General features: G+C 63.9%; 13 protein-coding genes across 15 annotated transcripts in view; 4 read left to right on the top strand and 9 right to left on the bottom strand.

The window, feature by feature from the left end:
• PCGF1 (polycomb group ring finger 1) overlaps window positions 1–697 on the bottom strand; it is a 2,961-nt gene extending 2,264 nt beyond the window's left edge. Inside the window, exon 1 of the mRNA XM_082281645.1 lies at window positions 591–697. Coding sequence (XP_082137771.1) covers window positions 591–686 — 96 coding nt within the window. The 5' untranslated portion in view covers window positions 687–697. The remainder of the gene's footprint in view (window positions 1–590) is intronic.
• A 7,286-nt stretch (window positions 698–7,983) lies between these two features.
• TLX2 (T cell leukemia homeobox 2) lies at window positions 7,984–11,668 on the top strand (the record flags this gene model as incomplete). The annotated part of the gene is made up of 3 exons (XM_082282011.1): window positions 7,984–8,365; window positions 10,805–11,042; window positions 11,452–11,668. 3 exons carry the CDS (start codon window positions 7,984–7,986, stop codon window positions 11,666–11,668), a joined length of 837 nt encoding a protein of 278 aa, XP_082138137.1.
• Window positions 11,669–15,127: 3,459 nt separating this feature from the next.
• Window positions 15,128–16,619, bottom strand: LOC309573247 (interleukin-12 subunit beta-like; the record flags this gene model as incomplete). The annotated part of the gene is made up of 5 exons (XM_082282010.1): window positions 15,128–15,268; window positions 15,515–15,663; window positions 15,763–15,944; window positions 16,028–16,136; window positions 16,334–16,619. The coding sequence occupies 5 exons, from the start codon at window positions 16,617–16,619 to the stop codon at window positions 15,128–15,130; spliced, it is 867 nt and encodes a 288-aa protein (XP_082138136.1).
• A 1,910-nt stretch (window positions 16,620–18,529) lies between these two features.
• DQX1 (DEAQ-box RNA dependent ATPase 1) lies at window positions 18,530–24,885 on the bottom strand. 2 transcript variants are annotated; one of them, XM_082282414.1, is made up of 12 exons: window positions 24,855–24,885; window positions 23,963–24,695; window positions 22,635–22,828; window positions 22,066–22,441; window positions 21,598–21,834; window positions 21,296–21,395; window positions 21,003–21,158; window positions 20,644–20,835; window positions 20,427–20,552; window positions 19,431–19,621; window positions 19,158–19,348; window positions 18,530–19,079 (listed from the first exon to the last, which is right to left on the bottom strand). In XM_082282414.1, exons 2-12 carry the CDS (start codon window positions 24,242–24,244, stop codon window positions 18,896–18,898), a joined length of 2,229 nt encoding a protein of 742 aa, XP_082138540.1. In that variant the 5' UTR covers window positions 24,245–24,695; window positions 24,855–24,885; the 3' UTR covers window positions 18,530–18,895. The 2 variants fall into 2 exon arrangements, with proteins under 2 accessions (XP_082138540.1, XP_082138541.1); XM_082282415.1 differs by having other exon boundaries at window positions 23,963–24,260; window positions 24,855–24,874.
• A 2,110-nt stretch (window positions 24,886–26,995) lies between these two features.
• LOC309573246 (dedicator of cytokinesis protein 2-like) lies at window positions 26,996–71,501 on the top strand (the record flags this gene model as incomplete). Its single annotated transcript, XM_082282009.1, has 53 exons — window positions 26,996–27,035; window positions 28,580–28,663; window positions 28,774–28,814; window positions 29,068–29,123; window positions 29,224–29,320; window positions 29,410–29,558; window positions 29,992–30,127; window positions 30,246–30,400; window positions 30,799–30,880; window positions 31,760–31,895; window positions 32,153–32,228; window positions 32,392–32,471; window positions 32,642–32,767; window positions 32,853–32,977; window positions 33,615–33,713; window positions 34,117–34,189; window positions 34,284–34,387; window positions 36,320–36,509; window positions 37,392–37,489; window positions 37,621–37,710; window positions 38,005–38,105; window positions 38,273–38,407; window positions 41,382–41,493; window positions 42,105–42,175; window positions 42,581–42,687; window positions 42,862–42,989; window positions 43,493–43,543; window positions 44,234–44,329; window positions 63,158–63,256; window positions 63,373–63,467; window positions 63,737–63,815; window positions 63,933–64,033; window positions 64,184–64,242; window positions 64,404–64,552; window positions 64,716–64,801; window positions 65,284–65,440; window positions 65,802–65,842; window positions 66,017–66,107; window positions 66,191–66,310; window positions 66,867–66,956; window positions 67,078–67,182; window positions 67,682–67,823; window positions 68,005–68,086; window positions 68,180–68,264; window positions 68,490–68,576; window positions 68,782–68,958; window positions 69,084–69,167; window positions 69,255–69,392; window positions 69,721–69,815; window positions 70,233–70,383; window positions 70,635–70,743; window positions 71,129–71,262; window positions 71,335–71,501. The coding sequence occupies 53 exons, from the start codon at window positions 26,996–26,998 to the stop codon at window positions 71,422–71,424; spliced, it is 5,484 nt and encodes a 1,827-aa protein (XP_082138135.1). The 3' UTR covers window positions 71,425–71,501.
• LOC309572982 (uncharacterized protein) lies at window positions 46,396–53,121 on the bottom strand (the record flags this gene model as incomplete). The annotated part of the gene is made up of 3 exons (XM_082281569.1): window positions 46,396–46,624; window positions 49,153–49,227; window positions 51,590–53,121. The coding sequence occupies 3 exons, from the start codon at window positions 53,119–53,121 to the stop codon at window positions 46,396–46,398; spliced, it is 1,836 nt and encodes a 611-aa protein (XP_082137695.1).
• An 813-nt stretch (window positions 71,502–72,314) lies between the features above and the next one.
• On the bottom strand, window positions 72,315–74,369 carry LOC309573312 (BCL2/adenovirus E1B 19 kDa protein-interacting protein 3-like). Of its 2 annotated transcripts, none has more exons than XM_082282149.1 (6): window positions 74,176–74,369; window positions 73,479–73,608; window positions 73,250–73,379; window positions 73,081–73,175; window positions 72,844–72,993; window positions 72,315–72,630 (listed from the first exon to the last, which is right to left on the bottom strand). In XM_082282149.1, exons 1-6 carry the CDS (start codon window positions 74,261–74,263, stop codon window positions 72,582–72,584), a joined length of 642 nt encoding a protein of 213 aa, XP_082138275.1. In that variant the 5' UTR covers window positions 74,264–74,369; the 3' UTR covers window positions 72,315–72,581. The 2 variants fall into 2 exon arrangements, with proteins under 2 accessions (XP_082138275.1, XP_082138276.1); XM_082282150.1 differs by having other exon boundaries at window positions 72,844–72,965.
• Window positions 74,370–74,589: 220 nt separating this feature from the next.
• AUP1 (AUP1 lipid droplet regulating VLDL assembly factor) lies at window positions 74,590–82,870 on the bottom strand. The gene is made up of 12 exons (XM_082281715.1): window positions 82,749–82,870; window positions 82,323–82,460; window positions 81,736–81,886; window positions 80,378–80,565; window positions 80,151–80,223; window positions 77,989–78,062; window positions 77,143–77,209; window positions 76,508–76,613; window positions 76,225–76,371; window positions 75,928–76,088; window positions 75,685–75,773; window positions 74,590–74,860 (listed from the first exon to the last, which is right to left on the bottom strand). The coding sequence occupies exons 1-12, from the start codon at window positions 82,796–82,798 to the stop codon at window positions 74,812–74,814; spliced, it is 1,293 nt and encodes a 430-aa protein (XP_082137841.1). The 5' UTR covers window positions 82,799–82,870; the 3' UTR covers window positions 74,590–74,811.
• A 359-nt stretch (window positions 82,871–83,229) lies between these two features.
• HTRA2 (HtrA serine peptidase 2) lies at window positions 83,230–88,852 on the top strand. The gene is made up of 8 exons (XM_082281516.1): window positions 83,230–83,595; window positions 84,474–84,678; window positions 84,769–84,963; window positions 85,096–85,128; window positions 85,545–85,653; window positions 86,064–86,133; window positions 88,174–88,269; window positions 88,510–88,852. The coding sequence occupies exons 1-8, from the start codon at window positions 83,240–83,242 to the stop codon at window positions 88,673–88,675; spliced, it is 1,230 nt and encodes a 409-aa protein (XP_082137642.1). The 5' UTR covers window positions 83,230–83,239; the 3' UTR covers window positions 88,676–88,852.
• Window positions 88,853–90,435: 1,583 nt separating this feature from the next.
• On the bottom strand, window positions 90,436–106,408 carry LOXL3 (lysyl oxidase like 3). Its single transcript, XM_082281492.1, has 16 exons — window positions 106,336–106,408; window positions 100,182–100,503; window positions 99,673–99,836; window positions 99,089–99,300; window positions 98,583–98,636; window positions 96,142–96,201; window positions 95,658–95,877; window positions 95,271–95,451; window positions 94,827–94,981; window positions 93,903–94,076; window positions 93,179–93,341; window positions 92,557–92,800; window positions 91,900–92,015; window positions 91,672–91,808; window positions 91,201–91,312; window positions 90,436–91,050 (listed from the first exon to the last, which is right to left on the bottom strand). The coding sequence occupies exons 2-16, from the start codon at window positions 100,489–100,491 to the stop codon at window positions 90,977–90,979; spliced, it is 2,376 nt and encodes a 791-aa protein (XP_082137618.1). The 5' UTR covers window positions 100,492–100,503; window positions 106,336–106,408; the 3' UTR covers window positions 90,436–90,976.
• A 1,343-nt stretch (window positions 106,409–107,751) lies between these two features.
• Window positions 107,752–118,913, bottom strand: LOC309572962 (protein O-GlcNAcase-like; the record flags this gene model as incomplete). Its single annotated transcript, XM_082281528.1, has 17 exons — window positions 107,752–107,888; window positions 108,188–108,359; window positions 108,440–108,632; window positions 109,015–109,106; window positions 109,921–110,025; window positions 110,237–110,322; window positions 110,966–111,022; window positions 111,325–111,499; window positions 111,583–112,799; window positions 113,287–113,415; window positions 113,517–113,801; window positions 114,077–114,175; window positions 114,456–114,627; window positions 115,084–115,214; window positions 115,751–115,835; window positions 117,016–117,071; window positions 118,874–118,913. The coding sequence occupies 17 exons, from the start codon at window positions 118,911–118,913 to the stop codon at window positions 107,752–107,754; spliced, it is 3,231 nt and encodes a 1,076-aa protein (XP_082137654.1).
• Window positions 118,914–121,758: 2,845 nt separating this feature from the next.
• On the top strand, window positions 121,759–127,805 carry DOK1 (docking protein 1; the record flags this gene model as incomplete). The annotated part of the gene is made up of 5 exons (XM_082282646.1): window positions 121,759–121,821; window positions 121,995–122,288; window positions 124,529–124,637; window positions 124,770–124,942; window positions 126,525–127,805. 5 exons carry the CDS (start codon window positions 121,759–121,761, stop codon window positions 127,647–127,649), a joined length of 1,764 nt encoding a protein of 587 aa, XP_082138772.1. The 3' UTR covers window positions 127,650–127,805.
• Window positions 127,806–130,175: 2,370 nt separating this feature from the next.
• Window positions 130,176–133,155, bottom strand: part of M1AP (meiosis 1 associated protein) — a gene marked incomplete at both ends in the record, with an annotated part of 12,162 nt that continues 9,182 nt past the window's right edge. Inside the window, 5 exons of the mRNA XM_082282007.1 lie at window positions 130,176–130,316; window positions 130,499–130,654; window positions 131,186–131,392; window positions 131,916–132,057; window positions 132,638–132,788. Of these exons, the coding sequence (XP_082138133.1) occupies window positions 130,176–130,316; window positions 130,499–130,654; window positions 131,186–131,392; window positions 131,916–132,057; window positions 132,638–132,788 (797 nt within the window). The remainder of the gene's footprint in view (window positions 130,317–130,498; window positions 130,655–131,185; window positions 131,393–131,915; window positions 132,058–132,637; window positions 132,789–133,155) is intronic.

The following is a 133,155-nucleotide window of genomic DNA, read 5'->3' as shown; positions in this document are numbered from 1 at the left end:
GCTTTAATATGCCAGAAAACGGGATTCTGAGGGGCTGCCCCCCTTGTCTTGCCATAATATGCCAGAAAACGGGATTCTGTAGGGATGGCCCCCTGACTTCCATTATTACACCAGAAAATGGGATTTTGAGAGGTTAGCCTCACTGTCTTACTTTAATATGCCAGAAAATGGGATTTTTGGGGGACTATGCCTCCTGTCTTCCATTATTCTGCCACAAGACAGGATTTTGGGGTGCTGCACCCCCTGTCTTGCCTTAACATGCCAGAAAACAGGATGTTCTGGGGCTGACCCCCCTGTATTCCCTTATTGCACCAGAAAACGAGATTTGTGGAGGGCTAGATACCCTGGTTTGCCTTATTAGGTCAGAAAATGGGATTTCGGGGGGCCGGGGACACCCCCAATCCGGTCCCAGCCCCGACCCCTGACCACGCCCCCTTCCACTGGCCCCGCCTCCCCGCACCGCCCCTCGGTCTCACAGCGCCCCCCAGCGGCGCCGCCGCGGCACCTCCCTTCCCCGCCCGAGCTGGCCCCCGGTGTCGCCACCACCGCCTCCTCCCGGTGCCTCCCGCCCTCCCGGTACGGCCGCTTGCCTCGTTCCGCAGCGGGTCCATCTTGTAGACGGCCTGGAGCTGGTTCCGCAGCCGCATGGCGATGGCCATCGGGCCCCCCTGAGGAGGCGACGCCATCTTAGAGCCGCCTCCGCCTGTGGCCTCGCGCACTTCCGGGTTCGGGGCGGGGCCGCGGCGAGCAGCGGGACTACAACTCCTAGCGTGCCCCGCGCGTTGCGAGTCGAGGCGGGCAGCGCAAGCTCGGCCGTGTGCTGACCCTTCACCACGACCCACAGGGAGAGACCCAGGATTCCGGGACCCCCCCGACCTCGTCCGTGACCGGGGGACCCGCCGGGAGCCGCCGCCACCGGACCCGCTGTGTTTAGGGGAGGGTGTTCCCGGCACTGACCAATAGCGAGAGGGCATGCTTTTGACGGACAGCAGCGGCCGCCAATCAGAGAGGGCGCTACGTGCGCGTGGTGCTGCGGAAGGCCGCCAGAGGGCAGCAGAGCAACGCGGGGGAATGGGAGGGGCGGGGAGGGGGGCCAAGGGGGAGTGCGGGGGGGAGGGGGGCACGGGAGGGAACCGGGGGGACGGGAGGGGTCAGGGCGGGTCTGAGGGGGTCTGAGGGGGTCTGGGGGCTGCGAGGGGGCACTAGGGGGGCGGGGAGTCTGAGTGGGGCGCGGGGTCCGTGCGGGGGGCTTAGGGAGTAATGGTGGGTTAGAGGGGCCCGTGGGGTGTGCAAGGTCTTTGGGGGCTCCGAGGTCTTTGGGGGTCTCGGAGGATTCGGGAGGGGACACGGGGGTGTCCCGACTGGGGCACAGGGTGAACTGCGGCGGCGAGTGCCGGGCTGGGCTGAGGGATGCAGTGGCACAGGCAGCGGTGGGGTACCGGGGTGCTGGCAGCGTTGGGGTGCCGAGGTGCAGGAGGAGCTGCAGTACCCGGGTGCTGCAGGATTGGGGATGGCACTGGCAGTTCGGGGTGCCGGGGCACTTTGGGGTGCCAGGGTGCTCGCAGTTCGGGGTTCAGGCAGGGTTGGGGTGCTGCGGTGTTCCTGGGATACCGTCGTGCTGACAGTTTGGGGTGTCGGGGTGCTGTTGGTGCTGACGTTTGGGGTGTCCGGTGCTGGGGCGCTGGCAGGGTTAAAGTGCTGGCAGTTCGGGGTGTGGGGTGCTGGAGTGCTGGCAGGTTGGGGTGCCGAGGTGCCGATAGTTTGGGGTGCCAGCGGAGCAGCCCACGGCCCCACCCAGTGCAGCCGGAGCCGCGCTAATGAAGGTTTGGCTCAGGGGAAGCAGCGGCCGCGCTAATGCGGAGCCGAGACAGGTTCCCCACGGCCCCTCACAGCCTTCCACGGCCCCTCACGGGCTGTGCACCCCCCGGACTCCAGACCGGACGGCGGAGAAAGCTGCTGCCTGCCATGGAGTGGGAGCGGGCAGAGGACCACGGCGGGACCCCCGAGCAGGAGCTGGCACCCACCACCCTAGCGTGGAGCTCCTGGCACACAGCCGCGCTGCCAGCCCTGCTCCGGCACCGGCTCTGCACCGGCCGCCACGGCCAGGGACAGTGCGTGTTTGGGGTTCCTGGATGCACCTCGGTCATGATCTCGGTCCTGATCCGGGTCCAGGTTCTGGTCCCGGTCCCGGATACGGATCGGAGCACTTATGCCTCCCCGTCACCTCAGCTGCCTCAGTGTGCCCAGTCCAATCGCGCTGTCCCTCCTGCCCTAAGCCTGGCCCCGTGCGACACCAGCCGAGCCGCGGTGACCCCGGTGCTAGCCCCCCGTCCCGGGCCGCGCACGGTGTGTGGCCGGGCCCCGAGACCCCCGGGACCCCACCGGGAGCAGCACGAGCCCCTCCCGGTGCCGGTACGCCGGCGGGCAGAGGCTCCGGACCAGCCCCCGCCCCGTCGCCCGCCCACCCCCTGCCCGCGCCTCCGGGGAGGCGAGAGCGCGGCGGGGGCCGGTGACCCCCGGCTGGGGAGGGTCTGGTCTCATCTGTACCTGCCAGGAGCCATCCGGGGAGGGGCGGGGGCCTGTGGGGGTCACAGCGGGGCCAGCGCGGCCCCGCGGAGGGGCAGCATCGCTTTCTGCCGCCGCCGTGAGGAGAATCGGCACCGGCACCGCACCCGGCACCGATACCGCGAGCCCCGGCCGGGCGAGGAGCGGGGTCTGTGGGTGGCTCCGGCACGGGCCCCGCGGGACCGAGGGCAGAGTCCCGGGGCTGGGGTCCCGGCAGCCGGTACTCCCGGAGCCGCCCCCGCCAGCCGGGCACGCGCGAGGCCGCGGATCCATCTCGGCGTTAATAATTGATGGCGGGAGCCGCCGGGGCTGCGCGGGGCTGCGGGGCCGAGGCTTTTAGCTCAGCCCTGCTCAGATATTCAGCTCCATTTCCGCGGCAGGGCCAGGGCGGCTCCTTCTGGGAAGTGCTGCCGGGCGCTTTCCCGGCCGGACTCCTCGTTGGGGCTGAGCGAGGCTGGGCTGAGGCTGGACACACTCATGACCGCAGTGGGCAGCGTTACGGCCCTCCCCCCCTCCCCCCCCCCGTCCGGTCTGTCCCACTGCACCGTGGCCGGAGCTGAGATCCTGTCCTGGCATCCCCATGGCCAGAGCTGCTGTCCTGGCCCCACATCGGCCCCACATGCCGGTTTTTGGCCCTGTTAGGCGCTCTCTGGGGGCAGTGTGACTCTGGAAGGGGTGTCTGCCAGCAGGTGCCAAGGTGGGCAAGGGGCTGTGATGTTGTGGGCATGGGTCCACCAGGGTGGTGGGCAAGGTGGGCAGGGGTCCCTGTCAGGTGAATAGGGGTCCCCCAAGGAAGGCAGGGGACCCCCAGGGCAGAGAGGGTTCCCTGGCAGGGTGGGCAGGGGTCCCTTTCAGAGCGGGCAGGGGTCTCCCGGGGGGGAGTAGGGGTCCTCAAAGGATGGGCAGGGGTCCCCCATTAGTCCCTCTGAGGTGGGCAGGGGTCCCTATAGGGCAGCGGGGGCTGGGCACTCATGGACTGAGCTCCTGCCTAATGCACCGAGTACATCTGCAGAATCCAATTAACCTTCGATAACGAGGCCCTGAGCGACGTGGCTGTCAGCGGCTACCAGCCACCGGCACACTGTGGCCCCCCGACGGGTCACCAGCCCACCAGGACGGGCAGCACAGCCCCCCCCCCCCCCCCCAGCAGCCCCTGGCTGGTGTCAGACTCTGGGGACGTGGGGATGGACACCCTGAGGGCACTCGGTGTGGGAGAGGGTACTGGTGTGTCCAGCCATGTGTCCCGTGGCTCCTGGGCACTGGCTCACTGACCAGTCCTGCAGCCCAAGGGGTGGGAGCTGTGCGTGCCCCCCACTCCCACAGCAGCCCCCCGCTCCATCCCCCTCCCCACTGCCCTCACCCCACCGCAGGCCTGGGGGCTCAGCTCCCGCCCCGCTGGCATCGGAGCTGGCCATGGCGGCTTCCCTCCCCGCAGGGCTCCCCGGGACCCCCCCCTCGCCAGGGAGGTGCAACCACGTCACCGCTGCTGCCCCCCCAGCCCAGACTGTGTCCCCCAGCCCCTCTGACCCTGCTCCCAGACTACGGAGCTGGGGCCACGGGGTGGGTTTGACGGGGGTGGCCCGTGCTACATCCCCAGACCGGACCCCCAGCACCCACTGTCCCCCGCCCCAGGGGCTGCAGCCTGGGTGTGCCCGGGGCGAGCAGCCCCCCAGCAGCCGGGAGTTGGCGTCACCGTGCCACCGCCCCCGCACTCATGTGGCACCCGGCTCCTCCCCGAGGACACCGCGCAGACGCCGAGGGCCACCGTGACGTCCGAGCGGGCGACTCGGCCGTCGGGTCCCCGGGAGCCCACGGGGGCCCTCCGCGGCCACAGTAACCCCATCCCAACTCCATACTGGCCCCATCCTGGCTCCATCCCGACTCCATCCCATCCCCACTCTGGCCCCATCCATCCTCATGCCAGCCCTCCCGGCGTGTCAGCCGGGTCGGGGTGGGCACCGCGCCCACCGGCTGCTGCCGCCTCACCCCGCGCACCCCGTCCGGGTGCCGGCGCCCGCGGCGGGCGGGCGGCGGGGGGCACCGGGAGTGTTTCATGCGGTTAAGAAGTGTCTGATTGAGGCAGGAGGCGCCAGCAGCTCCCCCGGGAGCCGCAAGCCAAGGACTGGAGGACCAAATGCAGGCTAAAGTAATCCAATCTGGGCTGGTTCATCTAATTAGCCCAGAATTAACCCAGCAGCCAGAGAGGAGCTGACTGTCCCTCCAGTTTGCCAGCGGGTTTGGGGGGAAGCGGGAGGAAGAAGGGGACGTCCAGCGGTAATGAGATTACGGGGGGGAGCGGGCGGGAGCGGGTGCGCGGCAGCCTCTGGCCGGTGGGAACGTGGGGCCCTGCCAGGTCCCCTCCGCGCCATCGCCGTGATTGCCGGGGCACCGGGGCGGCCGCCGGCGGCACCGGGGACAGGCAGGGACCCGTCCTAGCGACCCCCGCCCCAGCAGCAGCTCCCGAGCCCGCGGCGTCCCCGTGGGGGACGAGGGCACCGGCACGGCCGGCACCGGGGACGTGGCACCACGAAGCCGCGCAGCTGCACCGGCAGCCCCAGGGCAAAGGTGGGGGACGGGGCAAGGAGCCCCAGCAGCTTCGGGCAGCACTCCCGTGGTGGGGCGGGCAGGGGCCAGACCCCACAGACCCCATAGACCCCATGTGCGACCCCCTGCTCCCAGCACGGCTGTGCCGAGGGGCAGAGGGGCATGGAGGGCACGGGGCACGGAGATGCTGGTTCAGCTCTGGCGGTGGCAGGGCCTGGCGCTGCGCTGGCTGAAGGCTGATTCCCTCCTACAAGTGGGCAAATGCTCCTTTTTCTGCCACATCCCCTCCAGCTGTCACTGCCACCCATGAGAACCGCCAGGCCCAGCCCCTTGGGGTGGGAGGAGGCACACACCGAGGACACGGGGGTCCCTGCTGTGGCCGACAAACGAGGAAGGGTTTGTACTGGCACACTGGGGGGTCCCGGGCGCAGGGACCCTGCCTGGTCCTCGCAGTGACTCAGGGGACCCTGGGGCAGGCACAGGGACACGGAGTCCTTCCCGGTGGCCCAAGGGTCACTGTGAAGACAGAGCCAACCGCACAAGGTGGTGACAGTGAGGGGCCCTTGGCCAGCGGGGTCCATGGGAGGGGGACACCCTGCACCCACAACCAGGGTGGGAAGGGGCTCATGACTCTTTGAGCACCCTCAGGTCTTCCCTGCGCCCTCCCAGGGCAACCCTGGCCGTGGTGCTGGAGGGTGCAGGGCAGGGGGGCTGCTCCGGCCGGGGGTGCCGCCTGCAGACCCCCGTGGGCATGGGGCGGGCCCTGGCGCAAGCAGGCGCCGGGTGAGCCCGCATTGCCCCCGGCCCCGTCACAGCCCCCCAATCCATCTCCCGGCCCGGCAGATTCCAGCCCCTGGGCACGGCAACATCTGCCTCCTGCTCCGGGTTCAATTAACCTGCTGCCGCCTCCTCCTCCGGCACCGGCCATTTCCTCCCGCCGCCACTGTCACCGCCACTGCCGCCACTGTCACCGCTGTCACTGCCACCGCCACCACCATGGCTGCACCCCACGGGGTCACAGCGGGTCCTTTTGCCGCAGCAGGCCCGGAGCCGGTGGCTCTTTCCGGGTGGAAAAGCCGCAGCGGGAGCGCTGGGATTTGTCCCGGCACCTGCCGGGCTGCGAGCAGGAAACACCAGAAAGCCACGGCGCCTGCAGGGCAGGGTCCTGGTGTTGTGTCCCCCTTCCCTTCTGGGCACACGAGGCTCCGTCGGTGCCCTTGGTGTGGAAGGGGGCAGCTCGGCCGTGCCCGGTGCCGTGGTGGGACGCGGGCACGGCCGAGGGTGGCACAAGCGTGTGCCCGTGCAGCCCTGGCGCCCGCGGCCCCACACCCCGGCAGAGCTGCGGCTGCAGGGACGGGCACCCCACACTGCGGCGAGCCTGGGACCACCCGGTGCCCCCCGGTGCCTGCGGTGCCCCTGGGATGTGAGGTGCCCCGGGGTGTGCGGTGCCCCCGGTGCCCCGGGGCGTGCCGCGCTCCCGGTGCGGCAGCTGCAGCCCCCGGTGCCGCCGTGATTTACAGGCGCAGGCCCCGGTAATGTCATTTGCCCCAGACCGGTGGCGCCAGGGTGCCCGGGAAGCCGCCCCCGCCCCGCCAGCCCCTGTCCCGGGGCCGTGACCCGCCCGGGAGCCGCCGGGAACCCACCCGCGGGGCGGCCGAGTCGCTGTCGCGATAGTCGTCGGAAGACCCGGCCCAGCCCGTGCCGCTCTCCGCTGCCGTTACCGCCCGCCGACGGAGCCGGGCTGGGCTCTGTGACCGGGCTCTGTGACCAGGAAAGGCGGGGCGGGGAACCGGGGTCCATCCCAGGGAACTGCGGGTCGGGAATCGGGGTCTATCTCCGGGAATGGCGGGGCCAGGGGTGTCGGACTCCATCGCCCTGAACAGTCTGGTCCGTGGAAAATGGGGTCCATGCTACCGGGAACGGCAGGTCCCAGGGAACGGGGATTCATGGCCCGGGAACTGAAGGTCGGCGTGGGGGTCGGTGCCCCTGGAAAGGCGGTTTCTTGGGAACCGAGGTCCCTGCTACCGGCAACGGCGGCTCGAGGAGATCGGGATCCGTGTCCCGGGATGGGTCCGTGTTCTGGGAACGGCGGGTCGGAACACCCCCTGGGACCCCGCACCGGGCGCGTCGGCTCCGGGGCCGCCAGATCCATTCACTCCCGTATGGACGGGCTCGGCGGGAACCGGGCTGCTGTGCGAACCCTGCGCAGCCCAAGAGCCGGTCCGTGCGCCCCGCGATAACGGCGCTGGGGCAGGGGCCGCTTCGTGCGCCCCGGGAGGGGCGGCTGGAAGCGCCGACGGGGCTGCAGACGGAGCGGGGACGCGGAAAGGCGCCGCGCTGCTGCCCGGTGCGGCCGCGGCTCCGGTGGACCGTGGGGGGCGGGGGGTGCGGCGGACGCCCCGGCGGGGCGAACGGGTACGGAGCACGTCGGTGCACGGGGGGCGTCCGGGGACCGTGCGGGGCGCAGGCGCTCGGGACCCGACGGGCCCGTCCGCTCGTCCCGGAGCCGGGGCGGGGGCCCGGAGCGGCGGGGCGGGGGGGTCCCGGGGCGGGGGCGGGGCCCCGGGATGTCAATCACGGGGCGCGGCCGCCAATCAGGGCGCAGGCGGTGGGAGTTCGGCCGGTCCGGATGGAGCGGGGCAGAAAAGCGCGTCCCGCCAGGGCCCGCAGCCCACCCGCGCTCCCGCCCCGGGGCCGCCAGCGGCTGCGAGCCATGCCCCGCACCCGGCACCTGCTCCGCACCTTGCTCCGGGCCCGCATCCGCACCTTGCACCGCATCCTGACCCGCACCGGGCGCTCCGCGCTCGTCCCCGCCACCGCCCCCCGCCGCCCCCCGGCCATGCCCGCGCCCCGCCGGCTCTGAGCGCGGCCGGGATGGAGCGGGAGGGCGGCGGCCCGGGGCCCCCCGCGCCCCACGAGCCCATCAGCTTCGGCATCGACCAGATCCTGGGCGGCCCGGAGCCCACGGGGCCGCACCGGCCGGCGGCAGAACCCGACTACGGGCTCTACGGCAGCGGGTACGGCCCCGCCGGTCCACTCGGCTCCTACAACCTCAACATGAGCATGAACGTGAGCGTGAACGTGACCCCCGCGCCCGCCGCGCCGCCCGCCGGAGTCATCCGCGTCCCGGCGCACCGGCCCGCGCCCGCCCCGCCGCCCGCCGCCCCCGCCGCGCCGCCGCCGGGGCCCGCGCTGCCGGGGCTCACCTTCCCCTGGATGGAGACCACGCGCCGCATCGCCAAAGACCGGCTCTCAGGTGAGCGGGCGGGACGGCTACCGGCGGCTACCGGCGGCTACTGGCGGCTCCAGGGACTCACACGGCACCGGCGGCTCCCGGGGTTCCGTCGGGGCGGTGCGGTGCGGTGCGGTGCGGCGGGCGCGGCGCGGGTCGGAGCGGACGCGGGGACCGGACTGGGATGGCGACCGTGCGCTCCACAGGTTCCCACAGCGCCCGGTCCTCGCCCGCCGCCGTCGGGGCCCGCGAAAGCGGCTCGGGGTAGACGCGGCCACCGGAGGCTCCACCGCGGCACCGGACAGAGTCCGGCAGCTCCGGGTGGAGCCTGAGGGGTCCCACCAGGCTCCGGTCTCGTGCTCCACTCCGTGTCTGGTCCCTTCCCCGGTTCGGAGGCGCCGGGTGGTGACCCTGTCCCACTGTAACCGGGAACTGCTGGAGGCTGTGGAGAGCCGGGGTGTGGGGTGGGTGCTCTGTGGGGTGCGGAGTGACGGCTCCCTTGGAACGCAGGGAAGGGTGGGGGGCTCTGCGGGGTGTGAGATGTGGTGTGGGGGCTCTGTGGGGACAGGATTGCACGGTGGGGGACTCACCGTGGGACTGCAGGACAAAGCCTGTCCATGCACGGAGCAGATGCCCCAGCCTTGTGAACCCCGGACGATGGGCGCGGTGGTGGGGGGCATCTGTGGGGTGTCTGGGCATGGGATCCCAGATCTGAACGTGCAGGGATCAGTGTGGAACACTCAATGCCGGTGCTGCGGGAGAGGCCAGGGCGGCCCTGTGGCGATGCAGGTGTTGGGGAGGCGGCGAGGGGCTGTGGTGCTGCCGGTGGGGCTGCCGCTGCGTGCTGTGGTGGGGGTTTAGCACCAGTGCTGGGGCGAGGGTGCTGGTTGCTGCACCCCCGAGCTGCAGGAGCGGGTGCTGAGGTTGGGGTCCCGGGCACTGGGGCCGTGTGTGGGTGCCGGAGACCCCCGGCCTGGCTCGGCTCTGCTCCCGCCCAAGATGGCGGCACTGCCACGTCCACAGTGTGTGGCCACACGCGGGGACAAGGCTGGAGGCCGTGCGGGGCTGGGGGCCGAGTGCCGGCCGTGTGGGCGATGGGGCGGTGTGGGGTGGGAGGCTGGGGGCTGTGGTGGTCCCGCCCGGGCGCCAGCAGAACCGTGTTCGCCTCCCGGCCCACCCCGCCATCGCAGCGGTGACGAAGCACCGTCCCCGCGCAGGGGTGGCGGGTGACGTCCTCGTCTCCTGCCTGGCGCCAGCGTTGGGTGGACGGGGCGGCCCCTCCCCGGCACGGGGTCTCCCAGCCGCAGCCATCACTCAGCACCGCTGGCCTTGGGGTGGGCTGCGGGCAGGAGGCATCTGGTCCCGGCGAGGGGCCGCCCCGTGTGGGGAGGGGGCGCGGGGGCCTCCATCCCCCCGACTGCATGGCTCCACCTGCGCCAACCGTGTCTGCCCCCGCCGGCGGCCAGGTGGCCTCCTGGGTGCGGGTGGGAGGGAGGGTCTGTGGGCGCCAGGGGGTCCCTGGGCTGCTGTGGGGCTGTGCCCCACATCCCTGTGCCATGGGGGCCTGGGGCACCATGGCCACCCATGGTCGCGGCCATGTGCAGCCCTGCCCATGCGGTGCTGGCCCTGGTGACGGCTGTGGTGCCATGGGGATATGGGGCCATGGGGTCATGGCTTGGCCAAGGCCGCTGCCAGAGCAGGAGGGGTGCAGGCGTTGGGGGCTGACCCCGCCAAGCCTTCTGTTTCCTCCATGCTCTTCACTACTCTGATGCTCCCTGAAGCTCTGGCAGCTTCTGGGGCTGGGATGTGGCACGTTGGCCTCACCGGGGCTGGCTCACACCTCAGCTGGGCAGGGACAGCCCCTTCCCCGGCCCCTGGCACTCGGGCAGCTGCTAGTGACCAGCTCAGGCACTGCTGGCACATGGAAAGAGACACTGTCTGCCTCCCAACAGCTTCTGCGGTCCCATCCCCTCTCTGGCAGGGCTGGGCGGCCCCTGCAGTGCCGCGACGGCTCCTCGGGGGCTGCGGCAGGGCTCGGTGTGAGGGGAGGGTGGTTTTGTGCGGTCGGAGCCTGATGGTTCCGCATCAGTCCTGTGACGGGGCCAGCCCATTCACCCCGACATTCCAGTGCCGACTGCTGGGCTGGGGAGGGATCGTGCCGTGGGGTAGGAAAGGGGAAGGATCCTCCCTCCTGCCGTGTCTTGAGCTGCCCCCGGGTCCCTGAGCTGGGGGAGTGGGTGGGGACGAAACTGGGTGTCCCCCTCCCCTCCTCTCCCAGGCAGCACTGGTGGCTCCCCTGGAGCTCCAAGTCCCCGTGGCCTCCCCAGAGCTCCTCATGCCAACGTGCCCCCCTTGAGCTCCCCATCCCCATGGCCCCAAGCCCCCTGACATCCCCCCAGGGTCCTGCTCTGCTGTGCTTTGCTGGGGTCCCCCTGAGCCCACATCACCCCGCTCTCCCCGCAGCCGCGCTGTCGCCCTTCGCGGCGACACGGCGCATCGGGCACCCGTACCAGAACCGGACGCCGCCCAAGCGCAAGAAGCCGCGGACATCCTTCTCCCGGGTGCAGATCTGCGAGCTGGAGAAGCGCTTTCACCGGCAGAAGTACCTGGCCTCGGCCGAGCGTGCCACCCTGGCCAAGGCGCTCAAAATGACGGACGCCCAGGTCAAGACCTGGTTCCAGAACCGCCGCACCAAGTGGAGGTAACGAGGATGGCCCGGGGGTAGCCGCCTCAACCATGACCCCCCCATCCCTCTGACAGCGCCAATCCCCTCATCTCTCTGTCAGCCACCCCAATATCCCTCTGGAAGCCAGCCCAGTATCCCTCTGGCAGCCCCAAACCCCACATCCTTCCAGCAGCTGCCCTGTGCTGCACCCAAGCCCCACATTCTGGGAGAGGATGGGACTGGGATGGACCAGGAATGGATGGGATGGGCTGCCCATCACCGTGGCACCCCCTGTGCCCGGCTGGGTGAGGTCTGCTGGTGTTGTGGGATGTGCCACAGTGGCACATGGCAGTAGTAAGGAGATGAGGGACAGGGCTGGGGGGCAGTGGCCCACTGGCACGTGGCAGTGCCAGCTGCGGTCCGTGCCAACGGTGGGTGTCTGCAGGCGTCAGACGGCGGAGGAGCGCGAGGCGGAGAGGCAGCAGGCCAACCGGCTGATGCTGCACCTGCAGCAGGAGGCTTTCCAGAAGAGCCTGGCGCAGCCGCTGCCGCAGGACCCGCTCTGCATGCACAACTCCTCGCTCTACGCCCTGCAGAACCTCCAGCCCTGGGCCGAGGACAACAAGGTGACGTCGGTCTCGGGGGTGGCCTCTGTGGTGTGAGGGCCCTGGGTGCTGCTGATGTGCCTGGAGGTGGCAGTGGGAGCCCGGTGGGCTCTGAGTCTGGACCATGGCAGGGAAGGGGCTGCAGCTTCCTGGGAGCCCCCCACTGGCAGCCCCCTCCCTGCTGTGGACAGCCCCCCAGGACCACCCAGGAGGGAGGCTGAGCCCCTGTGGTTGGACTCAAAGCTTCACCAAATCTCACCTGGAGCACTGCTGTGGGCAGCCCCCTGCCTGGACCCCCAGGAGCCCGGGGATGGACCCCCACACCCTATGGACCTCTGCAGCCCCCTGCCTGACCCCCAGGAGCCCAGGGCTGGGCCCCTGCACCCCACAGATGTCTGTAGCCCCCTGCCCAGACCTGTGGGAGTCAAGGGCTGGGCCTCTACACCCCATGGACACCTGCAGCCCCCTGCCCGGAACCCCTGGGAGGGGGCCAGGAGTGGGCCCCCACACCTGGCAGGGTTCTGCAGCTCCCCCACCAGCAGCTCCGTGGGTCAGGCTGGCTCCCCTTGGACCCCACAGCCCCCAGCCCACCTGGAGCAGGGCATGGCTTCGACCTCCCATTCCTGGTGCTGGAAACCCCCCACCCTCACAGCGGGGTCTGCACCACCCGCACCACTTGCCTTATCCCGGTCGGAGTTTGCCACCTCCGGCTTCCATCTGTGCCCTCCGGGCTGGATGAAGGACCATGCCACCCCAGCCCCCCAGTGGTGGGACAGACTGATGGCCTGGGCCCCCGGCCCCCCACCCACTGGTCTGTCAGCTCCCTGGGCCTGGACGTGCCCCCGCAGCCCCCTGCCATGGACTCGGGGTGCCCCCATGCCGACAGATTGCACCAGTCCCCGACTCCCTGCGGGACTGCCATCACCTCCCGTGGCCTGAGCCTTGGTGTGACCCACAGGACACTCGTGGGGTGCAGAGGGGCTGAATTCCCCTCCTTCTGGGAAATCGCTGCACCCCCTCCCCAGTGACCCCCTAAGTGGGGGTTCCCCCCGCCAGGACCATCCAGCCCGACTCCAGCCTCTGTTGATGATGATGGAGGGAATGAAGGGGGAAGGGGTGTAACAGCGATGACCTTGACCCTGAACTCGACCTTGGCCCCCACCCCGCCGCTATCCACCATGCTGCAGCCCCTCACCCCACTTTTGGGGGACAGGCTTCTGCCGGCTCCCCCTCTCCGTTGCTACCGGGAGGAGTCGGACACCCGGTACCGGCGGGATTGGCTGCGGTTCCGTGACGCGGAGGGGTGGAACCGCATTACCACCGGGATGAGCGCGGCCGAGGGCCGGCCCCGGTGCCGGTGGGGCGGCGGCGGCGAGGCGGTGCTCCGTGCCCGTGCTGAGGCCGCCGGTTACCGGAGGCTGCTGCGAGCCCGCGCCGCCGAGGTGGAGGCGTTGCGGGGGGCGGTGGGCGCGTTACACCGGCAGCTGGAGGGGCTGCGGGACCGGCGGAGCGGGGAGCTGGCCAAGTACCAGGTGCGGGATAGGGGGGGCCGGGGGGCGCCTGGGGGTTGGGAGGGAGCAGGGATGGGGGCTGGGATGTGAGGAGGGGGGGTGGATGTTTGGAGGGAGGGGCGGTGCTGGAGCTGGATGCCCGGAGGGATGGGGAGAAGGGGGGGAGGGGAATGGGGAGGGGCGGGGGTCAGGGGTCCGGATGGGGCTGGGGGGCCCCGGGAGGGAGCGGGAGCGGGCGCGGGATGGGATGGGATGGGGGAGTTCAGGTGGGACTGGGATGTGGGGTTTGTGTGGGGCGGGGGACCGGGTGTCCCTGTGGGTGGGTGTCGGTGCGGGGTTGGGGATCCCGCGGGTCCGTGTGGGGCGGGGATCTGCCCGGGGATCCGTGCGGGGCGGGGGGCGGTGCGGAGTTCCAGGGGTCCGTGCGAGCGGAGGTCGGGCCAGGGATGCCGGGACTCCGTGTAGGTGGGGTTCGGGGCGGGGGTCGGACCGGGGGTCTGTGGGCGGGGGGGGGTCCGAGCGGGGCTCCCTGTGGGGAGGATGTCGGGCCGGGGGTCCCTGTGTGCGGGGGCCCTGCCGGGGATCCCGGGGGTCGCCCCGCGGCCCCGCCGCTGCTGACGGCCCGGCTCAGGAGCGGGTGGCGGAGCTGGAGCGGGAGATCGGGGCGGCGGAGGCGGAGATGGCCCGGTGCCTGCGGGAGTACCCGGCTCTGCTGCGGCTGCGGATGGCGCTGGAGGCGGAGATCGCCGCGTACCGGTACGCGAGGGGGGCGCGGGGGGCGCGGGAGGCGAGGGGCTTAGCCCGGCCCTTCTTTTCCAGGGAGATGCTGGAGAGCGAGGAGCTGCGCCTGGGCGGCCTGGCCCCGCCGTGACCCGACCCCTGGAGTCCCGGTCCCATCACTGGACCCCGGCCCTACCGTTACCACTGGACCCCCGGTCCCGGGACCGGATCTCCAGCCCCACCACCGGACCCCGGTTCCTCCGCCGGACCCCAGACCCCCGACTCCTGCGCCCCGGGCCATGGCTCCCTGGCACCCTCTGGACCTCTCTGGACTCACGGAACCCCGGTCCTTCTGTCCCCGCGTTCCACGGGTCCCCCGGACTTCTGCGTGCCCGCCTGCCCCGGGACCCCCGGGAGGGCAGCGCCCGTGGGGACACACACTCACCAGCCTCTCCGGGGTGGGGGTCCCGGACCAGACCCGTGCGGAAGCACCTCAATAAAGCCCCGTGGCATCACCCGGAGCCGGCCCGTCTCGGGGGGGAAGGGGGGGGCGGGGAGCACCCCTGGCTGTGCTCCAGGGGTCTGTGGTGGGGCAGGGGCGTGGGGGGCTCCGTGGGAAGGGGGCTCATGGAGGGGTGTGGGTTCTCTCCTGCGTGGTGCAGCCCCTCACCCCCGAGCTGGGCACGCCACGGGGACAGAGAGGGGGGAACTTTGTGGGGTACAGCCACAATTTCAGTGGGAGCTGAGCCCCCCAGTGGTGGCAATTGGTCCCGGATCCCACCCCCCACTGTGACCGGCGCTCTTGGGGTCAGGATGGGATCCTGCTCCCTGGGATGTGGGGACAGGCGGTTGCCCCCAAGACTTGCTCGCTGGGTGCTGCCCCTGTGTCTGGGGACGTTGTCACACCACAGTCCCCAGAAAGGAGGCGGAGCTGGGAGGGTTTTTCGAGGATTAGGGAAGTCCAGTGAACCCGTGTGTAGCTGGGCAGGGCTGTGGGGACCCTCTATCCCGCCTGTCCCCGAGCTGGGCTGGAGCACGGGTGGAGCCTGTCCCAGCCATGCAGATGGACCCTACAGCCGAGTCTTGTGCCAGCTGGGAGCCCCTCGGGGAGCTGTGGGTGCCCAGCACCTCCCTTCCCACACAGACACTGACCAGGGTTTGTGGTAGCAAAGCTGATCCCAGCGTTTTAATAGGGGGAAAAAAAGCCTTTTTTGAGCTGTAAAGGGAGGGGGGTTCTGGGGAAAGGAGGTGCCCGTTTGTAGGGTCAGCACCCTCGAAGCCTGTGTTACTGGGGTGCACTGAGGTCCATCCAGGCGCTCCAGGGGCTCCAGGCTGGGGGAGTGTAGGGGTCCCGGCAGCTGATGCGCACCCGCCGCGCATCCGCCTGCACCGGCGTCTCCTCTGCACCCTCCATGAACTGCTCAACCTGCAAAGGGGGGAGGGCACGGTCTAGGGAGACCCTCGGGGAGGGGGGCACCAGCAGCCCCTGACCTGGGCAGCACTGGGGAGAGCAGGGGTGACAATTCACCATCCCAAGAAGGGAAGCAGTGGAGTGAGGAGGGGGCTGTGGCTGAGCATCTTCCCAGGCACAGGGAAGAGTCAGGGATGGGGCAGGGTGGGCACAGGGCAGGGTGGGGACATGGGGTAGCCTGTGCAGGGAGTCTGCTGTTACCTGGGTGCCGTTGTGGAGCTCATACTGCAGATGGTAGAGCAGCGCGAAGTAGGACTTGGGGAGCGGCCAGGAGGCGGGCGGGGCCCAGGCCAGGTGGAGCTGCTCCCCCCGCTGCTGCAGGGTCAGCTCCTGGGGTGGGTCAGGACGCACTGTGGGCAGAGGGGGCTCAGAACAGGGGCTGAGACCCTCCCTGGAGCCCCCAGTACCTCTTGGGCACCCCCACCCTGCTGCTCCTGCCCTGAGCTCACCAATGTCACGGAGGAAGAAGTGCCTGGAGAGGTTGAAGTAGGAGGTGTCCGAGAGCCCCTCCAGGTGCAGCTGGAGCGGGTGCAGCTCCTCTCCGAAGGGGCAGAACAAAGGGTCTGCCAGACTGGTGTTGAACTGGCCATGGCTACTGGCCACTGGCATCCATGGCCCCACGGAGCCGTTGCTGTGGGGAGGGAGGTGTGAGCAGGTCTTAGGGGCAGGTGGCCGTGCAGCTGGGGTAGGTTTGGGGGGTCCTGGGGCACCCACCTGCGTGTGAGACGGGCACGGAAGACAGCAGAGGGGGGCCCGGGCCAGGAGCAGTGGAAGGAGCCGTTGTAGGACTCAGCCTGGCAGGACATGTTGATCTCCTCCTCGCCTGAGGGGGCCGAGGGGTGACTGGTCAGGGTCTGCATGGGGCTGGGAGTGGTGCCCCCTCCCTGCATGGCACTGGTGAGGCTCCCCCTGGCCACACAGCCCTGCCTGGTGCAGCCCTACAGGTTGGGCATGAACATCTCCTGGTGCTCAGCCCTCCACCCCATCACCCCTGGCTGCCCCAGCCATGCCCCTCCGTACCAGTGCCGCTGACCACCACGTAGGTGGTGTCCAGCAGGACAGAGCCAGCCCAGCAGCTGTAGTTGCCCGTGGCTGGTAGGTCCAAGCCGAGGATGGTGAGGCTCTGGCCCTCGGGCACCAGTTCGGCCATGGGCTCCTGGTCTCCATTTAGTGTCCAGTAGATGTGCTGCTCTGAAGTGTCACATCGTAGCACCACGTCCTGGTTCAGCTTCCCCACCTGGACTGGAGGTGAGAGGCAGAGCCTGTGGTCAGACACGGGCTGTGGTGGGGGCAGATTGTCCCCCATACCCCCATGGGGCTGGGTGGCCCTCGGCCTCACAACCATCCTGTCCCACAGTCCTCACCCTGCTCCTGCACTCCACGTCCATCCCCGCACTCCCTCACCCCATACCCACCCCACATCACCCTCATGCCCATCCTCCCCAATCTCCCAGCAGAGCTGTCCCAACATGTATCAGAGGGATGTGGGTTTGGGATGCCTCCCACTCCCTCCAGTTCCTCTGCAGTCCCTGCAGCTCCCCCAGCTGGGGGGGTCCCCCCTCCAAGGCCTCCCCTGTGCCCCGGGGGCAGCACTCACACTTTGGGGGGAAGGCAGTCAGGGGTTCCGCAGGCACGAGGCACAGCACCAGTACCACCAGCACCAGCATCTGGAAGGGGAAGGGGAGGGGAAGGGCAGTCCCAGCTGGACATAACCCAGGAGAGGGGCACAGCCAGTGGGGCCAGCCAGGGCAGAGCCCCCAGCTCTGGGAGCAGCACCCCTGAAGCAGAATCCCCCCTGAGACCCCCCAGCCCTCCCGGTCTGTGCCTACCTCTGGCGTGTCACTCCTGCAGGCTCAGAAGGGCCGGGGGCTGTGGTCTTATATGGGCTGGACTCCATGGGGCCGCCCCAAGGTGCAGCCACAGCAGCATCACAGTTCTCAGAACAGGAGAATGAGATCCACGCTCAGTCCACCACCGCCCCCCCCCACCCCCACTCACCCAGCCCTGGGACTCACCGCTGGTACTTCCCAGGACAGGGGGCACTGGACACCCCTGCCCTGCCCTCGAATGCCAGAGGATGGGTCACCATGGGAACAGCCGGGCAAGGGACAGTGCTGGGCACCTGGGATGGTGTCAAGGTTCTGGGTGGTCCCAGCTCTCCCCTGCTGAGCTCTGGCACCACCTGAGGGTCTGCACATCACCGTGTGCTGCACAGAGCCCCCGCAGTGCCCTGCTACAGGGTGGGGGAGACCAGCGAGGTCTCTCAGCACCTGTCCTGGGGGTCTGGAGAGGGGCAGCTCAGGGCTGGGCCCCTCTGGATGGGCTGCAGTGGGTCCCCGAGGAGAGGGGAGGGTTTCCACAGAGGCTCGGGGTGATGCCCCGCGTTGTCTCACCCCTTCCCTCCCCTCCTCGGGCCACTGCATGTCCCATGGGATGCTGTGCAGAGATGAGGACCTAGGGACAGAGATCATCATGGTCACCAGCTGTCCCTTTGCCACCCCACCGATGTCAGCCCATGCTGCGGACACACAGCAGATCCCGCCCCAGCAGGGGAGTGCTGTACCCTTTCACGTACTTTCTGGAGTTTCTAGAAAGCAAAGGGGAAGTAGGGTCTGTGGGAGGCTGGGGGAGCCCAGTCCTCACCTTTTGAGGCCATAAGGGGGCAGTGGGACATCCGGGCCCCTCCCTGAGCAGAACGAAGCCTCTGTGTGGGCTGCGAGGAGGGGAGGGAGAGCCAGGACCCCCAGGCTTCCAGGCAGCAGCTCAGCCCTTGGCTGTAGCACTGCAGGGAACCCCGACGGGGGTGGGAGGGATGGGGCACCTTGCCCGGGGGCACACCCATGTCCTGTCCTGTCTGGGGGAAGCAGACGCTGATGGCAGGTTCTGGGCGCCCCTCGCCAACCACAGCTTCCCCTTGGCTTCTGCAGAAGAGCCACAACCACAGAGGGGAAGCCCTGATGCAAAGGCCAGGGATCCCAGCCTGGCACCCGAAACAAGGGTGGGAGGGCAGTGAGGCCTCATAGACAGAAACCACCCTTGGAAAACAGGAGGAGTAGGGATAGAGCCCACCCTGGCTGGACCCCTCTGTGGCGATGTCCCTCGGCAGGATGGACCCCACCCTGGCTGGACCCCTCTGTGACGATGTCCCTCGGCAGGATGGACCCCACCCCTCGCTGCAGTCATGGACACAAAGCCAGGAGTAAAGGTCACAAAACTTTATACAGGAGGGACCCCTGCATGGCCCCTCGGCCCGGGGTGCAGGGGGAGTGGGACAGGCGATGCCTCCAGCCCTGCAGCAACCCCAGGAAAGACGGGGTGAAGGAGCCCAGTGGGGAGGGCCCACACAACTTCCCCGGCCGGGGCCAGCACTCCCCAATCCACGCTCTGAGGTGCGGGGGTTGTCCCACAGCCGCTGGCCCACGACTGACCGCAGCGCAGCGCTGAGGCAGTGCCCGCGCCTCCCTGGGACCTGGGACAGCCCCTGCAGCCGCACAGCCTCCCTGGGGCCTCCCCGTGGCTCCCCTGTCCCCAGGGTCACGGCCAAGCCCAGGCAGCCCCGCCGCGGGGCTCCGGTGCTCCGGCTCACTGCAGGACGCACACGTCCCCCTGCTCATCCTCGCGTCCGGCCGCCTCTGCCAGCGACTCCGGCTCTGCCGGCACGTCCTCTGCCGCCACCACCACCTTCTCCCGCAGCTCCATCAGCAGGTCCCGGCCCTCGCTGGGTGGCAGGTTGCTCAGGTAGTACTGGGGGGCCAACTCCACCAGCCTGTGGGGACAGCGGGGGGTCAGCCAGCTACAGGGAGCCCCTGTAAGGACCTGTCCTTCCCCGTCCCCAAGCCCTCACATTTGGGGCTGGATCTCCGAGACCACGCGCAGGCAGTTGTCCTGAGAGATGGTGAACTCGTGGTAGAGCACCCAGGGGGGCAGGCGGCGCGGGGGTGGCCGCAGCAGGTACCCGCAGGCGGGGGCCAGGTGGGCCACGTGCTTGTGCGTCAGCATCACGTAATTGCCGGAGCCGTCGATATCTCGGGCGACCTGGGAGCGACCAGGAGGGAGTGGGGTGGTTGGCACACCCCCTCCAGCTCCCCCATAACTCCCCGCAGCCTCCTGGGCCCACCTTGAGGAAGTACCCGGAGATGAGGGCCCGCTGGATGTTGAGGGCGTTGGCGTCGGAGCCGAAGGCGGGTGGCGAGACCGGGAGCTCGATGCGGCGCATGACCTCGAGCAGCTCGGCGCGCACGGTGCCCGCCAGGCGCAGAGCCTCGGCGCACACCCCGTGCTTCCGGCACCAGCCCTCGTCCCCGGCGTCTGCAGGAGGGACAACGGCGTCAGCACCACAGGGATGGCACAGCGAGGGCAGTGATGTGGGGACAGGGATGGGATAGTGGGGTCAGCGATGTGGGGACAGGGATGGGATAGTGGGGTCAGTGCCATGGGGCAGGGATGGGATAGCGGGGTCAGCGATGTGGGGACAAGGATGGGATAGTGGGGTCAGTGACATGGGAATGAGGATGGCACAGGGGGGGTCACTGACATGGGGAAGGGACAGGGGGGTCACCGACATGGGGATGGGAATGGCACAGTGGGGTCAATGGTATGGGGACAGAGATGGGACAGTGGAGTCACGGACGTGGGCACAGAGATAGGACAGTGGGATTAGTGACATGGGGACAGGGGTGGGACAGTAGGGTCAGTGACGTGGGCAGGGGACAGCGGGATTGGTGATGTGGGGATGGGGTAGCAGAGTGGGGTCAGTGATGTGGGGACAGGACAGTGGTGCTATGGGGATGGGGACAGGTGAGCAGAGACCCTGCTGGGTTGGGGGCTTGGAGGGCACAGAAGCACTGCTGCTCCCCCTGTCTCTGACCCCTTCACACAGTGGTGACAGGGATCGAGCAGAGGGCACAGCCCCCAAGCTAGAGCTGGGACCCCCCAGAACCTCCCCCAGCCAGGCTGGGCACTGGGATGGGGTCAGTAATGTAGCTCCAGGGCAGGGGACACATGAGGGGGTCTGGGACACTGGGAGGAGCAGGGGATACAGGAGACACACAGGAGTCTGTGGGATGCCCACAGGGCTGCAAGCCCCCCACCCCCAGCCCCCGCCCATGCTCACGCTGCTGGAAGGCATTGAAGATGTTGATGAGGGTGAAGTGGTCCCCACTGGGGTGCAGCAGCGCCCGCCGGCGCAGTGCCACGGCCTCCTCCAGGTGCGCGGACAGGGGCACGAAGCAGGGGGATGCTGGGGGTGGGCAGTGGGGGTCACTGTGTGCCCCCAGCACCTCCCTGGCAGTGCTGGCTCCTGAGGGCCCCCCAAGCCCCCCACACGGTACCTGTGAGCATGGCAGCCAGGCTGACCATCTCCTCCACGCAGTCGAACTCGCAGGAGGCGATGAGGGCCTTGGCCAGCTGCGGGTCCAGTGGGAACTCCGACATGATGATCCCCACCTCTGACAGATTCCCATCGTCATCCAGGGCTGCCAGGTAGTCCAGGTCCTCCAGCGCTTGCATCAGCGACTCAGGGGCTGGGGTGGGACATCAGGCAGCTTCGCCCACCCTGTCCTGCACCTGCCAGGCCTGCAGTCCCTCTCCAGAGACCACCCAGGCCACAGTGATGGCCACAGATATGGCTGCCCCGTCGTGTCCCTCTGCTCCAGCCCCTCACACCACGCCTGGCCCCAATGGGCTCTACCTGGGCGGTCAAGGAAGTCACACTGGCCCATGTCGGCGATGTCCAGGCGCTTCAGCAGCAGCACGAGGCGGCTCAGGCTGGTCTCGCTGACGTGGGGCGCGGGGCTGGGGGGCAGGCGCTGCTCAAAGGCCTCCGAGTACAGGCGCAGGCAGGTGCCTGCAGGAGAGGGGCCGTGAGCTGGGACAGGGCAATGGCACAGGCAGGTGGGGACAGGTGCTGGGCCAGTGGCTGCCGGTGGTCCTGGTGGGGTGGCACAACAGCCCCGAGGGGGGACACTGCAGCACAGGTCTCACCTGGGGGGCTGCCGGCTGCTCGCTGCATGCGTGACTCGGCCTGGCTCCGGCTGATGGGCCGCAGCACCTGGGACTCAGCACGGATGCGAGGGTTGTACACCTACGGGAGGCTGTGAGGGGGACGCCGCAGGGGACCCCTGCCATTCCCCAAGGCCCCTCACCTGCCAGCGCAAGGCCACCGCTGCCACCTCCCCCGGGGCAGACCCCTCCTCCCAGCCTGGAACACCACAGCAGGGAGGATCCCACAGCCCACTGCACCCCGGAGCAGAGCCAGACCCCCACCCGTGCCCTGTCCCACTCACGCTGCGCAGCTCCAGCCCTGAGTCGACGACGAAGCGCACGGTGGCCAGCGAGAAGGACGAGTCCCCGAGCCAGTGGGTGACAATGACGCGCCGCTCCCGGCTCTCCTCGGGTGTCTCGTAGAGTCGCTGCGTGGCCCGGCCCACGCCGGGGTGCAGCGGCAGCACCAGCAGCGGGCCTAGCGCCGGGCTCAGTGCCACGGCCTCCGTCTGGATGGCAGCGCAGCACTCGGAGATCTCCTGGACAAGGAGAGGGGGCACAGGTGACACCCACTGACACCCGCAGTGTCCCCATCCCCAGCTCAGGGTGCTGCGCCGTGCTCCGTGCCCACCTCCCAGCGCCCACGGCCCCTCTGCAAAGGAGCCGCAGCTCCCCCAGTTTAACCCCAGCTGCCCCTGCCATCCTCAGCGCTCCCCAGTGAGAGGAGGGACACCCCAAACCTCCCCTGTCCTGTTCCCCCCTCAGCCCACCTGCTCGCTGGCCAGGAAGATGAGGACGTGGCCGGGCTCCTGGCGCCGGTGGATGTCCAGCACGGCCTGGCAAGCGGCGGCCACGTGCCCGTGGGCCGATGGCTCCCGGTAGAGCAGCTGTGGCGGGGAGCTGTGCCCCGGGACCCGCACCACGGGCGGGTCCCCGCAGAAGGTGCGCAGCCGCGGCTCCAGGGCAGGCGAGGTGACCACCACGAGCCGCAGGGCCGGGCGCTGGCGCAGCACGTCCTTGAGCAGCCCCAGCAGCGCGTCCGTGGGCACCGTGCGCTCCTGCGCCTCGTCCAGCACCACCACCCCGTACTGCCGCAGCAGCGGGTCCGACGTCATCTCCCGCAGCAGCATCTCATCTGAGCAGAACCTGCCACGGCCCCACCCCATCAGCACGGACCCCTGGCTGGGGGGAACGCCTCGCACCCTCCCCACAGCAGCCCCCTCCCCACAGCAGCCTGCGCCGCTTTCCAGCGAGGCCAGGCTGGATTAAGGGATTACGCGGAGCTCAGTGGGATTAGGGCGCTGTGCTCCCGGCGTGGGCCCCGCCGTCCCTCCCGTACCTGAGGATGGTGTCGGCGGTGCAGCAGTCCTCGTGGGGCACACAGTAGCCCACCTCGTGGCCCAGGTTCAGGTCCATCTCGTCGGCCACGCGCAACGAGAGGCTGAGGGCGGCCAGGCTGTGGGGCTGGGTGCAGGCCACCAGCCCGTGGGTGAACTGCATGGACAGGGCGTACTCGGCGCACCACTGCGGGATCTGTGGGACAGGGCGTGGGTCAGCGTGGCCCCAGGACTGTCCCCTCCCCGCTGCACCCCTCCAAAGGGAACAGGGACCTTCCTCAGGGATCTGGCTGCAGGATCTCTGGGGCCAGGGGCTGTTCAGAGGCACTCACAGCCCAAGCAGGATCTTCCCTCGCCACTCCTGTCACCTTGGAGCCCCACAGACTGTAACAGGAGCTCCACAGCCCCACACCTGCAGCTTCCTGCCCCGCTACGGGACACCACGGCCCTGATCTCACATTAGGGACACAGGACAATGGCCTGGGAAACCCCAGAGAGAGACAGGGAAGGGATCACCAGGGAGCAGCTGCTGGCCAAGTGCCTGGCCAGGTGGTGTGGGACAGTGCCAAGGCCACATGGATGGCCCTTGGGCACCAGGGACCTGAGTCCTGCTCCCTCCTGTCACCTCTAAGCCCCCCACAAGTGGTGCCTGTGTCTCAGCGCCCCAGGGCCCTGCAGGGACTGAAGGCAGGGTGCTGCACCCAAAAACGCCAGCCCTGGGGCCCGCACAGGGGCTTTATTCCCCAAATCCGGCAGCGCCAGCCAAGCCCAGAAACTCAGCAGGTCACACCCAGGGAGGCGATTTGGTTGAGCACCTCGAACCCAAGGCCAACACCCCGACAGCCTGCGGTGGGTGACCCAGCCCAATCCGGCCCCGCAGCAGCCACAGCTGTGCCGCCGCTTGCCGCAATCCCTTCCCCGGTCAAAGTCTGCCAGGTGCCGTTCCCGAGTGTCACCAGCAACTGCGTCCAACTCCCCAGGGCGGCCGGGAGGGCTCTGGCACCCCAGCCCTGCCACTGCCCCTGCATCAGGCCCAGCTCCGGGAGCGGCCGTTCTCCCCTCCCTCTGCCACCTCCCGTGCCAGCCGCTCCCGTGGCACCGCTTCCCGACTCGTGCTGCGGCTTCGCCCGGAGCCCAGTGCCGGCCCTGGCACGTCCCCGTGCCCGCCCTTCCCGGTGCCCGCCCACCCCGCCGGGCTCAGTGCAGCGTTCCCGGGGGGCCCGGCACCCCCTCCGTGTGTGTCGCACGGCTCAGGCGCTGCCGTGGGGTCCGGGAGGATCCACATGCAGCCCCCGGTAAAGCCGGGCATTCCAGCTACCCTTGCCCTCACCTGCGTGCTCTTGCCGGTGCCGGGGGGTCCGGACACCAGGACGATGCCGCTGTTGCCCTCCAGGTGCTCCATGAAGCTGTACTTGGTGGTCCAGACCGGCAGCTCCCGGCGCTGTCGCAGCAGCTCGTAGTAGCGGGAGGAGAAGGGCAGCCCATCGTAGGGGTTCACCTCCAGGTCGCCGTCGCAGTCCAGGGACGGGTCTTCATCCTCCTCCTCCTCCTCCAGCGCGGAGCCGGGGCCGCTGGGCCCGGGCAGGGGGCCCGGGGCCCCGGAGCCGGCCATGGCGGGGACACCGGAGCTGCGAGGGCGGGCGGGGGTGGAGCGGGACCGGCGCTGACCCACCCTCGCCTACGTCCCGGGAAGGAGCCCGGTGCAGCCCAGTGCCACGTCCCGTCCCGCGGGGTGCGGGGACCCGCGGGTACCAGGGACGGGCGCGGGATGCGGGCGGAGGGGCACGGACAGGTGTGGAGGGGTGACACGGCCGGGAACACCAGGAACTGAGCCGCCGTATGGGGGACCGGGAGAACGGGCAGGGAACCGGCGGGCGGGCAGGGAACCGGAGAAAGGGGATGGATCACCGGGAGAGCCCCGCAGGATCGAGCGGAGTGCGGGGACCGGACAGCGCTGTGCGTGCGGACCGGACCGAGGCGGGGTACAGGGGTTGCGGGGCAGGGCGGACACCTCGGGAGGGCAGGTCCCGAACGGGATGGGCCGGACCGGGTCGGCGGAACACCTGTACAGGACGGTCCGGACCGGGCACCTGAGCACCGGCACCGGGCCGGACCTCAGCGGAGCGGGAGGGTCGGGGGCGGGTCAGGGGCGGGTCCCCCGCAGCCTCCCGGGCCGCTGGCCCGGTTCCGGCCCCGGTTCCGGTTCCGGTCCCGCCGCTCACCTGCGCGCGCCACCGCGGGCCCTGCCTGGGGACACCGCCACGTGACCCGCGTCCCGTCACGTGCCCCGCCCGCGGCAGCCAATCAGCGCCCGCGCCGGGCGGGGCCCGGATGTGGCGGCGGGACGGGAGCGGACGGTCCCCGCCGGGACTCCCCGGCACCCCCGGCAGCGCTCCCGGCTCCGACCGCAGCCCCGCCCCGCCCCATGGTCTCCGCTGCCAGCTCCGGTGTGCGGCTCCGAGCCGGGCGTGGCTGCAGTCCGAGCCCGCCCGCAGCCCCTATCGGGACGGGGCTTCCCGGTACCGGACATCTCGGTGTTGGTGCGGGGCATCCTGTACTGGATCTGGGCATCCCGGTGCGGGGCCGGGAGTACCGGAGCCGTGCATCCTGTACCGGCGCATCCCGTAGCAGTGCCGGGCATCCCCATGCGGGACATCCTGTACTGCTCTCGGGTGTACCGGAGCCGGGCATCCCGTAACGGTGTCGGTCCTTCCGTACCGGAGCATCTCGTAATGGTGCTGGTCATACTGGTGCTGGGCATCCTGCTGCCGGAGCGGCGCACCCCGTACCAGCACTGGGCGTACCGTGGCCGGACATCCCGATGCCGGACATCCCGATGCCGGACATCCCGTACCGGCGCCCCGCACACGAAGCAGCACCCTCGGCCGCGGCGGCTCCCGGCGGGACCGGCAGGTGGAGCTCCCTGACCGGCGAACGGTCCCGGCGGCCCGGGCCGGCCAGAGCTCCCGCCGGCGCCATGGGACAGAGCCGCGCACCGGGCAGCGCTGGCCGGCGGCCGAACGGTGTGTGCTGGCCCCGGGACTGCGGGAATCAGGAACCGGGAGCCTAGGAGGCTGCGGGAAGTGCCACGCCTGCGGCTCCTGCTCTCCGAGAGCCCCGGCAGTTCCCGCACGCCGGTGCCCGTGCCACATTTCCTTCTGTTCACCCCCGGTGCTGCCAGCCCCGGCGCGGGCGGGTCCGTGCAGTGGCGGGGATCTGGCGGCACATCCTGAGCTTTGCCGTGCGTTGTGGCGGCTCCGGCGGCTCCTGCAGCTCCGGCCGGTCCCGCCCTCGCACCTCGCACCTCGCACCTCGTACCGGTGCCGCGGCAGGATCGCTTTATGCCCGGCTTTGGCTGATCCCAAACCCACCCGGTTTCCCTCTCTTCCGGGGCTCTTCGTGCCCCATGGCTCTTCTCAGGGCCGGCTTTTGGTCAGGGGTCTGTCCTGGGGCTGACCCGTGGGGCAGGGGGGCTACACCCAGGGGTGACCCCAGAGCAGGCTCAGGTTGCAGGGGATTTGGGGACATGCAAGGGGGTGGGGGTGCAGGGAAGGAGGCGGGTGCTGGCTCCAAGGGGCTGATGGAGAGAGACATGGTTCAATCTGTGGGAGCAGCAGTGCAGTGGCAGCAGGACTTGGGAGGGTCAGAGGGTCCCAGGCAGTGTGGCTATGAAGGAGTGTGGGCCTGGCCAAGCCTCCATCCCTGTGGAGCTACCAGTGCCGGACAGCCGAGTGTGGCCAGCAGGAGGAAGGAAGTGTCTGGTGCTGAGCCGTTGCTCCCAGTGCCGTGGTTGCAGAGGGCTGGACGGGGCACGGAGCCAGCGCTGGCACAGCTGGGCCTGGGGCACCAAGGGACAGGGATGGAGATGTGGACAAGCCAGACCCAGCCACGATGGCAGAAGCCTCATCCCGGTGGTGCCGGTTGGGAGCTCACGGCTGGCACAGGCACACGGCTCCGCGTGGCTCCTCGTGCCATGGCGTGTCTGGAGCTGCACTCACTCCATGATCCCATGTCCAGCCCCATGTCCTGCTGGCTGCGGGCTCTGGCCGTGGTGCTCAGCCAGGGAGGTCACCGTGCCACCACATGACCCACTCCAGTGACCAGAACCATCTTGCCAGTGACCCCTGAGCCCAGACTCTTGGATGGGTGGTGTGGGGGTCCCAGGGGCTCCATCCCCACCGCGCTGCCCTGGTGTGTGGCGGTGCAGGATGGTGGGGTGGGACCCCTGTGCTCAGATCGCGCTGAGGAAGCGGAGGTTTCACAAGCTGGGGGTACACGTGACACGGCGAGTGCAGCAGGAGGAACCACCAGTGGCCCTGCAGCGCCCCGGTCCCCGCGGCACGGCTCCGGTGCCCCGGTGGCCATGGCGCCCTGGCTGCCCATCAAGGACAAGTATGGCGTGGGTGAGTGGGGGCTGCGGGCGCTGGGCCCTGTGGAGGCTCCCGCTCTCCTGGAGGGGCGCAGGGCTGGCGGGATGGGGTGTTCAGGGTGTGGCGACACTCATGGTACCCCCGGCTGTGGTGGTGGCAGGTGATGGCAGCTGGGTGATGGCAGCAATGATGCCGGGCTGGTGCCATTGTGAGGTGATGCGAGGAGGGGGCCAGGTCCCCCCGGTGCTGGGTGGGCTGGTGGGTGCAGGAACAAACAGGGGGGTAGTGGCGACTGCAGGGCTGGTGACAGAAGGCTCAGGGAAAGGCACCAAGCAGGACAGGTGCCAGGAGGCTCCGGAGCTGGTGCTGGTGTGGGTGGGAAGCGCTGGGGCACAGCACTGGGGTGGAGGCTTGGCTTCCCTCCAGGCTGTGGGTCTGGGCTCAGCCCGGCTGCTGAGGCTCTGGGGGAGCCTTGAGACACCCCAATAATTTGCCTCGGGTTCCAGCTGGGGCTTTGCAGCTGTCTCGGTGTTGGGGATGGCAAAGCCCTGGGCACCCCCATTCCTTGCAGCACCCCCAGCTTGGGCTCCCTGTGCCCTGTACCAGCCGTGGGCACCCCCACTCCCTGCAGCACCACCAGCTTGTGCTGGCTCTGGCAGCCCTGTGCCTCTTCCCGTTTCTTGCGGGGCCGTTTCCTGCACCCTTCCCTTGCACTGTCTGCAGTGCTGGAGCAAGGGCTGAGCTTCTGCAGGGTCTTGGGGAGCACCTGAGTGAGGGCTGAGCTACTGCTGGTCCCAGCTGGCTCAGGGTCCTCGTGGGGAGTGCAGAGTGATGGGAAGGGTCCCGTGGGACCTCGGGGCTCCCAGTGCCCCAAGGTGTGAGGGTCAGCATGAGGGGTCCCGACGAGCCATGAGGGTCTGGGGGTGCTGCAGTATGAACTGGCCCTGGCTGGGACTCAAGGGTGGGCACAGGTGGGGTCCTAGCAGGGACCCCCGTATGCAGGGATACTGTCCCCCAGTCTGGGGACCAAACCAGGGCTGCCTGCCCCAGAGCTGTCCCTGGGGCCAGAAATAGCGACAGGGACAACCACAGTGCTGCTGGGCAGGAAGTGGCTGGCCACCGGAGAGCTCCTGTCCCCACCGCCCCCCTCCCCTGCCACCAGCTCCACTGTCCGCAGACAGACCTGTCCCTGAGCCACCAGCCCTGGACAGGGGCTCTGCTGGCACTTGCCTCCCCACACTTGCTTGTGCCAGGACTGGGACCATCGGCACCCAGGGTGTGGGTGGCAGGCACAAGGGTCCCATAGGAGACCCCTGAGGGCTGGGGAGGGAGCTGGTGGCTTCTGTTGTGCCCCCAGCCCTGTGCAGGCTGTGCCGTGTCTCTTCTGGGGTGTGGGGTCGAGGTGCTTGGGGGTCTCACACTGTTTGTGGGGCTGGGAGTCTGCCCCATCTCTTGGGGCTGAATGGGGCCTGCTGGGGTGCTGTGGGGGGCTGGCTGTGGGGTGCAGGTGCACAGGGCCTGGGGCCTGGTGAGGGGCTCTGGGCAGGGATCCCATCTCCCAGCTCCTCTCCCCACAGCCGTGTGGAACTTCCCGCGCACCAAGGAGCATCACCTCCCGCTGCAGATTGGGGAGATGGTGCGCATCCTGCAGGCCTCCGAGGGTAAGGGGGACCCCCGGGTGCACCCCAACATGGGTTCCTGCACCCTCCTTTGTCCCTGCAGTGGGGGCAAGGACCCCCAGCCTGGCTGATGATGTCCCCTCCTCTCGCAGGCTGGTACTGTGGGTACTCGCTCCGGAACAGGGCTGCCCAGGTAGGTGAGGGGATGCCGGGGTCCTGGAGGCAGGAGGGGCACTGCTGGTGGCTTTCCCTGTCCCTGCTGGGTGTCTGGGGGGGGGCACAGGGGGGCATGGACAGCGGCTTGCTTTGTCCCTGGGAGGATGTTTGGGTTCAGGGGTGCAGGGGGCATGGCAGGCTGGGCACCCTGTGGCATTGGGAGCCCCCAGCCGTGCCCCCCCGAGGGACGTCTCCCAGCCCGGGGGTGCTGATGACTCTGGCTCTCCCAGGGCATCTTCCCGGCCTCGCTGATCCGGCTCAAGGGCGTCGTGGTGGAGCAGCAGGGGTAGGTCCGGGGCACGGGCAGGGGTGGTGGGCTCCACCTTCTGCCCTGTGCGGGGTCCCTGTGGAGCCGGGGTCTCCAGGGGTCCCTGTGCCTCCCCCAGGACAGAGGAGAGCGTGGTGCCCGCCGAGATGCCCATGGTGCAGGAGATCACCACCACGCTGCGGGAGTGGGCCACCATCTGGAAGCAGCTCTATGTGGTGAGGGTCGGGGGTCTGGGGGTCCGGGGGATCTGGAAGCACGGTGGGGGATACCTGGTGACCCCAGTGACCCTCTGGTGCTGCCACAGGCCGGGCAGACGGAGCGGTACGGGCAGGTGAAGAGGATGATGCAGGAGCTGATGGAGCAGCGCTCGCAGCTGCTCTCGGGGACGCTGCCCAAGGACCAGCTCCTGCGGCTCAGGAAGGAGGTGACCGGCAAGATGGACTACGGCAACAAGTGAGGGCGGGGATGGGGCACAAGGACCCCAAATCCGCCCCTGGCACAGGCTGTGCAGTGCTCAGGGATGCTCCCTGCCAGCCTGTCTGGGTGTGCCTGTGTCCCCATCATCCCAGCTGCGTGTCCCTGGGGCACCCTGTGTCCCTGCTGTTCTGGCTGGCTGTCCCTGTGTCCCCATCATCCCAGCTGGCTGTCCCGTGATGGCTGGGGACAGTAAATGTGCCACCAGGTGCACAAGCCACTTGGCCAAGGGCTATGGGCGACGAGCCGTGGCTGGGACAGGAGTGTCCCTGGTGCTGCCCGGCTCCTGTCCGCTTTCCCAGTCGGATCTGTCCTGCCCCCTCAGACCCTGTGCAAGGACAAGTGAGTCCTGGCGGGACACACAGACCCGTGCTCCCCCCGGTCCTTCCTCACCCCATCCCGCCCCCTGCAGGATCCTCGCTCTGGACCTGGTGGTGCGGGATGAGGACGAGAACATCCTGGACCCCGACAGGACGAGCGTCATCAGCCTCTTCCAGGCGCACAGGAGGGCGGCGCAGACCCTCACGCAGCGCATCCAGGAGGAGACGGTGAGGTCGCTGCTGGCCCCGCACCCTCACCGTGTCATGCCCAGAGCCTGATGCCCCCCATGCCAGGGGCTGTGCCCAGGGCTGAGCCACCTTGTGCCCCCCACCTCGTGCCCCCCAGAGCCCGCAGCAGAGAGCACCAGGCCACGGCACCCACGGGGCCGCTTCGCCCTCCCACAACCTCTACCTCTGCGTCCGCAACTTCGTCTGCCACATCGGGGAGGAGGCGCAGCTCTTCATGGCCCTGTACGACCCCGGCGAGCAGCGCATCATCAGGTGGGGTCCCGGGGCGCAGGGCAGACCCCTGCCCCTGCTGTGCCGGGTTCTTGTCCCGCTACTCCCTGTGGCATCCCCCAGGCTGCCCATCCTGCCCAGCCCAGCAGGACCTAGCGGGTGTCACAGTGGGAAGGGGCACGTCCCTTCCCAAAGAACTTCTCCAGAGCGGGAGGGTTCGTTGTGGCGTGCCAGCCATGCAGCCGTGTCCCATGGGACAGCCCGTGGCTCGTCCTGCCCCAGGCACTGGCGAGGTGACCAGTGGGGTGACTGGGGACAGCCAGGCTGGGCCGGCCCTGTGCCGCGACTGGGCACACTGGTGGGCTGAAGGGTCTGTGCGGTGGGAGCTGGCAGGGACTCTGCCATCCCGGTGCCCACCTCAACCATCACCCGCCTCACAGCGAGAACTACGTGATCCGCTGGGCCAGCACCGGGGTCCCGCAGGACATCGAGCTGCTCAACAACCTCAAGGTCGTGTTCACGGTGAGCGCAGACCTCGGGGGAGCCGCGCTGCTGCCGCCCGCCGCCCCCTCCTGCAGAGCTGCCCCACCCGCAGCATTTCGGGTCCCCTGTGTCCCCTCGCGAGCAGCCGAACCCCCTCCAGTTCCCCTGCTCGCGTACCCCCAGCCTCTTCGCAGACCCCTGCCCTGGCGCCGGGACGTGCCGGGCGCTGCCTCTCGGAGTCCGCTCCCGGTGCTGGGGGTCTCGGGGTGCCCCGTCCCCCTGCCCGTCCCTCGCCCGTCGGCACCCGCTGACTCAGCGCTTTGGCTGCAGAGCAGCGCTGACCCCCGGGACGGCGCGGAGCCATCGATACGCAAATGAGCCGGGAAAATCAGTGTTTATGAGCAGCATCAGCACTTCGGCCCCGCTGCCGCCCCCCGGCTCTCGCCCATCTCCGCCCCCTGCTCTGCTCGCTGCTGTTGTCCCCGCGTGTCCCCACGCGCTGTGGCATGTCCCTGTCCCTTCCCCTCAGCGCCGCTGGAAGGTTTTGGCGCAGGGGCAGCACCCGCGGGACACGGTCCTCTCCCCAGTGTCCCCGGAGCTGGGGTGCAGGGCCACCCTGCCATCCTTACACCGTGCCAGGTTGTCCCCCGCTCGCCGGGCTGCCTGGCCTGGGGTGACCTGTGGGGCCATCGAACCCAGCATTGTCCCCATTCCTGGGCTGTGGGACTCGTGGGATGCACAGAATCCCCCAGGCCAGCGGGGGTTGTGTGCCCACTATCCCCACAGGGACAGGGACCCATGGAAGCTCTGTGCCCACTGGTTCCCCCTGCGCAGCCCTGGGCACTCTGTGATCATCTGGCGCTGGCGCTGGCACGTCCCCTGTGGTGCTGCCAGGGTCACACAGCCCCTGTCCCCCAGGACCTGGGCAGCACGGACCTGAAGCGGGAGCGGCTGTTCCTGGTGTGCCAGATCATCCGCGTGGGACGCATGGACCTGCGGGACAGCCACAGCCGCAAGCTCAGCACGGGCTTGCGCCGGCCCTTCGGCATCTCAGGTGGGGGTGGGCTCCATGGAGACCCCCAGGGACGCCCGTGCCACCACCTGTCACCTCCCCCCAGCCACCACACCAGGCTCTGTGATGTCCCTGGGCTGCTCCCACTGTCCCCTTTCCCTGCCTGCAGACCCCAAACCTCTGCATGGCTGCCCCCGCAAGCCCCTCTGCCTTCACCTCCCCCCACGGTCCTGTTCTGGGTGTGGATCACTGGCTGGGGGTGCCAGCCCCGCCACGGTGCCCCCTCTGTGTCCCTGCAGTGATGGACATCACCGACATCACCAAAGGGACGTGTGACAGCGACGAGGACAAGCAGCACTTCATCCCCGTCCACCTGTGAGCCCCAAGGGCAGGGGGAGTGCTGAGGGACAGTGCTGGGGGGGGCAGCGGGCAGGGAGCAGCACTCCAGGGCCTGGCTGGCACAGGGACACCAGCTGCGAGGGGACAAGAGGTGCAAGGATCAGAGAAAAGGTTTTTCCCCTAAATGTGGCTTTTCCAGGGTGGCTGCTGATGGCGATTTCCTTCACAATATGATCCGGAAGGCGGTGGAGGGGAAGGACATCAACCACAAGGGACAAGGTAGAGACCCCGTGTCCCCTGTGCCCATCCCGTGCCATGAGACTCCTCCCTGGGCCATCTGTCCTGTGGGGCAGCCCCTGCAGGGTCGAGGACTTGCTGTGGTCTCTGGTGGCCCTGGATCCCCCCAGCTCTTGCTGTCACCCCTTGAAAAATCACTGTGGTCCCCGCAGGGCTCTGGGTGTCCCTGAAGATTCTGTGGGGAGACCTGAGCCAGGTGAGGAAGGATCACCCTCACCTGGTGGACCGCAGCACGGCGGTGGCTCGCAAGCTGGGCTACCCAGAGGTCATCATGCCAGGCAAGTGTTGGAGGGGACAATCCTGGGGGTCCCTGGGGGTGCCAGCACAGTGCCAGGACCTGGCTGACGGGGCTGTCCCCCCCAGGTGATGTCAGGAACGACATCTACCTGACGCTGGTGCAGGGTGAGTTCGACAAGGGCAACAAGAAGACGCAGAAGAACGTGGAGGTGACTGTGTGTGTCTGTGACGAGGCAGGAAATGTGGTGCAGGTACGGCAGGTGTCCCCCGTGTCACCTCACCTCGGGTATTGCAGGTGTCCCCTGTGTCACCCCACCTCGGGCAGAGCCACCAGCTCCAGTAGCAAAACCAGTTGGAGGAGCCTCTTTGGCCACTGGAGCCCCTGGAGCTGCCCGGAATAGAAATCTGGGAATAGAATAAAAATATGGGAAAATGCTGTGAAGGGATAGAGAGAAAATCGTCCTCCCTTGAGAGCAGCCGGAACTCCTGGCCACCTCCTAGGACAGGCAGGAGGGGAAGGAGCTGGAGGCTGGCAGGAGGGCAGGGAGGGGTCAGACCCAAGTGTCACCTCTCCAGGCTGGCTCTTGCCTCTCCATAGGTGTTCTCACATCAATTCTTACCTGGCTCCTGAGGAACGGGCTGGAATTGCTGAGGGTCCAGCTGGGCAGGTCCAGGGATGTATCCTCCATCTGCATCCACAGGGCCAAGCCCTGGCGTGCCCTGGGAGGGTCATGTGTCCCTTCAGAGGTGGCACCAGGCCTGGAGGAGGTGGTTGGGGATGGCGTTTAGGGAGGTGTGGGCAGGGGCGGCTCAGGGGGTGGCTCAGATGGGAATTCTCCCTCCCAGCAAGGTGATTTGGGCTGATCTCGAGGTATCTCCTCTTGGCAGAACGTGATCCACGCAGGAGCAGGGGACAGCCCTACCAGCCATTACTGCTCTGTTGTCTACTACCAGCAGCGGCACCAGCGCTGGATGGAGACCCTGAAGGTCTGGGGAGCCCCGGGGTGTGGGGCTGGGGTGGGCTGGGGCTGCAGCCCCCCCAGGCTGTGGCACTCATTCCTCCTGCACTGCAGGACCCTGCTGCTGCAGGGGGTCCCCATCGGGGCTGGCTTTTTGGGTGGCAGTCCTTGGTCCCTTCTCAGGGACGATGGAGATGCTGCCAGTGTCACAGCTGGATGGATACCCAGGATGACCAGCACTGGGGAGGGTGGTCCTGGGAATGGGCACTGCAGCCCTGTCCAGCCCCCGCTGGTTGACTGGGAAGGGTGTGGGGTTGGTTTGCAGCACTGCACGGTCCAGCACAGCCCTCATCCGGGCACAGAGGGACATTGCCCAGGTAGGGACTCAGCCCATGCCCCCTGCCCTCACCTTGGCACACATTCCCACCCAGATTGCTGTTCCCATCGAGGACGTCCACAGGACCCACCTGAGGTTCACCTTCCGCCATCGCTCCTCCAGCGACTGTGAGTGTCCCTCGCTCCAGGCCTTCCTCCCAGCATTGCCTCTCCCTGCCTGCTGTGTCCCCGGTCCCCTCTGACCCTTGTGTGTCCCGTCCAGCCAAGGACCGGAGCGAGCGGATTTTCTCCATGGCCTTTGTGAGGCTGATGTGCCCCGATGGCACCACGCTGCGGGATGGGGAGCACGACCTGGTGCTGTACAAGGTATGGGGGGGCCACAGAGCCCCCTGAAGTGGGGGAGCTGTGGGACAGCAGCATTTCTAGGGCCAGGGTCCCAGTCCCTGCCTGAGCCACCGCGCTGGTGGCACGTACCCAAAGTCCCTGAGGGTTTGCAGTGCCTCCCTGCCGTTCCCACTGTCCTTGGTGGTGAGGGCTCCCCGCACACAATGTCTCCAATCCCTGCGCTGCTCCCTTGGAATGACAAGTTTTGTTTGGGAAAAGGTGATTTAAGCGTTTGTGACGGGGAGGGAACGTCCCCGTGGTGTGGCTGCGCTTCACCCGATTTCACCAGCGCTGGCACTGCTCGGGTTTGCTCCAAGAGAGTGGAGGGAAAATCACTGCTCACTTGGAAAAAACGAGCACGAGCTGGTCCCTGCTGCCAGGGCGAGCTCAGGGCCCTTCCCTGTGTGTTGGCACCTTCTGGGGTCCCTGCCCGGCCATGGAGCTCCAGTGTCTCTGGGGGTAACCTGCCCCTCCCTGCTCCTGGGCTGCTGTATGGGAGTGTTCTCTGGTTTTGGCAACGTGACCACAGTTTCTCCAGGCAGAGCCACGTCCCTGCCTGAGTCCTGCCTTTCTTTGGGATGAGCTGGCCTGCTCCCGCCTGCTGTGGCTGCCCAGGACAGGGACAGACCGCGCTGTTCCTCCCCGAGGCTCCTGCACATTTGAAATCCTTACTGCGTGCCTCCTCCCCACTTTATTTTTGGGCGAAAGACCCAAATTCTTTAACTGCTGCCGTGGCCCTCGGCGCTGGCTCTGATCCCTGGCTCTCCGGGGATTGTCCCCTCCACAGCAGGAGCTTTGGGCACCTTTGGGATGTGCCAGTGCTGGCTGTGGCAGTGAGATCAAACCTCCCACACCTCCCTCCTGGGTCCCTGTTCCCCTCTGAGGGCTGTCCCTGCCCTCCTGAACCACCACGTCCTACCCTGCTCCGTCCTCTCCCTGGCTGACTCCGGCTCTTCCCGGCAGACACCGCGGGCTGGATTCTGGGAGTCAGAAGCTATTTCATCTTTTTATCTCTGCTTGCCAGAGGAATGTGAGTGATGGGCTTTTAGCTGCTCAGACCTCTTGATCTCCAGCCACTCTGAATTCCAGCCGGTTTTCCCTGTGCAGGCTCAGCCCTGGGAAGGAGCACAGGGCTCCTGTGTGTTGTCTGTGTCCTAGGGGGAAAAAGCCAACAGCAAACAGCTCTGTCACCCCCATCCGACCTTCAGCATGAGGGGTTTCACCCTGCGAGGCTGCAGGCAGGGAAAGATGGATGTCTGTGAGTTGCAGCCGGGCCAGGCGGCTCTGGTCATCCCCCATGTGCCAGGCTGGCCAGCGAGCAGGGAAGGGTCATTCAGAGTCACCCCAGTGAGTCCTCCTGGATGGAACATCGATTAAATTTTCAGCCTAGAGTAGAGGACACAGAAATAGGCTGCTTTGTGGCTGTGGAGGCCCGGGCATGCCCATACAGGTGGGAGATGTAGGGTGACAGTGATGCTGTGGGACCAACTGTGCTGGACAGCGGGGTGGTGTCCCACTCCACGTCACTGTCCTGGTGTGTGCCAGTGTCCCACTGCGTGTCCATCCCTGCAGCAGTGCTCAGGTGTGTTTAATTTCCAGCCTCAGACTCCTCTTTATCATTCTTCTCCTGCCTGTTCCCCTGTCCCCCCTGTGTGACACAGGCTGGGATTCAGTGTCCCTCCCAGCTGATTGTCCCCACTGAGCAGGGTCCCTGCAGATCCCCTCAGGAAGCAGCTTTGTGGGGTCAATGTGGGGGAGCCAATGGCTCCCAGGAGCCAGAGGGTACCAGGGGTGGGATGAGGGTGCTGTACGGTGGGAGCCACCAGCCATGGGGTCAGAACTGAGCCTCTGGGCCACACAGGGCCCAGCCCTGTCCCCTGGGGCTCCAGGTGTGACCTGTGCTGTGCCCTGCAGGGTGACAGCAAGAAGCTGGAGGATGCCAGCGTGTACCTGTCCCTGCCCTCGGAGCGGAACCTGTCGGAGTCAAAGCTCCTCTCCGGCTCCTCCTTCCGTGTGAGCGGGGCCACGTCCGGTTTAGCCGTGTCCACCCGGGACAGCTTCCAAATCTCCACGCTCGTCTGCTCCACCAAGCTGACCCAGAATGGTGAGTCCTGGTTCCCACGGTGGGGGAAGCGGGGCTGTGTCCCCTCCCCGGTGATGTTCCCACCTGCTGGACCATGTTTTTCCCGATGTTTGGCTCTCCAGTGTCCATCAAGCTGGGACAGCGAGCTGAAAACAGCGGGAACATTGAGTGCTCAGTTCCTGTTTGGCCGTGGTCAGAATGGCCGAGGCTGTTCCTAAGGGGATCAGTTCGATCTGGGGACTTTGGGGGGTTGCCATCCTCTGGAGAGGAGCAGCAGCGAGTGGAATTCCCACTTGAATGTGGCTGCTGGAGGCTCCATGACCTTCCTTTGAAACTGGGGTGGGAATTGGGGCTCTCTGGTTTGACCCCCATTCCTGGGTTAGCTCAGGGGAGCTTCCAGCCCTGGGCTGCTGTGCACAGGTCAGGGCAGCCGAGAACATTCGTTCCCCCTTGGCGCAGACACATTCCCCCTTGGCCAGGGGAAGGGCCCATAGGAGTGCCAGGCTCTCCTCCCACCTTCTGCAAGGCCAGAGGATGGGAATGGCTCATCCAGCTCTGGCTTAAGTGCAGGGGGCTCAGGGGACACGGCCTGGTGGCGTGGGGATGTGACACACGGTGACACATGGCTGCAGGGTCCAGGGCACTGTGGTTCAGTGCAGAGGGGTCGGGGATGAGGCTGCTCCATTAATTCCCTTCTTGCAGCACAATTTCATCTCCCACAGCCATGACCTATTTAAAGTTTGTGCTTTATGGCCCTGATATCAGGGGATTTCAGCACTGAGCAGTAGTTGTGTGGAGGGTTCAGGGGGTCCCAGCTGCCCTGGGATGAGGAGCCAGGGGACAGTAACATGGGGCTCTGGCAGTGAGTGAAGTGGTCAGTGCTGTTCCACTCCTCCTGCCCAGTGAACCTGCTGGGGCTGCTGAAGTGGCGCTCCAAGCCCAGCCTGCTCTCCGGGAACCTCCAGAAGCTGATGCACGTGGATGGAGGGGAGGTCATCAAGGTACAGCTGGGATTTGCTCCCCCACCTCCCTGCCTGCCTCCTGCACCCACGGGACCCCCATGCCCAGAGCTGGGTCTTGGGTGATGCTGGGGTCAGCACTTGAGCCCTCACAAGCCTCATGTCCCCCCCAGTTCCTCCAGGACACGCTGGATGCCCTGTTCTCCATCATGATGGAACACTCGGAGACAGATGTCTACGACACCCTCGTGTTTGACGCCCTGGTGAGCAGGACCTGCGTGGGTCTGAGCCCCCTCCCCAGTGCAGGGTGGGCAGTGATTGGACTGGCGCGATGGGGCTCAGTGCTCTGAGTGACCCAGCACAGGGCAGGGCTGAGTTCTGAGGGACACTGTCCCTCTGGGGGACAATCCCAGCAGGATTCAAAGGTGTTTCTCGCACACTAAGACAAGAGTGACCCCAGCGATGGGACCAGGGCAGGGTGGGGGTCAGGGTGGCTGTTGCTGTCCCCAGGCTTCCCCCTGCCCATGCCAAGCCGTGCCCCTGCCCGCTGCCCCCAGGTTTTCATCGTGGGGCTGGTGGCCGACAGAAAGTTCCAGCATTTCAACACAGTCCTGGAGGCCTACATCCGCCAGCACTTCAGCGCCACGCTCGCCTACAAGTGCGTTCCTGGGGGCTGTGGCACGGGGAGGGACGGGCTGGGACAGCTGGAACGGGAGAAATGGGGCTGAGACAGTGGGTACAGGGAGGCATGGGGCTGGAATGCTGGGAGCACCAGTGGGAACTGAGCCATGGCCGATCCCTGGCCACGGATATCCCACCCTGCAGGAAGCTGCTGTCGGTGCTGACGCAGTACGTGGAGCAGGCGGGCCGGGGGGAGCCCTGCGAGCCCCTCCCACGCACTTTCAAGGCCCTGGAGTACATCTTCAAGTTCATCGTCCGCTCCCGGCGCCTCTTCGCCCGGTAAGTGCTGGCACTGGCTCCCAGTGCTCCCAGTGCTGGTTCCTGGCCGTGGGCTCTGTGGGAGGGAGGTCCCGTGGGGGTCCCTGCGCAGTGGGAGCGGTGTCAGTGCCAACCATCGGTCCCAGAGTTGTGGCAGTGGCAGCCCAACCCACCTGGTGCTGGCTGCTGTGACAGCCAGGGTGGCACCCACCACTCCTGGCCATGCTGTGGTGTTGGCTGGTCCCCAGGCAGGCTCCTCCATTGCTGTGAATCCTCTCTGTGAGGATTCTAGCAATTTTCAGCTTCATGCCATCCTCTGGATGCTGCTGGACAATGGTGGTGCATTGTGGGGGTGGGCAGTGCTGTACACCCCAGGGGTGGGAGAGCTCAAATCACTCTCAGCCACCCCAAATGCCCCACAGTGAACCTGCACCACAGTGACCTCTACCCCACCCCTCCTGACGGGGGTTTCCAATGAGCTCTTAAAATCCTCCCACAATGGAGATGGCAAAATGTCCCAAGCATCTGTGCCCCTGCGTGGCTGGCATTGTGCTGGGAAAGTTTCCTGGAGCCCAGTTAGGGTCAGTGGGAGGTGTCCCTGCCCACAGCAGGAGGGTGGAGCTGGCGGGCCAAACCCTGCTGTGATCCTGTGATGAGCAGAGCGAGCGGCTGGGAGTCTCCATGGCTCAAAGGTCAAAGCACCCCCAGGCACCTCCAGAGTCCCCACAGGACCTTGTTTCACTTGTTCACATCCCAGTCTGGGTGATGGGACAAACAACCCTCCTCTGGGCCGGCGTGGGAGAGGAAGAAATCAGAAATCAGAACACGACCATCGGTGTTACCAGAAAAAGCCGGTGACGTTCCTCTTTCGTTCCACGTACATGGCACTGAAAGCTGAAGTGTCCTGAGGGAACAACGGGCAGTGAGGGGCCCCACACATGGTGGACAGCGAGGGACCCCCACACACACATGGCAAGGGCATGGGGTGGGCACTGGCTGGCATTGAAAGCAGCGGGATCACCCCATTCCCAGGCGCCGTGGTTCGGCGGGCGGCTGTTTTTGGGGGAATGAGGGCTTTGCCTCCTCCACCCCAAGCCCAGGATGTGTTGGGGTCCCTGTGGGTGCTCCCACTGGCAGTGAGGAGCTGGGCTGGGGTCCCTGTGCCCCCAGGGACCGTCACACCTCACTTTGCCCCGCTCTGTCTTAACCGTGGCATTTGAGCCCTGTCTGTCCTTGCCACTTCCATCCCTTCCCAGTGTCCCATCCATGGCTCCGGGGTGCTCCAGAGCTCTGGGGTGCTCCACAACATCACACCCAGCACCTGTCTCTCCCTCCTGCATGAGGACACGGAGCAGATTCCCAGCTCAGAGCACTCCTGGCAGAAGAAATTAATTACGCGGCGCGTTTGCAAACAGCCCCGTGAATGAGTTTGCCTGGAACAGAGACATCCCCGAGGACATTTAGCGATTTTATACAGCTTCCCTTTATCTCAGCAATCTCAACATGCAATAACACGGGCTCCTCAGATCCTCTAAGTGCTCTGAACGTGCTGCAATTTGTACAGGCTGTAATCGACAGGAATTGGGTTGTAATTAGAGTCAGTTGCGGCAGATTGCCGGCTCTGGGATTGCCTGTGCTGCTGCTGGAGCCGGGCAAGCGGCGCCTGCAGCTCCTGTGAGAAGCCCAGGTTGCTGCAGGGATGATTGAGGGCACTGTCCTCCACCTTGGGACACCCTGTTTCCCCTCAGGGCCCCCCCAGCACCCCAGTGGCACCGTGGTGATGTCTCTCCCTCGCTGCTTCCTCCCTGCTGGTTCCTCTGGCTGCTTCTGCTTTTTAACCATCACCGAGGGCGGCAAAACTTTCCCTGCCAGCGCTCATTGTCCCTCTGTGTGGGGGTCTGCTCTGCTGTCCTCTGGGGGGGCTGGGGTCACCCCCTCACAGCCACCTGCAGCATCACAGCTCGTGGTCCCCTTGCCTGGCCTCACACAGACCCCCGGTTCCTGCAGCTGGACCCCCCTCCAGCAGTGCCCATGGCTTCTGCCAGTCCCACTTGGCCCCTCTCTTGTCCCCCAGTGCCACTGCAAGGGCTGGCCACTTACCCTCCACCTCTAACCAGTCACTGGTTCTACCAGGGACCCCACAGCTGCTGATTGTCCCCCCAGACCCCTGCCATGGGGACATTGCTGGGGTCCCCAAAGGCCATCACAGCTGCTCATCATGGCTCCCACCATGGTCTGGGCTGCAGGGGATCCTGGGCAGGGTGTCCCTTCCCAGGAAAAAGAACATCCCTTCCTGGGAACCACAGGACCCTTCCGGAATGAATTGTGATCAGGGTGGGTTTGTCACAGTCCACGTGGATTTCGAGGCCAGGTTGGACAGGGCTTGGAGCAACCCATGGCAGGGGGTGGGACTGGATGAGCTTTGAGGTCCCTCCCAGCCAAAACCAGTCCATAATTCCAGGATTTCCTTACATAGCTGGTGGCTGGATGATTTTTCCTGAGGTTATTCCCTCATCACCTCAAAAATGGCCCATTGCAGTGACTTTATTCCTGTGACCACACCTCAGCTTTGCAGTTTTCCTGGGGCTGTGAACGTCCCAAGGCTAAAATTCCCTCATTCAGTTTGCTCTGGTCCAGCTGCTGAGGAGGGGCTGGAGGGCTCAGGACGTTCTTGCTCAAGTGGGACGGTGCTGAACTGCTCTGGGAGGGGTTTGGGCTGTGGAATCATGGAAAAGAGGCTTTTTTTTTAAAAAAAGGGATTTTGTGCATGGATCTGTGGACATGGTGGGGCAGTGGCTGCGCCAAGGCTGTGGCCGTGCCAGGGTTGTGATAATGCCAGGGCGCACCAGTAGATCCAGCCACGGATCCAAACATTCATGGACCAGTGTCATTAATTGGGACAGCAAGTGACCCCCGAGCAGAGGCTTGTGATGCCGGGGAAGGCGTGTGGCATGGTGGCAGCGCGGTGACGGCACAGTGACCTTGGCCATTGCAGGCTCTACGAGGGGAAGGAGGTGGCCGAGTTCCAGTGCTCCTTGCAGCGATTCTTCCTCGCCCTGAACCAGCTGATGGAGTCCCCGCTGGAGGGTCCCACGCTGCTCTCCCAGGTAGGGCACAGGGCGGTGCTGGGAGGGCTCAGTTCTGGTGTGTGGTGGGAGGGAGGGTGCCCAGGCTGGGCGCTGGCTGTCCCCGCACTGGGGTGACATTGCCTGCACCCATGCCACGGTGACACTGTGTTTGTTTTGGGGTGACACTGTCCATCCTGTGTGTACACCTCCCCCGTGGTGTCAGACAGAGCTGCCACCCCATGCACCACCCCTTGCTGTCCCTGGGGACCCCCCTTGTGCACCCTGAGGCCCCAGACCACAAAGCCCCTCACTGCACTGGGGCTGTGGCGTGGCGTTGGGTCAGCAGCTCGGTGGCACCAGGCAGACGCTGTCCTGGCCACCCGTGTGCTGAAGTCTGCAGAGGGAAATCTGGGGAAGGTTCCTGGGGGTTGTCCCCATCCTGGAGCTGGCCTGGCTGCATTCCCTGCATCCGAGACCAGGCTGGCACAGGGAGCTGGGGAAACAGAGCTGCTGCAGGCTGGATGGGTCTGGGATGGGTCTGGGATGGGTCTGGGATGGGGCTACGCTCTGCACCCACGGTGTCCCAGACGGAGGGAAGCTCCAGAGGGTGCTGGACCCTGTCTGAAGGCAGCTCTCCGGTGTCTCTGCAGGGAGCAGCCCTGAAGTACCTGCCCTCCATCCTCGAGGATGTGTTTGGGATCTTTGACTCCTCCGCGCTGGGGTAGGGTCCCTGTCCCCCCACCAACCCCAGCCCCGTGTCACACTCAGCACCTGCCACAGCCACCTCTGTCCTTGCATCCAGCCCAGAGTCGAGGGCGAGAGCAGGCAGGGGGGGTCTGAAATCACCTCCTGATCCCCTTCCCAGTGCAAAAATGGGAGAGTTCTGCTCTGTTTTAGCAGCTGCCTGTGCTTGGGCATGGGCTGAGCCTGGGAACCCTCAGCCCCAGCTGGGTTCATTTTGGGAATTCAGGTGGGGTTTGTCTGCTGAGTGCCTGTGGTGGGCACGGCTGCCCTGTGGAACCATCCTGCCCCACACGGCTCTGCCCCATCGAGGGGCTCCCCCCACCCAGCAGCCCCATCCTGACCAAACCCAAAGCTCCTGGGTTAACTCCTCTCCTGATGGCAGGGCCGTACTGCGGGACTTTGTGGGGAACCTGCTGCCCCAGCGCCTGCTGAAGCAGAAGTTGCAGTCCCTGACTCACATCACCAGCAGCAAAGCCTTCCAGTCCCATGGTGAGAGGGGACATGGGGGGTCCTGATGGCACTGCCCTTGCTGAGCTCACCCAGGGGCCACGGCACAGGATGGGGATGAGTCCCTGCACAGGCACCACTCCTCTGCCTCATGCCTGGGGTGGCTCCACAGAGGGGGACAATTCCCTCATCCCTGTGCCCCCTTGTCCCCCCCAGAGTGCCGGGAGCTGGTGCTGCAGGCAGCCCTGCCCATCCTGCAGGAGCTGATCCAGGCAGGTGAGGAGGAGGACGCCTGCATCGAGCTGCTCAGCAGCATCCTGGAGGTGCTGTACCAGGCCCAGAAGGTAAATCAGGAATTATCTGGGCAGTGACCTGACCAAACCCCTCTGAGTGGGGTTAAGCACCAATTCCTGGCTAGGATATGGTTGGTGTTCACCATAGTTGCCCAGGGAATTGTGGGTGCTGCCATCCCAGGGGAAACCTGCCCAGGATGGGGCAAAAACCTCATGGTTTCCACCTCAGCAAGTTTCTGGTGGGTTCCCCAACATGAGTGGGGAAGGGGCTTCCAGGCTCAGGGGTGACACTGACCTGAGTGGGGGAATACATCACTGGCTCTGCAGAGCTGGGAGGAAGGTGAGGGCAGGGAGGAAGAAGGTGAGGGCAGGGAGGAAGGCAGATAGTCAGCGATTGCCAGCCAGCTCCTGGGCAGTGCCACACTCCAAAATGAACAGTGATGGTTCCAAACGTGAGGCAGAGACGTGGCGGGCACCCACCCGCCCAAATGTGGCCTGTCTGGGGTGGGCTGGGGCCATTCCCGGGGTCTCAGCCCTGTTTCTGGTGATTGCAGAACGCAGAGAAGCTGCGAGCGCGGCACAAGGACCGTGGGAACGTGGAGCTGGTGAGTGTCCCTGCAGCAACACAAAGTTTTGGGAATGCACAGAGCTTTGTGCTCTGGCTATTCGGGAGCCTTCCTCTGTTCCTGCCCTTCCTGGCTGCTCTGGGGTCCCTTTTGGGGGCCATTTGGAGGTTCAGGTGTTGCACCTGCAGTACAGTGACTGGCACTGTGGGAGCTGAGTTGGACACTGTGTCCTGCGAGGGTAAGGTGGCTCTTTAATCCCCACAGCACCAGGAAGCCCAGGAGTGGGAGGGAAAGCTTGAAAATTGTGGTGAAATGTCTCATTTTGGGCTTAACATTTAAACCTGAAGTAGCTTTTATGGAGAGGGTGGTGGGACGCTCTTGGGGGAGGATTCTGCTCCTGCTTCAACCCCATGTGTGTTGAACCCACCTTTGCCTGCCCAGTGCCAGTGCAGCCGTCCCCATCATCCCCAGCCATCCTCAGCTGTCCCCTTTGTCCCCAAGTGGCCACTTTGCCAGGGAGGTGTGCAGGGCTGAGCTGCACAGAGATCCCAAATCCCATATTTGGAGCACATTGCCTCGCTGACTCCCGTTCTGGATCAGGCTCCGTTTCCATCTCACCACCCCGATGCCACCAGCCCTTGAATGAACCATGCAGTGCCACACCATGCTGGGACAAATCCCACAGCTGGGACGTGCCCTGCCATGGCCCTGACACCTCTTACCTTGCAGGCACAGGTGAAGAAGCACATCCAGGTGATCCTGGAGCAGCTGCTCCACACGGTCAATCGCAGGGTGATCGTCCTGGACCGGGAGAGCCCGCTGAGGGTGAGTCCCACTGCGCCGTGGCTGCGCCGCTTCCCTTGGGGCCACACGAGAGAGGCACGAGGTGTCTCTGGTTTGGGGGTCTGGGTGTGTGTGACTGGCTCTGCTCCTCTCTGGCCCTGCTGCCGGTACCCAGCAGGATGGGGCTGGATGCCAGGGATGTGCCCAGTGGGATGCAGAGGAAAGCAGGAGCCGTGCCGGGAGCAGGGCTGGAGCAGCGGGAGCGTAGCAGGGAGTGGGCAGGAGGGCCGAGGTGCAGGAAAAGCTGTTTTGGGAGCAATGAGGGGTTTGGGCTGCATTCTCTGGAAAACAAGGAACTGGACCCAGTGAACCGTCACAGTTTTACACGCCGAGAACGTGTGAGGAGCACGCTGGACACACGGGAAGGGCGGTGGGTCAGAGCTCCGCATGGAGCAGCGATGGGAGACAACAGAGCCGGGGCTCGAGGGGCAGACCCAGAGCCGCACTGTGTCGTGGGGAGGGCGATGAGCGGAGCTGGTCTGTGCTCGGGAAGGCCGGAGCAGGGAATTGCCGTGCCGTACCGTGCCACGCTGTGTGCCGCGCCCGGGGAGCTGTGGGCAGCCGGAGCGGCAGCTCTGCCGCCGGGGCTGTGCCGCGATCTCAGCGCCGGGATGTGATTCAGCCGTGACTCAGGCAGGAGATGCATGCGGGGTCGCACTGGGCTCCATCCTGCTTTCTCCTTCGTTCCCAGGCTCTGTGACTCAGGGCCTGGGGCAGCCGGAGCCGAAAGCGCCGGGCAGCGATGGACGCGAGGGGGGGGGGATGACGGTGGTGCAGCGCAGCCCACGGGAGCAGGGAAGGATCCTTTGACTGCCGCACTCCCGACGCTCACTCGTGGCTCCACAGGGGCCGTCTGGCAGCTCTCCCAGCACCGCCCATGGTTCCCGTGCTGCTGCCGCAGCCCCTGCCCTCTGTCGGGGGTCCCAGATCCTCAGCCCAGGCTGCGTCAGCAGCTCCAGCTGCTGGGAAGGGTTGAGAGGACCAAAAATACGTGTGCCTGTACCAGGACAGTGTCCGTCCATCCATCCATCCATCCATCCATCCATCCATCCATCCATCCCATCTGCTGGGCAGGAAGGGATTTGTGCCCCTGGGCCCCTGTCCTGGCTGCAGCCCCCGAGCACCAGGGGGGTCCCTGGCACACTGTGGGCATCTCCTGCTTTGGGGTGCTGCAGTGTGGGCACCAACTGGAGAGCTGTGGCCAAACCTGCCCACCCTCCCCTCCCTCCCCTCTGTGCCTCAGCAGCAGCTTGGCATGGCTGGGGGGTGGCCAGTGCTTTTGGAGGAGGCTGGATGCTGTCCCACTTACGGAGGTTGGTGGCCCTGCTGGAAGAGCCGTGGCTGCTCTCACTACAGGCACTCCTCAGGGTGTGCTCAGACACCCAGTGCTGCTCTGGGACTCTGGCACCCTGATGCCATTTTCCCTGTCGTGGCAGCCCCACAGAGGCTGGGATATTTGTGCTGCTCATTCCCCATCTCCCTGTCATCAGCCAGTGCATCTTCCCCACCCATAAGAGCACCTGCCCAGCCCACCCTTCCACCCGGGGGTTTTGGGGACAGGTCTCCTCTCTCCAGGCCAGAATCCCACAGAGACCATTTTCCACTGTCTCTGACCAGTGGAAATCCTGGTGTTCCCAGTTAACCTGCATGGGAGGGATGGGTGAGCAGCCCCCACTGTGGGGTGAAGGTGGGCACTGATTTGAGCCTGGGGTGGGCGGGAGTACCTCAGGGAACCCCGAACAGAGGGGAATCCAGGGAAACAGCCGCTGCCCCCTCCTCATTTCTCATCCTCCCCCAGAACAGAAGTGCACAGGCGGGAGAGGATGTAACAAAAATAGCGTCTCCGTGGAATTTATTGAATTCTCCTTAAATACAGTCGCTGCTCCCCTCGCCGTTTCCACACCCGAGCTCCCCGCGTTCAACGGAATGGTTAAAAATAGAAAAGCTGGTGCTACCCAAACCCTACCGTGGGAGGGAGGGAAGAGAGGTGGGCAGGGGGCCAGTGCTGGGACGGTGCCCCCGCGCTCCGGGCTCACCGGGCACCGCGCTCACAGGAACCAGAAGCATTTGCGCCGGGATTTCTTCACGTCCAGCTTTGCCGGCAGCCTCGACACGGGCGACGGCTCCTGCCTGGGCGGTGAGGTGGTCCCCGCCGCCCCCAGCGCCACCCCCGCCGCCCCCGGCGCCGTCGGGGGGGAGCTCGGCCCCGCGTCGCCCTCGATGTGGCTCAGCACCCGCTGGAAGCGGCCTTCCTGCTGCCGGAAATCGTGCTCCACGCTGCGGCACGCGGGGACGGCGTCAGGGGGTACCATGGCATCCCCTTGTCACAGCCCCCACCTGCCACAGCGCTCTGCCCCGCTGCCTGCGTGCCCCCGCCACCCCAAACGCAGCCCCCGGGGAGCTCATCCATCCAGGGCACGTCCCCCAGAGCGGAGCCCTGCTGCACTCCCTGGGTGGCACAGGGACATGGCCGGAATTCCCGGGGTCACTGTGCACCCCTGCGAGGGGACATCCTGCTGTGCGTGCCTTCAGACAGCCCCTGCCTACCGCCTGTGCGCTGTGAGAGGGAGTGGTCCAGGGCTGGATCCCTCCCAAAGAGCCACCCCATCCCACAGGGCATGTGGGCAAATGGCTGTGCCGGACATCTAGGGCTCGCTTCTGGGGAGGGATGGACCAGTATCAGCCTGATCTGGTGGCCAGGGGTCTTTTGGGGTGGGTCCTTCTCAGCTGCCTCCCTTGCTCCATCCTTCTGCTCCCTCCTCTGTATCCAACCCCACTGACAGTGCCATGGCTTTGTGTGTGGCCGGCAGGAGCTGGACACTGGCCCGGCTAGGGACCAGTGCTGAGGTGGGGGAGCGAGCTGGGGGTCTGTGGGACCCCTGTTAGCAATGTACCCTCTGGAGAGGGGTTGTGTGTCCCAGGTGCCATGGCCGAGGGCAGCTGCAGCATCGAGAAGTGGTGACAGCATGCAAGGCTCTGCTGCTGCCCATCCCGCGGCTGGCGAGGCAGGAATTAGGGTGCCTTGGATCTGGGTAGGTGAGGGGGACTGTGCCCCCCATCGCAGCTCTCAGGCTTCCTGACAATGCTGAGGCCTTCAGTGCCCCCACAGGTCCAGGTCCCTGCAGCTCTTGCTGTCTCCTCCAGCCCTTGCTGTCCCCACAGCTTCCAGTGTCCCTGCAGCCCCCAATGTCCCTCCAGCCTCTGGTGTCCCCGCAGCCCCCAGTGTCCCCGCAGCACCCTGTGGCGCAGGCTGGCTGCTGGCAGCCGCGTGCTGCGATGTTCCCTCACACGGAAAACACGTCAATCTCCTCACACCAGGCATGTCCCATCGGATCAGCGAGGTGCCGCGGCGTGTGCCCAGGAACATGCACGTGGTGCAGCCACCCCGCACACGGGGAGCGCCCCGCCAGCCCCCTGGCACGCTGTCACCTCCTGTCACCTCCCCTTGTGAGGACAAGGAGTGTCCCAGCCGTTTCTAGCAAAAAGGGTGAGGGGTGCAGACCATAAGGGGGGGCAGCGCAGGGAGGGACCTCAGCTCCCCTGCAGTGACACAGGGAGGGGTTGGCACCGCTGTGGGACCCTGAGATGGGACAGGGGCAGGCAGGTCTGATCTCCTCCTTGGGCCATCCCTGGGGTCTGGGGCTGGGGGTGCTGCCCCTGCTCCCTCACCCTGTGTGCCCCCAGAGCCTCTCCTCATCCCATGGGTGGCAGCGAAACCCACAGCGAGTCCCCAGCAGGAGCTTGGCCATGCTGGGGAGCCACCTCCCCCAGATGTGACATCTGTGCCACTGCCGTGCTCCGTGGAGACAGCCTCGTCAGGCCTAATTAGCCTGAAGTCCCCCACGAGCTACAGCGGGGGAGTGTGGAGCAAGTGTGTGGGGAGCAGGAGCGCTGAGGCAGCACCGGCGCCGAGCACAGGGACACGAGGGGCCCCCAGCTGGGCACCCCCAGCCTGAGGTGCCCCGAGGAGGGGGCACGGCACTCACAGAGTGCGGCAGGGCAGCGGCACGCACGTGCACCACGGTGATCAGGCACCATGAAGCGCAGCTTGGGACCAGCTCACCGTGTCCTACGCATCCCCATGCTAACAGCATCAGCCTAATTAACAGCAAAATGGGAACACACCTGGCCAGCCACCTGCACTGCAGGGGGGACAGCCAGAGGGACAGAAGGACACCCAGGGGTGCCTGGAAGGGCAGAAAACTTTAGCAAAACTGCAACCCTCCCACTTCCCCCAGAGATGATGCTGGGAGGGCATGAGGTGCCTTTTCCCACACACCAAATGGGATCTGAGGAGAGAGTGCAGCAGAGGAAGGGGCTTCCATGCCCTGGCCCAAAGCCAACGCTGTGGAGCAGAGCCCAGGCCCTGTGTTCCCAAACCATAGCGAGGGGCAGGAACCCATCTGCAGCATCTGTGCGGAGCTGGCACAGGGACAACGGGATGCAGCCTGGATTTGGAGTGAGCCCACGCACCAGCCGCTAGCGAGGCTTCCCCGATAGATTGCCATTACAGGAGATAAATGCTCTGCCATTGTGCCAGAGCAGCCCCCTTCCAGCTGCTGCTCCTCCATGGAGATCACCCTGGATGATCCTGGGAGAAGGAGCTGCTCCTCACAGGGAGGAATGGACAGACCCAGGCCAAGTGACAGCCCAGACACCCATGAGTAGTCTGTACATGGTAACCCCCCAGGTCCCCATGGGGACAGGCTCGGCTACCACCCCTGCTCCTGCCTCACAGCCGGTGAAGTCTGGGAGTGCAGGGAAGCAGGACCCACGGGATGCATGGAGCCAGGGCTGGCCCTCACCTGTAGATGATGCAGGCACAGTCCCGGCAGGTCCCGCAGTTGGCGATGTCCTGCCCAGTCCGGTACGAGTGTCGCCTGTGACAGAGATGTGCCGTGAGATTGGAGACCCGGTCTGGGTCTGCCCCATGTCCCCTGCTGCCCCTTGTCCCTCTGTGCTTCCAGCCCAGCAGCCAGGACTCTCCTCCCTGGATCCCAGCTCCTTTCCTCCCTGGGCTTCAGATCCACGTCTCCCTGCATCTCAGCCCTTCTCCTCCTGGGTCCCAGCTCCTCTTCCTCTCTGAGATCCATCTCCTCTCCTCCCCAGATCCCATCCCTTTTCCTCTCTGGGATCCCAACCCGTCTCCTCCCGGATCCCAGCTCCTCTTCCTCTCTGAGATCCATCTCCTCTCCTCCCCAGATCCCATCCCTTTTCCTCTCTGGGATCCCAATCCCTCTCCTCCCACGTGATCCCAATTAACACCAGGCCAGGTGCCTCTCGGCTTTGCAGATTTCTCTGATGGGAGCAAACCAGAGCCGGGAACGGAGGCATCCCCAAACCTTTCCTGCTGTGTCCCCCCTGTCCATCCCCATCCCAACCCTCATCCCAAGGGTCCCCACACCTGCAGCCCCCAAGTCACCACACATCTCCTCACACATGGTTCCACGGAGGGAGCTCAAGGCACATGGCGGTGCTCTGGCACAGCAGTGCCCTGGCAGATGGGCACAGGGAGATACTTCAGACTAATCTCCAGCCTACGCCAGACTCAGAATTTATCTCTTTTTGATGCTTTTGTACCAGAGCATCCTCCTCTAGGAAGGTGCACAGGACTTGGATTAAGCTGATGCCTGCCCTGGCTCAGCTCATGCTCATGCTGCTGCATCCTCCTCCCTCTCCACAGAAGGGGTCTTCACCCCACATGTCTCTGCTGCTGGTGCCAGACCCCAGCCCTGAGACACCCTGATCCCAAGGGCTGTACTGGGGTCCTCCTGCACCCCAGCACTGCTGGCAGGTGTTCCCTGCTGGTCCCTGGCTCCTTCTACTCTGTCAGAAAGGGGCCCCGTGAATGCTATTGGTCCCTTTGGGACCCCATCTCCCTGTCTCCATTGCCTCTTCAGTGCTGTGGATTTTGGGGGCACAGCTGAGAGCACATGTCCCACATAGACATCGCATTTCCCCGTTGAAATCTTCCTCCTGTCACTCGACCTTGACCACGGTTTCTCAGCCCTCAGAAACTGGGTCTGTTAATGCACCAAATTTCACATTGCAATGGGGATTTATTCTGCCAGCATCTGAATTAGATCATGAGCCCTTTTATATATATATGTGGTACGTATATGTGTGTGTGCCTGCGGCTCTGGCGTTATACAGCAGCACCCCTCTGCTGGGAGAGCTCGTTCTGGGATGGTCTTTCATGTCTTATATATATAAATTTTTGTGGGATGTTGCTGGTGGTCGGTGCCAGGATGTGTCAGGGCTGGTGGCTCTGCTCTGGTGCACAGTGGGCACCTGGGATATGACCCGTGGCAAACAAGGTCGCACTGTTCTGCAGCGTAAGGACACCGGGATAATGTTTGATGTGATTTCCTATCCCTGGAAATCCAGGGTGTGTTTCTGGGCATCTTGTTTACTTGCTTGATTGTAACATTTTATGGAGCTGAGGTCTTAATTTAGGTGTCCCAGACCCCCAAGAGGTCCCTCTCCACTGACAGCGCTCCAGGGGTGGCACAGGGACAATGTTCCCTGTGCTTTGCTCACAGCCAAAACCATGGATGGATCACAGCAATCTTGGGCATCAGGAACAAGCCCCAGAGGTTTTACAGGAGGATGCCAGGACTGGCACCTCTTGGGGGTTGGTTGCCCTCGTGTGAGATGAGCTTGGAGCATTTCAGCTTAAGGTCATTGTGGGCTGACCTAGAACACCTTGCTTCATTTGGCAAATCAGCCTTGGAGGCCAAGGAATGCTGCCTGGGGGAAACCCTGCCCCTTGGAGCAGGTCCTGGGCAGGATGGGTGTGCTGAGCACCTCCCTGGGATGCAAACACATCCATCACACGGGCACAGGCCGCTGGATTTCTGCCAAAGGTACCTCCATGGATGGGGCAGGGATGTGGTGCCTGGCTAAGCCAGCCATTGGGATGTGACAACCTAGATCCCTGCTCCCAGTGACCAATGGATAAATCCACTGCACCAGAGCTGGGCGGGAGCCCAGCATCCCCTCATCCCCCAGACCTGCACCCCATGCACCCATCCCTGGGCATGGGGAAGGCACCGTGGGCATGTGAGACCTTGCACCAAGACGTGGAGCCACGTGTACATTGGCAGCAGCTCCGAGTTTCTCACAGGGAAACACCTTCACGAGGCAGCAGCATCCAAATCTCTGGCAGGGCCCCCCATCCTACATCCCCAGCCCCCAGTGACATTGTCCCCACAGGCCCCCACTCTGTTCCTGCCTGCTCACCCGTCCCGCTGCGCCTCCTTCTTCTCCAAGTCCTGGATGACATCCAGCAGCACCCGGATGGTTTGTTGGCTGGTCTCCAGCACCCCTTCCAGGGACTGCAGCTGGGAATGCAGGTCCCCCTGCTCCCCGGGCCTCCGGGGGCCCTCTCCCTGAGATATCCGGGCATCCTCATCCCTCGCTGGTGGTCCCACCGGCCCCTTGGCCACCACCACCAGCTGCAGAAGGTCCTGGACGTGGTGCAGCGTGTCCGGCTGCTCAGCGGCGAGGCAGGGCTGTCCGTGCCGGGGGGCCTCCTGTGCCCACCCGGCCGCTTGTGTCCCCACGCTGGGGCCCTGTGGGGCTGTGGACAGCGGCTCCTTGGGCCCCTCGGGTCCTGCCCAGCCGTGCCCAGGCTCGGTGGCGCGGAGTCGGCTGCAGGTGCCGAGGGCAGCTGGTGTCTTCTCCGGCGGGGCGGCGGCGGCGGTGGCCGAGCTGTGCCAGCCCGGCGCTGGTGGGATGGGGGCTGGCGAGGCGCAGCAGGGCCCCCCCCACAGCGTGGCGCAGAGCTGGTGCTGGGGTGGCGGGGGGTCCCGCGGGGGGTTGCCCTGAGGTGGCTGGTGGAGGCCGTGGGTGTCCGTGACGGGGACGGGCTGCCGGCGGTGCGGCGAGGGCTGGCACGGGGGAGCTGGGCGTCCGCAGGGCAGGGTCCGCTCCGAGTCGCTGCGGCCAAGCCCCCGCTGCTCGGCGGGCGGCCGGGGCTGGCCGCAGGGCACGGAGGCCGGGCGCGGGGTGAGCCCGTGGCTGCCCCGGGGGCTCCCGCGGAGCTGGGCACAGGCTGGGGGCGGCGGGCAGGGCTCGGGGGTGCAGCTTTGCACCGGAGGGGCGCAGCGGGCAGCGGGGCACCCGGCCGTGCCCTGGTAAGGGGGAGGGGGGTCCCTGGGTGGTGGCGGTGGTGGTGTGCGGCGCACCTTGGCGTGCTGGGCGAGGGCCGCGGTGTGGTCATGGGTGGGGAGGATGCCGGGGGCCCGCGGGGGCACGGCCCAGCTGGCCGCGGTGGGCACGGCCGCCCCCGGGCACCGGGCGCTAGCCACGGCGGGCAGTACCGCATTCCCCGGCACATCGCAGACGCTCTTGCTGCGGGGCTGGGGGGCCGGGAAGGGCTTCTGGAGGCTGGGGGAGGTCTGGATGGCTGTGCTCATGCACGCCTTCCTGGGCATGGGCAGCGTCAGCGAGCCCGGCTGCGCCTGGGGCCAGCTGCGCCGCGAGGCACGGAGAGCCGCCGGCTCAGGGGGGTCCCTGGGGGGCGGCGAGGCACGTGGGGTGTTGGGGCCGCGGGCGGCCGCGGGCCCGGGCGGGGGGCTGTCCGCCCGCCCCGCGCCGGCCTCCACCAGGTCTTTGAAGCGGACCTGCTGCGTGCGGTTGCGCCGGCGCTTGAGGCGGCTCTCGATGTCGGGCGAGTCGCGGTTGAGCAGCACCGAGCGCACCGTCATGGCTTTCTCCTGGCTGCCCTCGCCGGCGGAGGCCGGGCCGGGCACGGGCTCACGGCTGACCATGGCTCAAGGCCGCGGGGCCGGGGTGCTGCGGCGGGGCGCGGGGGGCCGAGCGCCGGCGGCCGGAGCCCTGGGCTGCAGCCGTCCCCGGAGCTGCTGGGGCGGCGGGCAGCCTCATCCCGCGCCGCCACGGACAGGGGATGCTGGGCGGGAGGTGGGCGAGGGGCCGCAGGGCATGCTGCCCGCCGCCCGGCCCTACAGCCCCCGGCACGCCGCCCCGACAGCCCTGCCCGGCACCGCGGCTCCCCGCCGGCGCCCGCAGCCCATCGTCCCGCCGCGGCCGCCCGGGCTCAGGGCCGCCCGCTGCGGGCCGCCCGGTGCCGGCCGTGCCCGCCCATGGCTCCCGGACCTGCGGGGACAAAGAGAGGTGCGTCAGACCCGGGCCACGCCACCGCGGCCCCGGAGGACACAAGTGTCCCCGTGGAACTGCCGGCCTCTCCCGCCTCGGCTCCCTCCCAGCCCACCATCACCAAACGCGAAGAGACAGGCTTTGATCTGCGGCGCTGCCTCCTCAGCACAAAGGGAGAAGGGAAAAGAAACCCCTTTAGCATAAACACGTTCCGAGTTCACAGCTCAAATCAAGCAGAAGCAGCTGTTAAAAATAGCTCTGCCTCGCCGGGGCTGGTGCCTCGTGCGCGGGCAGCGGGAGGGCAGGGCAGGGGCCAGGGCAAGGGGCTCCCGTGAGGGACGGACGGACACGGGGCACCTGCCGCACATGGGACACCCGCTGCACACGGGCACCGGCTCTGCGGGGGATGGACAAGGCCGTGGGGCACCCACCCAGCACGGGACATGGCTGGAGTGGGCATGGGATCCATCCTGCCTAGGGCATGGCCAGAGTGACACAGGGGACCCATCACGAGTGAGGCACGGCCGGATGGACGCAGGGACGTGTGTATGGGGTGTGGCTGGACTGAGCACAGGGACCCGACGTGTGTGGGGCACAGGGGACCTGTCATGTGTGGGTTGTGGCCAGACTGGGCACCAGAGGTGCTGGCTGCGCTGCAGGCATGGAGGGCCAGTTCTGTGAGCAGTGGTGAGGCAGTGGCTCGGAGACACGGAGCCGCTTCAGGCATATGAGAACCAGCAGAAGGGAGAACCTTCAGTAAGGCCGGGGGATGTCACTGACACCGGCAGCACTTCACAGGCGGCACAGGGCAGGACCCGGGGTCACAGTGAGGATTGCACCCAGCCATATCCTCATCCCTGCCATCATTCTGGTCCCTGCCTTTGTCCCCGTCCCTGCCATGCTTCCCGCACAGCTCTGCAGGGCTCCTCCTCCCCACACCTGCAAGGCGAACCGCTCCGCAGCCCCGTCCCAGACGTACCCCCAGCGCCCACCCCCGTGCCCACTTGGCTCTGCCTCTGCCCACTGGGCCACCGGCGGTTGCCCTGGCCCATCACACTGCCCGGGCACCAGGAGCACGGGGCACACCGGGAGCCCTGCTGGGATGTCCCGGGGTGCAGGGGAGGCCGGCGGCTCGTTTTGGGACGCAGCCAAAGAGATTCCAGCCGCGGCGAGCAGTGGTTCAGCTCTGTCGCACCACACCATGTCCCGTGTCTCACATCCCCGTGATCCCCGTCCCAGACCACAGCCCGTTGCTCCCGCAGTGCCCTCGCACTCTCTCCGCACGCCGAGGCGGGAGCCTCGCTGTCTCCGCAGCCCCCCTGCCCTCACTGCGGACGGACACAAGGCTCAGACACCCCCCCGGCCCCCTCCCTGTCTTGCCTGGTTCCTGCTGGCACGAAGCGCTGACTCAGCACAGCAGCCCGGAGTCCCCAGTGCCGGAACAACCAAACTTCCAAGCGCTGCGTGCCGGTGCCCCGTGCCTGCCAACGCCGGCAGTGAGCACTGACCCAGCGGAGCAGGGAGCTCTCACAGCCCTCCCTGCACCCACCCCGGCCCCGCACGCCCCGGCGCCTCCGCACACCCTGTTCCGTGTTCGTCGGGATGCTGCTCCACGCGCCGCCCAGCCGCCCGGCGCTTCCCTTCCCGAGCTTGGAGCCATGCCCAGACGCCCGGAGATGTCTGTGAGGCAGGACGAGACGAGGGATGGGGCTCCTCGTTAGTATGGACAGCAACAGGCCGAGGAGCGAGCTGGCTGGGGCTGGAGCCAGCGGCGCCCGTCCTCGCTTCCTGCATCACCACATCCCTCCTGGCCCGGGGCACCCACACTGGGCTGGGCAGAGCCTGCCGGGATATCCGCGGCCGTGGGATCAGCCACCCCCTGAGGCCCCGTCACAGATGTGGGGTCACCTCTGTCGTGCCACAGCGATGGCCGGTGCCCAGAGCTTGGTGCCCTCTGCCCGCATCCCCAGCAGCATCCTTGGATGTGGTCGTGCCAGGGAGGGCAACACGCCGAGGGCAGAGTGACCTGCTGGCCACAACTCCATGCTGAGCCGAGCCCTCCAGAGGAGCCTGCGTGTGGCCAGCCTACTCCGGAGGGGTCCTTAATGGGAGCGTGCGGCAGACGGTGCTGGGAAACGGCTCCAAGGGCCGGGCACGGGGCAGGAGCGCCGCTGGCACGGCCCAAGAGCAGCACCAGCCCTGTGATGCTGCGACGGGGACCTCGCCGAGCCCTGGCTGACGCAGCGCGGGACGAGGCCGTTCCCCTGCCGACGCAGCAAACGCGGCGCTGTCACTCAGCGGGGCCTCGCCGGAGCACCCTCGGCCTCCCGAACCGCCGGGAGATCAGAGACGAGCCACAAGGACAAAGGGAAGCCTATAAATTATACATGGAGCAACTCCGTTTGGGAACAGCTCTGAGGATGTCAAACACCCACGCCAGGACCCTCCCACGCATCCCTGCGTTTGCTCTGTGCTGTGGTTGGGTTTAGTGCCGCGCTCAGGCACTGCTTGCAGCACACCGGCATCTCCGAGCGTGGATAATGAGTCCCGCCGTGGGACGGGATCAGGATGGTGTAACCTCGGGGCTGCCCTGTCTGATGGACTCTCCTGGACTGTCCCTGAACCTGAGGAACCCACTCTACCGATGGGTCCAAAGGACATCTCGGATGCACCTGGCACCCAGTCACACCAGCACTTCCCAGCCGCTCTTCAAGCACATTTACTGGGCAGTGGTGCTCAGTGCCTCCATCCTGGGGCTGCTGGAGCCCCTCCAAGGTCCTGAGCCCACCACAGCCCCTTCCAGCGTCCAGTCCAACAGGACCCCAGGGTGGTGGTTACTCCTTTCCAGGAGAGATCTGTGCTGTCTCCCAAGGCCAAAGGAGGAGCCTCGGTGCTCTGCTCCGATGTGCCCTGCTGGACATTGGGGTCCTCCTTGGAGTGGTCAGTGGAGAGTGACCCCAAGAGAGCCCAGTGGGTGGGGCAGGGAGACACAGATCCAGACATGGTGGTCTGGGGGATGCAGGTGGGCTGGAACCGTGCAGGGAATGGGCTTGGAGCTTGACTAATCCCCTCTGAAGGACGGCAGCATAAGCCAGCCACGCAGTCAGCGCGGGGCTGCGGAGAACACAGCTCATCAAACCCATTTGCTGCCGGGCTTGATGAGGTTCCAAGTTTGGTCAGTGGAGGTAAAAGCCTCAGCGGAGCAGACTCAGATTTCTGCGAGGCATTTGACATTTCAACGAAGAAAGCAGGATAATCCCAAAGCAATGTGGCACACATTAAGTGGATCAAAACCAGCTAACCAGCACGTCTCTGCTCGTAACCATCCCGCGGCCCTGGCCACAGAGGGAGACTGAGGAAAGGGGAGAAAATGAAGAGCGAGGAAGGAAAAAGGCCAGCAGAGAGGTAGAGAGGGGCATGGAGCAGAGGCTGCGCACGATGGGGCTCTGGGTGGCAGCTCCAGGCTCCACTCACGGCAGCTGGAAATGAGTGTTGGCAGGTCCGAGAGGCAACTTCCTTAAAAAGTGAGGCCAGCTGGCATAGGAACAGCTAGGAGAGGTTTTGCACAGTGGTGGATCCTCCATCTCAGCAATTTTTTAAAGTCTGAGTGTTTTTCTCCACTGGTTCCTATGGGAATTCCAGGTGCAGGGATAAGGTGGGACAGACAGCAGGTCACATCGATGGTGTACAGGTGAAAGCAGGTGATGCCACTGTGACACAGTGGAGTTCTGCAGCAGCGGGTTCTGCTGGTTGCTCACACAGCTAGGAGTGATCTCTTCTGTGTGACCCCAGGAGCTGAGGAATCATCAAGAATCTCTTCTCATGGACACCCCTTGGAGACCCCCAGCACTGGGTTTCTCTGGCCAGTGCTGATGGATGGTGAATTTTGTGAGTAAGAGGCACTAAACCTGCCGGGTTTGCATCATGGGACTCATCTCTGATGGTGCAGGGCTGACCTCAGAGGTCAGAGCCCCGCTTCACACTGCCTTGTCTGGAGAGTTACCTGCCAGCTTTGGCCCTTTCCCCACCTGTCCTCCCCCTCACCCTCCTGATAACGCCTGTGGAAGAGGGAAAACCAGAGCAGACACATAAATCTTCTCCTTGGGACACAGGAAGCCAGGAGATGAGATTTATGAGAGAGGAAGTCAGATTCTCCTGGAACTGCAGAGGAGAGAAGTGAATGACCCGGCTCCGCTCACAAGGTAGTGACTTTGTCTGATTTTCCTGATCTCCAGAGAGGTGCTGCTGGCAATGGAGTGGGGCAGTACTGGAGGCTGAGGTGCTGGAGGGGCAGGAGCCAGGCTCATGACACATCACTCCACAGCAGAGCCTAATCCCGCCTTGGCTCCGGGAAGACTTGAGGCGTTTGTTCTCAGATCAGAGTGTGTGTGGGACTCGAGGATGGAGGACTTGGAGCAGCTCCTCGGGCAGCTTGCACACCCAAAATCTGGTTCCTCGCTGAGAAAGCTCCACCACAAAGCCAGCTCATGCCCTGCCCTCACGCTTCTCTTGGAGGCTCTTCCAGAACCTGGCTTCTGGGAGCCTCACAGACCTTCTCATTTCCTGCAGGCACTTAATCACGGCCCGTTTATATCTGACTGTACTCGTGCCAACGGAGCGCTTCCGCTCGAGCAGCTCTTCTCCCTCCTCAGCGCTCAGCCCTCGCAGTCCCCAGCAAGGAGATGCCCCTTCTCCAGCCACATTCCCAGCGCTCCATGGGTCCAGCTTGGCTCGTGTCCCCAAGGCCAGCTCCCCATGTCCCTGATGGACCTTGTAGTGCCTGACCCCGTCCCTCCCGGCAGTGCTCAAGGCTCTGCTTGAACAACACTTGGGCTCCCCCAGGACCCCTGAGCTGGCCTGGCTGAGGACACAGGTGCTGTCCCTGCCACCAGGGCCATGCCCGGGGTGCCTGTGCCCCGCAGTTCCCCCAGCCCCATATCGAGCATCGCCTGGGGGCTCTGGGAGCGGCACTGGCACGCGGGTCCTGGTGCGAGCGGCGGCTCACACGAGCCGAGGGATCCGCGCTCATCCCTATGTAGGTCACTGGCTGAAGTGCTCTGCGGGAACATTAGTCACTCTCCCAGCCACGGGGCCCAGGAGAAGGCTCTGGCACCCAGCTGGGGCAGGGAGCCCCTGCCACCCACCTCCCCACGGCACCAGCACCCGTGGCCAGCCTGCGGCCTCCTCTCTGCGGCCACCGAGGCTCCCGGTTGGCCTGGCCGCACACGCCATGGCTCATGCCCATGGAAAGGATCCCATCGGCTGGGGAAGGAGGAGCGGCATCCTCCCGGCACGCGGAGGTCACCAGCTCCGCTTCCATCGCTCCCCTCCGACTGCGGATGTGCTGGTGCTGCAGATGGAGGCTGCACACGGCCAGGGAGACGGGAGTACAAAGCCTCTGCACGAGCCTTCAGAAGCTGCAGAAGCCAAATTATTCCTCTGTCTCCCGTGGATGCTAATACGGCTGTCATGGCAGTGGTGTCTCTGTTCCCTGTGCTACCTGCTGGCGTTCCCACCTCTCTGCCAGGCAGAGGAGCATCGGTATCACTGTTTTAATGAGACATGAAGAGGTAGAGTGACCTGCCCGGGGGAACATGGGCAGAGCGGGGCAGACAGCACGTGCGGAGCGGGAGCAGCTCAGGAGGAGTTTGTTCCACGTCCCTCGGCTTCCCTCGGCCGCATCCGTGGAGGAGCAGGCGAGCATCCCTGGAGCTGCTGCCGGCACTGCAGTTCAGTGCCACCCCTGGGGCTGCAGGAGAGACCACGCTAGGAGGAAGAACACCCTGCTCAGCTGCTTGCCTCCCAGTGAATGGGGTGTGGGCAAGACCATCCTCCTCCGAGCCCTGGAGATGCCTTGTGTGGCTGCCTGGACCTGGGAGGACGCTTATGATGGAGATTCAGCCCAGAGAGCTCGGCTGGTGCCCAGCACCAAAGCCCAGGGCTCTGCCGGCATCTCCGGCACGGGCTGATCCTGCAGCAGTGACAGGACAAGGGAAGTGGGACACAGCCCAGAGACTTTTGGCCACAGGAGACCCAGCTCATCTGCAGACCCCCACAGCCCTACACTCTCTGGGGAGGATGTCTCACCTCTGGAGAAGGGGCTCAGGCACCCATCTGGAGCCCAGCTGCCCCAGCATGCAAAGCAGCTGCCTGGGCCAGGGGACCCTGGCAGACCAGGGTTCTGTGGGCTCCCTCACAGGCCAGAAATGGCATCAGAAAGGCACCAACTGTCCCCAGGGCACACTTCTGGAAAAAGCTGGAAAGGCTTCACTGCCCAGCAGTTCCTGTGCTGCTCCTGCACACACTGGTCCAGGCTCAGGGGGGCTCGGCCCCTGAGCAGGGACCCCCTGGGGCAGCCCCCATCCCACCACCACCCACTGGCCACGGTGCTGGCAGCCAGCAGCATGGCCTCTGCAGCTGCAGCTCCCAGCACTGAGAACGTCCTTCCAGAATACAAATTCCTGCCTTTAAGTGCATTCCCAATGCCATCGAGCAGCCTGCCCCCCTTTATCTCCATGCGCTTTAGACAACGCTGGCTACCAGGGGAATTTGGGAATTAGCAAATGTCTTCCTTCACCTCCTGCCTCAGTTTCCCCACCACCAAACAGCCCGGAGCACACGGAGCATCTCGGCAAACACGCGAGGCAGGCTCTGCCCACGGCACTGTTTGGGACTGGAGTAGTGTTGTTAGCAGGGATGGGAACAGACCCACTAATTATCTGTGGCCTCTGGATGCCACCATGCTATTAAGTAATTACAATAATTATCATTTATGGAGAAGACAACCTCAGACCAAAGGAGCTTCTGCGACGAAATCCACCCCACTCCTCCGAGCGCGCCGGAAGGACAAACGCTCCCTGCGGAGAAGGGACACGGGGAAGGGCTGGAGGTGCCAATCTCAGCCCGGCTCTACCCGGGGGTCTCCCCCCCGCGGCCCCCGGCCCCGCTCCTCGGGCAGCACCGCAGGGAGGGAGCGCAGCCGGCGGTCCCCGCGTCCCCTGCCGCCGCGGCTCTGCCGAGGGGGTCATTCCCGTACCCTCCGGGAAAGGGCCGAGTGTGGAGATCGCCGCGAGCTGCTGCTGGCACTGAGCACGCTGTGCCCCTCAGAGCGAGCAGCTGACACCGATGTCCCCGTATGTCCCCGTGCTGGCACAGCCGGGCCCGGTGGTTACTCATACGTGTCCACCTCGTGCTCCCAACACAAAACCGGCTCCGCGGAGACCTCCGGCCCCCCCTCCCGCACCGCTGCCGGGAGCCGCAGCTCTAGCGGGGTTCGTGTGCGTTCCTGCGGGGAGGATCGGGACCGGAGCACCCCGGGAGGGACGGGCGCACCCCGGGAGCTGCGCATCCCCATTTCGCGGGACTGCCTGGGGTTCGCTCCCGCATCCCGGAGCCCCGCCGGCGGACACAAGGCCTTGGGCGCGGAGCGCGGCGCCGGGAGCTGCCGGGAGCAACGTGGGCTGAATCCCTCCAGCCCCGGCCGGCGTCACCGCGGCGCGCGGTACCGAAAGTGACATCCCTGGATCTGCGTGTGCGTGTGTCACCCGGCACAGCCCCGGCTGACGGACGCGTTCCTAACGAGGGGGAGCGGAGATGAGCCCGCCTGGCCGCTCCCCAGAGCGGCTCCCGCACGCAGCGACCCGGCGACCGGCGGGGCCACGAGCCGCGGCGGACAGGGCGAGGCTGCGGCACCGCGGCACGACGTGGGGGTCTTCGACCCCTCCAACACAGCAGCTCCCACCACAGATGCAGCTCCCTCGGCAGCACACCGTGCCACCGTTCCAGCACGGCTCTGTCCCCCAGAGACCCCCGCCACGGTAGCCGGCGGCCACCTCGGTGCGGGGTGCCCGGCGTAGGGGGCTCGGTGCGGGGTGCCCGGCGCACGGTGCCTGCCGTAGGATGCTGGGTGCACGGTGCCACCGTCCCCGTGCCTCCCGCAGTTCCCCGGGCAGCTCCTGCTCGGCGTTGGCAGGGGACGGGAGGACAGGGAAGTGCCGCGACCCCCGGGGACCCGGGGACACCGCGAATCCCCCTCGCCAGCCCAGCTCGGCTCCGAGCCCCAGCCCCGCCGGCCCCCACGCATCCCGCGGGCCGAGGGTACCCGCACCGCTCCCGCGCCCCCGGGGTCCCCGCATCGCCACGCAGTCCCGGTTTCGGAGCTCCCCGCACCGCGTCGCCGCTCCCGGCCCCGGGGTTCCCACGCCCCGGCCGCGGGGCTGCCCGGCGTCCCAGTACCGGCCCGGCGCAGCAGGGCCGATGCCCGCAGCGCCCGGTCCCGCCGCCGCCCCGCTCCCCGGCCGAGCCTCCTCCCCATCCCGCCCGGTACCTGGTGCTCGGCGGCGGCGGCGCGGGTCCGGCAGCGGCGGGCGCGGGGCTCAGCGGGGCGGGGCGGGGCGGCGCGCTCTCGCCGGTACCGGGGCGGAGCCGGCGGGGGCGGAGCGGGGCCGGGGGCGGAGCCCCGCGGTAGGGAGCGCGCCCGGGAGCCGAGACTCGGAGCCGTGGGGCTCGGAGGAGAAGCGGGGGAACCTCGGTCCCGGCACCGGACGGGCGCTGCGTGCCCCCGGTGTGCCGGTGCTGCTGCGCCGGGCAGCTCTCGGCGGGGCGGCCGCGGGGCTGTGGCACCACATGGATTCCCGAAGGCGCGGGAGCTGTTGGGGTTTGATCCGTTTGCTGCCCACAAGAGAAATCCCTTCAAAGCCGCTCGTAGCCAGGGCTGGCCGTGGCCGGACGTTTCTTCCCCACAGCAGTCCCCGGTGGGCTACGCCCTATCCCGAGCAGCTCCCGGGGCTGCCCAGGGGCTGATGGTGCGAAGCTGGAGCCCTCGGTCACCGGCATCAATCACATCCTTCCCCGAACAGTCCGCTTTGGTCTCCATGTAGCTGGCAAGGTCTGGCCTGGGGCTGCAGTGGGGCTCCGTCTCTGCCGGAATCCAGGAGGGAGCTCCGGCAGTGCCAGATCTGCGAGGGCTGGAAGGTGCCTGTGGCACCCGGGATGGGCAGTGGTGCCCAGCGCCCGGTGCTGCCCTCACAGGACTCACGGCACGGCAGCATCCCCGGAAGGGCTGGCACCTGGAGCCACCCACAAAGCTCCATCAGTGACGCCAGGGCACGGCAGGGCCATCACTGTTCCTGAGCCTGCCAGACAATGCTCTTACCGCAGAAATAGCTGCCTTTTCCCGCAGTTTCCAGCCTCGGATGTGCCTCTGGGACAGCTTTCAGGGCAGCATCCCGCTCGTGCACACTCCACTCATCTTGCTACAAAGCTGGGAGCCTCCTGGAGTGGAGCTAAGGGCTCTGTTTGGGACCCTTCACCAGAGATCCTCCAGGAAGAACCTGCTTGCTATTTTCAAAATGCCCTTACATCCACAGATGGTCTTAAATTACCCCAAAAATGACAGAGGTGCTTGAGCATCACTCTGTAGTTGTACCTACATTCTCCCAGCATCATGGTGGGTGTAGGAGCCATCTCATCCCTGGAGTGGGGTACACAGTCTGGGAACTGGGCATGAAGGGGCCAGGAGAAGAGGTCTGGGGAGCTGGGGAAGAAGGGACCAGGGCGGGCAGGGGGCAAACAGACCCCAAGGCAGTTGGGGCTCCAGGGTATGAGCTGACTGGAGGAACAAGAACAGTGTCCTGCTCCATGGTGCCGGCTGCAGGACCCAGCAGGGCCTGACCAGTTCATCTCTCCCAGAGCCACTACGTGGCCTGCATGGCCGCCATCCTGAGCCAGATGGACAAGGACCACTACAGCACCTACATCCAGGCGTTCCCCTCCCGGCCTGAGCTGATGGTGAGTGCTGCCCCTCGGCAACACCGCGCCCTCCGGCACCAGCACCTCCCTCACTGCTTCCCCTCAGAGGGCACTGCAGCCCAGCACGGCTCCTGACATCTCTCCCTCCCTTGCAGGACTTCCTCATGGAGACTTTTATCCTTTTCAAGGACCTGATTGGGAAGACGGTGTATCCCGGTGACTGGATGGTGATGAACATGGTGCAGAACCGGTGAGGGCGTGGGGAGGGACCTGCAGGAGGACACTGGGGCTGGGTGTGAGCACCTGGGATGCCTCAGGGCAGGTGGACACTTGGAGTGTGGCTCTGGACGTGCAGGACTGGTGCACTGGACAGTGTTTGGCTGCACTGAGGTGGGCACAAAGGACCTCCCACCTCCACCCCTCTGTGGGACGATGGTGGGCATGTGGATGGTGGACACACCAGGCTGGGCAGTGGGCACACTGGTGCTGCCCTCAGCACCGACAGCCTCTCACCCCCAGGGAGTTCCTGCGTGCCATCAACCACTTTGCCACAACTTTGACTGAGATGTTCCTGAGCAACAGCAACTTCGAGCTGCAGGTGGGTGGGCACTGCCTCAGTCCTGGTTTGGGCCAGGGGAATTAGGAGAGGACCCAGCCCAGACCCCAGCCCACTGTGCCACCCAGGCTGGCACTCATCCCTGTGCTTCCACCACAGCTTTGGAACAACTATTTCCACCTGGCCGTGGCTTTCCTCACGCAGGACTCCCTGCAGCTGGAGAACTTCTCCCCTGCCAAGCGCAATAGCATCCTGGGCAAGTGAGTCCCCACTCTGCCCAGCCGGCCACACCTCGGGTCCCTGCCCTGGGCTGCCGCCATGGCACGAGGTCAGGGATTTTGGGATGAGCCAGCTGGGCTGTGCTGCACCCGGAGCTGCAGAGCAATGCTGACTGACCTTTGTCCCGGCAGGTATGGGGACATGAGAGCCACGATTGGAGCGTCCATCCGGGACATGTGGTACAGCCTCGGTGAGCCACGCTGTGGAGTGATGGGGAATTTTTGGGTCTCTTTGGGCTGATGTCCATCAGCACCGTCCCCAGAGTGGCTGTGGGGAGTGGGGTGTTACTGGTGTGGGCATGGGAGCCTGTGTGGGTGCGAATCTGCCCCGCAGCCCTCCCTGTCCTTCCAGGACAGCGCAAGATCGAGTTCATCCCGGGCATGGTGGGCCCCATCCTGGAGATGACGCTGGTGCCGGAGCCGGAGCTGCGCAGGTCCACCATCCCCATCTTCTTTGACATGATGCTCTGCGAGCACCGGCTCACCGGGAGCTTCAGCCGGGTGAGGGACAAGGCTGCTCCTGGGGGAGCAGGAGGGGGTGGGATGTCGTGGGAACCACCCACGCCAGGGGAGTGGCGTGGCCTGGGAACGGGGCCCCTTTCTGCGGGCAGTCTCTGAGGAGGGGCTGCTCCAAGCTCAGCCCATCCTCATCCCCTCTCCGCAGTTTGAGGATGAGATCCTGCGCAGGCTGGACAGCGAGGTGGAGGGCGGCCGGGGGGACGAGCAGTACATGCAGCTTTTCAAGAGCATGTGAGTGTGCAGTGACATCCCTGCCACCTTCTCCCCAGGGCGTGACCCTTTGCTATCACCATTCCCTGCCCTCCCATCCCTCCTCATGCTGTGCCCTGGCCCGGAGTGTGCCACGGGGGAAAGGGACCAGCGAGGAGGATGGCTGGTGCCTGAGCACCGTCGTGTGACCCCTGCACACCTCTGCTGGCCCTGCCAGCCAGCCCCTGCCTGCCCTAGCTGCCACCTCTGCCCCAGTGATGCCCCTGCCCTAGGAATTACCGTTGTCCTGCCCCAGGAATTACGCTATGCCTTAAGCGATACCCCTGCCTCAGGTGATGCCACTGCCCCAGGTGTCATTCCTGGCCCAGGAATTACTCCTGCCCCGGGTGATGCCCCTGCTCTGCCCAGGTTTTGCTCCTGCCCTCTTGTGCTGAGCAGGGCAGTGGTGGGAGCACTGCAGAGCTGGCTGTGCAGTGGGACCCGTGTCCTCTTGTCCTCCCCAGCCTGCTGAGCTGCTGCCAGAGCCACCCTGAGCTGGCCAAGCCTGGAGAGGACTTTGTGAAGCTGGTGAGCGAACTCCTGGAGCGGCTCTTGGACTACCGGGCTGTCATGAATGACGAGAACAAGACCTACAGCATGAGCTGCACCGTCAACCTCCTGGTGGGCACTTGTGCCCTGCTCCAGCTCCCTGAGGCTGGCAGGGCTCATCCCCATGTCCCCAGCTCCCTGGGGCAACCAGGGCTTGTTCCCATGCTTCCCCAGGTCCCCCGGGCTGGAAGGGCTTGTCCTTGCATCCCCCCAAATCCCAATGGCGCCTCTGGCACAGCAGAGATAGGGTGCACGTGGTGCCAGAACCGATGTCCCTTGGGAGTCACCGTGCAGCTCCCCAGAGCTGTGGCAACCCCATCCCTGCATGGGGATGGTCCTGGCAGCACCACGACCCAGAGGGTGGTACTGTGGGGGGCTGTGGCATGTGCCACCCCTAGGGCCACTCAAACAGCCCTCGTCTGCCCTTCCACAGAACTTCTACAAGGAGATCGACCGCCAGGCCATGTACATCAGGTGAGCATAGCCCTGGGGACACCGGCAGCACCTGGGGTGGGGTGTCCCAAGCAATCCCAATGGGATAGGGGTGGCAGAGCAGCCTGAGGGGCAGGGTGATGGGGCTCTGCTTCCAAACTGTCGGGCCCCACACATGGGACTGTCACTCCCCACGCATGGCTCTGTCACTCCCAGGTACCTGTACAAGCTGAAGGATCTGCACATCAGCTACGAGAACTACACGGAGGGAGCCTACACGCTGCTGCTGCACGCCCGGCTGCTCACGGTGGGCACGGGGGACTCAGGGGGACTGTGGAGGGTGGGCAGCCCTGTGGGCATGGTGTGACACGTCCCCGTTCCCTTGTGCAGTGGTCAGAGGAGTCGAATGCAGCCCCCGTGCCGGGCCCACACAGCCCCCACCTGCACACCCAGCGCCAGCTGAAGGAGGCTCTGTACAACCAGATCATTGAATACTTCGACCAGGGCAAGGTGAGTGTGGCCACCTGCCCCTACAGACCCTGCAGCCTCTGAGCCCTCGCAGCTGCAGGGAGCTGGGCTGGCTTAGAGCAAACCTGGCCCCCTTGCCACCACTGTCCCCTGTTCCAAGCTCCCGGACCTCACCCTCAGCACAGCCCCTCACTCTCCCCACTGCTGCAGTGGGGCTGGAGCTGCCCTGCAGTGAGCCTGGGCTGGATGGTTCACCCCACAGCCACTGTCCTTTGTGTCCCTTTTCCCTATCCCACCCTGTCCCATCGCATCCCAGCCCAGTCCTTGTACTGCCAGGGGCCGGCAGCTCAGACAGCTCAGGACAAAGGCTTGATGGCGTGGGCTGGGGGGCTCCAGGGCTGGAGATGGTGGGAAGCCAAGTCCTGCTGCTGCCCACTGGACCACCAGTCCCCACAGGAGAGCCCTGTCCCCCTCCTCATGGCGTGCAGGGGTGCAGGTGCCCCCACAGGCAGGGTGGTCTCTGCTGGAAATCCCTGGTGCCCCCTTCCCCAGCTCACCCTGCACCGGGGGGCCCTGTCTTGGCCCCTCTCTTCTCCAGATGTGGGAGGAGGCCATCCACATCTGCAAGGAGCTGGCGGAGCAGTACGAGAGCCACGTGTTCGACTATGAAATGCTGAGTGACATCCTGGTGGGTGCCTGGCTGGGGTTGGGGTGGCTGCTGGCAGGGCAGGATGGCAGGGATGATCTGGGGGGAATGGGGGGGTCTTCAGGGCCCCATCCTGCCCTCATCCTACCCCTCTCCCCTGCAGCAACGAGAAGCCAAGTTCTATGAGAAGATCCTGAAGGTGCTGCGGCCCAGCCCGGACTACTTTGCCGTGGGGTACTATGGGCAGGGCTTCCCCACCTTCCTCCGGGTAAGCAGAACCAGGAGCAGCTCCACACCTGCCACCTCTGCACCCAAGGAAACCCACTCCTCACTGGTGTCCACCTGGGTGTGGAGCTGTGGACCACAACTCTGAGTGTCATCATCGAGCCCATTCCTTACTCAGCATCTGTCCCCTCCACGTCTGTCCTGGAGATGTGTGTCCTGGGGAAAAGGTCAGATGGTTTGCACAAGTCCAGTCACTCTCCCCGCATCCCTCCATGCTGCCACGTCCTCGTAGAAGCCACTGAATTTGTCAGGCAGGATTTGTCCTTAGTGACATTGCTTGGCTGGCACCAGTCCTGATTCTCCATGTGCCTGCTTCCTTTTTCCTCTAGTTCCTGGGTTTGGGGGGATATTTTTTTCTAGAGGGGGGGTGTCTCCTGCTTGGCAGGAGGTTCAGCCTCATCAGCACCAGCACCCCAGTTCTCTGGACCTCGCCGGCCCTGCTCTGTGGCAGTGGGATGAGCTGTCACCTTCCTCCCCTGCAGAACAAGGTCTTCATCTACCGGGGCAAGGAGTATGAGCGGCGTGAGGACTTTGAGATGCAGCTGCTGAGCCCCTTCCCCAATGCTGAGAAGCTGAAGAGCACATCTCCCCCTGGCCAGGACATCACCGACTCCCCAGGGCAGTGTATCCTCTGTGTACAGGGATGGGGCTGGGAGGGTGGCTCGGTCCCTGCCTATTGCTCTCCATGCAGGAATTCCTGCAGTGCCTCTCTGTACCTCTGGGTTTCACCCCTCCGGGCCCTGGAGCCCCTCTCCCCAGCAGCCCTGTCCCCCAGTGCGTGCCCGTGGTTCCTTCACTCACACAGACATCCAGTGCTTCACCGTGCAGCCGGCAGAGGAAGCCAAGATCCGGCTCAAAGGCCGGAGCATCCCTGAGCAGATCACCAAGTGAGTGTCCAGCTCAGGGAGTCCCTGCTCTGCTCCGTGTGGGTGGGACACAGTGGAGGTCCTCTCCCATCTCTGCCCCTTCCCTCCCCACAGCTTCTACAAAGCCAACCACATCCAGAGGTTCAGCTACTCACGGCCCTTCAAGAGGGGCCCGAGCGACCCGGACAACGAATTTGCAGTGAGTGCTGGGAGGGGCTGCCAGGACCCCCCCACAAGGAGGGACAGGAGAGCTGGGGGTGCCCTGCAAGGAGCTCAGGGTCCAGAGGAGAGATAGGGGGCCCTGCGATAGCGAAGGTGGTAGTCCTGTGCCAACGGAGGTGGGAGCTCCCCACGCCACAGGACAGCCAGGGGTGACCCAGGGTGATGGGAAGAGGATGAGGGGTGACTGCTGCTCTTCCCACAGAACATGTGGATTGAGCGGACAACCTTCAGGACAGCCTATCCCCTGCCCGGCATCCTGCGCTGGTTCGTTGTGACCTCCACTGAGACGGTGAGGAGGAGGCTGGGGGGCAGCAGGGCTCTCCCAGGGTCCTGGTGGGCACAGCCCCAGCCCTGCCAGGTCTGAGGGGCTTCATGGGGTGACATGTGAAGCCCCAGAGGTCCCTCCAGTGGGGTGGGGAAAGCCCACCCTGCCAGCCCTAACGAGGAGGGGCAGGTGGCTGTGCCAGCAAACGCTGACCCCTCTCTGCGCACAGATCGTCATCTCCCCCCTGCAAAACGCCATTGAGACCATGATGAAAACCAATGAGAAAATCATGAGCGAGATCAACCGGCACCAGAACGACCCCAGCCTGCCCATTAACCCTCTCTCCATGCTGCTCAATGGCATCGTGGACCCTGCTGTCATGGGTGGCTTCGTCAAGTATGAGAAGGTGAGGACACCCAGGGGCTGTGTTGGGGCTGGCTGGGCACAGCCAGGACTGGCACTGGCACCACTCTGCCATCCCCAGGCTTTGTGGAGCTGGGCCAGCAGTGGAGCTGAGGAGGGTCGTTGCAGGCTTTTTTCCAGGAGTCCTACATCCAGGAGCACCCTGAGGATGGAGTGAACATCGAGAAGCTGAAGGACCTGATCGCCTGGCAGGTAACAGGCGCAGCATCCGTGTGGCAGGAACAGCTCCCCCGGTGTCCCCCGTCCCAGGGAGCCCCACAAGTCCCTGTTCTCCCTCAGATCCCGCTGCTGGCAGAGGGCATTCGGATCCATGGGCAGAAGGTGACAGAGGACCTGCGGCCGTTCCACGAGCGCATGGAGCAATGCTTCGAGCAGCTGCGGGCCAAGGTGGAGAGTCAGTATGGGATGCGGGAGATGGTGAGTGCCACGGCAGTGGGCATGGGGCAGGCACGGCTGGGGGGCACAGGCAGTGCCTGGCACCATGGGGGTGACACTGGACAAGCCAACGCAGGTGTGGGGCAGCAGGGAGCAGCTGGCTGAGGCCACAGCCAGGGCAGGAACAGGGTGAGGGGCACTGGGCATGGGGGACCTCGGGGTCCCTGCCTGCCCCAGGAGGGGGCACAGCACTGCTGGGGGTGGCTGGCACTGACGCAGAAGCGGTCAGAGAGGGCACTGCTGGCCCTGGTGGAGCCCAGGGATGGGCTGAGGAGGCTCTGCCCTCTCATCCCTCCTGGCTGTCTCTCAGATGTTCTTTGAGGACCGGCGGAGCGGACGACCCCGGTCCATAGCCTGGGTACCTGACTGGGACCGGCTGAGCCACACTGGAGCCAGGCAAGTGCTGTGGTGGAGAGTGCTGGTTGTCCCCTCTCACCACCCTCAGCCCTCCCTACTGAGCCCTCCTCACTCTCCTCTGCCCCAGGTGCTTCCCTCCCACCTCCCCAGTCCTCTGCCCTTCCACTTTCCCTTTGTGCCAAGTGCATCTCAGGGGTCCATCCCGCCAGGCCACCACGGTGGCCCTGTCCCTATGGGGGGGCATGGAGGGGAGACACCCCATGTGCAGCTCCCAGGCTCACCTGGACACTGCTGTCACCTGAGCCATCCACTCTTGTCCCCCAAACCTCCCCTGTGGAGCTCTGCCATGGACAGTGCTGGTGCCTGGCTGAGTGCAGCTGCTCCTAACGATGCTCCAGCTGGTCCATGGCATAGCCCTGCTCCTCCCTCCCCTGCTGTCCCTCACCTATCCCAGTCACCCCACAGCACAGAGGCACCCCCGACCCCAAAGCCTGCCCCCCACCCCTCTGAGAGCGAGGACCACAGGAATGAGCGCAGGGAGAACCGCTCAAGCTCCATCTTTGGGCCCCGGCGGCAGGACCCACGCCAGTCCATCTCGGAGCTGCCAGAGCCCAAGGTGATGCTCAGCACAGCCCTAGTGCCTCCCTGGTGCCCTGCTTGCACTCCCCTGGGTGTCCTGCTGCACCCAGAGCCCCTGGTCCTGCCCACAGCACCAGCCCCCTGCCCAGATGGGACCCCTCGGGGGGCTGGTGGCAGCCCCTGCTGCAGGGAGGGCAGGAGCAGGGGCTGGAAGGGCACAAGGCTGGAGACCCAGGGCTGCAGGGCTGCCTGGCACCTGAGGTGCTGAGCCTCTCCTCTGTGCCACAGGACGAGAAGTGGAGACTCTCCTGCAACATCAGTGAGAGCAGCCTGAGCTCTGATGGGAAACAGCCCCCACCGAGCCGAGCTGCTGCTGGTGCTCAGCCCCGCACTGCAGGTACAACCTGCCAAGCCACCTTCCTGGGAGTCCCTACAGCCCCATGAGCAGGGCTGTGCCCTCCCACAGCACCCCTAGCATATGCCTCTGTGCCCCTCATGGTGGCACAGAGTGGGAGCACCCCTGCTGAACACTCCCTGTGGGGCTGTAGCCATTGATCCTGGACCTTGTGCCACCGGGTCTTGGTGCCAAGAGCTGTTCCTGGTGGGAACCAGCTCCCTGCTCCTGGCTGGGCTCACTTTCCATGGCACCTCTGTCCCCTCTGCCCAGCACTGCCACAGTCCCGTAGGCAGGAACGCTGGCCCCGACAGCCTTGGGGACGCTGATGGGCCCTACGCACCCCCAGGCTGGCTGAGCCTCCATCCCACCCCTCCTGCCTGCACAGGGTCCTCCCTGTCTCCCACTGGCTTTGGTGGCCGTGTGAAAAGCGCCAGCAAGCTCCCGCCACTGCCCCGCAAGTTCAGCCCCGCGGTGTACGAGACGTTCCTGGAGCAGAGCGATGCTGCAGCAGGAGGGAAGGTACGGGAAGGGAGGCACTGGCTGGCCCTGGCCCCCAGTCCCACCACCCCTCACGTCCCTCTCTGCTCGCAGGCATCCACATCTCCAACAGTGGATGGGAACAAAAGCCCCAAGTCACCGCCACTGCCACCACCCAAGTCCAAGCGACTGTCACAGCTCTGACCCGATGCCACCTGCAGCTGCAGTGTCCACAGGGGCCACCCCTGCCCAGAGTGCCCAGCCAGCTGCTGGACCCACGGCCCTGCTTGATTCTCACCTGCTGGAGCACCTCTTGCAGCACTGCCACCTGGAGCATCCTGCATGGCCACGGGACTCCCACTGTGCACTGGGCACTGCCACCTTGGGTCCCGCCAACTCTGGCTATTGCCACCCTCCCGATGTCCCCTGGGGCTGGGACCCACCTGGCCCTGCATGCTTCCTATGCTACTGGAGCTGTGCTGAGCTCCCACACATGCAGCCCCTCCCAGCCATGAGGACCAAGCTGCCCATGGACTGCACCATGACAGGGAGAGAACCAGTGATCTCCTGGTGGCATTTCTGGGCGATTCCTGCTCCCCACTCACGGGACAGCTCCTGCTCCTTGGCTGCCCACCCCATCCTTCAGCACCAAGACACATTCCTGGTCCAGACTGCACGGGTGTGCACATGGGCGCTGGCAGCCTCACGCTCTGCAGTGCCACCTCTCCTGCCCACACCTGCCACCTGCACCAGGCAGGTGTCACTGCCCTGACTGGCCATGCCACGCTCAGCTCCTGCCTCTGCACTGCAGCTACAGCTAATAAAGGGCAAATGCCTCAGCCAGGCACCTGTGTGGGGGCTGAGCACCCGTGTGAGCCCCAGCACCCACCCCTGCTTGCCCACAGCCCAACCAGGGGCCCATCCCCAGCTGGCACCACCCCAAAGCACAGGCACTCACCCCTCCTGCCGCAGGGAAGGACCCCAGGGAGCCCAGTGGTCACTCCCTAAGCCAGGCTGTGCTGGCCAGACACAGGGAGGGGACTCGCTGCTCAGCCCCTGAGCTGGCACAGGGCTCTTTATTCAGGTGGGCTCAGTCGTATTTACAGTCTGTGTTACAGGGGGACCTGGACCTGTAACCAGGGATGGGGAGGGCAGGGGCTGCCTGTGGCTGGGAGCTGCCATCAGTGGGTTCTGGTCTACGGGGGAGAGTGGGATCGGCTCCTGAGGTGAGGGCTGAGGGAGAGACACGGGGAGAAGGTGCCTTGTGCCATGAACACGGGGCCTGGGAGTGGTCAGGCTGCACTGGTGCCGGGCTCTCCCCGCATTCCCAACGGAGCAGAGGGTGCTGCCTGCCCGGCTCCTCACAGGGGGTTGGCTGAGGAGGCTGCCAGGCGCTTCCCGATGTAGATCCTGGATTGGAGAGAGTGACTGTGAGGCACTGGCAAAGGGTGCTGGGCCCCAGCAAGCCAGGAGCAAGGGGAGATGACAGCAGACCACTGCAGCTGCTGGGAGCAGTGGTGGATGAGCAGTCCAAACGCAGGAGTGTTCCCTCCTCCCCCAGTCCCAGGACAAGACCCTCCAGACACTCCCCCCAGGCCCATGGTGAGACCCACAGACACTCACCCCAGCCCCAGGGTCAGCAGGTGGCTGAGCAGGAGTGAGGGGATGAAGAGCAGCAGCAGCTCTGAACTGAAAAGTCTCTTCTTCCTCCCCACTGCACCTCCCTGCAGGCTCCACAGCACTGGCTGGGGGGAGCACACAAAGGCAAATTCCCTGGGAAAAGTGCATGATTAACAGGGGCACAGGGACAGCAGCATGGGGGTCAGCAGGATTTGCTGGCAGGGGGACAACAGGACTTACTTTGGAGACAGGTACCGAGGGCAGCGGGTACAGGCCCAGCCCAGGGACGCTGTCAGGCGTCGCTGCCTCCACTTGGCTTCCTCTGGCACATCCCACTGGAAGGAGACACAGGGCAGGTCAGAGCAGAGCCCGGGGGCACAGCAGGGTGTGGTGGGGGCAGCTCCCTCACCTGCCGGGGGTGGGGGCAGCCCGCTGGGGGCTGGCTGTGGGCAGGCAGCACCTCACTCTCCCCTGGCTGCTCGCTCCCATGGCTGGTTCCGTCGTCATCCCAGGCTGGGGAGCCCAGCACGAGCAGGGCCCTGCAAACAGAAACCCTCAGTCACTGAGCCCAGCCTGCGCCTCCAGTGCCAGCCCCGGCTCAGGAGGGCTCCGGAGCTCGGCTCCCCCTCGGAACTCACCCGTCACCGCTCTCTGTCTCCAGTTGGGCCTCCAGCAGCATCCGCTCCACGTCGGCGTGGCAGGAGAACGGCGAGGGTGCCGGCTCGGGCTCAGGGCAGCCTGGGCCACACCGCAGCTCCACCCAGGAGCCTGGAGGGGCTGTCAGCCCTCGCGCTGTCCCGGGCCCACCCCTGCACTCCATCCCATCCCGGCCCGGAGCCCTCCCCGGCACACCCCGCACCCCTACCCATACACCGCGGGAGCACCTAGTGCAGTCTCCCACCCGGAACGTCCCACGCACCCCAGGGCTGTTCTCCTGGGACCCACATCTGCCCCATCCCCGCGGTGCTCACCAGCCCCCCCGAGACCCCCACTGACCCAACCCCCGGTGCACACCAGCCTGTCCGGGACCCCCGCGCTCCCCAGCCCCCGGCGCACGTCAGCCCCGCAGAAACCCCGCCTGGGCTCCCTACAGACCTGCTCCCCCATCCACAGTGCACATTAACCACCCGGGACTCCCGGTGACCCAGACCCTCCATGTGCACGTCAGCCCCCTGACCCCCGGGCTCCCGCACTGTCCCGAACCCCGTGGTGTCCCTTCCCGCCCGGGTCTCCCATTGTCCCGAACCCCTCGGTGCCCCGAAGCCCCCGGTTCCCCGTCCCGCCCGGCTCCCCCAGTGCCCCGATCCCGCCCCGGTGCCCCAGTTCCCCCCGGACCGTCGTCGCCGGCTCCCGCCATGGCCCCGCGGGTGCTCCGCGCGCAGCCCCCGCCGCTGACAGTCACGTGACGCCCGCGAGCCCCCATGTAAATAAAACCACCGGCACCGGGCGCCGGTCTCTTAAAAGGGCGCCGGCTCCGCCCGCTGGGGCCCGCGAGCCGCAGCCCGCCCGGCCGCGGGGGCGGCGGCCCCGCCGCGTTGCCTCTTTAAGCGGCGCCTACGTGCGGCGCGCGAGCAGGCGCCGGCTGCGGCGCGTGCAGACCCGCACGGAGCCGGGCCGCCCCCGCCCCCCCGTTGGCCCCGCCCCTCTCCCCGTTGGCCCCGCCCCTCTCCCCGTTGGCCCCGCCCCTCTCCCCGTTGGCCCCGCCCCTCGCCCCGTTGGCCCCGCCCCTCGCCCCGGTGCCCGCACAGCCCGAGCCGCGCCGGACGCTGCCGCCGTTTATTTCCGCCGCCAGGGGGCGCCCCCGCCCCGCCCGTCCCGTCCGCACGGGGCCCGCGCGCTCCCGGTGCCACCGGTGCGGCCCGATCCGGCCCGGGGCTCCGGTCAGGGGTTGCCACCGGCCAGGTCCGGTCCGGTCCGGGGCTCCGGTCAGGGATTGCCACCGGCCCGGTCCGGCCCGGTCCGGGGCTCCGGTCAGGGGCTGCCGCCGGCCCTTGCTGCGCCGTGCTTCTCGGCGAACCGCCTGCAGGAGAGAGCGCCCTCAGACACCGCGGGGCTGGGACCTCCCGAGGGGCCTGACCGCGAACCCCCCCGGGGATCACCCGTCCGGCCGGGAAGCAGCCCCGAGGGACCGGGACCTGAGAACACCGCAGCACCCCAGGGCTGGGCACTCTGTGGCTGCACGCTGGCTCTGGTCGGACCCTGGTTCCATTCCAAGGTCGCCTGGAGCCCATGGAAACCGGTGGAGGCAGCAGGAGCTGCTCTGAGAGAGCCACGGGACAGGTACAACAAGCCCGACAGAGCATGGACCGAGTGAGGGCTGCAAGAGGCTGGGAGGTACCCACGGCAGTCCCTGCACCCCAGCAGATCCCAGCCAGGTTTCCCAGTCAGGGTTTCCCAACAGGACAGTTCCCCCAGCACCACCCCAGCGATCCGGTGCCCAACAAGCCCAGGCACACTCAACTTCCCCTCAAACTCAATCCTCAGTTTTCTGTACCTTCCTAAACCAAGACCCACACACCAGAACTGGCCTCTTGTCCCATGATTTGCCTCATGGAAACCCTGCACAGAGATCAAACTCACTCCCTGTTCCCTCACACCAAGGAGGATTAACAGCGCTGTCCCTGGTGCCAAGCAAGTATGTCCTGCCCACGCTGAGGGTGCCACAGTGCCAGTGGAACCCCTGAGAAACCCAGTCCCACAGGGGCTCCCATCAGCCAAACATGACTCACACTGGAGAGCCCAGTGCCCAGGACATCTCGGGTGCTGCTGGGGCCGGGATCTGGGGGCTCGAGCAGGGGGATCTGTTGGATAGCCCTGGCAGGGGGACATGTGGGGGGCTCTCACCTCCTGGCATAGTCGTACAAGGCTCGTTTCCTCTCCTGCAAGGACAGGTGACGCTCCACGGGGGACTTTGCAAACTGCTTTGTAGCTGGCTGGAAGAGAAAGCACAGGAGCCATCAGCAGACAGATGAAGCAGGGGGCTCCTTGGTGGCTCCGGAAGAACCTGGCATGCCAGGTCAGTGCTCCATGCCCCTGGCTAGTCCTATACATGAGCCACCAGAGCAGGGAGACACAACCCCAAAGTACCTTGGAAGAAGGCGCAGCCACAGAGCCCTGGATGCCAGAAGCAGCTGCAGCCTGGGAGGTAGACGGGGCAGGCAGGTCTCCAGCCTCTTTACTCTCAGGGAAGAAGGGAACTCTCCCCTCCAGCAAGTTGGCAATGGTGGTGTCTACACAGTTGGTTTGGACTGCAGGGACAAAGGGAGAGATCAGGACACTCCATCCTGGCTGCCACTGTGTTCCAGTGCAGTGGGGACAAGGTTTCTTCTTTCAGACCACAGAAGGTGCCCCCACGTCCCTGCTGCCACCTGAGTCCCTACTCACCCAGGTCTGTCCTGATGACCTCCAGGGGCACATGAGGCAGCACCTCCTTGACCTGCTGTGCCATGGCCATGACCCGCACGTCCTCGGGAGCACCCCCGGGCAGGCTGGGGGGCACCCTGGGCCGGGCTGCTGGGCGCTGGCTCGAGGCTGCAGGAGAAAGGACAGGGGGCACAGGGTGAGGCACTAAAAGTGCGCAGCCTGTCGCTGAGAGCAGACAGAGGCCCCCCAAAAGCAGAGCCCATGCTGAAGTTCCATAGCCAAGACCCCCCCCAAGGATGCCCACCTGGGGCAAAGGGCAGCCGTGACGTGTGCCTCAGCCTCTTCATGTGCTCGGTCCTGTCGGCAGCGGTGATCCGTGTGGATACCACACCCAGCTCCATGGCCAAGAGCTGTGGAATGCAGAGGAGTCACACGTAAAAACAGACAACACACACGGCCCAGGCAGCCCCTCCACGCTGGGGAGTGTGTCAGGGGTACATGGAGCCACGGTGACAAGAGGGCTGGGAACTGATTTCTCCAGGGCCTCAGGGATGCATTTCAGCGTTGCAGAGAACCAGGAAGGATCAGGAGTAGCAGTATCATCCTGCCAAAACAGGCTGACAAGGAGATGTCTGGAGCTGTGAAGTACTCAGCACATATGGGCAGAGTGGAGAAACAATTGCTTCGTGGCATTATAGAAAGGGGGTGAAAGGTTTGAACTCAATGGGAAGAGCCCTGACAACTGCAGAAAGGCTCAATGTGGGGTGGCAAACAGGCCATGAAATAACTGAGTAAGGGGCAATAAGTACGTACCAGAGCTCCCATCACACAAACACATCCAGAAACGCCCTCTGCAACTCTGCTTGCACCCTGCTCTCCTCTGTGCCCATCCCAAACTGCAGCAGCCCTACACATCCCTCTCCCACACCACCCTCCTACCTCCTGAACTCGGAGCGCAAAGTCCTCACTCCGCTCGTCCGCTTGTCTGGGGACAGACGGCATCCACCTGAATGGGGACAACAGCACATGGAGCCAGCCCCGCTGGGAGCAGCCCCTGGAGACACCCTGCCATCCCCACCGCCACGCTCCCTGCTCACCCCCACACCTTTCCCCACAGGAGCACCAAACCCCAACACCCACTCCCAAATCCAGGACATGGCTTGGCTCAGAAGACAGAACTGGCTCATCAGAGCTGTGTTAGCCCTCAAGTGTAACGCGAGGGATCTACAGTTCCCAGAAAGGCCTTAATGAGGATCCGTGGACATTTACATGGAAGTAGAAAACAGGTCACCCAGAATTCAGGCAGATAGAACCAGGGAAAGGCTTTCCTGTGCTGAAATACACCAAGCCCTACATTTGATTCCCAGTCCCTTCCACTGCCCTCATTACAGCAAAGCTACTCAGCCAACCTGGGCTCACCCACGCCCTGGGCAGGGGTCTGGACCACCACTGCACCATCCCCCTGGACCACCCCATTCCCAAAGGATTGTAGGGACAGACAGAGATGCTAGGAGCCAGCACTGCTAGGCTGAGCAGCCCTGGAGAGAATCACTGCAGACCAGCTTCAAAAATACACCTGGAAACTTGAACTAAACACCTGGAAAGACTGAGACTCCTCTCCTTTCCACCTCAGAAGCTGGTCCAGCAGCTGGACATGGCCAGGCTCAGATGGTGCTGAGCCCAGCCCTGCTGTGGCACCCAGGGAGGGAGCTCTCACTGCCACGGTGACACCAAGGCCCTGCCCACCCTCAACCCTGCCCCAAATGGAAGAGAGAGACGTAGTACCTTACTTGATAAACTGTGAAGGGAACGAAGAAAGTCCAGAGCAGCTCCGCGATCCAGGAGGAGTCAGCCACGCTCTGGGGAAGAGAGCACAGTGAGATTCCACCCATGGAACAGGAGCTGGTCCAGGCTCCACAGGGGATGGAGGTGGGCAGAGCACACCTGAGCTGTGGCTGGAGGACTGGGAAAGTGGGAACAGCAAAGGCAGTGCAAGCAGGGCAAGCCACAGGGCAGCTTCACCCTCATTAGTCATCACCAGTTTTCACTGCTCCCAGTCACCTTTTCCTCCCCCTAAGACAACAGCAAGACTTCCCCTCAGTATCCCCACATTCCCTCCTAGTCTGTGCCTTCAGAAAGCACCAAAAATGCCTGAAAACCTACTAATGCCTCAAAACCATGAGAATGCCTCCCTCATTCTGGTGGGAACAGCCTCTCTGATGTCCCAGCTCCTGCAAGCTCTCCCAGGGAACAGGACAAGAGGAAACTGCCTCACGTTGTGCCAGGGGAGGTTCAGGTTGGATATTGGGAAAATTCCTCCTTGAAAGGGCTGTCCAGCCCTGGCACAGCTGCTCAGGGCAGGGGGGAGTGCCCATCTCTGGGGGGATTTAACAGCCCTGTGGATGTGGCACTTGGGGACATGGTCAGTGGTGGCCTGGGCAGGGCTGGGGGAATGCTTGGACCCCATAGGCTCAGAAGGATTTTCCAACCCAAATGATTCTGTGATTCTCAGACAGGCTCATGCCTGGTTTATCCCACGGCCTGGGGAGAAGAGCTGTAAATGAGAAAAGCCCCAAAAGCCCAGCCATGATGGGAACAGAGAAGCCTCATTTCCTGGACAAACAGAACCTCAGAAGCCTAAACCCAAATGCCTGGAGTGATGCCCACAGCCAGATTTCAGCTACACTGCCTGTGCCACAGAACAACACCCTCCTGCAACATTCCATGCAACTGGAGCTGGAAAAAATTCTTTCTTAACCCCAAATTTGGTGGTTTTTATCAAGCCCAGTGCTTGATATATATCACACAAGTATGTAAGAAAATTTTCTATAAAACACCAATTGAACCATTTGAAATATCACATCTCCAGTCCTTCGAGTTTCTGATGGTTTAAAATCACACCTGAAATGCACCAGGATTTACTCAGCCAATGTGCACGAAGTACAAAGTCCTGCTCAGACTCTGGAGGTAGAATTTGAGCCAAGAAGTGACTGTAACCAGCACCTCCACACAGACCCACTGTTCCTCCTGACATGCACAAGGGAAGGGATAAACAGACAGACATATAAATTGTCACATCTCTGAATTTCTCAGAGGAACCAAACCCATAAGAGCACAAGAAACTCCTTATAAACTGTCCAGAACAGGAGAGATCTCCCACTTCTCTGGAGGAGTCATTCAAAATGTAACTTACCCTCATTGCTAGAAAAGTGCATCTTCACCCACACTTGTGGCCCTCCCTGAACTCTGCCTCAGCCTCCCTGGCCTGGCAGGGGTTAACAAAGCTCTGCCAAATATTCCCACAGTTCCCATCCCTGCACACATGCAGCTGACTCCTCACCCTGCCAGGGGTTCCTTTGCTGTGTCCCAGAGAAACACCAGACCCATGAGTGACAGCCATGACTCTCACCAGACATAAGACATAAATATCAGGAAATAAGAAATTCAACAAAGCCTTGCTGAGAGCAGTTTCCCTGCCTTTGGCAGCACTGCCATTGCCCTTGTGAACTTTATCCCTTGTGTGGGGCTGCTCTTGCACCATGTCCTGTGTCTCTGCCTGGGGCACCAGCTCAGGAGCCTCCAGAGCCTGGCAGGACCTTTGGCACATGGGCCCTCTCACAAGGACTGACTGCAGCTGGTCTTTCACAGCAGGGATTCACCAAGAGGAGAGGAGACAGCACTGGCCATGGAACCCAGAGGCACAGTGACAGCCAGCTAGGCCACCAAACATCTGTCAGACTGGCCAATGAAACCAGGGGAGTCCTGACTGGGCCAAGTTCCCAGGAAAGGCACCAGGAACAGTGTTAACCCCGAGCAGCTGTTTCTGGGGTGCCAGAACACGAGGCCAGGCCATACCACAAGCTCCAGAGCAGGAGCAGAAGGAACAGCAGCACCCAGAGCCCGGCGCAAAGCCCACCCCACACCCTGTCCCTGTGCCCACCACTCACCACGGCCACCAACGGCCTCCGGACCTGCAGGGCAACGGGCTGGACCACATCCAGGATGGAGAAGGGCCAGGAGCTGGAAGGGAGGAATTCTGCAGTGAATGATCCCAGAGCCACCTCGAGCCATTCTGTCACAGAGTGCTGGTTCCCCAGAGCCATTCTCAGCCACCCTGCCGCAGGAATTCCCACTCCCCAGTGCCACCCTGCTGTGGGAATTCCCATTCCTGCACCTGAAGCGGAGCAGCCCAGCCCGGCCGTTGGTGGCCGCCTCCTCTGGGAACAGCAGCAGTGGGGGATTCCCTTCGTGGGCCGAGTACTCCCTCAGCGAATCCACCAGCTCCGCACGGCTGCCTGTCACTCCCAGCTCCATGAATCCCCGGGACCAGCAGATGAACCCTGGGGCACCGCTCAATGCAGGCTGCAGGGAGAACAGGAGTGAGGAGGAAACGCCACCCTTCCCACCTTTTCAGGCCCTCCTGCCCCTCCAGGCCCACCTTCCCAGCTGACAGAGGTGACAAAGTTCCTCTTCGTTAGCAAAAACCCCTCTGGGACTGAGAGTGACCTGCGTTGACAGCACTGGTGGCCAAGAACACCTTACTGCCAGGCCTCAGCCCCTGCTCCAGCCCCAGTTCCACAGGGACTGGATTCCAAACAGTTCAGACTGTGCCCTGCCTGCCAGAGACAGGCACTCCCAGCTGCCCGTGTTCCCAGTGTTCTCTCCAGCAGTCCCTGACACACTTGGCAGGACACACACTGCTCCCAGGAGTCCCTCCTCTCCAGGCCAGGGGTAAATCCATGGCTGTGCAGGACACAGGAGCTACCCAGAGTCTGCTGACTCAGGAACTCCACACACAAAGGATTTTACAGGAGAGCAGGGACAGCCCAGAACTACCCAAGCATCACCAACATGCAGCTCCCTCAGCACCCTCCATGCACCCCCCGAAACCGCCCACCCAGTGCTGTGGGAAACCCCACACCCTGCCCCCTTATCCAGAAGGCCAGAGAAGGAAGAAGCTGCTGGGATCTGTCCATGCTTCACCAAAATCAACATTCACTGTAACAGCTCCTACTGCTCCTCACCCTGTTCCATTTTTTCAGGCAGAGCCCAAGAGTGACACTGAGCCACAGAAAACACCTCAAGGTTAACACTCTGAGTTAATAAATCAGATCTGGAGGTGAAACCTTCCAGGATCTGAAGGAGCCTACAGGGAAGCTGGAGAGGGAATCTGCATCAGGAACTGGAGTGACAGGACAAGCAGTAATGGGTACAACTGAAAGAGGAGAAATTTAGCCTGGATATTAGGAAGAAATTTTTGGCTGTTAGAGTGGTGAGGCCCAGGCCCAGGTCGCCCAGAGAAGCTGTGGCTGCCCCTGGATCCCTGGAAGCGTCCAAGGCCAGGCTGGATGGCGCTTGGAGCAACCTGGGCTAGGGGAAGGTGTCCCTGCCCATGCCAAGGGGTGGCACTGGCTGGGCTTTAAGGTGCCTCCTGACCCTGAAGATTCTGTGATACTGTGACCACTGCAAGACCAAATCGGGCAGAGCCGCCCGTGCCCCGCCCTGGGGGAGGAGCCCCGGCCGTGCCCTCACCGTGTTGCAAGAGGTGAGCAGGCTGACAACGTTGTGGTCGAAGGGGGTGACGTGGTTGGCAATGAAGACCCTGGCACCGGCCCCGCGCAGCCGAGGGTCACTCTGACGCACCAGCAACCCGAGCACGGAGCACATCACACGGACAATGAACCTGCCAGGGGAACAAGGATCTTCCTCAAGTCCCACCATCCGAGCCTGACACATCCAACACGAAGGGACCCGGGAATTCTGGCAGCTGGACAAACGACACTGGGACCAAATGGAAATGACACATCTGGAGCAGGAATTGTTGTAGGGCCGGGACTGGGATGAGGGCAGCAAGTGCCCACAGAACTCCTGAGCAGCACACCACGCCGATCCGCGTGCTCCGGACCAGTGCCTGAGCACTCCAGAGGTGGCTGCCAGCTCCGAGCTTGCCAGAGGAAGCACCTCCAAGGCTCCTGATGACAAGGAGTCCCGAAGGCACAGCTCCCCACAGATCCTTGCCTGAGCCAAGCCCCCGCGGGTCGTGATACCCAGGGGCCGGGGCAGCCCAGCCACCCCAGAGCCGCCCGGGGCAGCAGCCGGAGCCCCCCGAGACCACGCACCGGCGCACGACGCTGTCGGGCAGGGCGCAGCTGACCAGGAACACGTGGACGCCGATGAAGACGCGCAGGACAAGCAGGCAGAGCCCCACGGGGGCGTAGAGCAGCAAGGCCAGGAGCAGGAACCCATCGGTCGGGAACCTGCAGGGGCAGAGAGCGGCCGGGGCCGCCTGAGAAGGGCCGGAACGATCCCCGGACCCGCCCTGAGGCCGCCGCTCCGCGTGGTCCCCCCAACAAGTCTTCCAACCCACTTCAGGCACACCCCGGACCCTCCCTGGTCCCCCTACGGGTCACCCCGACCTTCCCCACGCGGCTTCCGTGAGACACCCCGGCCCTCCGCTGGCCCCGCGACCCCCGCCCAGGGTTCCCGCAGTTCTCGCGCGGCTCCCCCGGGAATCCCCACCGCGCGGGCCCCGGGCGGGCGCTCACCGGTGCGAGTCGAAGAGCCGCTCGGGGCCCGGGGCCGCGGGCGGCTCCATCCCCGCCGTGCCGGTGCCTCACGGCCGCCCCACACCCGCACCCTCCGCCATCTTGCCCGCGGCCGCGCGCGGGGCACGCTGGGAGCGTGCCGCCTTCCTGGTCCGCACCGCGCCGCCGCAGCACTCTCGCCTCGGCTACGGCCCTTGGCGGCCCCGACGGGCCCGGTGAGCGGCTCTGACCGCGGGGCCGCCCTGCTCCGCCGTCGCGCCGGTTATCGGCACATCTCACTGATGGCAGGACAGTAGCTCCCAGGGGGACTACAACTCCCGGCGTACCCCGCGGCAGAACGCGCTTCCGCCAGGCCCCGCCTCGGAACTACAGTTCCCGGCGTGCCCCGTGGCAGAGGATGGCTTCCGGCAGACCCCGCCTCATGACTACAACTCCCGGAGCGCTCCGCGGCCCGGCCCCGCCCCGGAGGGGTGTGGTCGCCGCTCAGCAGCATGGCGGCAGCGGCGCGGAAGGTGCGGATCCGGTGGGTCCCGGTGCCACCGGGTGTACAGCGCTGGTGCCGAGCGCTGACCGGTACCACTGAGCCGCCACCGCCCCCTCCTCCTCCTCCTTCGCATCCTCCGCCGCCCTCCGCCGGGGGCCGGGCTCTGGCGGCGGCGGTGGGCGCCGGGGCGGCGGCGCTGGTGCTGCTGTGGGCCCGGGAGCGCCGCCGGCCCCCGCTGAGCGCCGCCGTGCCCGCCCCGCCGCCCGCCCCGCCGCCCACCTCGCCCCGCGCCGCCTTCAACTTCATCGCCGACGTGGTGGAGAAAACGGCGCCCGCGCTGGTCTACGTGGAGATCGTGGGCAGGTACCGGCACCGGGAGGTCCCCGGGAGGGATTTCCCTCCTCCCTGTGCAGTGTGGCCTCGGCCCCTCCGGGACCTCCGCCGGCCTCTCCTGAACCGTTCCGGAGGGCTCCCGCAAGTGCCGCGGGAGGGACCGACACGCGGCTGCCACACGTCGCAGCCGCCTCCGTGTCCTCCGGGGCCGTCTGGCAAAGCTGCCGTCCAGGCTGCCCCGTTACTCTGCCTCGGGAGCAGCACTTGGCATTTCCCTTTGTGCTCTGTCATGTTCTCACCATCCAGCGCCTCCGGCCTCTTGGAGCACCTCTGTGCAGTAGCTCTGCCCTGCAGCTGGGTGACTGCTGCCTCCAGCTTGGTGTTACCCGTGTACAGTGTCACTCTCTCTGCCTCACGTGAGAGGCATCAGCTGGTGCTGTTCCTGACCCACACTGGCAATAATTCACCCCAGCTGGGCTTTGGCCTTGCTGGACCATCCCATTTTCCATTCACCTCACCTGACTCTCAGTGGAGGTTGGGGTGATCGACCAGGGCCTGGAGTTGTGAGTCTGCTCCCGCTGGCAGGAGACGTTCCTGTTGCCTCTCAGGTGTTTGTTACTTGCTCCAGGGCTGGGCTCCGTGTGTTCTGGCCTTGTCCCTGCACAGGTCACAGCCCCTCCTGCTCCCACGTGCCTCTATTCCTGGTGGGATTGTACCTTTGTGGCTGTGCACAAGTTCTGGATTCCTACTGCATTTGTGTCTATTCCCCTGTTTGTGCAGACTGTTGAGGGAGGGAAGGATTCTGCCATCGTGCTGCTGCCCGCACACCCTCGCTGTTCCTTGCTGCCTCCCAGCCCTACCACTGTGCCTGTCCCTACCACTCCTCCTGACCTGTGCCCTTCTTACAGGCACCCCTTCCTGGGCCGGGAGGTGCCCATTTCCAACGGTTCAGGCTTCCTGGTGTCCCCGGATGGGCTGATCGTCACCAACGCGCACGTGGTGGCGAACCGGCGGCGCGTGCGGGTGAAGCTGGCGAGCGGCGAGATGTACGACGCCGTGGTGCAGGACGTGGACCAGGTGGCGGACATCGCCACCATCAAGATCAAACCCAAGGTGTGTGCCTGTCACAGCCGTGGGGACACCGAGACGTGGGGACATTCCCTCTGTCCCGCTTTGTCCCGCTGACCGTCTCGCTCCCCGCAGCACCCGCTGCCCACGCTGCCGCTGGGCCGCTCGGCTGAGGTGCGGCAGGGCGAGTTCGTGGTGGCCATGGGCAGCCCCTTCGCTCTGCAGAACACCATCACCTCAGGCATCGTCAGCTCGGCGCAGCGCGGCAGCCGCGAGCTGGGCCTGGCCGCCACCGATATGGAGTACATCCAGACCGACGCCGCCATTGACGTAAGGGACATGGGGCACTGGGAGGGAGGAGGGGCTTGCACAGAGCACGGGGTTCTGGCTGGTCACCCTGGGATTGGCCTCAGGATGGGGCTCTCGTTGTCTGCTGCTCACACTCTCTCTCCTCTGCCGCAGTTTGGGAACTCGGGGGGTCCCCTCGTCAACCTGGTGAGTCCTGCTGCTTGTCCCCTTGCTGGCTGGGGCAGGGATGTGCTGTGTGGCCCTTGCTCCTTGTCCCTCTGTGGGAGCACTTGTGGGTGCTGGGATGCTTCCTGGAAGGAGGAGGGAGAGGAGGGATAAGCCTGGCATGAGACCCCTGTGCAGTGTCTGAGGCAGCTGGAGCTGATGGGGCTCTGGTGGAGACAAGGCCTGGCTGGTGCTGGCAGGGCAGAGCCAGGGACTGCATGGACTCATCCCATAGACTCAGCTCCTGGGTCCTGCCCAGCCTCAGCAACGTCAGGCAGGACACAGGGACAGCAGCCTGGCACGGGGTGGGCGCACAGGTGGGACCCCAGGCTGGTGCAGTAGTTCCCCTGCTCTGCACGGTGATCCAGGCTGGGTAGCCCGGTGCCCTTTCCCTGCAGGATGGCGAGGTGATTGGTGTGAACACCATGAAGGTGACGTCGGGCATCTCCTTTGCCATCCCCTCTGACCGGCTGCGGAAGTTCCTGCAGAAGGAGGAGCAGCGCAAGAGTGAGTGGGGACCTCTCTGCTTGGGAGATGGGGGAGGAGGATGAGAGAGGGAGGCTCTGGACCCTTCTTCCTGAGAAAGGCAAGGAAAGTAGGAAAAGTCTTTGGGGTCTCATCTGGTGCCACAGGAAAGCTGTGGTGCTGCTGCCCTGCCCTGTCTGGTTCTCCTGTGACACTGGAGAGGGACATTCTCTGTCAAAAATCTGACAAACCGCAGGGAAGCCAAGTCATGGTGCAAAATGCAACACCTGGAATGCTCCTGCTGCTACTGGGAACTGGACTGAGCTGTTTGTAGGGACTTAGAATAGCTCTGGATGCTGCCTACTCTGAGGGCTGTGGGGGCTCAGCCCAGCACTGTTCTGAGCGTGTGTCTGTTTTCCAGCCATGACATTCCATGTCCTTTCCTTCCACAGGCTCTTGGTTTGGCAATGCAGAGACGAAGCGCCGATACATCGGGGTGATGATGCTGACCCTTACTCCCAGGTACCTGTCCTGATGTCAGGGGCCAACAGGACAGGGTGGGCAGGGATGTGATGGGATCTTCCCAAATAACTGAGGGTGCTGCTGGCTATGGGGTAAATTGGAAACTTGCAAGTTTCTGTACTTGTAGAAGACTCTATGAGCAGATAAAAAGTGCTCTCTCTGATAGGAGGGTGTAGCCAATTGGGGGTCAGGCTCTAGTCCCAGGGAACAAGGGACAGGACAAGAAGAAACTGCCTCACATTGTGCCAGGGGAGGTTCAGGTTGGATATTGGGAAAATTCCTTCTTGGAAAGGACTCTCCGGCCCTGGCACAGCTGCTCAGGGCAGTGGTGGAGTCCCCATCCCTGGGGGGATTTAACAGCCATGTGGATGTGGCACTTGGGGACATGGTCAGTGGTGGCCTGGGCAGTGCTGGGGGAGTGGTTGGACTTGATCTTAAAAGTCTTTTCCAATGCAAACAATTCCATGATTCTGTGAAGTGCCCATGTCAGCAAGCAGCACCTGTGCTCTCACCCCCGGGAGCAGTTCTCAAGGACAACACCTGCTCTGGTTCTTTGGCTTTTGCAGTCACATTTAAGGGCCCTTCAGCTGCCTCGTGGGGCTGGTGTTTGTGCCACGCTGGGCAAACACTTTTTGTGGCTGTGCTCTGCCCTGCTAAAGGTCTGGTAAGTTCCCCAGTGCCCAGCAGATGGTGCTGGTACTCGGCAGAACCCGAGGGATGTGGGAGCCTGGCCCAGCCTCCTCCTGCTTCCCTGGCCACGCTTGCTGGGACGGGGTCTGTCAGGAAGCAGCGTGAAATTCCTCAGACACGGCTCCTGGGAAGCGGGTCCAGTTTCCGCCCAGCCCTCGAGCTGGTCCAGGGAGACCACCTGACTGCCAGGCTTGTTTGTGCCCAGCAGGAAGGGCTCCCAACAAGGGATTGCTCGCCTTGGAATCGAGTGACTGCTCTGAACATGCTCAGCGGAAAGGCCGGAACCTTTCCCTGGCACAGGAAAGAGAAGCTCCGTGTTGGGCACAGGCTCAGCCACAGACCCCGTTGTTCTGTCTGTGGTGCCCAGAGCAGATAAGAGGCAGTGGGCACAGAGACATGTGAGGGTCCTCAAGAAATCCCTTTTATACTGTGAGAAGCGTGATCAGAGCCTGGCATACATTGCCTGCAGGGTCCTTGGAGATCATCAAAACCTCACTGGACACAGTCCAGAGCAGCCTGCCCTGACTGAGCCTGCTGGGGGTCAGGTGAGATGATCTTGAGAGGCCCCTTCCCACCTTTGCTGTGTGAAATTGGCAAGGGATGGCAGCTTGCACTGGGCTGTGGGACAGCACAGTGGAGTTCAGCCATGTGGGGAGCCCTGACTGGCTGAGCAGGGACCTGACAGGAGCAGGGCTGGGCAGAGACTGAGTGTCTGGATCTGCAGGGATCTGAGCTGATGCAGTGTTTGAGGGAAGAATGCTGTCACTCTGGAGACATCCAGCTGGAGTGCTGCATCCACTTCTGGATTTCGTTCAAGACGGGTGAGGAGCAGTTGGGGAGAGTCCAAAGAGGAGCTGTGAGAGATGCAGAGTTTAAATTTGGTTTAGAAAACCTAAAATCTGTGGGAAATTTGGAGAAACTGTGATTGTTTAGTCTCTAGACTTGGGAGGAGAGCTCTGCTGACACGTCTGGCAGGAAGAGGGGCACAGCTTGTGTTGTGTGTCCTGCCCATCCAGGGTAGAGAAGTGAAACTGCAGCAGGGGAGGGGCAGGTCTGATCCCTAGGAAGGGTGATGTGATGTGGGGATGTGCATCACCACAGCTCTGATCCAGCTGGCAGCTGCTCTGGGGTTCCCAGCCCTCGCTGGTGCTGTTGGGATTCTTGTCCTCTCGTTTTGACAGGAGGATGGGGATGTTTGGGGCTGGCAGCTGTGCCTCGTGCTCAGCAGGATGCAGGGACACGAGAGGAAATTCTGTGCCTGGTCTCTGAGCCTGTGCAGCTGCAGAGTGTGGGGTTGGGAGCCCTGCTCTGCCTCCAGCTCCATCCCTGATGCCAGCGTTCACTCTGCAGCATCCTGGCAGAGCTGAAGCTGCGTGACCCCAGCTTTCCTGACATCTCCTACGGCGTGCTGATCCACAAGGTGATCATCGGCTCCCCGGCACACCAGTAAGTGCTGCCCTGTGCCTCAGGGGTGTGTGAGGGAGGAGCTGTGGGATGTGTTTTGCTCCAGAGTAGCAGGGCTTGGGATCTGCAGCAGAAACCACCTGGGGACCTTTTCCCAGGCTGGGTGTCCCGCTGGCCGTGGCTGTAGACCCCCTGGTGGCACAGCTCCTGCTGCACTTGGAGGACGATGACGCCGAGTGTCTGCCTCACCCTCTGTGCACTTCATCCGTGTTCTCCCCACAGGGCAGGGCTGAAGGCCGGGGACGTGGTGCTGGAGATCAACGGGACGGCGTCGCGGCGCGCCGAGGACGTGTACGAGGCGGTGCGGACACAGCAGAACCTGGCCCTGCTGGTGCGGCGTGGCTACGACACCCTGCTGGTGAGCGTCATCCCCGAGGTCACCGAGTAGCAGAGACCAATCGGCGCTGGCTTAGAGCCGAGGGCAGGACTGAGATGTGTCCATGCTGACCAGGCAGGGACGGAGAGTTCATGCAGGGCTGGAAGGGGCCAGGAGAGGGGCCTGCGCTTGGGTGACTCGTGGTGCAGCCGTTCCCCTCTGTACTCGAATAAAGCACTTTTCTAGTGGCCCCCAACAGCAGTTGCCTGGTGGAGGCTGGGCTGTATGGGACTCTGCTCCTCGTGTCAGTCCCCACATGAGACCCTGCGGCTGGGGAGGAGCTGGCTGTGCCTCCAGGGACCTCCTCAGCGTTAGCGGTGTCCTGCCACCCGCTTGGTACCCACATGGGCTGGGATCTGACTCTGCTGTTTGCGTCAGGTGGGCAGCTGTTGAGCTGTGGATTGTGTGGCCTGTGTGGGTGAGTGCGGCCCCAGAGCGGGTCTGGAACCAGCATTACCTCCCTGGAGTGCAGCAGTGCCGGTGTGCCGTGTCCCTCTGGTCACATCCCTTCTGCTGTGAGCTCTGCGACTGCTCCAAGCCCTGTGTCCACATCCCCTCCCGTGCAGCAGCTTTCCAGGCCGTGGTGAAATTGGCGTCAGTGCTGGACTTGTGATGTCTGGGGCAGCATCTCCTGCCCCTGATGTCCCGGAGGGCTGAGGATGGGAGCCGGAGCCGGAGCCGGGGCCGGGGCCAGGGCTCTGCCTGTCCCGCCCCCAGCTCGCTTACACTGCTGGAGCTCCGCTCCCACACACACCCGGCCCCTGGGGACAGCTGGGGCCGTCCCTGTGCTCTGCAGCTGGCGGCCGACGGCCTTCGGGGAAGGAGCAGCTCCGGCTGTTCCTTGCCTTCCTGGAAGAGCCGCCGCTGCTGGAGCGGGAGCAGGGGCTCTGAGGCGAGGGCAGCCGGGAGCAGCCGCGTCGGGCCCAACGCGGCAGAGGAATGCGGCTGTCGGGCCAGGCCGTGCCCGTGACGGAGCTCCCGAGCCCCGGCCTGTTGCTTTTGGGAGATAAAGAAGCACAGTTCCTCGGCGGTGCTGTGGTGAGGGGCGGCTCTGCCCCTGCTCCCCCCGCGCTCGCCCTGCCCTGAGAACAGGCTTCCTTTCAGCAGCCCCGGCCCCGCCGGAGGAATTCGCTGCTCCGGCCAGCGCCGCCGGCTCGGGGGAAATCGCGGCGTGTCTGGCATAGCTGCTCCGGCTGCGCCGACCGCAGCGCGTTCCAGGGCTGAGCCAAGGCCTGCCCCCTCCTCCTCCCAGGCTGGGGGCAGCGCCCGGGGTCCCCGGAATGAGGAAGGGGCTGGTGGGGTCAGAGCACCCAGCTGAGGGGTGAGGGCTGGGCTGTGCCTCTCTCAGCCCTTGTGTCACATCCGAGTGTCCCTGCCCAGAGTCTCAGCCCCAGATCCTGCCGGGCTGTGCTCCCACAGGAGTCGAGGCAGCCCCTCTCTGCTGTGTGACTTCAGTTCTTGTGGGTCACAGCTGCGTGGACCCCAGTCCCCAAGGGTCACAGACGCAGGATGGGATTTCTGCTCGATAACATTCGCCCTGGATCTGGTGCGGGGGCACCAGCTCTTCACCACATCCTGGCTCCAGAGTTACCCCCGTGACGCGGTGCCACGGGGCTGCTGCTGGTGGGTGGTGTGGGGCCAGGGCTGTGTGGGGCCAGGGGATGCTCCCACACTGTGCCAGAGCGTGGTGACCAGCCCTGCAGCATGAACTGTGCCACCTGCTCCTTCCAGGCTTCTCATCCCAAGCCAGAGACGTGCCAGCAGCCAGTGGGAAATAGAATTTACAACTTTATAGAGGAAATAAAATTACAACTGAGAGATGGGGTAGGAGCCATCCCTGGGCAGCGCTTGTGGGCAGAGACACCTGCACCATCCCCAGGGGACCAGGGGCTCCCAGGGCCTGTGTGGGTGGTGGGTCCTGGGGCCAGCTGAGGGGATGAGCTGTGGGGTGAGGAACTAGGGCTGAAGGGGGAAGTGGGAGATGGGGTGCAGCTGGGATGGAAGGGATGGAGCGGTGGGGGGTGCAGGACCTCCCGGACCGTACCCGTGTGCCGCAGCCCAGGGGATGTGGGCACGGTCTTCTGGCCAGTGGTTGGGATGGCAGCCCCAGGCTGGGAGGTGCAGGTGTCGGTGCCTCCAGCACCAGCCCCCCCGAGGTGGGGAAGGGCAGCCGGTGGTGAGTCCTGGGCAGTCCCCGGCAGGACACAATGGCAGCAGCGCTGGACATGAGGCCTCCCCGCCGGTCCCCCAGTGGCTTCCTCTCACCCGTACAGGGTGAGGGAGGGAGATGCCTGTCTCCCCGGGGCCAGGGCCCTATGAAATCTGGTTGTTGAGCTGACCTGGGTACTGCTCAAACCGCTTGTTGGCCTCCTCGCTGAGTGCATCTCCTGCGGGCAGAGGGCAGGGGCTGTTGGCTCCCGTGCTGTGCATCCCCTGCCCTGCCAGCACCTCCCACCACAGCTGCCCCCAGGACCCCAGCACCCCACGCCAGCCCATCCTCACTCATCCCCATGGCTTCCTGCAGCTCTGTCACTTACCGATGTGGCAGCTGTGCACCCAGATGCGGTGCCCGTCGTACTTGCAGTTGCATTTCATGGCATTGTTGGTGAAGTCACTTTCTGCCACCTCGAAGTTGGGGTTGATCACAACCTGTGAGGCACTGACAGTGAGGCCTGCAGCCCTTCCCCAGCCCCACAGGATGTGTCTCCCCAGCTGTGCTAGAGGGCTCCAAGGAGCCAGTGGCTGGCTCTTTGGTGCAGTGGCCTTGTCACTGTGCACCACGTGCCCATGGGCAGTGCAGAGCCGGAAAACCCATGTGGCAGCATGTCTGAGCAGCCCTGCATGTCTGCAGGCATGAGGACAGTCACTGTCCCATGCCAGCACACCCACCAGCCCCACCAAGCTCCAGTGGGAAAGAGGGATGCATGGCTGGGGTGTATGGAGAACTGGGGTGCAGGGACAGAGGGTGGGGGGCAGCAGGAGGGGCTGGGGAGGGTCAGGTGCAGCACCTGCAGGATGTAGTTGCCTGGCTTGACGTCAGTGATGTCGATCCACTGGCAGTCGATGTCGTGCCGGTACAGGTCCCAGCAGCCCACAGTGATGCCCTGCTCCCCAAAGTTGGCACACTCGTACCTCTTGGCCACGTCTGCAGGCAGGAGGAGACGCAGCTCGTCCCAGCCTGGCCCCATGATAGGGACACGGGCAGGGCCGGTACTGCGGGGCCCCGCATCGCCCACCTTCCTCGCACTCCGTGTCCTCCAGGCAGAAGCTGGCCTTGTGTCCCTCAGCCACCTTGGTGCCGTTGGGGGTCAGGATGTCGTAGTGGGTGAAGATGTCCATGCTGTGGTAGTGCCTGTGGGAGGGAGCCAGCACCAGCTGCAGACTGTCTTGCCCTGCATCAGCTCCCTGCCACCTGCCCGGCCCCTCGCCACCAGGAATGTCTCCGCAGCCCCTGCTCTGAGGCCGTGGCACTATGAGGTTGGGCAGAGCCCTGGGAGGGGACAAAACTGTCCCCAGTCATATGGCCCAGGCAAGCAGAGGGCTTGCAGCCCCATCCGTGCCCTCCTGGAAACCCCAGCTCCAACACTGCTCATCCCTAAGACAAACCAGGCAAAGTCAGAGCCTCGGCAGCAGATTCTGCCTCACCCAGTGTCACCCTCACCCGGTGTCACCTTCATCAATGTCTTGGGGTGACTTTATCCAGTGTCATGCTCACTCAGTGTCATACTTGCACAGTGTCACCCTCTTTCAACGTCACCCCTGCCCAGCACCCTCCTCACCCAGTGTCACCTTCACCCAGCCCAATGCAGCACCATCACCCTCTTCCCACTCTGACCCCCAGCCCCATCTGTCCCCTGCCCACATGCCTATCCCTGTTTGTGCCACACACGCACCGGTGGCACTCGTGCCAGACCCAGGAGTGGCGGCCGGCCTTGGGGCGGAAGTCGGCGCGGCCGCGGTTGTGGATCTGGGAGGAGAAGCGGAGCAGGCGGCGGTGCCCGTAGGGCCAGTTGGCCAGGCGGGCCGAGCTGGCCAGGCAGTTCTCCTCGGCGGCGCAGTACAGCATGTGCAGCGGCCGGTCCTCGATGTACGCCGTCTCCTGCACCAGCGGCGCGTGCAGCAGCAGGTCGGATGCAGCTGGGGACAGGCAACTGCTCAGGGAGAGGCCCTTTGCTTGGCAGGGATGGGGCGAGTGGAGGGGACGGGGCAGCGCCCAGCAGGCGGGACATGTGCCCTCTCATTGGCTGGGCATTGGCTGACCCTGCGGCTTCTCCATCTGCAAACCCCACTGACCACAGCCCCTGGCCCCACAGCACTGTTGTCTGCACACCCCACCACTCACAGGCCCCACTGCCCAGAACCCACTGCCCATGGACACCACCAGTTGCAGAGCCCATGCCTGCAGACCCCACTGCCCACAGACCCCACTGCCCACAGACCCCCTCCCTGCAGAACCCCCACCCACAGACAGCCCCCCTGCAGCCCCTGTTGCCCGCAGCCCCTGTGGCCACTCACTCTCGGAGCAGATGACGCCCGCAGCAAAGCGGGTGCCCGTGTTCCTGCAGCTCAGGCTGGCACCGTGGTGCTGGCAGTGGCTCAGGGACATCTCGTGGCCAGCGCACTTCACGCCACTCATGACCATCTCTGTCACGTTGCTGGCGTCCCAGTACCACGTCTCCTGGGGAGGGGGTGAGGCAGGCTGGGTGGCAGGGCTGGTGGCGGGATTGCCCTGGTTCACTCATGCCCAGGCTGCAGCCAGCCCCCCACCACAGCTTCCCATGCTCTTGGCTGCCCACAAAGGTCCTGTCCTATGACATGGAGTGGCCATGTCCCTCTGTCCCCATCTGTCCCCATGCAGCCCCATGGTCATTTGGGAAGCGCCGGCCGGTGCCTGTGCTCGCCAGAGCATCATCGGGGCCCTCGCCGCTGGCACCTACCGTCACGGCGTGCAGGGAGTAGCCCAGGCCGAGCTGACGACAGGCCACCATGGCCTCCTTGGTGGTCCAGCCATCGCTGCAGACCGTGCCCCACTTACTGCCTCGCTTCACCTCCACGCGGCCCTCAAACTCCGTCCTCCCGCCGGCCAGGCGGATCTGCGGGGAAGCCCTGGGGCCGTGAGCGGGCACCCCACACTGTGCCACCTTCTGCCCCATCCCCAGCCCTATCCGTCCCTGTCCCCAGCCCTGTGAGCAGTGGTGGTGGCTGCTGCTGCCCTGGCCAAGCTGGTGCTGGCACCTACTTGTAAGCCGTGGTTAGCGAATCCCAGACCCAGCTGGCGACAGGCCACCATCGCCTCGAGCGTACCCCAGCCTTCGCCACAGACCAGACCCCAGCGGGGCTGGTCCCCGTCGCCAGCCCCCACCGCCACCTCGACCCGCCCCTCGAAGCGGCTCCGGCCCCCGCTCAGCCGAATCTGCGGAGAAAGGCAGTGGCAGCATCATCACCATTACAGGTGATGCTCCCCCTGGACCACAGGACTGTCCCCAGCCCCCATCCCGGCACAGCCAGGGCTGTGCTGCGGTGCCTGCATAGGGGGAAGGGGAAGCCAGGAACTGAGCAGAGCCAAGCACAACTTTAGTCAGCAGGGAACGTGCCAAAACTGGTGGATTTGGGGACAAGAATTTGCTTGTGAGTTTGGGAATTGCCTCACCTGCGCAGGGAAAACAGTTCATTTTGAAATGGCGTCATTTCAGAAATGACAGGTGTGAGAGAGTTAAAAGATCATTAAAAAAGCTCAAAGCGGATGAAACACTGGGCCAGGGCAAACAGGAATAAGCTGCTCCATTTGCTTGTTTCATCACAGGTAAAAAAATCTCTCTTGGTTGGCCCACAGTGATTTTTTTTCTGGTGTTTCTGATGGGGAGCGGGCACAGGCAGGAAAAGCAGCAGGGAGCAGCTGCCCCACCCCTCCCCTTACAGAGCATCACCCACAGAGCACCCAGAGCCTCCACAGCCTCCCCTCTACCCCCTCCTCAAAGGGACTCCCACCCACAAAAGCCCTGAGCTCCCAGGGCAGCCCTTACCCCAGAGCAGAGGGTAATATGTGGGGTGCAGAGGAGGAAAGATGAGGGTCCCATGAATCCCATGGGCCTCCCCCAGCACCCCACTCTGAGGCCCCGCTGCTGGGAGCCCCATGGAGCCGGCAGCCCCCCGTGGTGCGCACCAGGTTCTCGTAGCCCATGTAGGGGATGTTGCAGCGAACAGCTGCATCCTCCGTGTGTTTACAGTCCTCCTGTGTGATGTTCCTGAAGGGGCAGTTCCAGAGCGACTTCTCGGTGCCCCGGCACTGCACCTCATTCAGGTGGATGGGACCCGTCCCTGCCGGGGGACAGCAGGACTCAGGGCTCTGTGACACAGGGATGCCCAGCACCACCCTGTCCCTAAGGCTGCTCTCTCTTCTCAGCAGCCCTGAGGGAGCTGGACACTCCAGCCTTCACAGCTGCTGCCTGGGGCAGTGTGGTCGAGTAGCCATGGTCCCACTGGGATGCTCCACGTGCATCCAGCAGCCCAGTGCCCACGGGACACCCCAGCCCAGCAGAGCCTGGACAAGTGCCTCATCCACAGCCTCAGGAGGGGATGCCTGGCTCCTGTGCCCTGGCAGCCTCACCTTGGCCCATGCGTGCCCCGGTGAGGGCCTCCTTGGCGCTGCCGAAGCCCAGCTCGCGGCACACGACGCTGGCCGACTGCAGGTTCCAGCGGTCGTCACAGATTGTGCCCCACTCGCTGCTCTTGAGCACCTCGACACGGCCCTCGCCGACCCTCGCGCCTCCCTTCAGCCGGATCCGGGCCTGTGGGAGCGGGGACAGGCGTGGGACAGTGTGGAATGTCACAACGCAGCGCTGGTCACGACTCCTGGGATGTGCAGGCACAGGACACCGTCCCCACCTCCTGTTCCAGAGCCAGTCACCCAGCAGCCCACACACTCACACAGCCCAGGGGACAGAACCCGGCTGTGGGGCACCACAGGACTTGTCCCCCTCCCTGTGGGGCTCACCTGGCCCTGCTGCTGCTGGCGCTGTTTCTTCTTGTGGGCATTGCCAGTGGCGAAGAGGGGCCCGGGCACGCAGCTGACCACGGCGGGCATGCCGGCCCCGCAGGCGGCAGAGGAGTTGCCCTGGTAGAACTCGAAGGAGCACATGGACAGGTGCACCTCTGTCCCCACGCAGGACACCGAGTGCAGGCGGTAGTTGGGCTGCTGCCGCTCCGTGAAGAGCCTGTGAGGGGAGAGGAGCCCTGAGCCAAGGCCAGGGTGGCCAGTGGCAGCGGAGGTGTCACCAGCCACCCTGCCTGTGGCTGCACGTGCTGGCCATGCCCCTTGCCCTGTCCCTGGGGTGACACACGGTGCCTGCCAGGTGTCCACCCCTCGCCAACTGCCTGTCCCATACCCCCAGCAGCATGGGGACGCACGTGGGGACACGCACAGCTCTGGTGGGACTGCACGAGGCTCCTGTCTCTGGCTCGCCACTGGAGCCATTTACCTCTTCTTGGGCCCTACGTCCTCCCTGCGCTTTTGTTTAGGCTGAGATTTGGAGGCCAGCCTGGAAAACAGAAAACAACCATCACGGAGCCCAGATCCTCAGGCTGTCACCTCTGCCTGCAGCAGTGACACAGAGAGCACAGCCTGCCCTGGCTTCACTGGAGGCTGAACTGGGCACCTTGGCCCCCAGGAAGACTCACGTGCATCCCCTTCGTGTCACACAGGGGTGCAACAGCATCATCTGCCGCCAGCAGTGTGACACAGCCACACTCCTCGGCAATGATGCAGTTTCCTGCATGCATCCCACCAGGAAACTGCTGGATGCAGCCACATCCTGCTCTGCCTTGTCACACAGCAAAAGATCAAACACCGGAGGCCACCATTTGATCAGTCAGGTGTGGGTGAGGTGTGTCCGTGTCCTCATCCAGACACCAGATGCCACCACTGTGCCATGTCCCCAAGGAGCAGGACACCCAGCAAACAGCACCAAGCAAGCAGCACAGGCGACCCTGGGGCGCTTGCCCTGGGGCCATGGGGCATGGTGGGACTCGCTGCAGGCTGGCAAGAACCCACTGCCAGCAAACGGAGCAGCCCTGGCACAGGCTGAGCCGTGAAGGAAAGCTGCCTGCGGCTCAGCACCCACAAGGCGTAGGTGCAATCCCAACATCCTCAAATGCTTTGTTTCCCTCGGGGAGGAAGATGCTGAGCAGAGCCAAAACCCCAGAGCCTGCAAGGAGTGAAGAGCAGAGTGGCCCAAAGGAGGGCAGGGGACTGACAGCCCCAGGGACCAGGCAAAACCAAGCTTGGCCACTGTCCTGCAGGTCAGCACAGGTTGGTATCAGCCCTCACAGTGCAGCAAGCCCCAGGACACAGCATGGGGCTGGGATTCAGACAGCCAGAGGGCATCAGTGCCATCTGGTTAAACCATCCCCACTCAGGAAACCACATCTGGATCCAACATCTGGATCTGGGTCCCCAGGAAAAGAAGATGTCATTTATGTGGTGCCAGCCCCAGAGAGAGCAGCAGGATGGCGGTGTGGGAGGAGAGGGGGGTGTGGGACTGCTTCAGCCAGGGCTGAGGTGGGAGCTGTGAGGATCCTGGCTCTTCCAGCAGGGAGGGAAGAGCACAAGAGAAAAGAGGCGTGACTGACAACACAACGTTCAGGCTCAGGGTAAGGAAAACCTTTTGCCCGTGAGGGCTGTTCCATACTGGAGCAGAGACCACGGGGCTGCAGAATTGCCATCCTTGGAAGGTTTCAAAAGCCAGCTGGATGAAGTCCTGGGTTAACCCACAGCCGGCTCTGCTCCACACAGGGAGTTGGACCATGACTCCCCTTTCAGACTGGATATTGTGCCCACATATGACTGTGGCTGTGCGGCCCCAAATTGATCAGCCCCTACAAAACAGAGTGCGGCTCTCAGGAGCCAGTTCCTGCTCTGGGCAGAGGGACAGGACCGCAGCCTCATGGAGACACAAAATATTTCCTCCAGTGCAGCAGGGGAAGGACCTGCTCACTGTGAAAGGGGCAGTCAGCACCAAACCAGCCAGGAAACAGCACATTGTAGCAAACAGGACCTGCAGGTGGGGGTTGAGGAAACCCAGGGGATGACCCCGCCTGAATTCCCATCGCCAGCTGCAGGAGCTGGCAAGGATGACTGCTGGGAACACAGACCTGTGAGTGTCACAATGAAGAGCTCGCAGTGGGTGTAGGGCACATTCAGCACCAGGGAAGGTGGTGGGACTGGGGCAAGGCCCCGTGCTGGGGGCAGCGGGCTCAGGAAAGAGGTGCCATGGCACAGCCCAGAGAGGATGGGCTCTGGCTCACTGTATCCACCAACAAATCCAGCAGCAGGATTCAGCAGATGGAGGGAAAAGGCAGCCAGACCATCCCCTGGGTCTGGCAGAAAGGCAGCAAGAGTGAGTGGGCAGAGGATGCAAGAGACCCCACGCAGATGTGGCACTCAGGGCAGGACCTGCCATGCTGTGCCCATCAGCACTGCTGAGCATGGGTTCTGGTGCCCATGCCAGCCCATCCTGCAGGGAATGGAGGGGTGCACAGCCTTTCCAGTGTCCCCATCTCTGCTTTCTGAAGAAAGCAGCCCATTTCCACAGCCCTCCCTCCCCATCCGCCAGGAGAGACGGCTCTGCTCCGAGGCCTCCTGCTCCCCTCCCAGGGTGCCAGGACTCCTGCCTGGTGTGCAGGACAAGGCTGGAGCATGACTGGCCTGGGAGAGAGATCATCTCTTGTGGGGAATGGGGGACCCCAGCATGCACAGGCAGGTCCCCTGGGGTAGGGTTTGTCCTACTGGGCCAGCACAGCCCAGGCCCTCAGTCTGCTCCGTCCGGATCCGTTTGTGGCAGGATCCATTCTGACGGCAGAGACTGGGCCGGACAGCCCAGCTCTGCCACAGCTCAGCAGATGGGGCGCCCTGGCCCCTTACCTGCTGCCTGGCCTGGGGCTGCGGCCCTTCATCCTGGCTGCTCGCTTCGGCCGCCTGCGGAGCAACACCGGAGCTGCCTGCTCAGGGCACACACAATGCCAGGTATGGCCTGTCCGAGCCCCTTGCTCAAGCCATGGTGTGGCTGGAGCATCCCCTGATGGCTGCAAACCTCCCTTGGGATGGGGAGCCAGAGGGAAATGACATTGCACCACTGCCAGGGAGCAAAAGCGCTTGCTTGGAGTGGCATTTGCTGTAGTGTGTGTGGTAGGGGGATAGACCCCCCAACCACCCCACAGCCCCTCAGCTTGGTTACTGAGTGTCCAGATAGCCAGCTGGGGCTCGGACTGGTGAGCAGTAGGGTGGGAGGGATTTTAGGAGCCACACCACCCAACAGCACAGCCTCTGCTGTCCCCCCAGCACTACCTCATGCCCCTGGCACCACCCCCAGCCCTGTGCCCCTGGCTCTGCTCTGACACCCCTGTGGGCTCCTTGCCGGCCTCACTCACTTGTAGAAGTTCCTGTTGACCTTCTTCTCTGCCGGGAAGCCCATCATGCCGCAGATGACGCGGCTGTTGTGGCTGTCCCAGCCCTGGTCGCAGATCTGTGCCCAGCCGTCCTTGTAGCGCACCTCCACGATGCCCTCTGTCACCGGCAGCTGCCGCCGCCCTCCGGACACCACCGGCCGCAGCCGGACCTCCTCCACATGGCTCTGCTCGGTCTGCAGGGATCAGGTCAGCCCCAGCTCACATCACATCCTATCACCCCTTCTCCTGCCAGCCCACCCCCAGGGAATCTCCAAGGATGCAGGAGAGGGGTCCCTAGTCACAGGCAGGGCACAAGAACAGCCAGTCCTGCATCCTTGCTGGCCACATTTGATGGCCCTGGGCAGCCAAGGACCAAATCCCATCCAGTGTACCCAGTGTCCCTTGTCCCCTTTAGTCCCCAGGTGCAGCTCTGGGGAGCACAGCCAGGAAAGCCACTACTGCTTTCCTGCACCCCCAGGGAGAATTCCCACACTGCCCCACACCCAAGGTGCTCTGTGGGATCCTGGACATCACCAGCTGCCCACGCTGGCCAGCAGCTTCCTCACCTCGATGACGTTGGAGTCCTTGAAGCCTGGAATGCGTTCATCCTTGCAGACGACTCCCGCATCTTCCTCATGGCTGCAGTCGCTGTTCCCCCAACCCCGGTGTTTGCAGTCCCCGATGCTCCTCTCGCTTCCGGCACAGTTCACATTGTCCAGCCAGATCCGCCCTGCCAGACACAGCCGGGGGTGAGGGGGAGCCAAGCATCCCTTGGGAACAGGGAAGGCGCCCACGGAGCATGGCCAGGGACCACACAGGTTGCAGCAGGAGCTGTAGCACAAAGCTGAGGCCAGTGAAATGCCAAGAGTAAAGCCCTGGGTGGTCTCCACCTCCCCAGGGGGCTGCTCTGACAGACAGAAAGCTCCCACATGTGCCCACATGTGCACACACTCACTGCCAGACACTCTGCAAACACAGAACCTGCCCCTTGCAGACCTGTCAGGGCACCCACCCCAGTCCCGGCAGTGCGGGGGGCTGTGCCAGGGGGATGCTGTGCCCACCACCCCTCTCTTACCAACTCCTTTGCCGTACTTGGCGCTGTGGGCCCAGCCGGTGGCAGCCACGAAGCCGAGGTGCCGGCACAGCACGTGCGCGTTGCCCAGCGTGAAGTCGTCGTCGCAGATGGTGCCCCACTCGTCGTTGTAGAAGACCTCGACGCGGCCCTCGTTGTGCTTGCGGGGGTAACCGGCCAGGCGGAACCTCAGCTGGGGCCCGGGGGCCTGCGTGGGGCCCGGGGGAGTGGGCTGGGCACTGCCCACCCACAGCCACGCGCTGCCCAGCAGCACCAGCAGCTCCGGCCATGCCCACGTGCCGCAGCCTCCCATGGCAGCGTGGCTCTGCAGGGGCAGACAGGGTCAGGGCATGCAGGACTGGAACACCAGCCCCCCCATCCAGCCTCCCTGCCCAGCCCTGTGCTGGTTAAACCCCCTGCCCAGCACCAGCACAGCCACGTGCCTTGTTCTGGCCAGAGCCAGCCTAATTTTCCCCACACGCAGCCCCTGCACCAGCCCTGCCCCCTCGGGTCTGTCAGGGACCTGCCCAGAGTGCCCCTGTTCCCTGTCCCCCTTTACCAACAGCCCCTACTGAGCCCCCACTGCGCTGCCCGGTCACATCTGAAGGGCAGTGAGGGCAGACGGGCACAGGGGTGTGCGTCACCCCCAGAGAGGTGAAGGGAAGGAGGGGGATCTGCTGCCAGAGCCGAGGGAGCTGGAACAGGCTCAGGGCACAGGGAAAGCCCTGCTGGACTGGCCAGGAGCTTGATCCAGCAGGAGCAGGGAATGGCTGCTGGCTGAGGGGATTCCAGCCCACGCTCCTGCCCTCTGTGAGGAGCGAGGCAGCCAGAGCATTCACATTCCTCTGTGCTGCGTTCCTCCATTCCTCTGACGATATTTGTGGCTCCCTGAATACCTGAGGGAGATGTGGTATTCCTGCACCAGTCCCATGGCAAACAATAGTGAAAACCCTTCTCTGTGAGCCGCCCTCCCTTCTCAGTGTGCTATTCCCATGGATCCTGGAGCTCAGGAGCAGCATTTCTGCTTGGTGTTGACAAGTTCTGACTGATGCTCATGCATGAGCACCAGCACAGCCACCTGCCCACCTCCCTGTCCACTGCAGCCTCATGCCACTGTCCCTGCTGTCTTCCAAGGTGGGAAAACAGACCCTAAAAGCCCTACAGGATAGCCCCACAGCAAGACATCTCTGTGCTCCACATCCACCCTGAGCACAGATCCTGCCCGCTGCACTCACACAGACCACGCTCGCCATCAGGAAACATTAAAAAGAACAAGGTCTGGCTTTCCCGGGGTGATTTAAAATTCCCAAGTTTAGCTGCAGTGTCACAGAGGAAGGGAAACAAATTCAAACCCCGTGCAGAGCTGGGGGTGGCACAGCTGCTCCACCTCCCCACCAGCCTGCAGGGAAGGGTTTTCACAGAGGAATCAGCCCCATCTCTGCTTGGTTCACTTTGCCAGAGGGTGAGGACCTGGTCCACACTCCAGCCTCTGGGAATGTCTCCTGGGCCAAGACAAGGATGAACCAGGATCGTGCCCAATGCCAGCCCTTTTTCCACACCCATCACACCAACAGAAGCCCCACAGGGCCCAGCCCTGCTGCCTGCCGGCCCCTTTGGGCACACATTACATCGGAGGTGCCACCAGGAGCAGTGAGAGCCTCGGGATGAGCCTGGTGCCTGCGGAGATGCTCAGCAAGGAAGTGAGGAGTAACAAAGACCACCACTGCTGGTCCAGTTCTACACCAGACACAGCGGTGGGAATGACTGGACATGGCACTCAGTGCTCTGGTCTGGTTGACAAGGTGGGGATTGGTCACAGGCTGGATTTGATGACCCTGGAGGTCTTTTACAACCCTATAATTCTATGAAGCACATCGAATCCCTCGGGGCAATCATGTCAGTGTGGGTCTGGCTCTCTCCTCTGTCACAACTGGGGCACAGGGGACACCACAGAGCTGGTGGGGATATAGCCCAGGCAGCCTGGAGCCCTGGGGGTGGTGGGAGCCAGCTCTGGGCTCCCGGTGCCTCAGCTGCCTGCTCTGGCACTGTGAGAACAGCAGAGCCCAGCAGGATGCATGTTTGTGGGCAGGCAGCAGAGAAACGCTCTGCTGAACCTTTTACCCAGCCAGCAGGAAGGGAAGGCGGGTGCATGGGCCACCCCAGCCCTGCCAGCGGCTTAGAAAAGGGGACCAAGTCTCTGGGCTTGGGATGGGAATGCTCCATCCTCACCTCCACACCGCCTGGGAAGCAGCGAAGGGATGAGTTTGCCATCTCACAGCAGTAACAAAACTTCTTATTCGACATCGCCCTGCCCAGAGGAAGGGCTGTAAACCCTCAGAGCTGTCCTGACACACAAATGTGAGCCCTCTCAGTGCTAACTGTAACACACCTTGGAGTGTGTTTCCTTAGGGAAAGCTGGAGGGCACAAGGACTGGAGCTTCCCCAGCACTCCTGAGCGAGCAGGATGCTCTGCTGTGGAACTGGGCAGTTTCGCAACGGGGTCAGTACAACCCTGAAGGACATCGGCACAATTAATGCCAATCTCCACGGTCCGGCAGAAATAGCCCGCGTCAGGAAGTGGGAATGGCCTTTTATGAGATCACAGGTCCTGTTAATTGGAGTAACTGTGTTGATATAACAGGCTGAGACTGGAAGGCATTCGATTCATCTTGCACCACCTTTTAATGAATAATTAGCACTCAACAAAATCAGTGCACTTTCTGCTAAGTGGATTAAAACCGGTCACCTGCTGGAACTAAAATGTGGTTACATGGGGAAGTCACCACTCCGTGGGCTTTCTGGTGAGGATCACATGCTTTTCAAAGCAAAACTGTGCCAGGAGGAGGAGAAAAGTACCCTCCTAGTACAGACTGAAGAGACAGAAATGGGGGGAAACAGAGATGGGAATAGGGACAGCCTGGTAAAGCAGCATCGTGCAGCCTATATCCTTGACTACAAGGAAAATTTAAACCTGTGCATTGAGGAACAAAACACATAGGACCAGAGACCAGAACACGGCATCTGAGAAAGTGCTTGGGCTTTGTGCAGCAAATCATCGATTCCCCTGCAAGCCTCAGCAGCGTGACCTCCAGGCTCTGTAATCCTTGCTCCCAGGTCCTGGTTCAGCTCCGCTCCAGCATCCCTCATCCCCACTGCGCTTCCTCTGCCCTGCCACCTCAGCTCTGCCACTCACCTCAGAGTTTCCCAGTGACATTCCCTGCTGAGCTCTGTGGGGCCAAAGCCCTTTCCCAGGCCAGCTGCCATGTGAGCTCCCTGCAGCACAGCACGGCTCCTTCCCCGTTCCTGTACCACCTCCCTCTCCGAACACGCTCCGTGTCCGTGTCCCAGGCAGTCAGGCTAACAGGGCTCTCATTGTCCACATCACTTTTTCCGTTCTCTGAGGCACAAGCCGTGCGTTTGCTCCTCTCCTGCTGCCCGACTGCTCGCTCCACTGGCAGGCTTTGCTTTGCTCTGCTCCAGCCCTGCCTGCTGCTCTGGATGGGGAGCCCACTCCAGCATCCCGACCATCCTGCTGTCAGCTCCAGTCAGGGACAGTCTCCTCTTGGACCAGGGCTTGTGCCACTCTGGATGTGCTGCCCTGGCACAAGGGCACAGAGGTTCAGCAGAACTCCACTGCAAGGGTAAAGGGCTCTGGAGGACGGGCTGGCTGGAGCGAGCGCTGGGCGTGGGAGTCGGGAAGCAGCCCAGGTTCTTGCCACTGCCCAGGAAACCTCAGGAATGTCCCAGCCGGGTGTGCACGGGGCCCTGAGCCACATCCCAGCCCTCAGTGCAGCTGGCGCTGGTGGTGGGGTGTCCGAGAGTCCTGCGGAGCCAAAATCTTGGGGCTCTCTCCAGTCCTCAGCCTCAGTCCTGCGCTGCTGGGGTTGGCATGGGTGAAAGGACCCTTCAGGACAGGGGACAGCCCCACATGGCACTGCTCAAACTGCTCTCATGCCAGCCCACTGGCTCTGCTTGTCCCAGTGGGTGATGGGGGATGCTGAGTCCCCCTGGACAGAATCACCCTGACAGGGCCTGCAGCCCTGATGGCCAGGCACTGTCCCCACCATTGTTCTGCTCTCCCAAGTGTCTTGCATGGGGCCTGCCCCTCCCAGAGCTCCTCGGCTGTGCTGATGGGGGTGCCTGGGGCTCAGGACTGTTCAAATCAGGTGTGTCCTTCAGCACTCTCTGGGCACACAGCGGGACCTCAGTCTGCCCCACCAAAATCCCGGTGAACATCCAACAGACCTCGGGAAGGGGCAGCCCCTGGTGAAGCAGGTCCTCGGGTGAGTCCGTGTATTTGATCAGCACGGGGCATCCCTGCAGCACAGGGATGACATCCCAAACCACGGCAGCAGGAAAGGGCCAGGCCACGGAGGCCTCACAGGGACATGCTCACTCAGCAGCAGCCTTGGACACACCCACGGGGACATGGAGCATCCCAGGCACTGACAACTGGGAGGACTTGGAGAAGAGCAGCACAAGAGACTGAGGACCTGGGAAACCCGCCAGCATAAGGGAGAGGAAGCTCGCTCTGTTTATCCTTCCTTGGGAAGGTTACGGGGTGACACAGTCACTCTCTGTTGATGTCCCATGCCAGGACATCCCTGAGAGCATGGGGTCACATCCCCAGCAGTCGGGGCAGGAGAAGGTCTGGTGAGTCCCATGGCTTCAGGGCTCCATCCCTCCCCTTCTCCCCAGGGCCCCATCACACGCAGCCCAGCGCTGGCCCTTTCGCAATCCGGCTGCCTGGATGGGCCTGCTCCGCTTTTCCCGCTTCCCGGCAGCCCTGGAGTGCCAGTAGTGCATGTGCACGAAGCAGGGGAGCCCTGATACCCCCACCCTGCTCAGGAGGGGACCTGCCATGGGTCAGAGCTCCGGGGTAAGCACCACCAAGGTCTGCAAGGGCACAGGGTTCCACAAACTGGTCCCAGAAGCACCAGGAAGCAGCCCAGGGTCACATGGGAATCTGGATTCCCTGGCAGGCTTACTGTCACTCCCAAAACCACAACCTCCTGTGGCTGGGATCTCGCTGCCCCTCGCTGTCCGAAGGCAGGGTGCCTATCCCTGCCACCCTCTGTGTGACCCCATTCCATGCAGGGACAGGGACCCTGCTGCGGAAAGGACACTCCGGATCTCGGGGTGTCAGCGGGGCAGAGCTTTGTGTGGGGCTGGGGCTGCACTTCCCTTCCCTGACAGCTCCGGGTCCAGCCCCTTTGGGCTACCTGATATCCCCATATCCTGCTGTCACCCCCTAAGCCAGGGCAGGTTACAGCACAGCTCCTACCCTCACCCAGCCTCCCCAGGACACGGCAGGGCCCTCGGGTCTGTCCACTCTGCTCTGAGCTGCCCCGGGCTCGGGAGAGGCAGCCCTGGGAGGAACCAGCTGCCGGCAGGAGGGAAAGACCTCGGAGGAATGCGCAAACATCAGCCATCACCACGGGCTGAGGGGCGGGCTGGGGGGCTGGGGGGCTGCTGGTAGGGCTGGGGTCCCAGGCATCCCGGAGCAGGGAACCAGCCTTCCTGGACCTGCTGGAGACGGGACCGGCTCAGCTGCGGGCTCCTCTGAGAGCAGCTGGGAAGGCGAACAGCCAGCAGCGAAGAATCATCCCTTCCATCACCGCCAGCCCTCCCGCCCCACATCCCTCCATCCATCCTCTCTTCCATGAGCTACAGCAAGTCCGGTCTTCATGGAAATCCTGACTCTCCACCGGACTTTGTAACCCGCAGCTCGGCCCGCAGCCCACACGCTTTGGGGTGCGGTACAGCCCCGAGGCGGCACCCACAACCCCGCCGGGTCCGCCGGGCTCCCGTTCCCGCGGGACACCCGCACTGCCCGCCCCGGTCACGCTGCCCGCGGGGCACGGACACGGCCCACGGCACCTCCCGCACCACGGTACACGCAGCGCCCACGGGCACGGCACGGACACGCTCCGACCACCGGGGTTTTGGGGCGGCATCGCCGCACCCACCCCGCACCCGCGACACCCCCGAGGCGCCCCGGCCCCGCAAGGAGCAGCCCCCGCCGCTCCCGGGACAGCCGCTCCCGGGCCCCGCGCGGTATCTCTGGGGTGCCGGCTGGCCGTGCCGAGCCGTGCCGAACCGAGCCGAGCCGTACTGAGCAGAAACGTGTGCCAAACCGAGCCGAACCGAGCCGTACCAAGCTGTGCAGTGCCGAACCGAGCCGTGCCGAGCCGTGCAGTGCCGTATCGTATCCTGCTGTGCCGAGCCGAGCAATTTCGCTCCGTGCCGCCGCGCTCCGCCCCGGCCCGCCCCGCGCCGTGCCCGTGTCCGGGGCCGCCCCGCCGCCCCGGCCCGCGCCGAGCGGCCCCGGCCCCGCCGCCGGGATGGCCCGGACGGGCCCGCGCCCCCGGCCCGCCGCCCCGGGATGAGGCCGGCTCCAGCCCCCGCCCCGGCTGGGCTCGGCTCCAGGGCCGGCCCCGGCCCCCCGGGACGGAGCCGCGGGAGCTGCCCGGCCGCTCCTGGGGCCGCGAGGAGCTGCCGGCCGAGCCCCTACTCCCGGGGTTTGGCCACCCCGACTCCAGCCAGCCCTCTGCTCACCCCGGGGCCGGGGCAGCCAGCTCCGAAGGGCAAGGGAGGGAAACAGCCAGGAATGGTTTGTCCTTGGCAGCCCTTTTCCAGGGGTTGCAATTGGGTGGCTGGACAGATGCCCCCTCCTTGGTCATCCTGCCTGTCCTGGGCTGGCTGTGGCGCTCAGACCCATGGGGAGGCCCAAGCCCGGGGGTCCCATCCCGCAGGAAAGCCCTACAGGGCTGGGGCCGTGAGCTCACACTGCCAGAGGCTGGAGCACCTTCCCGGAGTGCAGAGCAGGGGGAAGCCGGGGAGCAGCTGGGGAAGTGGGTGTGTGGGGAGCTGCTTTGTTTGAGGTGACACAAGACCGACTGTAGCAACAGCCAGTGTGGGATGTGTGAGAGGGCATGAGGGTGTGAGAGGGACGTGCTGGCACCCCAACACTTTCCCCCAAGAGACGAGCCATGGTGAGAGCCCAGCAAACGCTTTATTGCCAAGGACAGCGCTTCCCTCAGCCCCCAGGCACAAAAATAGAGGCTTCCTCACCGCATCCCATACCAGATCAATCCATACAGACAAGCAGGTCCTCGGTGCTGAGAGCCAGCCCCAGCATCAGCCTCAGGCCACAAAGGGGATGGAGAGAGCTGGGCAGCCCAGCCTGTGTGACAGGGACACTCCCGTAGCACTAAGGCACCGTGCTGTGCTCCGGGACCACCAACCCAGACACTGCCTGGGGGCCTGCAGACAGCCTGGCTCCCCAGCAAAGGTGGAGGGTACCCAGCAAACAGGACCAGTTGGGGTGGCACAGAGGTGGCCCAATCCCCTGAGTGGCAGAAACAGCTCTCTGCTACCCAGGTACCTCACAGCTCTGCACACATCCCAGTGACATCCTGCTCACCCCCAGACCGTGTCCCCTCTCACTTGTACCTGGTCTGCTCGAGGTGCCCCTCTGTTCCCGCTTGCTCAGGCCGACGCTGTGCGGGATGGGCGGTCAGCCTGGCCTGGGGAACCAGCCTGTCCTGGGGCACTGGCTCCCTGTGCCCCATCAGAGGAGACGTCCCAGGAGCTGAGTGCCGGGAGAGCTGCCCCAGGCCACCGGCAGGGCGACAAAGCCCAGTTTGCTGTAGAAACTCAGCTGCTGCCGGTCGGTGTCACTGACCTGGCAGAACACTCCCCGTGACCCTGGAAGGGAGGTGAGAGGTCAGGGCACCAGGACCCCAGTGCTGGGACTGGGGGCACAGTGACAGGGATCCCCTCCATAAGGGGATCGGTCTCTCCACTGCCCCTTTGACACAGAGTGCCCCTGTGATGCCCTGAGACATGTCCCAGTCATTTCCCCCAGTGCAAAGGGAGGGGACAGTGCCTGGGAGCTGGGGCTGCTCTGCACCAGAGAGGGGCCAGCTCCCAGCTCTGGTGGGTGAGGGAGCAGTTGGGATGGGGTTGTGCTGGACGAAGGGCCAGCACTCGGAGGTCATGCTCACCGTTGGCCCTGAGTGCGCTCAGCAGGCAGAGGGCCAGGCTGCGACTGGCCCCCACGTCCAGCACGCGGGGGGCCGTGCCCAGCTGTACCAGGGAGGGGAAACGTCTCAGCACAGGCTGGGGCACAGCCAGTGGCTCTGCATGGAAGAAGAGCACTGCTTCCTCCAGGGCATCCTGCAGGAGACAAGCACAAGTGAGGGAACCCCCTCCACCTCTCCCATCCACGCTCCCCTCTGCTCCAGGTGTCCCCTCACCTGTCCTAGAGCTGGGCCACCTGCGCCCAGGTCTGGGGGGTACTTGTGCCGTATGGCCGGCAGCCAGCTGCTGTCTCGCTGCTGCAGGAAGCCCTCGGCGTGGAGCGCTCCGGCTGCATAGCCACACGGGCCACCCTCATCCTCCAGCACAAAGGTGTACTCGGGACTCAGGCTGAGGAAGCTGCCCAGAAGTCTGCCAGGCAGAGCAGGAGCATGGCTCAGCTGAGCCTGGAGCCCCTGGGAAACCTCAGAGCAGCTTCGTCCTTCATGCCCCAGCTGGACAGCACCCAGCACCCACTGACCACCCCTTTGAGATCCCTGGTAGAAACCCTCAGCCAACGGGAGCCATTGCAGCCTCCAGCATCCAGGCTGGACATCTGTAACAGTGGCTGCCGTGACCCTGCTGGACATCAGCATGGGGGTGTCCCTCCCTGCCCCCCTCAGTGAGGCCATTGCCAGCCATGGGGCAAAGCTGGTCCCCAAAAGAATGCCGAGAGGCCATTGCCTCACTCCCCAGCCCTGCATCACCCAGCACGTGTCCAGGCTCAGCACAGTCCAAAGGGGCTACATCTCACCTGTCACCGAGGAGATCCGGGTGGGCCACGAGGATCTCTGCCACTTTGGGATCACAGTCCAAACTCTCCCGGCACATGCGGTAAAGCTCTCCCTGGAAGACCCGGACCCATGTCAGCCCTGTCTGTGCCTGCCGTGCCACAATGCCAGCCACCACCTTCTGCTGGCCTCGGGCTCATCACCACAGCACAGCCAGCCTTCAAACCAGAAATTGCCATTCCGGTCAGGCATCCTGAGAGCAGCCGCTGCAGAGACGGCCCCAGGCCGGAGCATGCTCAGAGCAGCCAGAACGGCACCAAAAACAACACTGAAACTCAGGTCTCCAGAGAGCCTGAGCACAGCAGGACATCCCCAAATGTCCTGTCTTGGTCACAGTTGAGTTTGCTGCTGCAAACATTCTGATAAAAGCCCTGATAACCCAACAACAGGGGCAGGACGGTGCCCTGCTGTGCCTGTTCCTGCAACAGGCCGATGGGCTCAGCTGGATTTTCCTCTCAGGGTTTCACTGGACACAGACTTTGTTGTTGTCAAGGTTCAGCCTGAACAGATGAGCTGCACTCGTGTCTGTGGTGCCTGGATTTGTGGTGTTAGCCTTTCCTTGAGCTGGAGAGGAGCAAGGGTGAGGGAATGAGGTCTGGCCAGGCCCCTGTCACAGAGAGGTGGGTTTGCTGAGGCCACAGCACATTCTCCAGCCCATGGTCCGACATGCTGACCACAGCCCCAAGAGCTGCCCCAGGCCAGCTGGCTCTGAGCAGAGCTGGACCCGAGGTCCCTCCCCACCTGTGTCACCCCACACTGGGAGCTCAGCCTGGGGTCAGCAGCAGATGAACCCATAACTCATCATTTTAAGGGCAGCACAAGACATGCAAAGGCTCTGGCAGGACACCCCTCCATGCCACGGCTCCCACCTTGTCCAGGGGCAGCAGCGGGCGCAGGAGGTACAGCTGGCTGGATGGGAAGAGCGGGGGTGGATGGTAGAAGAGGTCACAGCTGTTCCCCACGGGCAGCAGTGCCTGGAAGAGATACAGTCCATCAGTTGGTCCTGGCATCCTGGAGGCAGCAGGAGGGTGGCTCTGAGACTCCCAAAATCCCAGGAACCACAGCCCAGGTGCAGAGGCCTGGGGCTGCTCTTCCTTCCCAAGCTTGCAGCAGCTCAACAGCAGAGTTGGGATATTGGCTTCCCAATGGCTCCTTCAGCCCCCACAGGGAGGGAGACACCCTCACCTGCAGCTCTCCAAAGAGGCCCCCACGACGCGCCCAGGGCTCGGCGTCCCTCCCCAGCAGGATCGGGGCAGTGATACTCTGGCACCCTGGAAGCAGCAGGACACAGACACACATGAGGTGAACAAAAACCTGCTAGGCAAAGGGAGGCCGGCCTCTGCCAGGCAGATCCCTGCTGTCACAGCTCCAAGGATGTGTTCCCCAGCTGTGCAGCCTGAGACAGTGGGAACGTGCCCTGCATGGCTGCGTCCCCGAGGAAGGGGCTCAAGGTACACGGCTCCCTCTCACACTGGACACCTGCTCAGGTCATCACCTGGTAACAGTTCTTAGTTTTTAAGAGGTCACAAGTCCCACAAAGCAACCAGGGAGCCCTAAACCAGAGGAAAACTGTGCAAAGCGATGCACAGGCATTGAAAAAACAGCTCCACCTCTGTCACCAAGGGCATTACTGCTCCCAGAACCCTTCTTCCACACAGGCTCTGGGGTCTTTGGGATAAAAGGGCTGAGGAACCATATCCTAGAAATGACTGTGAGATATGGTGAAGATCTACTCCAATGACTGCCCTGTCCCTGGCAGCAGTGCATCATCCTGCCCCGCTGTGTCATTCCCAGGGCCATTCCTGCTCAGCTCGGCAGGCAGAGTGTGGGGAAGGGCAGCCTGATGGTGAGTGCTGGCTGCTGCTGTGGGGCTGGGGCTGGTAAGGGGTGAGCTAGGGCAGTGTCCATACTTACAGCCAAAGCAGTTCCCCCAGGTGCCCTTGGGGTCGGGGTCGCAGAGCAGGTGACCATCTGCAAAGAGGTGAAGGGGTGAGCACAGGACACAAATCAGCCGCAGAAAAGGGGTCAAGGGGAGGTGCACTCCCAGAAGGGACCCTGGCACCCCCAGCTGGACACTGGAACCCCAGATCTCTGGGGTGGGTCCCAGAAACCTTCACCTCCTTAGTGGGGAAGCAGTGGATCCCCAGAGAACAAGCATCAGGGTGCCCTGGATGTGCCCCAGTGCCACAGAGTCCTGCACTCCGACTCAGCTGGGTTTGGATAGGTGTGACAGGGACTGGCAGGGGCTGGCAGGGCTGGCATCAGCCACGTACCCAGCCAGAGGACAAAGGCACTGGCGGCCAGCAGCATGTTGCGGATGTCCCAGAGGTAGGGGTGCAGGTCGTAGAGCAGCGCCCGGCCGGCGGTGCTGACGAAGCGGCTGTGCAGGCGGCACGTTCGCGCGCAGAGCAGCTGGAAGGACTGAGCCCGGCCTCGCCACTGCGTGCCCTGGAGACACACCAGGTGTCAGCCACCTAGGGACACACGCCATGGCAGCCACCCTGCTGCAGCAGCACCAGGACCAGCCTTACCCCGCAGGCATCGGGTGCCGTGGCTGGGACCCCCACGCTGAGGCTGTTTGCCCGCAGCCACCGAAAGTGCTCCAGGAGATCCTGTGCCAGAGCTCCATGGTGGTAGGGCAGGTAGAAGAGCTCCACCAGCATCCGCACCTCCTCCAGGGTCAATGGTGCTGTAGGGCTGGACACGGCCTCCTCTGGGGTCAGTGGTGCTGTGGGGCTGGATCTGGCCTCCTTTGGGGTCATCAGTGCCGTAGGGCCAGGCCCAGCCTCCTCTGGGGTCACCAATGCCATGGGGCTGATCCTGGCCTTCTCTGGGGTCACTTGTGATGTGGGGCTGGTCCTGGTCTCCTTGGGGGTCACAGGGCCAGACCCAGCCTCCTCTGGACTCACTGGTGCCATGGGGCTGGATCCAGCCTCCTCTGGTGTCAGTGGTGCCATGGGGCTGGTCCTGGCCTCCTCTGGGGTCACTGGTGCCATGGGGCTGGTCCTGGCCTCCTCTGGGGTCACTGGTGCCATGGGGCTGGTCCTGGCCTTCTCTGGGGTCATCTGTGATGTGGGGCTGGTCCTGGCCTCCTCTGGGGTCAGTGGTGTCATGGGGCCAGACCCAGCCTCCTCTGGGGTCACTGGTGCCATGGGACCAGGGCTAGCACCAACCTCATCAGTCAGTGGGGCTGGGAGGGCAGGGCTGTCACCAGCCTCAGGCCCTGGGGGTGTCTGGGGCACATCAGTCCTGATGGCCTCAGGCTGGGTGCTGCTCGGAGACTGGGCGGGGCTGGCACTCCCTGTCCTGGCATCACTGGTGGGTGAGGAAATGTTCTGACTGGTGGTGGCCCCGTTGCTGGAGCTCGTGGTGGGGCCTGGACTGGGGGGGTTCTCGGTGGCCATTGGGATTCCTGCAGACTGGGCACTCCCAGCCACACTGGGCAGAGCAGAGGAGGGCTCACAGCTCTCCCCACGCTCCGTGGCGAGCTGGTCCCCAGCCCTTGTAGGGCCCTGCTGACTGCCAGTGGGTGTCCTGCTCCCGCTGTCCTTTTCAGGCTCCGAGGTCACCTCCTTGCACCCCTCCTCTGGTGCCACTCCACAGGGCTTGGGGCTGTGCTGATCTGCCCCACTGGGAGCAGAGTCCTGGGGCTGAGGGTCGGGAGTGACCTCCTGTCCTCGCTCTGTGCCAGGCTGCAGCCTTGGTCCTCCCTTGAGGCTGACACTGGGGTGTCCTGGGGTCCTTCCTCCTGGCAGAACAGAACAAGAGGGAAGCCCCTTTGGCAGCTGCATGGAAACTTCTGCCCATGGAGCAGGACAGTGCTGGGGAGCACCATCCCCGAGCTGGCAGGAGATGAGTTGCCAGAACCCTGGGCTCGAGTTCAGGCCCCTGGAGCTGGTGAGGCTGTGGCTTTGCAGAGGCAAACACTGCAAAACACCGAGCTCACCCCTGGCTGACCCCCTCTTCCAGAGCTGGCGCAGGCTTCAGTGCTGCCAGCCAAGAAAACCCTCTCCAGGTTGTGGCCATGGCAGGAGCACCCATGGGGCAGCATGGCAGGGTGGACACTCATACCTGCCCACCACGGCATGCATGGCCCTGCTGCCACACCAGCCCCAGAGACCCCTCCAGATGGGCAAGGCTGGGGCTCCCTCACCCCGCGCCCACCAAGCTCCTGGCAGAGCCAATCCAGTGCTCCAGGGATTGAGGGATGCTGCATGTGCAGATCCATTGCCTACCTGGCTCCAAGGCCTGCTGGTTTATCTCGGCCACCCAGTCACACAGCGCCAGCTCCAAGGCTTCCTGGGGGCTGTAGCTCCTATCCTGAGCACCTTGGCTGTCCCCCAGGGCTGCCACTGCCTCCATTCCTAAGGAACTGCAGCTCATCAGCCTGGGCAGCCCTGGTTCCATGCAGGAAAGCTGCAGGGCTGGGCAAGGATGGGCAGCAATGGGCACTGGGACCAGGTACCTGCATGGTCAGGGTGGGCACAGCTCCCCAGCTCGCTCCGAAACCAGGTGCCCAGTGTGTGTATGGGGATGAAGTTGGCCTGGAGCTCACAGTTGGGGTTGAGGAGCAGCCCATGGAGCCTGGCCATGAGGCCAGGAGCACGCCCCATGTAAGGGCCCAGGAAGACACGTCTGCAGTCATAGTCGTTGGCGTAGAGGTTGTCCCAGATGACGGGACAGCGCCTCAGGACAGCCTCCACCTCCTCCAGCAGCACTGCTGAGAGCTCCTGTGACACCACCTTTGGGCCTGCAGCATCAGGGTGGGAACACACGTGGGGCACAGGGTCCATCGGACACACAGCAGGGACACGGGCAAAGATGTGGGTTGGGTCTCCCCACCCACACTCCCAAGCCAGGAGAGCAGACCCTCAGCTCAAACTCCTGCCTGGCTGGGGCTGCACACCCCAATATGAGGCACCACAGTGGGGTCACTTGCTGGTGGCTCTCCCAGGACAGCCCGTGGCCACAGGGTTTGCAGACACTGCACGTGGCCACGCACCCAGAGCCGGTCCTGGTGCTCACCTGTCCAGATGACACCGATCCCTGGGAGCAGCTCTTGGCCGATGGTCTGCAGGTAGCAGGACTGGCTGGGGCTGGGAGAGCAGAGCGAGCTGCAGTATTCTGGGAGAGAGCACAGAGCATCCCCTGAGGGCTGGGGGAACAGGAGGAAAGGCTGCCGGGATCATGGACAGGGGCTGGGGCCCTGCTGCAGCCTGGTCCTGTCTTAGTCCCAAAATATCCATAGCTCCCCCAGGAGCGTGAGGAGTCCAGGGAGAGCTGTGGGAACAGCCAGGGCACTCAGCTCTCAGCAGGGACAGGGGCTGGGTGCAGCCAAAGGTCATCCCAGTGTGAGGGGACTCCCTGGTTTGGGGGGCTGGGATTGCAGGGCTGCGGGCAGTACCTGTAGGACAGAAGAGGAAGACGGAGGGTTGGCCCAGCTCCTGGTAGACCTCGTTGGCCACAGAGGCCTGAGCCTGTGCCAGGGAGGGGAAGACATCTCTGTCAGCTTGGCACATGCAGGGGTCGATGTCGTCAAAGAGCAGCGCGAAGGAGCAGCACCCCATGGCAGCCACCTGTGGGCACAGAGGGGCTGCTGGGATCCCTGGGCACCAGAGAGCCCCAAGGGGCTGGAGAGAGGCATCTGGGCATAGCACAGATGGGGCAGTTCCTGCCTGGGCTGTGCCACGGGAGTAGCAGCTGCCCATGGAGCAACCCCACCATGCCAGTGGCTCTTTGCCCTCCCTGGGGACCCGGGGCTCAGCTCCAGCCTGTGCCAGGGCTCAGTGCTGCCCAGGAAGTTCTGGGGCTTGGCTGGTCCATCTCCTGCCCCTGTCAGGCATCCATGGAGCCTTCAGCTCTCTGTCACCATGACAGGGACAGCACATTGGCCACCAGGCACCCCAGAGCTGCTCCCTCTGTGCAGCAGCAGGAGAGGTTTACACCCCCACACCAGCCCATGGGGTGGGCACAGGAACCACACATGTGCCCCTTGCCTGGGAGCAGTGGGATGAAGGAATGGCCCACGGTACCTGCCTGAGTTTTTGCTGCAGCAGGAGCCGATCCCCGGCGCTGGAAAACACCATGTCCTGGCCAGCAGAAATGGCGAAAATAAACTCCACACCCTGCTCTTGGGCAGCTTCGATGAGAGACTGCATGCGGGCTGGGGACAGAGCACAGGGGGTCTGTGAGAACTGGGAGGCACGGGATGGAGGGGGACAAGGGATGGAGGGGGATAAGGGATGGAGGGGGACAAAGGATGGAGCAGGATAAGGTGTGAAGGGGGACAAGGTGTGAAGGGGGACGGGGTAGAGCAGGACAGGGGATGGAGCAAGACAAGGGATGGAGGGAGAACCCCAGCAGCCTGAAAGGAAGAAGCTGAGGTCATTGGGAGGGGAGAGGCTCCAGGAAGACCATTTCCACTCCCTCAGGACACAGAGGACTTTTGACAAGGGTGTACGGGCCAGAGATCACATTGCCAGAGACCCACATGGGGAGTTCCCCATGCTGGGTGGTTCCTTAGGCAATTCCATATAATGGGTACGGTCTGGGAATCTTCTTGCGCTTGGCAAGATCTGGGGGCCTCCATGCAATGGGCAGGGTCCTGGCAGGATGGAAATAGCTGGGGCACAGCCCATGCTACCCTCTCAGGGACCCGGGATGCTTGCAGCCCCCCGTGGGGCCCAGCAGAGCCGCTACCTGCCTCATGCTCTGTGTAGGGCTCTCTCCAGAGCAGCCGGTGCTTCAGCTCATCCTTGGGCGCATACATGTAGCAGTTCAGCCCCTGGCGTTGCAGCCTGTGCAGGGAGAACAAGGGGTCACGCAGGTTCCACACAGGCTCTTTGCATGGCCACATGGAGACAGAAATCTCAGCCAGCTGAGCTCTAAGGTTTGTGTCAGAGAGCAGCAGGACGTGCCCCCCGGGAGGGCAGACACCTCCTTCTTTTGGCACTCCTGTATGGAAGCCATCTGATATATTCATTTGGTTTTATTTATCCTCCTCAGCAGAAACTATTTTACATTTTCCCATGGTCAACAGAGTAGGAAGCACTTCAGGTATCTCGTGATAAAAGTCCCTTGTCTTGTCTCTTTCCAGATAAGAAAAACACCGATGGACACGTCACTCTCATGTGCCACCATGTGAAAACATCCCAGTCCAGCACCAGACAAAGCCCCAATTAGACCTTCTCATTCCTGAGGTACTTTAAAACATCACAGCTTGTTTTCCTTCCATTTTTCTGTACCCACATCTCTGGTCCCTGCACTCTGGTCCTTAATTACACTTGTGACTGCCCACACTGTCACCACTGCACTGCCCATGCAGTCACCAGGGCACTGCCCACACTGTCACCACTGCACTGCCCACGGGAGGCCCTGCAAAGCCCCAGTTCATTGGTGGCAGGTCCTGTCAGTGCAGCTCATCCCTGTGCAGGGATCGCCTGTGCACGGGCACCAGCTGCTTGGAGAGGAGCTGCATGGATCAACTCCCATCCCAGTGACGGATCCTGCGCACATCCTTCCATCACTGGGACATGGGGTGACGCTCAGACAGGCATGGGGACTCACAGGGACACAGCAGGGCCACCCACACCAGGCAGGGGTGGCAGCCTCAGGACACAGCAGCCACCTGTGCTCAGGATGGAGTGATGCCCTCGTTCCCACAGGGTTCAGCCCAGCTCCAGCGAGCCCGGGCAGGCTGGAATTGCCCGCCTGGTGTCTTCGCTCGCTGCTGGTGGCAGCGGGGATGCGGCCAGCGTACCCACACAGGGCTGCACCAGGATGAGTGGAGCCCCAGCACCATCTGCCGGCACGGGGCAGCCCCGCGTCCGTCCGTCCGTCTGTCCCGCCGCACCCACGGCCCAGCCAAGCGCGGATCCTTCCCGAGTGCTGGGACAGGGGGACACTGAAGAAGCATGAGCCCCCTTCGATACCACCGCCCCTTCAGAGAGGAAAATTCGGGGTACTTGCCATTGAAAAAGAAGTTTTCTCTGATCCATTGACCAAGGTCTCCCATAGAAACCTGTAAAAGGGAGGGGGGAAAAGGGCAAAATGTAGTTGTTAGTGCCTTAAAACAGTCTCTGTCTGTGCTATCCCTGAATGCAGAGATGCTCTGCTGGACATGCAGCACCCATTCCGCCATTGGGACCACTTCCAAGGAAGAACCCTTCATATTTCTGTGTGTAGGAAGCCCTGGGAGGTGCAGAGTTGTCTGCAAGGCCAGGGAGAAAGGATATCCAGTGGAACACAAGCCCTTTCCCTTGGGGACAGGCAGATAAATGGGTTTGGAGAGATGCAGATTTGACAGCTCCTCAAAGCAGAGGTTAAGGGGAACCCGTCAGTGTCCCAGCACAGATGGGAGATTTAGCAAGAGAAGAACTTTCAGCCACTTCAAGTCTCTGGAAGATCTGGCAGCTGCACCGTGAAGTCTCATGGAAAATCCATTACATCTTGGACGGTGATGGCAACAGGCCATCAAGGCATCTTCCTGCTTTCTCTCTGCATCACGGGCAACTTTTGAGTCAATCACTGCACCTTCCAGCAGCCAAGGCCAAGGGGAGCAGATACTTGGGAAGTGACGGCATTCCCAAAACTGGGCGGTGCACAGGCGCAGGCTGCACTGACTCCATTAAGCTGGGAGACGGGATCAGCTCTCGGTGTCTGGCACGAGGCCAGGGTCACCCAGGAAAGCACCTGCATTTCCCAAAGCACCTGAGTGTCCCAGAGCTCATCTGCCCTCATTCCCTTGGCTCCCTTTGGCAGGAGCCCACCCTGCAACCCCCAGCACCAGCCCTGGGCAGTGGTGAGGTGGGTTGCACCACAGCAACACCCACTCTCCATCTGTCTTCTCTCTGCAGACAGATCTTCTACCTGCTTGAACACCTACATGGTTATTCCATACACTTTGAAATAATTTATAGTCACCTTGCTATCCATCGCCCACCATACATGGGGCCAAATTTGTGGCCACTTGAGAATCCCAGCAAACATTTCAAAGTTATTTCTGTGGTAAATAATTTGCTATTTCGAGATCACAGCGAGGTCCCCAGAGTCCCTGTATGGCACCTGCAAGTGACACTTTCACAGCACATGTTGCTGTGAACAGATGTGGGCTGGCAAGGAGGACACTCAGTCCTGCACACGCCCTGCCAGCAGTGTTCTCCTGGAATGGCTTTGCCAGCAGCATCCCTGTCCTCTTTCCCAGGTCAGCTCTGCTATATCGATGATTCTTGTCTGACTCATGTCAGCTTCTCCACCCCTGCATTTCCTGTTTATTTTACATTTATTTGCATGGTGCCCCTGCTTCCTCTCAGGTGAGGCAGTGGGCAGTGGCCCTCAGGGGGGTACTGTGCTGCCAGGAGAAGGGCAGATGATTTTGCCAGGCCTGGCTCAGCTCCAAAAGGAGCTGGGGATGTGGGGAGGGAGAAGCACAGAGCCAGCTCTGGGCACGGGTCCTGCACTGCTGCCCATGGGCAGGGTGGGCAGGTGGGGCACACCGGGAAGCTGCCCCTGAGTCCAGGGCAGCCGAGAACCTCGTGTAGAGCTCTGGAGCCCGAGCAGAGGGTCCCTGTGCCCCTCTGGGGAGGTCAGCTCTGCTGGTGTGGCTGCGGGGCTCAGCGGGGCTCTGGGGAGAGCTGGGAGCATCCCAGGGGTGCTGCTCCAGACCCCCGGCAGAGATGGGGCGCCGTGCAAGAGCCCCACTCCCGCCTCCCCCACAGCCTGGGGCCCTTCCCGGCCCGGCTCACTTCGGGTGGATGGGACCAGCCCCTGTAATGCCCGAGCGGGTCGGGCGCCGGCCCCAGCCGCGGCCCCGAAGGCACCTACCTTCCACCACGCCGCAGAGGAAGCGCGGCCGCTCCGCCATCCCCGCGCAGGAGCGGCCCTGCCGGCGCGGGGGCAGGCGCAGGGTGCGCGGAGGGGGGACGGAGCGATGCGCGGAGGGGCGGAGGAGTGCGCGGGGGGACGGAGGAATGCGTGGAGAGATGCGCGGAGGGGCGGACGAGTGCGCGGGGGGATGGAGGGGGAGCGGGGGTTGAAGGAGTGCGCGGAAGGATGGGGGGCGCGCAGAGGTGGAGGGTGCGCGGGGAGGGATGGAAGGTGCGCAGGGGGCGGAGGGTGCGCGGGGAGGGATGAAGTGTTGGCGGGAGGGGATGGAAGGATGCGCAGAGGGGTGGAATGTCTGCGGGGGGATGGAGCGTTCGCGGGAGGGGATGGAGGGTGCGCGGAGGGCTTCGCGCAGGGGCGGCTCCACCGCCCGCCCCCCCCGCGGGGACGCGCTCGCCGCAGCGCAGGGGGCGGCCCCGCGGGTGGGGCCGGGGCGGGGGCGGAGCGGGGGCTGCCCGAAATCTGTGCGGAGCCCCTGGGAGGCGATGCTCGGAGCCGCAGTCTCGGAGCCCCCGGCCCGGAGCCCCCGGCGCTGCAGCCGCCGCCGCTCCCGGGCACTGTGCCCGTGCCAGCCCCGGCTCCCCCGCGTCCCCAGCTGCGGGGGTTCTCCCGGTGCAGCCCGAGGACACTTCCTTCTCCTGCCTTTGAAGCTTCCCGGGACCCCACAGCCCCAGAGTTGTTCCCGAGGGGTCGAGTGTCATTATCCCCTTGTGTTCACCACTGAGCTGGCACCTGCCCTGGCCACACCCTCGTGCCAGGCCTACGGTGCGTTCCCTCTCCTGGTCCGTGCCATCAGGCCGGTCCATGTGCCTTGCAGGTGACTCACCTGCCTGCCTGTGTCAGGCTGTTTGCCTTGTGCCACCCTGCTCTGAGCTGCTGACGCTCGTCTGGCTCGTGGTTGTCTCCGTCCCACAGGCTGTGGTTTGCAGACGTGCTGCCACGTCATGAGTTCCCTGTCCTGCAGCTGCACATCACGGGGCCCTGCCTACACGCGAGCCGAGGTGTTTGACACCACCAAATCATTTTGCCCTTTTTCAGACCACTGTCCCTGTTTGTTGACGCCACTGTTTTGCCAGGGTTTGCGGTCTGATCGTTCGCCTGTCTCGTACACTCTGTTATTGGTACTGCTGTGGTTACATCCTATTGCTGTTGCTAGTAAATGGCTCTTATCTCACCCTGTGTGACCTTCACTTTTTGTGCCTCCAACTCTCCTCTCCGTCCTGCCTCGGGGGGAGGATAGGGCATGAGCAGGTGGCCTGGGATGTTTCAATGGGAACACTAAATTGGGGAATAGCATTCCTAAACCAGGGCACCAGCACAATTTTGTTACCACGCAAGTGTGAGGGATGGAGCTAAGAGAGTGCAGAGGGTCACCCCTGCAGCCAGGCACTGCCAAGTCTCTCCCAGCAGCTGTCCCCACCTGCAGCTGTTTCATCAAAACCACGGGTGGAGAAATGGGCATCAGGGCCTGGAAAACCAAGATCTGTGGCTTCTCCCTCTTCCCTTTGCAGGTTTATGTTGTGTCAGGAAACTGAGTCATGGTGCCTGGGCCATCAAAGCAGCAAGAAGCCTGAGAGTGACTGACCAGCAGTGATCTGGCAGGGTCACAGTGCCATCAGAGTGCCACTAGGCTGGGCCATCCAGGTGCAGGGAGCACCTGGCTGTGCTCGTCCTTGTTCTTTGCCTCACAGCCAGCATCTGTCCCACCTGCTGCTGGGAATGCTGGACTCAAACCTGAGCCTGCAGAAGGGTGCTGGGGCAGGCTGCAGTGGCCAGCCATGGAAGGGACAGTACTGGGAGCAGCCCAGTGCCCCTGGAGTGGCTTCGGGGCCTGGGGACATGGCGTAGTTGGAGGCAGAGAGATATGGATGGCATTACCCCATCCACATAGACAGTCAGAGAATGAAGTTGTGCAGGGCTGTGCATACACAGGTGTTTGCTGTGATTCCTTCCTTCCTCTGCTTTCTCTGGGAGCGCCTAGCTATTTATTCCACGGTTTTCTTGGACTATGAACTTGAGCTAAGCAGCCTCGAGTTCTCCACTTGCTTTTTCCTCCTAGCAAAGACATCATTCCTTTTTCCCGTCCTGTGAAACCTCACCTATCCCCTGTCCACTGCCCACATGGCCCTCACTTAGCCCATCCGAGCAGGTTTTCCCATCTCCAGTGATAGCACGCGCCTGTGTCACACGTGTGTGCACCAGTTCACACTCACGCACACGCACACACGTGTTCACACTCACGCACAGGTGTGCACATAGGGGTTCACACTCATGCATGCACACGTGTTCGCACTCACGCACAGGTGTGCACATAGGCGTTCACACTCATGCATGCACACGTGTTCGCACTCACGCACATGCACAGGTGTGCACATAGGGGTTCACACTCATGCATGCACACGTGTTCGCACTCACGCACACGCACAGGTGTGCACATAGGGGTTCACACTCATGCATGCACACACGTGTTCGCACTCACGCACATGCACAGGTGTGCACATAGGCGTTCACACTCATGCATGCACACACGTGTTCGCACTCACGCACATGCACAGGTGTGCACATAGGGGTTCACACTCATGCATGCACACGTGTTCACACTCACGCACACGCACAGGTGTGCACATAGGGGTTCACACTCACGCATGCACACGTGTTCACACTCACGCACACGCACAGGTGTGCACATAGGGGTTCACACTCACGCACGCGCACACGTGCACACGCGAGCGCGCCCCGCCCCTGACACGCGCGTCCCCGTCCCCGCCCGGTCCCCGCCCCGTCCCCGCCCCAGTGGCGCGGGCGGAAGCGCGCGGCGCGCGGGGATGGAGCCGCCGGCCATGGAGGGGCCGCTCCTGGTGCAGCACAGCCACAAGTTCGGCACCAAGGTGGGTCCTTCCCTCCTTCCCTTCTCTCCTTTCTTTCTTCTTCCCTTCTTCCCCTTCTCCCTGCCCTCGGGCCGGCCGGGTGCCGGAGCGGAGGCGCTCCGGGGGCCGCTCCCGGCGAGCGGCCGGCCCGGGTGGGGAGCGGCCCCGGCGCGGTGTGACCCCGCTCCCCGCAGCGCTGGAAGCGCGGCTGGTCCGCGCTCTACCCCGCCAGCCAGCACGGCGTGGCCCGGCTCGAGGTGTTCGACTGCAAGGAGCCGTCGGCGGCCGGGCGGGCGGGCACCCGGCGGCTCGCCCGCACCGTGGTGCGGCTCAGCGACTGCACCAGCGTGGCCCCGGTGGGCGAGGGCGGCCCCCGCGCGGGCACCGCCACCTTCCGCCTGGAGACCCGCGACCGCAGCTTCCTCTTCGCGGCCGAGAAGCAGCAGAGCGAGGAATGGGTGGCGAAGCTGTGCCAGATCGCCTTCCCGGTGAGCCCCGGGGTGGGTGGAGGGGATGGGACGGGACACGGACATCAGTGTGTGTGGGGGTGACCCCTTCCCAGCTGGCGGCATAGGGAAGGACACCCTGAGGCAGCGCCAGTGGTCCCAGGTTTAAAGCACCCGGCCCTGGCACTCCGGTTGCCTCTTGCTGGCTCCTGCTGTGGGTTGCGGGACTCCTCGGCGTGCTGTCAGTAATTCGTGGGTGTGGCTCCAAATTTCAATTCGGGCTCTTCTTGCCCGGTGCAGAGCTCGTGCTCGCCCCTGTAGAGAGCTGGCCGGAGGCCAGGTGATGGCCGAGGAGTGTTTCCTCTTGGCCCAACCACTGCTGCCTTTCCTGCCACAGCAGCAGCGGCGGAAGCAGAGCTTCGAGAGTGTTGTGGTGCCTGGTTCCAGGACCCATCTGGTTCCAGGGCCTGGAACCCCCTTGCCCAGCCTTGGGGCTCGCTGCTGGGAACATCCTATCTGTGCTGGTCCTCTAGCTCTGCAGGCCCTGGGGCTGGTGGTCAGCCAGCATGACCACCCAAGGCTGTTTGGGCAGTGGGTGCCCTGAGAGTGTGGTTTTCCATGCCCTCTGGGAGAGCAGCCTATGCCTGCCCGGCCCCACAGTCCTGGCTCTCCCTCCTGGGAGGTGTTTGGAGAGCCCCTGGTTGGGCTCCAGCCGATTCCAGGCTTGAAGTGCTGGGCAGGGCTGCCTGGCAGGAGGACTGGCTGCACAGCTGGTGATCCCAGGATCTCCCCTGGACAGGTGTTTGCCGAGTGTGATTTACCTTTGTCCCTCGTGCGTCTCCCTGCAGTCTCCTGCCAGGCCAAGTGTGTCTGTGCAGCAAATGCCAGGGCTCACGGGGCCGGGAGGCACTGGTGAAAATGACTCTGTGTCTCCTGATGCAGTTGGGGTTGCAGCCTTTGCCCTGGAAGTGGCTTATGGGGCTGAGCTGGGGACACAACAAACCCTTGGAGTGGGGCAGGGTAGTGGCCAGGCCAGGGAGCACCTGCTTGGAGCAGGGCTGTGCTCCTGCCATTCCTCTCAGGGGAGCCATTATTTGTGTGCCCGAGGTCCAGAAGCAAGCTGACAGTTTAGGAAGTTGTAAGCAAAAGGCTTCAAGGCTGGCATGTGTTTTAGAAAGGCCTGACCTGGAGCAGGAGGCACAAGAGCTGCACGTGGCCTCTCTGCACAGAGAATCCTCAGCTGGGAGTGCTGATCAATGTGATTTTGTGTCATGTTGCTGCCCAGAGGGTAAGCAGGGTCCAGCAGCTTGGAAGCTGGAGCCCGAGTTCATTTGGAGTTCAGAACAGAATTTTCTTTTCCTTTTGAAGATGAAGAAAAGTGCAGTCAAATGGAGCCTTAGAAGGCTGTGGAAGATTAGGTGGCCCTTGGCTTTCCAATCCCAGGCTGGAGCCCTGCTGCACTGGATGCTTTAGCTGAGGAGGAGCTGCTGCTATCAGCTGTCAGGACATGAGGTTTTAGGACCCAAACACAAGGGCTGGATGGCCCTTTTTTGGGCCTCGTTTGGGCTTGTTGGTAAGAAGCTCGTGTTTGTGGGTTTTAAACTGAAACTGTGGCACTCGCCTCCTGCAAGATGTACCCTCTGCTGCAGCCCCACGGAACAACTCCAGCTCCTGGCCACACACTGACCCTCCCTTGTGCCAGCTGCACAGGGCTCTGTGAGCCTGTAATTTGTGAGGGGCTTTTCTGGAGGAAGATCTCTGAAAGCACCAAGGGTCTGTGTCCCTCCCCAGGCCCTTTGGGACCGTGCTGGCACACGGTTGCTGACAGTGTGTGTTGCACTTTCAGTTCTGCATGTGCTAAAATAGAACTGCTCACTTCCCCTCTGCGGGCCACCCCTCCTTCTGGGCAGGACACAGACCCCCTGTTACCAGGCCATCAGCCCCCTGAGCTTATGCTGGTATGGCCAGGAGGGTGTGTTGGGGTTGTGCCGTGATTTGGGGGCAGCTCTGTGGGTTGTGCTTCCCTGCACCCTGTCAGTGCAGAGCCCAGCTTGGGACAAGGTGCTGCCAGGAGCTCAAGGAAGTCCCTCCTGTGCATCCTGGCCCTGTTCATCCATGTTCATGTGGGCTCAGGGGGGGCTGTCACTGGCTGTAGGGTGAGCAGGGTGCAGGACAGCCAGGCTGTGTAGGGCCAGGGAGGGCAGCAGGGCCCAGGCCATGCAAGGGAGCCCGGGGCTAATGTGGGAAGGGGACTCTGGGTCTGATCTGCTCTCCTTTGCCAGGGAAATGGCCCCAGCGATGGCGTGGTGTCACAGTATGGCAGAGAGGGCAGCGGGGAGGCGCCGGCCCTGGAGATGGCCGTGAACTCCATCTACTACTCCAGAGACGAAGGTGGGACCTCCTGCTGCCCCGACTTGGGGCCACCTTCCATGGAGCCTTGTCCTGCTGCTGCCCCATCGCTGGGGCCACGCTGGGCATTGCCTGTGTGCCCCTGCCCTGCCCTGAGCAGCTCTGTCCCCGCAGTGAACGCCTTCTGGGTGACGGTGCAGCGGACCGAGGCCGCGGAGCGGTGTGAGCTGCGTGGCACCTACGTGCTCAAGGCCGAGCGTGACAGCCTCGTCCTGAAGGACCCACGGACGGACAGGATCCTCTATGTCTGGCCCTACCGGCTGCTCCGGAGATATGGCCGGGACAAGGTGGGGAATAGGGAGCCCCGTGTGCTGCAGGTGCTCCCCCGTAGCTGTTCCCTTGTGGAAGGCTGAGCTGATGTCCTGCAGCCAGCCCTGCCAAATGCCAGGACTGCTGCAGCCCCTTGTGACCATGGCAGAGTCGCCAGGGACATGTCACCCTGACTGTCCTCAGTTCCCGCCTGTGTCACCATGCTGGGGCATGGGCTGGCAGCACACTCATCCCCTCTGTGGTTGTCCCACTTTTGCTGAGGCCATTGCAGCCTCTGCTGCTCCCTTTCTCCATCCCAGCGCTTCCCAGCTTGTGCCGTGAGCAGGGACGTTCCTCAGTGCTGCACACAAGCTCTCCCCAGCATCCAGGGATCTTGGCTCCTGGCAGTCCTGGCTCTGCCCTGGGCTCAGTCTCTCCCTCCTAAGGATGGTGGCTAGAGCAGAGGGGCTTTGAGGCACCAGTTGCTCTGGATTTGTTCACTTTGTGGGGCGAACTGCTCCTGTTCTCACTGACCTCTCCAGAGTCCCTCTCCAGACTCCTCCTGCAGTGAGTCCCCAATCTGCCTTGCTGCTACCCTGAGTGCAGGAGGTCTGGGGCACGCTGGACAGGGAGGAAGTGGTGGCCCTGGGGCTGTTTAGTGGTGTCCCTGAGGCTGTTTATAGCGGTGACCGTGTCGGCCGCACTCTGCTGGTGGTGCTTTCTGTGGCACATTCCCAAAACAGAGGTGGAAACCGAGCTGCCCCTGTGGGGATGTCCAGCTCATGTGCAGAGTCTGTGCTGGTGGTGGGAAGAGAGTTGCAGGATGTGGGGAGCTGCACCCACAGTGACCTGAGCAGAGAGGGGTTGACTGTGCTTCTGTTCAGCAGCACTGACCCACGAGAAGAAGTTTGTCCCCAGAGACCTTCGTAGCAATCACAGGGGCTGCTGCTGCCTGTGAAAGAGGCAGAAAATCCCCCCTGGTTAAGGGAATGAGGCTCAGGAAGGGTGGGCGTGTCAGCTGGTGGGAACCTGCTCACCAGAGTGTGTTCAGACCAGAGGAAGCAGAGCCCTGGTACGAGACTTCTCTTTAGAGGACCTTTACTGTGAACAGATTAATGCTGGTAGGTCAATGCTTTGCTTACTCTTGGTATCCGAGCTCCCAAGCCGTGTCCTTCCTTTTGTATCTCTTGCTTCCAGATTGCTCCCTTGTTACCTAACATTCCATGCTAGTTTCCCCTGCTGAACTGTAACTCACCTTCTCACCCCACTCCCTCCTCAGTGTTATTTCCTGGACTATTTGGTGCCAGTGGTTGAAACTGCTGGAACTGCTCACATAAGGCAGCAGGGCTCCAGCAGTGATGTCCCCTCAGGTGTGCTCCAGTTCCGGTTCCACAGCTTGTTCTGGGCTGCTGGCCAGTGTGGCCTTTCCCTGCCCAGCTGCTGGGCACAGGGTGGCCCTCAGTGTGGGAGTGGAAGGAGCAGGATTTCAGGGCAGTCTCTCCTGCAGGATGTACAGGATCAGTGCTGCAGCCACACGCCCTTTGGTGGGAAGCACAGCCTGCACGATGCGCTGGGTCAGCGGGTGCTGAGCAGGATGTGACCCTTCTGCTTCCTCTTCAGGTGATGTTCTCCTTTGAGGCTGGCAGGCGCTGTGACTCAGGACCTGGAAACTTCACCTTCGAGACCAAGCAGGGCAACGAGATCTTCCGCCTGGTGGAAGCCTCCATCCAGGAGCAGAAGGCGCAGGTGGAGGAGAACCGTCAGAGCTGTGACTCGCTGGAAGCCGACAGCCCTGGCATGGTGCAGATCCGCCAGGCCCTGGCTGACAACCTGAACCTGGAGCTGCCCGCCGAGGGGGATGACACCCCGGCACCCAAAGCGGGGCTGGCACCCAGGGCCGGTGCAGCAGCAGAGGATCGAGACGCCACGTCTCTGCTGAAGAGCCGGACTCTGCCAGAGCTGCCCGTGCCACCGGCCAAGCCCGCGGTGTCCAGCACCCCGCCGCGCTCCCCTCTGCCCAAGGTGCTCCGTGCTGTGCCGCCGGCCGAGGACCCATCCAGTGTGTACTCAGAGCCCCTGGACTCAGTGAAGGGCCTGCGGCCATGGCCGGACCCGCTGTACTCGGACCCTGTGGACAGCAAGGCCGTGAGCGGGGCCAAGGCGCCCGGTGGGGCTGTGGAGGAGCCAAAGCTGCGGCTGCCGGTGCTGCTGTACTCGGGCCCGTACGAGCAGGTCCGGGCCGAGGGGCAGGGCCGGGCCGAGGGTCGTGGCCAGGCTCCCCCTGGGCACAAGGAGCACATCTACGACGAGCCCGAGGGCCGCGCTCCCCGCCCCCTGCACCCCCTCACCTACATCTACGATGAGGCGCGGCCCACGAGCGAGGCCTGGCGCACCCAGGGCCATGATGGCAAGGGTGGCTACGAGTACCCCTACAACCCCAGCACTGACGATTACTCGGTACCCGCCTTCCCGGCCAAGGCCAAGAACCCCAAGCCAGTCCCAGCCCCCAAGCCCCAGGCAGCCTTTATCCCCAAAGGGGCAGACAGGGTGGAGGACCCTGGCAGGCGGTGGGGCAGTGCTGCCCCTGAGAAGGTGCTCACCAAACCCAGCCTCAACAGCAGCAACAACAACAACGTGGAGGTGCTGTACAGCCAGGTGGTGAAGCCGCAGCAGCTGCAGAAGAAGGAGCAGTCTGTGGATGAGTACAGCTTGTCACCTCTCTATGAGGACTTAGGGGAGATATGAGGTGCTGCTGCTCTGTATCTGTATCTCAGGAGGGACTGGGCATCCCAGTGCCAGCTGGGCTCCTCCTCTGGGGGGTGGCTTGGGGTTGTTCGGGCTCAGGCAGAGCCCCTTTTGCTCACCAGTGCTGAGGGGCTGTGTTTTCCTGGAGGGAAACAGCAAGAGCAGGAGAGCTGTGGCTGGTGCAAGTGCCAGTGTGTTTCTCCAGCTCTGGAGCTGGCTCCACTGTGCCTTCTGATCTGCAGGAGGGCTGGCTGTGTTGCCCTGTACTGCTGCTCCGACTCTGCTCTGGCTTCCTGTCAGACCAGGCTGCAGAGCTCTGGTGCCTTTGTGGGGTGTGGAAGGCTGCTTGCCATCAGTCTCCAAAAGTATTTTTATACAAAGTTATTTTAGTATTAAAGTCTGCATGTCTCAGAACGACACGTTTGCCTGTGGCATGGATGGGGAGTTGCAGGTGCACATTTGTGCCTGTGCCAAAGCTACTGAGTTAAGAGGGAGCCTCAAAGAAAAGTGCCTGCCAGGTTGAGCTGTGGCTGGGATGCCCTGATGCCAGGGGATTAAGGGAAACGGGAGTCAGGCTCAGATATGTTGATGGCCTCCAGGCATAAGGCTGGGCAGGGACAAGTGCTAGCTCAGCTGCTGTGCTGTGGCTCAATGTAGCTGTCCTTCTCCAGCTTGATCCCAATGCTGATCCCCCCCCACCCCGTTCCCAGCTGCTTTGAAAGGCCTGGAATGGCTCAGTCTGGATCCCATTGACTTTAATGGCAAAATCTGTGATCCCTGCTGTTTGGTTTGGGTGATTGCTGTGTGGCCAGCCTTGGGCAGAAGCCTACCCAGGGGAAAAACAGGTTGTCCTTTTGGTGCTGGTAATGGTTTTGAGAGATTTCATGTCCTTTTTGTGTGGTGCCAGACCAGGCACCCTGGCATTGGCTGCCCCCACGTCTGGATGGGGCTGCTGGTGACTTCTGCAGGTTTAGCAGCCTGTGATACCAGTGTGACAGGCAGCACTCTGCTGTTCCTGTGCAGAGGGCTAAGCAGGACTTCTGCAGCCCCAGCTCAACCAAACCATTGGGGAAGGCTGGAGGTTCAGGTTCAGGTCCCCAGGCTGGTGAGATGGTGGTAAGGGGATGAGCTCTGGGCATTTATCTGATGCCCAAGTTGCAGGAGGAAAGCCTCAGTCCTGTAAAAATACAGCTTAGCTGTGGCCAGGACCAACTTGTGGCTCTTCCCCTCTGCTGGGTCCTCTTCTCCACTGGAGTTTTGCTGCAGTAGCAGGGGAAAAGTCTAATGGGTTTTGGGATATCTGAGGGAGGCTGAGGTGGTTCCAGAAACTTTGTTGCCTCCCTGCTGCCCCCTCCCTGGACCTGATTTTATCATTTTTATGTTGACTGGTTTGCAGGCCCCAGGCTGGGCCATTTGTGTGTTCATGCCTGCCCTTGGCTCCTTCCTGCACCCAACAATCCTTGTGGCCTGCCTGGGTGTCTGCCCTGTCTTCCAAGATACCTGTCCTTGATATCTTGCTGCGAGCAGCTGCCTGATGAGATGCCAGGGCACAGAAGAGCCAGCCCATGCCTTTGGTTGGATAGCAGGGCCTGTCAGAGCTTGCATCCCCGGGAGAAGAGATGGCTCCGATGGGATCGTGGTGTTTGCCTCGTGCCCTTGCTCACCTGCAGCTGTTTCCCAGGAAGCACAGGTCAGTGTTGGGATAGCAATGCTGGACATGTCAGAAACCACAGGCACAAAATGAACTTAATGGAGGATAACTTTATTTTGAAACAGCTTTCAGAACCAAGTAAGTAGAACACAAACTGTGCTGGTGCTCAGCAGCAGGGGCTTGGTGAGACCACCCCACCTTGGCTTGGTCGAGCTGCCCTCGGCTCCTGCTGTGCCAGGGGCAGCTGCCCTGCACCTGCACTGAAAAACAGGCTGGCATCTGGGCAGGAATTCTCTGGAATTGCCCTGGCTTGGCACTTGCTACAACCCCCTTCATGAGCTGGGGCATTGGACAGCGAGGCCAATCTCGGAAGCAACCAAATCATCTGGGAGAGCAGAACTCCAGGCTTTAAGATTAAATTCAAGAGCCCTGTTTCATCCCCTATTCAAACACCCCACCGAACCTGCTGCTGTGGGATGAGGGCAGCTCAGCACGACTGCCTGCCTTGTCTGTCTGATTTCCTCCCTGCCCTGCCTGCAGCTCTTCTGCTCCCACAAATCTGTGATCTGTGGCCTGTGCTCGCCCAGTCTCAGAAACCCAAATTTGAGGCAGGCTGGTGACGTGTGCTGGCAAGAACAGGAAATACGTGGTGCTGCTGCTGCAGGGGACAGCTGGATCTCTGGACAGAGGGTCCCCGAGCAGCAAACTTCCTGCAGAACTGGCTCAGTGACGAACACAACCGTGAAACAACAACAAGGAGGAACAAACGATGGGAAGTGCCTGTCTGACCAAGGCCAAGCTCCGTGTCTTGCCTGACCACATCCGGCCAGCTGCTGAGCCAGGACCTGTGGCTGCCCAGGGGCAGGTCCTGCTGCTCACTGCAGGAACTCCTCGTACTCCTTGGGGAGCAGGGAACCCTCACAGGAGCCTCTCCTGGCTGCTGCTGGTCTGAACGTTTGGAGAGGAGAGGGAGCCATCAGCAGGGGAGCCACTGCAGCTTTGGCTCTGCTCTGAGGCTGCAAGACAGAAACAAAACACAAATGCATCTTGTGGGAGGAGGTGCTGGCTGTGCCTCGCCTTGCCGGTGCTACACCCAGCCCTGCTGGGCACAGGGAGCTGCCTGCAGCCCTCCTGCAGGAATTTGACCAGGAGGCAACATCAGACCCTGTCCCAGCTGCTCACATACACAGGGACTCACCTGCCTGGGCTGGTGCCGCTCCGGGCGGTGCTCCCGGGGCTGGGGCTGCTGCCGGTGTGGAGGTTTGTACAAGGAACTCTTCAGATATTTGTAGAGGTTGCTCTTCAGGTGCAAGGGGTTGTAAGCAACTTCCACTTCCAAGTTGTTCAGGGCACTCTGCTCTTGGAAGAAAGAACTTGAGTTTGCTACGGGATGTGACAGGTAGAGGCTGTGGGGTTTGCCTGTTTGTGGTTTTTTGGGTTTCCTTTTCAGGGACAGAGTTGTAGACACTCTAAGCCACCCTACAGTGAAGGGTAAAAGGGATCTGTGGCTGTGCTGCTACCCACAAGGAGCACTCTTAGCCGTGTATAGAGCAAGAGGCATCTGCAAACAGATCTTAATGGATTTAAACATTCCTTTTCAGGATGCAGTCCTGTCCTTCCCTATGCCCAGAACCAGCCAACAAGCTGGAGCACCCTTTCTGGGCACTGTCACCCTCAACTGTGCTTCACAAGGCCTCTTCCCCCCAACAGACATGAAAATTGCTCCAAAGGACAGGTATTTGCTGTCCATGAAGAGAGCTGTCTGCTGGGAAGGAGTTTTGGAGTGCTCCCATCACATCCCAGCTGTCACTAGACATTGTCACAGCCATTTCCTTCTCTCGGTATCTGCTGAGATGATAATGAGAACTGATAATGAGTGACTCACCTCGATGGGGCCCTGGACTCGATCAGGGTGCTCAGCCAGGAGGGCTGGGAAGGCTGATGGCAGCAGGAGCTCTCTGGTGGCCACTGCTTTCACCAGGAGAGTGGCAGAGTCAGAGGGGACAATGACATAATAGGGATGCACCACCACGTTCCAGTTTGGTCCAGTGTTCTGGGGCTCACGCCTGGCCAAGAGCATCCACTTCCTTTTCTAAAGGGCAAAATCCAGGTGTGAACAACAGGCAACAGCCACTTCCTTCAGCACTGCCACCGTGGGAGCTGTGGGGCTCAGGGCAGGCACGCCCACACACCAGGGAAGGGAAACTATTCTGCAGTAGGGCTGAGGACAGTATGGCATTTGTTTTGTTCTTTTAGCAAGTCAATTCTTAAGAAAAACACCCAGTTTTGCTTTACAGCTTGTCAGTAACGGCCAGTTCTCCACACTCCAAGCCTTGGTTAATTATTTTTGCAATTAAAGCCGCAAGTCTTAACTCCAGCCTGATGTTTGCACTTCACACCCCCAAACACTCATTTCTGGTAGGTGTGAAGGTCTTCTGTAAGGTCTGATGAGCTGTAGCATCTTTCCAGTAGATGGAAGGATTTCCAAGCCCAATTCTGGCCCATGAGATGAAGCTGCAGCTTTTAAAATGTTTCCTGGTGCAGGCCAGACAGATGTTACAAGGTGTGCACTGACTGTTCCTTTCCCCATCACACTGCAATTTTCACACACTCACCAGGAGACTGTGACACAAAGCATGGAAGCTGTGCTGGTTTGTCTCCAGTTCATCCCAGTCCAGCTGCCAGCAGCTTGTGGGCTTGATGATGAAGGGCAGCCCATAGAGTACAGACTCACAGACCCCTTCAGACTTCAGAGCCCTGCAGGGACACAGCTCGTGTTAGTGCTCATGATTTTAAGAACAACTGCATAGCTCAGAAATTACACTGGTTTTTCCTATAAATAAATCTCAGAAAAGACACTGGAGAGCATCTCTGTGCTCTGCCCTGTGCCATGAACTGCTGCCAGGAAAGCAAATTCTTAGGTGAAATCACAGCACGGTGAGGCTTTGCTTGCTTTTTACTACTACTCCAACTAATTAGCTCAGGCTCTGGCATCTAATTAATTGCTGTGGCCTCACTAGGTAATGAGAGAGCAGAATTATTGCAATAAAACATTTCACTGGGGGGAAAGAACTGTTGCATGAATGACACCTATGGTGTCACACTCACTGTGTGCTGTGGTGACACCAGGTGTGACCGTGGTCTGCGTGTGGGCTGTGCTGTTCCATGAGAGGAAGACTTATGGAATTGGGGTTTTTTCACACCACAATTTGGCTCACCAGCACCCCAGAGCCTCCTGGTGATGTCACCAGGCCCCAGGGTGATATTGCACAGGAAGGTGAAGCTTTTCTTACACCCTCTCCCAGTTACCCAGTGGAAGGTAAGGAGCACTGCTTACTTTAGCACCCGGAGTTTGTGCAGCACTGTGGATGGCCAGGCTGCCACGTGCCAGGGAGAACTGGGATCTGCTGCTCTCCCAGGGCCATCAGCTGGCCTTGAAAGCAGGGCTGGGTCCAGCAGCCTCTCCTGCAAATCGCACTTCAGGCACACTGGGAGAAGGAGAATGGTTTAGCTTGCTGGAATTGGTAATGTTTAGCACATGACATGCTCAAAGCACTTAAAAATTAATGTTTTCTAGCAGTTATTGAGGGAGGGACAACACTAAAGCCTGACACCAAGCATCAACGTGTCCCCAAGTCCCTCTGTGAGACAGCCTTTATTTAAGTGCAGTTTTGAACACAATTTTCAGGGCTATTCAAGCTCTAAAAGGCTCCTTTTTAGCTTGACCACGTTGCTATAAATTCACATGCCCCTCCAGGCACATTTTTGCTGCAGAATGGAAATTATTGCAGCCTTAGCAGCCATGGTAGCAAAGCAGCAACTTTCTAAGCCTGATGACTTTCCCAGTTACCCACA

This window comes from Coloeus monedula (assembly GCF_965178545.1).
Source record: "Coloeus monedula genome assembly, chromosome: 5".
NCBI lineage: Eukaryota > Metazoa > Chordata > Aves > Passeriformes > Corvidae > Coloeus > Coloeus monedula.
The sequence above is the reverse complement of the archived record's forward strand: the minus strand, read 5'-3'. Positions and strand labels throughout refer to the sequence as shown.

Excerpts from the sequence above, each read along its gene's own strand:
- DQX1 (XM_082282414.1), bottom strand. The coding sequence starts at position 24,244 with ATGGCCGGCTCCGGGGCCCCGGGCCCCCTGCCCGGGCCCAGCGGCCCC. Across the intron at positions 20,553-20,643 it reads CCTGGCTGCCATGCTCACAG|CATCCCCCTGCTTCGTGCCC; the intron begins GTACCGTGTGGG and ends GCCCACCCCCAG. Across the intron at positions 19,080-19,157 it reads TCGGAGATCCAGCCCCAAAT|GCTGGTGGAGTTGGCCCCCC; the intron begins GTGAGGGCTTGG and ends CTGTCCCCACAG.
- AUP1 (XM_082281715.1), bottom strand. The coding sequence starts at position 82,798 with ATGGAGCCGCCCGCGGCCCCGGGCCCCGAGCGGCTCTTCGACTCGCAC. Across the intron at positions 80,224-80,377 it reads GCTGGGCTGCTCCGCTTCAG|CTCCTGGCCCTTCTCCATCC; the intron begins GTGCAGGAATGG and ends CCTCCCTTCCAG. Across the intron at positions 76,372-76,507 it reads ACGGCTGCCCTTTGCCCCAG|CCTCGAGCCAGCGCCCAGCA; the intron begins GTGGGCATCCTT and ends TTTCTCCTGCAG.
- LOXL3 (XM_082281492.1), bottom strand. The coding sequence starts at position 100,491 with ATGGGAGGCTGCGGCACGTGGGCATGGCCGGAGCTGCTGGTGCTGCTG. Across the intron at positions 99,837-100,181 it reads CAAGTACGGCAAAGGAGTTG|GGCGGATCTGGCTGGACAAT; the intron begins GTAAGAGAGGGG and ends TGTGTCTGGCAG. Across the intron at positions 92,016-92,556 it reads GTCTGGCACGAGTGCCACCG|GCACTACCACAGCATGGACA; the intron begins GTGCGTGTGTGG and ends TCCCTCCCACAG.
- LOC309573312 (XM_082282149.1), bottom strand. The coding sequence starts at position 74,263 with ATGGGGGCTCGCGGGCGTCACGTGACTGTCAGCGGCGGGGGCTGCGCG. Across the intron at positions 73,609-74,175 it reads GGCGGGAGCCGGCGACGACG|GCTCCTGGGTGGAGCTGCGG; the intron begins GTCCGGGGGGAA and ends CAGCCCCTCCAG. Across the intron at positions 73,380-73,478 it reads GAGACAGAGAGCGGTGACGG|GGCCCTGCTCGTGCTGGGCT; the intron begins GTGAGTTCCGAG and ends TTCTGTTTGCAG.
- HTRA2 (XM_082281516.1), top strand. The coding sequence starts at position 83,240 with ATGGCGGCAGCGGCGCGGAAGGTGCGGATCCGGTGGGTCCCGGTGCCA. Across the intron at positions 85,129-85,544 it reads GGGGTCCCCTCGTCAACCTG|GATGGCGAGGTGATTGGTGT; the intron begins GTGAGTCCTGCT and ends CTTTCCCTGCAG. Across the intron at positions 85,654-86,063 it reads GAAGGAGGAGCAGCGCAAGA|GCTCTTGGTTTGGCAATGCA; the intron begins GTGAGTGGGGAC and ends TTCCTTCCACAG.